The sequence below is a fragment of the Microcebus murinus genome, chromosome 24 (genome assembly GCF_040939455.1).
Source record: "Microcebus murinus isolate Inina chromosome 24, M.murinus_Inina_mat1.0, whole genome shotgun sequence".
Lineage (NCBI taxonomy): Eukaryota > Metazoa > Chordata > Mammalia > Primates > Cheirogaleidae > Microcebus > Microcebus murinus.
This window is the reverse complement of record NC_134127.1, coordinates 4,914,301-5,056,770: the sequence shown is the minus strand read 5'-3', so window position 1 is coordinate 5,056,770 and position 142,470 is coordinate 4,914,301. Positions and strand designations below refer to the sequence as shown.

At 53.7% G+C, this 142,470-nt stretch overlaps 1 protein-coding gene across 3 annotated transcripts; it reads right to left on the bottom strand.

Annotated features, from left to right (window-relative positions):
- Window positions 1–25,529: 25,529 nt before the first annotated feature.
- LOC142864132 (uncharacterized) lies at window positions 25,530–91,200 on the bottom strand. 3 transcript variants are annotated; one of them, XM_075997294.1, is made up of 4 exons: window positions 90,647–91,200; window positions 90,077–90,271; window positions 89,317–89,458; window positions 25,530–26,399 (listed from the first exon to the last, which is right to left on the bottom strand). In XM_075997294.1, exons 1-4 carry the CDS (start codon window positions 90,822–90,824, stop codon window positions 26,135–26,137), a joined length of 780 nt encoding a protein of 259 aa, XP_075853409.1. In that variant the 5' UTR covers window positions 90,825–91,200; the 3' UTR covers window positions 25,530–26,134. The 3 variants fall into 3 exon arrangements, 2 of the variants coding, with proteins under 2 accessions (XP_075853409.1, XP_075853410.1); XM_075997295.1 differs by lacking the exon at window positions 25,530–26,399 and adding an exon at window positions 87,847–88,149; XR_012914709.1 differs by lacking the exon at window positions 90,077–90,271.
- Window positions 91,201–142,470: the final 51,270 nt, after the last annotated feature.

The window sequence follows — 142,470 nt, the reverse complement described above, 5'->3', positions numbered from 1 at the left end:
ATTAATGAGTGATGGACTTTCAATAAATAATGAGATAACTGTAAATCCATTTGTAAAAAAATGAATTGGATCCCTAACTCACACCATACACAAAAACCAATTCAGAGTGAATTAAAGACCTAAGCATGAAAATAAAAACAATAAACATTTTCAAACAAGATATTGGACCATGAATCCCAAGCTATTCACTGAGGTGCCCCGGGACTCTGCAATGAACTCACAGTGATGCCGTGCGAGATTTTAAATTTTTGAGGAAAATAGAAGGACACCTAACACTTGTCAGACACCGCATAAATGACTAGCTCTAGTCTAGACAGTTTCCACATCAAATCAAGCTACAGTCCCCTAAATGGCATCATACCCTTGCAAACCTGGATTTTTAGCAGTTGCTATAATAAAAAGCAAATACCCAACAAAAATCAATATGGAACAGGAAGTGAGAATGGTAATATCCAATCTTATTCCAAGGTTTGAGATGTTGGACAGTGCCCAACAAATGCACACATCGCTTGGTAAGTAATCGTAATTACTTAACGATAAACGTTACATTATTTTTCTTTTAATATATGTGTATTATTTTTTCAAATGTATACTAAGTTGTTAGAATGTAAATGCCTTTGAAGTTGTTTGGAACTAACTACCTTATAAATGGAAGTGTTGGGTTATTTCTTTTGGCCTAGGCATTCCATGACAAAATAACTGATACACAAGGATACCATGAACTGAGAAAGTTAAGAATTTATGATCTAGGAGAATATATATCTGACCTCAGAGTAAGAGGGAATTTCTTAAACAGGAGACATAAATCACAATTTATAAAGAAAGAAAATAAAACATAAATTCAAATTCCTTAAAATTAAGAACTTCTATTCATTAAATTGCACCATAAATATACCAAAAAGGCAAGTCACAGAGTAGGGAAAAATATAAATCATGAATAAAACTGAAAAATCTCTCTCACTAGAATATATAAAAATTCCTACAAATCAGTAACATAAAGACAGCCTTATGAAAAATAGGCAAAAGGCTCAGACACATCACAAAATAGGAAATCCATCTGGCAAATAAGCTTATGGTGCTTATCCTCAGTGCTTATCCTCATCAGAATTCAAAAAAATATATTGTAAAACTACAGTGAGAATATAACACTATAAAATCTCTAGAAGAAAACATAAGAAAAAAAATCTTCATGATTTTGAGTAAATGAAAAATTTTTAGATAGGGCCTAAAAAGCTCAAGCCATTAAAAAAAATTGATAAATTGGACTTCATCAAAATTTTAAAATTCCCTTTAAAAGACAGTCTTAAGAAAATGAAAATACAAGCTGCGGACTGGAAGAAAGTATTTGCAAAACACGCACCTGACAGAGAACTTGGACCCAGAATATACAAAGAATTATTAACAATTGCATTATGATTAAACAATCCAATGTAAAAAATGTGTAAAAGACTTAAACAGACACCTCACCAAGGAAGACGCACAAATGGCCAATAAGTATAGGAAAAGGTGATCGACATCATTAGCCACCATCCTACATTATTTAAAAGTAGAGCAGGGAACTTTAGCGTAGGAAATGTTTAATCGAGATCAACTCGTATGAAAGGAGGGGAGAAGCAGCAGGAAGGGCCAGAGGAGCCGGGACAGGGGCTCTGGAGCCAAGACTGCACACGGGAGTGGTCCCACAGCGGTCCGGAGTGGCCGAGCCTTGCCCCCCACCCCGCACAGCCAAGAGATCCGGCTGTAGCGGGAAGGGCGTGGCCCAGGGCAAAGGTGGCTTTGCAGTGAGGCGCCCCTGGGGAGCTGAGCTGGGCAGCACGTCTTCCTGGAAGGGGACTGCGTGTGGCACACCTTCACGCCCACCGCAGGGCCATCCATGTGCTGGTGACCGCATTGCAACGTAACACAGCCTGCGTGGACACCAGTTTGCAGAGGCAGATGCGCGTGCCCCGTGGTCCAGCCTGCTGCTCCCATGTGTGCACCCCCGAGAGGTGCCTGCCCGTGTCCCCCAAGATAAATGCTCGTCATGCCTCTGTCCATAAGAGCCCACACTGGAAAGAACTCGAGAAAAGTTCACCAGTGATGATAGAAAACATGCCCAAAATACGATGCATTCGTATCGTGGAATAATCAACAAAGTATCGTGGGTCAATAAAATCACACCTACATATAAAGTGTGTAAAACATTCTACAGGAATAAAAATGAACAAACTACAGCAGCAAGCAAAAACACAGAGAATCGCGTCCATGTGATACTGAGCAAAAAAGAAGGCACAATGGCGGACGCACAGGGCGATTTCATCCACATAAAGATGTAAAATGGGCAAAACCAAGCCACGTGGTTTGGGAACGAACGTCTACATTATAAACCTGTAAGGGAAACCAAGGAAGGGACTTGCACAGGAGTCAGGAGAGGGTCGCACTGCCGGGGGGGACGTTCGGATTCCCGCGGCAGCCCCAGGGAAAGCCGCCCCGGTTCTAGCCGCACGTGGGCGTTGGCTTTGTCACTCTACGGTTGTGAATCCGGCTGCACGTAGAGGTTGGGGGTGCTTTTCTTTGTGTGTGTTTTATTTCACAACCCGGAGAAGGGCAAATGGCACACACACAAGGGTTAAAGGAACTGGGCGGGGTTTGCCTGCAAAGTGGAGAAGGCTGGGGGGTCGCATTCACCATGTGCAGAGCACATCTTGGACCTTAGAGAGAGAGAATTTTCTAGTAGCGCAAACACCTGCAATGGGCCACCAGGCCCCCATATAATAAGTAACATTAAATTAGTATCTCCTATTGGGTCAGACCCAGAACTGGAAGCTTCTCAGACTTCTTGCATCCTTGATTCATCTCAACACCGTCTTACTGAAGAGCAAACCTCGCTCCGACTGTGCGGGTGACCTGCGTGTGCAAGGTCACGCTGGTAAAGAGGGGGGAGAATTCAAACCACCTCATTTCCTCGACGCTTTGCTCTGTACCCAATCCCCAACCCCCAACTTCCCACTTTCACACCGAGCCCTTCCTCCATGAAGAAACCGGCGTCCCGTCCCCTGGGGCAAAGGCCCCCTGAGCTTCCAGGTCTAAGACCCGTCTCCCCTGTTCCTTGTCATCATCCTCTCATGAGTCTCTCCATGAAACCAGGAGACTTCCTCCATCCTACCCCATAACAAATTATTTGGTGAAAAATGTCAATTCACACCATCTGTCCCTACTCCCTTTTCTGCACTCGCTCTGGGCGCTGCCCGGCTGGGACCCCCTGATCCCTCTGGAGCTTCCCCCCGCCCGGAACGCCCCACTCCCCGGGCTCCCTGCCAAAACGCAAGTCCACAGTCACCGAGACTGCCACAACGCCGGGCAGGCCCTGAATCACGCGTGTGACTCACTTGTCAGCCGATTTCTCTGCAGAAAGCTCTTAGCAGTTAATTTCTGGCTAATTTATTATCCTTCAGCTTTAGCCCCACAGCGCCATTAGCTAGGAGCCTGCCACGACTGAGTGAAATATTGTCTAATTTATTATCTTATTACTCCTCTGGAACAGGATCAATTAATTACCCATTAAAGTATTTCAACTGCGGAGATTTATTAGGGGCCCTGCGCATTTTAACAGATGATTAGTTATACATGTTTGTTTGCTTGAGGAGCAGGGACTCGCAGGCGAGCAGAGGCGGCGGAGGGCAGGAGTGGAGGAGAGAGGGAGACATCGCCGGGGAGGCAGCTAATGGATCTCCTCTGACTCCGTGAAATGGAGCAGTCAATGACAAGAATTATCGACTCATTCACTTGCGGTTTTGAGATAACCATATGTACAGGGGAAGGGGAGGGAGGGGGAGAGAAACCCTCACTCAACTGCTTTTTCCATTCAATAAATTCGCTTCGGAATATATTGGATTGGGGTTTGATGGCTATTTCGTGTTTTGCAGAGTGCTGACACTGGTATGATTCAGTAATTATTGTTTCTTTTAAGTTATTGCTGTAATTTTGCTCTCTAAGATCCCAATCAATTTCTGCCTCTCAAGGGCACGCTTGAAAAGCGATATTTGAAAACAGCCCTCTGATAGATTGTGCTGCTAGACAGTGGCTGAGACAAATAGCCTAATCTGGCACAAATTAGCTTGGCTTCCACAGATAGTTTTATACAGCGATGTAAATTATATTGTCAGGCCGAGTCACTTTCCTGCTTAGAGTGCAGCTAACAAGGAGCCGTGGAGACATTATTGGTGCTGCCGTGAGCTCCCAGGGCTGCGGCAAAGCCATTTGCACGGGGGGAGAGAGGGACTTGGGGTAAAAAGCGAGGTGGCCCAGCGGAAGTGGGCTAGGGCAAGAAGGCGCGGGCCGGGCTCTCCCACCGTCTTGGTTGGACTGAACTGAGCCGTGGGGAGGGGGCTGCCGAGCCTGCAGCGTGCTGGGCTCTCCACTCCTTGGGAGGTAGGCGGGAGGGCTGGGAGCAGGGGAGGCAGGGCCCTGGCCGGAAGCGGCAGGCCAGACAAATGGCCTGCCCTGGCCCCGGGCGTGGCGGGGAACGAGATGTGCTGAGCACCCTTGGGAGGGCCGGGCGGGGTGTGCTGACCCACATGGGCGGGAGCCGAGGACGCCATCCTCAGCCTCCCGTGGGAGGAGGGAGTGGGCTCAGTGGGGAAAGAAGCCAACCTTCGAGGTGACCTTCCCCACCCGTGTGTAACAGGAACACCACTGCCTGCCTTTCAGGTCCCTAAGATCTGGCCCCATTGTTTGGCCCCATGCCCCTCCGTGCCTGCCCTGTGCCCCAGGCAGCGGCCTCCTCCTCTCTGTCCCATCTAGCACCTTTGTCTTCTGGCCCCAGAGAGATCTCCGCGATCTCCCCACAACCAGCCCTCTCCCCAGGCCTGCCCTTGGCCCCTGCTCCGAGGGGGGCCTTGTTGCCACAGGGCGTGTCCCCGGTCACACTGCAGGTCCTGGAGGCCTGCGCTGAGCACCCACTGAGCTGGCGGCAGCCCCAGCCCCTGGGCAGAAACTGCCGCTAAGCTCCCAGGGACCTCAGAGCTCACTCTAGGGACCCAATCTGGGTGGCTTCGTGCAACAGCGGGGGGCAGAGTCCCCAGCAGGTGGAAACAGGTACCCGAGGTGCCAGGGGCAGGCAGACAGCGGAGAGTGGAGCCACATGGTGTCACAGGGAGGTGCCGTTTCTCGCTGCCCTGCGCCCTGGACCTAAGGGGTTTCTGGCTTTGGTTTTCGGTCGGCGCCAGTGCAGTCCTCCATCCCCCCGTGCTAAGCCTGCCCTGAAGCTACAGCCTGGGGTCGCAAGCCCTTCTTCACTGAATGACCGAGTGGATATACATTTCTCCTCGACAGCAGTGGGGACGCTTAGCAGAAAGCCGTGTGCGGGACACAGCTTCTCCACAAACATCCCGCCTCCTCCTTGTCTGATAACGTCCCAAGAACCTCTGCTGCTTTCAAGGGTGATTTCATTTTGCGTTTAATTTCATCTCCCCCTGGCCCTTGCAGGTGCCATCTGGCACTCCCGAAGCCGACCCAGCCACGGGCTTCCGCGGCGTCCCTGCCCAGGACCCCCTCACTCCCAGCGGCTCCGGGAGGGAGCCGGGTGTGACTGCCCCTGCTCGGCTCACGCGGGGACTGAGAGTCGCCTGCCGCGGTGACAGAGATACAGCATAAGCGAGGACTACGTCAGCTCTTCATCCCATCTGATAAAAATATCATCCTCAGGCAGAAGGGCGCTGTTACTTATTTAACCCTGCCACGTGACAGATGACACTCACCAGATGCATTACGCAACTCGCGCTTTCTAAATTAATGAGGTAATGCTGTGGAAATACACCCGAAAATGAACGACAGCTCAAACACAATAGAGCTTTATCTGTCACTTAAGCTAATTACGAAATGGCATCCCTAATGAGCGGGGTGGCCTTCCGCCCAGGGGCGGAGGAGGGGCCCCGCGCCCGTAAGTGTGGGGCTCCACTGCCTTCCCCTTCCGCACGTGGCCTCCCAGCTTGCTGTGCTCGGCTGCGTCTGGCCTAAAGGGGAAGAGCACGGGGTCTGCTTAGAGGAGGTTTCGTGTGTTTTTTTTTGTTTGTTTTCATGGGCCAGGCCTGCGGGTGGACTGCATCCCTTCTGCTCACAGTGGATTGATGAGAATTGCAGACTGGTCCCAAATACAACTCCGTGGCAGCTCCCAGAAACTACAAAAGAAGAGGCAAGACTCTTAGGCGGATGCCTGGGCATCTCTGCCGTACAAGATAAGCATATCGTCCCCATTTTACAGATGAGAAAACAGAGGTATAATGTCCAAGGTCACATAGCTAATAAATGCAGAGCTAGAATCTAAACCCAGGTCTGTCCTATAACAAAGATTATGCTTATTCCACGCCACCAAATTAAACCATACAGGAAAACAGGCTCGAATCAAGAACATAAACTTCAGAGTAAATAATAGCATCCGTCATTTTCTCCAAGTCTCCAGTTGGAGACCTGATTTTAGAACACCTACTTCTAAGCGATTTTGAAGTCTTATATGGGGACCCCTGAGCCAAACTGACCCTCCAACTCAGGAAGCAGAGATATATTTGTCTCCTTTAAGAGCAACAGCAGAGATTACTATCCAGTATTGCAAACGATAAAACTGAGGTGCTCAGAGAGGTTGAGTGAATTGCTTAAAGTCACACAGCTAAGTGAGCTGCAGGAAGGACCAGAATCTAGTCTTCTTGCTTGAAGTCAAGGGCATAATCCTCAGTCCTCCAAACCTCACTGAGACCTTTCACGCCACAGCTAGGAATTAGAGACCATCATACTGAAATTAGATCATCATACTCCCCAGGCTGAGAATACCCTTAGTACCTGTACCTGCTACCCAAATCTAGAAAGATCAGTGTTCCTGAGGATCCTACTATCTCTTTCCTTAAATGGCCCCAAAGTGACAAGACTGAAGGCTGCACCAGTACAGAGGTCCAGGGGAGCCTGCATTAATTCGTGGGGGAGAAGGACGAAGTCCCTTGAAGGCTAGGCCCATACTCTATTTTATTTATATCCTCAAAGCCTATTGGAGTACCTGAAAATCTAACGGCTGCGCAACGAGTATCTATTGGTTGGATACCCGTGGGAATGAGTGAATGGATACATTCTCCGCCTTTTTTCACCGAGAACTGGTAACCAGGATAACATTCAAGCAGAGAGGGACAAGGAAAAATAAGTCCCTTCTATTTCTCCATTGGCCTTTTCTATAACCCGTTGCATTATTATGTTTGTGTTTTTCTCTGCTGATTGTAACATACATTCTTAACCCTTCACAGTGTGCTTAGAATTAATATTGTAGCTTTTATGCAAAATGTAAAAAACATCGCAGCTGTGTAGACCCATTTACCACGTCTGCCATCCTGTATGCGGTGGCTGTCGTGTGTAAACGATGCGAGACAATGTTATCGTTTACGGTTTAAATGTATCACAGGCATTTTAAAGAAATTGGGAAAGAAAAAAATCATGTTTTATATTTACTTGCCCTAGATATTCACCATTTTTGATGCTCTTCATTCCTTCTTGAAGATCAACTTTTCCATCTCAGACTGTTTCCTTTGAGCCTAAAGAACTTTCTTTAGCATTTGTTGCAGTGTGGGGCTCCAAAGTAGTTTTTTTAATCAAGTAGTTTTTTTTAAACTACTTGAAATCAAGTAGTTTTTTTTAAACTACTTGAAATCAAGTAGTTTTTTTAATCCAAAAATGTTTCTATTTTACCTTCATTCTTGAATAATATTTTTCACTGGATATAAATTTTGGGTGGGCAAGTCTCTTTTTTTTTTTCCTTTTTTATAATAACTTTAAAGGTGAACTTCCATTAATTTCTGGCCTCCATTGAATCATTGTCTTCCTGTCTGTAATGTGTCCTTTCTCTCAAAATTTTCTCTTCACCTTTTGGTTTTTCAGTAGTTTGACTACAATATGCCAAGGCATGATTTTCTTCAAACTTATCCTTCTTAGGGTTTGCTAAGATTCTTGAACATGTAAATTTATGTCTTTCACCAACTTTGGGGAATCAGTGAAGACTAATCCCTACTTGGTCATTATTTTTCATTTTGTATATTTTTATGTTTCATTTTTTATATTTTTCAGTATACTTCTGCTAATTTTTTTCATCACTTTTTCCTGCTTTATTCTCTCTCTTCTTTTGGAATGCTAATTAAACATACGTCAGACATTTTAATTTTGTCTCACAGGTGTCTGAGATTCTATCGATTTGTTTGTTTCTATTCTTAGGGTTGGACACTTTTTGTTGACTTGTCTTCAAGTTCACCAACTCTTTCTCTGTCAACTCCATTCTGCTTTCAGCCCATTCAGTGAATGAATTTTTACTTCAGATATTCTATTTTTCAGTTCTATTTAATTTTCTTTTATAGTTTCTCTACTAAGCTTCTATATTTTTTTCATTTATTTCAATCATATTTGGTCTTATGTTGATGAGTATACATAATTACTACTTTGAAATCCTTAGCTACTACTAATTCCAACAATTGGAGCAAGGAGGGGTCAATCTTCACTGATTATGTTTTCTCTTGAAAATAGTTCACGATTTTTTCATCTTTCTGTGTTGAGTATTTTGAGATTATATTCTGGACATTTTGAATGTTGTGTTGTGGTTGCTCTGGATTCTGCTATATTCCGCTGAAGAGTGTTGTTCTGCTGTTGTTGCTCTTGCTGTTGCTATAGTAAGTAATTAAGTTGGTTGGACTCAAATTGCAAACTTTGTCTCTTGGTGGCAGCTCAAATCTCAGTTCAATTCTTCTATCTTTAGCTGAGCTGCTTGGATTCTACCCCACACATGCTTGATTCAGGGCTCAACCAGAGATTTGGGTAGAGTTTATATTTAGCAGCTGTGGTTGTCCAAAACTCTGTCATCTGGTTCTTCAGGCCAGAAAGAACTGCAGGTTGTCTGTGGGAGTTTTAATTGCACCTGTGGTGCTGACTGCAGCTAAAATCCATAAGTGGAAAACTTACCCCGTACCCTTCCCTTCCTCCTAACGTCAATACCCTCATAGAATCTGCCCACTTTTGTTCACTCTCCAGGGCCTTCAGGTGGTAGCCGGTCTTTTTAAAATTTTGTCTAGAGTTTATACTATTGTCTGTTTAAAGACAGTTGGTGCAATAAGAGCCTTCTTGGCCATACCAGGAATAGAACAATCTCAACACATTTTAACAGTAGGGGAAAGGCAGCTGTTTCAACAAGGCCACGTCTTATAATCCTTTGTCCTAACGCATTTCACAAAACTTTCCAACACTTTCAAAGGTGCAAGACACGTGCTGTGGCAGGGATATGGAAGAACAGAATCCAACTGTAAATTCAGACGTTACTGGGTTTGTGAACAAGCATCATTACAACATTTTTAATATGTCCACAGGCATTTATGGAGTGTTCACTTGTGTGCCCACTAGGAAATTTCCAACCAGGGTTCTTAAAGGATAGCACATGTCAAAGCTCTTCCCACTCTGGTTAATATGAATACATAGACTGTTCTGTACCACCCAACGCATAATTAATAACAATAGCTACGATTTTGAATGCCAGACGTGTGCCATGCACTGACCCTAATCATCTGTGTTTCACGTGAGCAGTGTTATGAAGTCAGACAGGCCTGGGTTTGAATCTTAACTTTGAAACCAGCTAAATGACTACATCCTAAGGCAAATTATTTAATGTCCTTGAGCCTCTCAGTTAACTTACTGAGCATTCGGAGTTGCCATAATGATAACAAATAACAGGAATGACAGAAATAACCTAACAGAGAACCTCATTCATGATAGCTACTATTATTTTTACAGATTAAAAAAAAAAACCCTCAAGATTAGAAAGTTTAAGTAACTTGCTCATGATCAGGAAGTTATTTTGCCAACCAATAAGTGGCAAAACTGGGCTTCAACCCCATGTCTACATACTTTCTTTACAACTGGCTGCGTTATCTTCATAATTACTGCCAACTCTTGAGCACCTATTATGTTCAAGAACTATGTACTAGGTGTTTTACATACCTGGAGATAACCCTGAAACTAACCAAAAAAATTTTAAATGCAAGACCTTCAGAGTAGGCAAATTTTTCACCTCTTGGAATCAATCAGAACTGTAGGTCTCTAAGGTAATTCTTACCATCCCGGAGTTAAGATCTCTCCTTGATGGAGGTGCTATGTACCCCAAAATGCTAGAAAAAGACACACTGGCTGTTTTCCTGGAGAGGCAGAGCTCTGTAACTGGCCACCTGGTACCCAGTTTATTCAAGAACACATTTAGGTGCTAAGATGCAATGGGAGGGAGAACAAGGTTTGGACAGTGGGATATTTAAGGCCCTGTCCAACCAATGACAGAGGCAATAGCTCTCTGATCATTTCTGTGCATAGGAGAAAGTCAAGCTGAGTATTATTCGCATATTTTAAATCCTGCCTTTCAATCAAGTCCAGAGTTATAATAAAACCTCCTTTGTCAAGCCTGCCATTAATGGGTTCAAGACTCTCGAGGAGTCTATACAGAACTTCCACACCCATATGGTTACTTAAAGTGATCATTGAGTTCACTTAAGAGCAATCACCTAGTCCATTGGCCAGATTTCACTTCTCTCCTATATAGTATAACATATTTTATTGTTTCTGTTCATTATCTTGTAATCGCTGATATACATATTGGTGTAAAATCCTAGCAACATAGTCAGACCTACTGGTATATATATTTGTGTGTTCATTTGTTCAACGAATAACTATTCAATGCCTGCTGGTGTCAGACACAGAAGTGAGAGACATGCATAGTTGTGTTTCATGTTCCCATCATAGCCTAACACAGCAGACAGCGGCTCTGTGCTCAAGAAATCTGGACTCAGCTCTGGCTCCCTTGTTTACTAAATGAAAGACTTCGGTTAAGGCGCTTAACTTCACTGAGCCTCGATTTGTACACCTGTAACATGGGAATGATTGTTCTGACATCTCTGACACAGTCTTAAGAGGATCAAATAAAATTAAATAAGTAGAAGCCCATAAAAATTATAAAACAGCATATCAATGTGAGCATATCGATATTGTTAGAATTATTGCATATCATTCGTGTTTATTACTAATTGTTTCTTTCGCTACACACTCTTAATAACTTTTCTGAACAGAAGCAGCTGCTGCTGCTATTATACTATGTCAGCAGTACATCATTATACAAAGACTTGGCAAAAAGGGTAAAGAAATTTATTTGAAGATGGCATGTTTTGCCCAAATATTTTCATGTGTTTTATTCATCAAATAAAGAAGGTGGCCTGGCCCTCTTGGAGCGTATGATATAGCCACAAATACACGCCCTAGCCATTTAATTGCTGGTTTGATCACACTGATGAGCGTTAAGGCAAGATGGGTTGCAAAGCGCCATGGGAGCAGAGAACAAGGAGAGGGCCCCGGCAGACAGGACGAAGCCTTCGGGGGCGGAAAAATCACCCTAAACCGAGCTCTGAAAGAAAAACAGAACTTAGCCAAGCAAGGGAAGCAGGCAATACGAGGCTCCAACAGAATGACCAGTACATTGGACAGACCAGAATTAACAGATAGCAGAGCTGATCTTAGGGCCCCCAATAAATCCGGGCTGTCAGGGTTGGAGAGAATCGTTGTCTGAGAGGCAGCAGCCTGGTGGGACCCAGAGGTCGGATCACACAGCGCAGTCTTCTAGAACACAAGACTCCGGGTTAATGAAAAGCCACTGAAGGATTTTTAAGCAGGGGTAGTAACGATCATATTTCCGTTTTTGGAGTGTGCCTTTGACGACAGAATGGGGAGTGATCTGAAAGGGCAACGGTAAGTGCGGGAAGGCCAGGAGAGGACCTACTGCAGCGGTCCGAGGAAGCAGATAATGGTGCCCTGGACTAACCTGGTGCGAGAAGCGTGCGGATCTGAAGATATTTAAGAGCTATGAACGACGACGAGAGTTAGACAAAGGTGGGACGTGCAGGAACGAGGGAAGGAAAGAACTCAAGAGGGATTCCGGGCTTCTGGTTTGAGCAACTGGGTGTACATCGATGCTATTTCCTGAAAGTGTCATCACAACGTTGAAGGAGCAGGTTTGGGGGGGGGGTGATCAGGAGGCCCATTGTCCCCCCCCACCATGATCACTCTGAAAAACTGGGGGTGTTTGTGCCGGTAACCCTCCAACCCCCCTGAGTCTCTCTCCAACCTCCTGCTGGGCAGCTGCACTAGGACTGCTTTGCCGTAAACGAAGAAGGTACAAGAAGCCAGGGCTCCAATACGACCGAAGTTTCTTTCTCTCCCACACCACCGTCCAGACTTTCTGGGCACTGCAGGGAGGACGGGCGTGAGGGAAGGTGCAAAGAGCCTGGAACTGAGGAGCCAGTTAGGTAAACTTTGTCCCACACAGGGACACAGGTCACCTGCAGCCTAAGGTCACCTATGGCCTTCTAGGTCCCTCAGTGCAGCCTTTTGACTGAATCCAAGTTTCACAGAACAAATCCTTTCGTTAAAAGGGTGCAGCAGAGAAAGATGGAGCTTTTCTTGCCTCCTTTGGGGCTTAAAAAAAAGAACAATCTTGAAATCAGAAGGGCCCACGTTCCCCACCCCATTTTCACAATAGAACAGGCACCTGGCCGCCCGGGTAATATCACGGTGCCTAGCCCAGCTGGCAACTAGGTATGGCCGCGTGGGCCGGGTATGCAAGGGACATGCACAACTATGGGGTCACTTTCTTTGACTTTTTTTTTTTTTTTTTTTTTGAGACAGAGTCTCGCTTTATTGCCCAGGCTAGAGTGAGTGCCATGGCATCAGCCTAGCTCACAGCAACCTCAGACTCCTGGGCTCAAGCGATCCTCCTGCCTCAGCCTCCTGAGTAGCTGGGACTACAGGCATGTGCCACCATGCCCGGCTGATTTTTTCTATATATATTAGTTGGCCAATTAATTTCTATCTATTTATAGTAGAGACGGGGTCTCGCTCTTGCTCAGGCTGGTTTCGAACTCCTGACCTCGAGCAATCCGCCCGCCTCGGCCTCCCAGAGTGCTAGGATTACAGGCGTGAGCCACCGCGCCCGGCCCTTACTGGGTCACTTTCCTGAGAGGAAGCTGGCTGCCCTCGGCCTCCCCTCCCTCCCTCGCGTGTGCTGGAACACGGGGCTTTCGAGACAGCTTTCTCCGTGTGGAAAAGGACAATACCCTAAATGGTGAAGCGACAAGATAGAAAGAACCTGAGTCCCTGGATGACTTTGTGGCCCCCCTTCCCTCCCTGGGACACACACACACACCATGGAATACTTGTCAGCCATAAAAAAAAAAAAAAACAATGAAATCCTGTCTTTTGCAGCAACATTGATAGAACTGGAGGCCATTATCTTAAGTGAAATAACCCAGACACAAAAAGTCAAATACCACAGGTTCTCACTTACAAGCAGGAGCTAAGTAATGTGTACACGTGGACATAGCGGAATGACAGACACGGGAGAGGCAGGGCGCAGTGGCTCACACCTGCAATGCCACCACTCTGGGAGGCTGAGCCAGGAGGATTGCTTGAGGCCAGGCGTTCAAGACCAACCTGAGCAGAAACGAGACCCCATCTATACAAAAAATAAAAAATAGAAAAATCGGCCAGGCATGGTGGCGTGCACCTGTCATCCCAGCTACTCAGGAGGCTGAGGCAGGAGGATTGCTTGAGCCCAGGAGTTTGAGGTTGCTGTGAGCCATGATGACGCCACGGCACTCTAACTGGTGCAACAGAGTGAGACTCTGTCTCAAAAACAAAACAAAACAAACAAACAAACAAAAAAAAAAAACAAGTAGATATGGGAGACATGGAAGGGTGGGAGCAGCATGCGGGATGAGAAATGACTTACGGGGTACAACGTACACTAGTCAGGTGACAGCTACTCCAAACGCCCAAACTCCACCACTTCACATTATATCCACGTAACAAGATCACACTTGTATCCCCTAAATCTATAAACATTTTTTTAAAAATTAAATAAAAGCAAAAAGGACTCAGCATCTTGACGCCCACCAGTGACCTTGGGGAGCGGCTTCGGTGGCACTGGGGGGGACAGAAGCCACACCCGAGCGGGCGGAGAGGCAGCCGCGGCGAGGAGTGTGCCACAGCCATTCAGAAAGCGTGGCGGAAGAGACAGATCACGCACGAACAGCGCGTGCTTAGGCCGGGAGAGATTCGGACATGCGCGAAGAGAAAGAAGAGCAGGAATACCATCCGTGGTTCTAGATCAGAAGGAGGTGAGAAAGGATGGGGCGATCCAGAGCACCGTGGAGGAACCGGCCCCACAGAGAAGGAAAAGCAGAGACGGCTTCCGCCTTCACAGGAGACAGAGAATTTACCCAGCCGTGCTCCACTCACCTGAGTCCAGGTGCACGGCCCTTCCTTGCCGTCGCCTTAGACAAGCCAGTTATCAAGTCGGTCAAGTGGGGCTAATAAGAGTTTCCGAACAAACATTTGTAATAATGATCTACCATCGCTTGCAGAGGTTTTAAAACAACCTAGTGAGTGGGTGCTGGATGTTGAAACAGTCCACATTTTATTATATATCCAGTAGTAATATGTATATGCAAAATACATGCAAATCCCAATTCGAAATTTAGATTAAGAGCCCCCTTGAAGCCAGGAATTTTGTGGGGTTTTTTGTTTGTTCGTATTTTGTTTTTGCTTTTTGAGACAGTCTTGCTCTGTTGCCCTGGCTAGAGTGCCGTGGCGTCAGCCTAGCTCACAGCAACTTCAATCTCCTGGGCTCAAGCAATCCTACTGCCTCAGCCTCCCAAGTAACTGGAACTACAGGCATGTGCCACCATGCCCAGATAATTTTTTTTTCTATATATTTTTAGTCATCCAGATAATTTCTTTGTATTTTTTAGTAGAGACATGGTCTCACTCTTGCTCAGGCTGGTCTCGAACTCCTGACTTGGAGCGATCCTCCCGCCTCGGCCTCCCAGAGTGCTAGGATTACAGGCGTGAGCCGCCGCGCCCGCTCTTGAAGCCAGGAATTTTATGCAATTTTTGTTTGAATCCCCAGTACTTAATAAGTGCTCAGTAAATATTTGGGGATTCAGTTAAGTTGAAACTGGAGACTTTTACAAAGCAATTATTTTTCCTTACGAAAAGATTCATCACTGGGTACCTTCAGATAGTCAGCAACCCTGGTGCATTTATTATATAAACTTATATTTAAATTTTGGGTATCAATACACTGAGCATTTTGAATTATCACCATGGGATCTAGCCACTCCAGTGTTTTAGGGGCATATCGAGTAAGTAAAACCAAGAACTCAGATCCTTTTTAAATCAGTGAGAAGAGGAATAACTGTTGCAGAAGACATCCGTAGCAGGAATATTTCTGAAATTTCCAAAGCTGGGTGGAGGGAAGGTGCAAAGAGCCCTGACGTGACTAGCCAGCTGGACAAACCTCGTCCCTGTGCCTCGGGTCACTTTAACAGATCGACTTAATTTCTTATCATCCCATCGTGGGCTGACAAAGTCCAAGGCCTGCCTATTTGTCTTCATCCCCGGGTGAGTTTCTCTTTGAGGCCAAGAAGTGGCCGTGGGAAGGAAATATTCAGCTCTCCACGCTCTGGTGCCGGTTTTTACTTAAGCTCTAAAAAAACCACCCTACCGTGTCCTCGGTTTCTGAATTATGAGTCTAGTCAACCTCTCTGACCCCCTGTCAGCAGATGGAGCTGAGACAGGCTGACAGTTCCTGGAGAGCCCAGTTCCTCTACGCTGGGGGGCGGCGAGTCACCCCGAAGAACGGGGCTCCGGCGCGGCGGCGGCTGGGGACAGACTACGAGTGGCTGCGAGCAGGGAAGCGCCGAGGCCCGGAGTGTCCCCATCCCGCCCGGCCCCTCGTCTCATAAACAAAGACGCTGTGCCCAAGACCCAGAAGCGGTCTGCCCAAGGTCACGGAGCTGCTTAGCAGCCCACCGAGACCGGGGTCAGATGACCTCACCGCTGGGCCAAGACTCCCCTTATTAGAGACCTTCCGATGAAGACACGAGCCCCTTCCCGAGCACCTGCCCCAGCCCTTTCCGCCCTGTCTGCGCAGCTCCGCGAGGAGAATCCGCACATCGCTCGCTATCAGAGCCTCTGGGTTTTTCCTCGGTAAGAATTCGGTTGGGACAGAATCTGACCCTGCCTGATATCTGCTTTGCATCTTTCCATCCTATTGTTTTATGCAAACCCCCCAGGAGGTCATGGAGACTTGAGAACTCACCTCAGCCTACAGCCTTAACTCGCTGCAATCTTCACGTTAGCCCTGTCCCCCTCCTAAAAAAAAAAAAAAATTATTCCCAAATAGCTAACCTGCCGGGCTCCCTTTTCCATTTCGCAATTTAAACCTTGCAAAGCAAAGCGCCTAGGCTGCACGCTCTGCCCAGTCCAAAGCACGCACGCCTTGGAGCCGGCCAGGAAGCGAAGGTGGTCCCGGGAAGTGGCCTCTGCACCTGGAAGAGCTAGAGCCGCCGCTCCAGGGCCCCTTTGTGTCTTTCAGGCACTTGCAGACATATGTGTGTACATGCATACACACACACACACGCACACGCACACATGCAAACACACACACACATGCACGCGTGACAGCTGAGCAAGCCAGCACGGGAAATAAAAGACCCACGCAGGAGAGGAAAAAATGTCCCTTTTATATCCGCAGGCAGCCTCCAGCAAAAGCATTCCTAAATAGGATAGGTTAAATATATTGCTGCCATTACACTCTACAAGAAACACATTCCATAAAAACGAAGGTGCTGTAAATTATACAAATATGATGCTAACAAGCCAGGAAACGCGCCGCTAATGAGGTCAGCTCCAGAACTCCCGCGGTGCTGCAAATCATGTGCCAATCCTGCACATGAGGTACGAGAACAGCACTGGGTCAGCATTTTCCGAGTGTGTTTGCAACCCGCTGTTTGGTGTATGGTTACACAGGTAGATAAAAAGCCTCCGCTTCTGCCCCCACGGCACCCCCCCCAACTTTGTTTATGTGTCAAATATCCAAGTCACCAGACAAGCACACTCTGCATTAATGTACCTGACTATTATGCCTATTGTTCTCCTGCTCAGAGTGGAGAATTAGTCACTCAGATGTGTAAATATTGGTTACAGTTTTGAAGCATGCAAGCTTTGTGTTCCTATCAGCCCCGTTCCTGGAGGAATTATGCATGCTGTTGGCACCGGATTTTGTACACACTGTATTTGCTAAAGCTCTAAAAATCAAATAAACATGTTCTCGGCTCCTGAATTATTAGTCCATTCACCATCTTTCCCCGTTAGGGGGGGAAGCAATAAACACACCGAAATGTGGCATTTAGGAACTGCAACAAGATTTCTGCTTGGCATTTACAAGTTGGAGAACAATCGAAACACCCTTCCCAGGACTTTGTCATGCAGCCTCCGGGCGCAGAGAGCCAAGACGTCTTCGAAATCGCTCCTGACCTTCTGGTGAACGACACCCTCACTTAGGGTCAACGTGCAGGCTCCACCTGGGGACAGAGGTCAGACGCCGGGGTCGGTTCTGCCAAGGCAGGGAGGTGGTCAAGAATCCGGGCATCAAAGAAACCCATACCACCCGAATTCAGAGGCCAGAGCCTCTGGGATTAGCAAAACCCCAAGGTGGAGTTTAAGGGCATTGTTCGAAATGGTTAGCTTCACCCAATATGCTAAAGATACCCCAGACTGGCAACCATTTGGAAGGCAAGAGAGCTACCAGTTTTATGGGCCAATCCCATAGTTTTTTGGTACACTCTTTTCCATTCCAGGGAACAGGGTAGTTAAAAGGTTTAAAGCCATTGAGAGTGAGTGAATAGAAAAGTGCAAAGTTTATTGTGAGGTGCTCAAAAGAATATCAGCAAACATTTAGCAGACAGATATGATCACAAAAATATCTCCTACCTCCCCCAACGCCAAGCGAGGTATTTATGGAAGAGCTTAAGTTCAGAGCCAACATCAGGGGTGGGGGGTAGTTGTTTTCCGAACCGCCTGGCCTAGCCCTAGTCTCAGACACCTGTTTATGCTCCATCTCAAAGGTTTTATTGAGTCTGTGCTCTCCCCAGTCTGGGGGCCCTGCCGGGGATCTATTTGTATACACATATCACAGGTTTTGGAAATAACTTCAGCCCATAAATGCCATTATTTCAAACAGAGTTGGTATAAACCATATTTACTACCCAAATACTCAGCTAAAAAAAAAAAAAAAATCAAGCCACAAGGAAACGGTAGCAGCAACAGAACAACAACAACAGCAAAGAAATCAGGGAGAGCTACAAACCACGGCCACAAATCAAACGAACTTGCAAAGTGGCCTTGAGGTGGGACTTGCAAAGCAAAGGCATGGCAATGCAGGCGGCCGCCGCACCGCACACTGGAGGGAAAATTGAATCCGTAATTCCCTAGTCTAAATTAAATGCAGACTGTGTGGGGGTGCGTGCAGGGATGTAGGGAGGAATGGGGTAGAGGGAGGGAGGCGCTTGTTTTTCTCACTACCATAAAAATCTCTACGGTCTATGTGATCGCAAACAAGGCAATCTCAGGGTGTGTACGCCGAGTGCTGGGGCTCCCGGCCACCTGGCGTCCAGCATCCCCCAGACAAGAGGGAGCATCTAAAGGGTGCGGTGCCCACAACTCAGGACTCTTCCCTTGCCCCGGAGGTGTGAACTGCCTTGCTCAAGGCTCCCATCAGGAAGGACGAGGCAGACACCACACCTCCAGTGGGAATTATCGTTCATTCTTTTTTTTTTTTGTTTTATTTTTTTGAGACGCATTCACAAAGCATCTATTTGGTAAACAACAAAAACTGTAAGGGATAGAAATATATGTGCGACGCTGTAGTCTAATAGAGGAATAAGAAATGTTAAATAAGAGAAAGGTGGTTAAAGAGAAAAATGACAAGAGCTTTTTTGGGAAAAAAAAAAAAAAAAGAAGTCAACAAAGCAGAGCGTGACTGATGGCCAACAGAGAGCAGGGTTGGGCTGTAAAGTGCCCTGATCAAGTCCCAAGTACACAGAGGGCACTATAGGCGTGGGCAATCCGGGAGGGCTTCAGGGAGGAGGTGGGCCTTGAAAGTAGACAGGATTAAGCTGGGCAGAAGACAGGAAGGAACAGAATCAAAGTAGGAGAGTGGTATGGCGGAAAGGCCAGGAGGGGGTGGGAACAAATGTGGCATGTTTGGCAAGTGACCACGTGGGCTGATGTGCAGATTCGTATGGGGGGGGGGAGAGGCGAATAAAGTCGGTTGCTTGTTTCCCGTCGTGTTATTAACCCGGCTAATGCTGTCGGGGGTTTGATCACAGTTGAAAATTACCTGCGAGGAGCACAGGGCAGCCTGCAAGAGGAGGATAACCCGGATCCGCGCATTTCTACGCTGATCTGCAGAGAGGGGGCGCTGGTCTGCGCGGGGCCAGGCGGGATGGCACGGGGCCGGGCGGGTGGTCTGTCTGCAACCTGCTCGAGGCCGCTGCGCACACGTGGGGGCACCAGGCCTTCCGTGCACCTCCCTCCTGGAAAGCACTAAACCAGCCTGGTGTCTTCCCGACAGCCTCTGCTTCCTCTCCGGCAACATGCGTGTGTGTTGGGGGGGGACCGGGAAGGGGGGGACCGGGAAGGGGGGGACCGGGAAGGGGGAGACAGAGGCAGACGGCGCTTCCAGGCCAGGCAGGAGGTGCTTGAACTCTGCGGGAAGGTCGGCTGTCTGCAACGGGCGGCAGTTGAGAGTCGCCATAACCCGCAGCAGACAAAGTGTGAAATATGCATTTTTTTCTCTCTCTTTCATTTTACACCATTTTTACGAGACCTCTGTGTAGATGCGGCAGGCAGAGCCCTTGGCTCGAGCCCTGAGGGCTTGGCAGATTTATGACCGAACAAAAAAAAAAAAAAAAGAATGAAAACAGTTCAGCTGTCTGGCCAGGCAGAAGGGATTATCTCCACTTGAAAGAAACAGACGAAAAGAGCCTTGCACGGGGCGAGGAGGAGGAGGCCCGCCCTGCCGGAGGCTGCGTGCCCTCTGCCGCAGCCGGCCGGGCCACCGACCCCTAAAACGGCTCTTAGTCCCCCTCCCGCAGGCTCCGGGAACCGAACCCGCTCACGGGCGGCTTCGCTGGCTCTTTGTGGCAGCCCCAATCCTGACGCCCGTCCTGCCGTGGTGGAATAGCCAGCCGGACGCGGACCGTCCACCCTTCTGCCTCTGGGGGTGGGGAGGCCGAGCCTGGAGGCCCCCCCCCCATGCTGGGGCACAGGCAGATACCTGGGTCCAGGTCAGGGAATTGCCGCTGGAGCTTCAGGCTCCCAGGGAAGCCCCAAGTCAAGAACGGCCGGCTGTACTCAGGCCTTTCCCCAGACCCTTCCTCACCCACGGCTCAGCCCAGACTCGGTCCAGCCCTTGGTTCAAATACCCCCATCGCTTTTTTCTCACATAGTAAGACTATAAGCGTGCCCAAAACGGGCTGTTACAATTCACAAAATGCTCTTCCACAGAGTTCCTGCATTCGACCAGTTTTCCATCGAACAGACTTCACTGATCTCTCACCACGTGCCAGGGCCCCGGCCAGGCACGGGGAGGGATGAAGACCCAGCCCTTGCCCTTTGGACTCTCACAGACCCCCGGCTGGTGCCTCGGTCCTCAGCCGGCTGCAACAATATCCTTTAGACGGGGTAACATACAAAACAGCAGAAGCTTATTGCTCACGGTTCTGGGGGCCGCAAAGTCCAAGATCAAGGCGGCAGGTTTCCCTCTCTGCTTCGTGCATGGCACCTTCCCACTGTGTCTTCATGTGGCAGAGGGGACGCCAGGGCTCCCTCAAGCCTCTTCTATAAAGGCGCTAACCCTATTCACGGGGCCCCTGCTCTCCCAAAAGGCCCCAGCTCCTAATACATTGGGGTTCTGTGTCGACACATGAATTTGGAGGGACACAGACATGCAGACCCCAGCAGCTGGCCTCACCCAGCCCTCATCAGGTAGGAAGCATTCTCATGGGATGGTTAAGGAAACCAGGCTCGAGGAAATCAAGGACTAGCCCATGGCCACAGAGCCAGCAAAGGAAAACGCCATGCACGGAGCAGGCTCAGCGGGTGTCAATGCATGTCCTGCGTGCTCTGTTTTCCAGGCCCTCTCAAGAGTTCTCCAGAGCCTCTGCCCCTGGCCCCCCTCTGCTCTCCAGCCATCCTTGGAACACGCCTTCTTCTCCGTTCGCTTCTCCCATGAGCGCTGTTGCCACTTGCCTTCATGGAAGGCCACGCTCTCCCAGAGGAGATCAACCACCCTCCTGCTTCCCAACTGCGGGCCTGTTGCCTTATTCCAGAAAACTGGTTGGCCCTTCCCCCCCTCTCACTGTCCCTCCTGGTCCCCTGACTCTTGCCTATCCCCTGGGAACTGAGATCCGGAAGTCCCCAGCTCAAACTCCTTTCCCAAGACCACCGTGGACAAGAAAGGCTCAAACCCTCCCCCTCCCTCTGGTCCCACAGCCCCACCCGGCACTGCCATCCTGGGGGACTCCCCTCGTGGCCTGCACCTCCTGGCCCCACACCCCTCCCCTCCCCCCAGCCTCCAAGGACGCGAGGGGTGAGTGTTTGCAAAGTGCTACGAGGAGGAAACGAGCCAAGTACTTTCCCATCCACGAGGAGAAAGCAACTTTAATTGAAAAACGGAATGGCAGATTACATGCAAATCTTTGTTGGCAAATTTCAATTACCGCCGAATTAAATGCACAGCTAAGCTAAGCATCTTCGGGACACTCCATTTAATGTTTTCCCGGGATGTGTCCACAGCAATCAGAGGCAGCATGATAGGTGTCCTCGTGCAGAATGAGCCCCCGGGGAAGAACTCCGGGGAGCCCAGGCTCTGGCTGCCGGGGCCCTACAGTCAGACCTTCGAGGAGGTTAGCTGGGCTGGGAAGTGGCCCAAGAGGGGCAGGAAAAGAGAAAAGTTCCAATGGACTTCACCCCTTCAGCTTCCTGTCTTTCAAAAGCAGCAAGTTCCAGCAAGGCAAAAAAGTAAAAAAAAAAAAAAAAAAAAAAAATGTTCTAGTACCAACAATACTGAAAATTATCCCCTCCCAAAATTGTCTTGTCTTTGTCTGTTATTTTACAAATGAGAAACTGAGGCTCAGGGCATCCTTTGGTCAAAGCTGGGGCAGTCGGCTGCAGAGCCCAGAAAAGAGCACAAGTTAAACATGCCCAGAACTGGATTTTTTTTCCCCCTAGATCACCTAGTTAGCTGCACGGAGCAGGGCGCACACACACTGCCGGGCCCTGGAGATGACAACGCTGTTTTTATACGGCTCTTTATTTGTTTCATTCTCACGCTCCCGAGTCGCTTTGGTGGCTGTGTCAGGCAGGCACTTTGCTCACTTGTGCCGGGTGCTTACGCTGCACCAGGCACTGTGACTGCAAGACCAGAAACCCAAGCGGTGGAGCACTCCCTACAGCCAGGGCCCACCTCTTGCAGGCGCTGTGTTTTGCTGTGACAGCGAACACTGCAGCCACCACACCTGAGACTTCGGTTGTAAGACAGTCTCTCCAGCCGGATTGGAGATGCCTTGAGGAAAGAACTGGGACGATTACTCTGTGCCTCCCTACTCTCCCGGCCCTGCACTCTTTAGAACCTCCCTCCATGTGTGCGAACGGGAGGTAACGCACATTGGAAAGAACACTGTAAGATCATGGCAGCTGTCGCTCAGGAAACGTGGGCCTAGACATGAAGTTCTGCCCTGCATGATTAATCAGAGGTGCGCCCAGGTGCCTGTCGTCCGAGCAGGAAGTCTCTTATCACCGTGAGATCATTTCGGTGCTGGCCGATACTCAGGTCTCGGACACACCAAGGAGCATCCGGTTAAGTGACAGTCATGCCCATGGCAGCGTTCGCCTTGGCCTTGCGTGCCCCTGCTCGCGCCTGGCGACAGATCCCAGAACCTTCCGGACGCCGGGAGCGAAGAGGGCAGAGAACGCAACAAAGAGGTGACCTGTAGGCCTGCCCCCAGAGAGGGAAGCCACACGGCTCTGTGAGCTGGAACAGCTGCCACGGCCAGGGTGCCATCCTGGGAGTGACGAGAACAGCCAGGACGAGTGTGACAGGCCCGGCTGGGGGAGAGACGGTTCCCCTCACCAGGGCCGGCCTGCTCGCTCTGACTCCGCCTCTGCGGAGCACGTGGGTCCTCGTGGCCTTATCTGCCAGATGGCTCCCGGAGGGGATGATTTATTAGGTGCAGAAAGCTCGCTGATAAATTTTACTGCAAGTCCCCGGCAGAAGACTGGGGATGGCAACAGCCCGGCACAGGCAGCTCTAATGGAAAGTGCCGTCACCAAAGAGCAAAGCATTATTTATGACTGTCTGTAACGCCGTGCGGGGGAAATTCATCATCCCTCCCTGCTCTGTGCACTCAGGGACAGCCGCGCCGGGGGGCAGGCGGGGACACGGGGCAGGTGGGGAGCAGTGAGAGCTTCTCTGGGAGTCTGCCAGCGGAGAGCAAGGCCATATTTTCCCCGGGGCGACCCGAGTCCCCTTGTCAAGCACTGCCCTACAAGTCCTCTCACCTCCCCGCTTGCCCCCTGCGCTATCCTCAACCCCCCCCCAGCCCCCAGCCCCCAGCCACCCGCCCCCAAACAGACAGGAGGGAGAGAAAGAACGAGGTTTCCCAGTGCTGCGTCCGGACTGCAGGTTCCCACACGCCAGCGGGGCCGAGGTCCAGGGCAAGTGACCACCTGGTCCCCACCGAGCTCGGTACAAGAAAGGGGGTGTCCTCCCACTTTGCAACAGAAAGCAAGGCAGTGCCCCAGCTCTGGTCGCCGGCAGTCAGGGGGGCAGGGAGTTCACAAGGCTGGGGTCCCCGGTGGGGACCGAAGCATTTTCCCTGCTGATGCACAGCCTGGCCCTGGGGTGGAGTGCCACCCCCGGGTGTCCTGGACACCTTCGGTGCATGCCCCGCCCTTGGCCTGCCCTCCTTCACCGCGTCGACAGGTGATGTCCCAATCCCTGCACGTCCTTGTTGCCTACGGAGAGTGTCACGGACCGCCACCGGCCCTGCACTGGGATTATGCATGCCTCAGTCTGTCCCTAGCAGCAAATGAAGTGCTCCTTGAGGGCAGGACCTGTACCCTACTCATTTCTGTGCTCGCCGCAGCGGCCAGCAAAGCTGTTGCGCAGAGCAGCCCTGACAAATGCCCGGCGATAAAACTGCGCCGACAGACAAGGCGCACTGGGACGGTGGCCCCGTGAGTTGCGAGGCACCTGTCACCACGCTGGTGTTCCCAGCAACTTAGAGGCGCCTGTCCCCACCCAGGCATCCGTCCGCGCGGTGTGACGGAAAGTCTGCCGGATTGAGGGTTCAGGGGGGATGAGTTCTAGCGGGCAGCAACCCCGAACATGTCTAGAATACGTGAGGCGGGCTGAGTCAGATCTCCCCACCAGCCCGGGACTAAACTTAGGCAGCTCAGTCTACCCCCGTGCGTGCCGGTGCTCTGGGGGTAAAGGAGTAATAAAACCCGCTCTCTCCGCTTGCAGGACTCTACAGAGAGGTAAGTACGGTGAAAAGCAGATCCGAGCTCCAGGGAGGGCGGAAGCAACTTGTACCTAATGGTCCTTTGTGCCGAGAGCTTCGTGCTCATGTAAGTCCCTTCACTCTAACCCTGCAGGGTAGGTTTTATCATCATCCCCACGATATGCATTTGAAAACAGGGTTATCAATTGCCTCACTAACTGGCTGGGTGTCTTTGAGTTGAGTCATTCTCCCTCTTGGGGCCTCTATCTCATCGGTGAAGTGAAGGAGTTGAACCAGATGCTCGATAAGGTCTCTTCGGCTCCAAGTGCCTGTGAGTCACGCAGTCACAGTGTCACCGGAGAAGCCAGCAGTGCAGGCAGTGCTGGCCCGCGGGAGGGCGGAGGGTATGAAGGGTGACCAGCATTTCCAAGAGCAATAAGCTATGCGTGGGGGGGGGTGGGGGGGCTGTTTACATTTTTGCTAGAAGATCTGGGACGTTAATCCACCCCAACAAGAAATATCAAAGAATATAGGGCAAGAAGCCACCATGACTATCTCCCAAGGAGAAAAGACTGTAACAACTTCAGGCCCAGAAAAGAGGCAGGCAGGTGGGAGGTCAGGGGGATGGCAGGTGCCACAGGACACTGGTCTGAGCTGCCCGCCCTCCGACTTTCCTGACCTGGTGAGGACATTGACAAAGTACCGATGGCAAGGCCCCATCAGTCCCTTCGTCAGCTGCGTGGTGGACGTCTTCTCCAGAGGGATGGCATGTTAGATCAAGAAGAGAACTTTATGGCTCCTAGTCTGACACATTTGCATGGAGACTGAGGGTCAGAGTGGTAGGAGGACTTGCTCAGGGTAACAGAGTCACTCGGTGGCAGAGCGACCTAGAGACCAACCTCCCAACCACTGATGAGTGCTCTTCCACGCGGTGACAATCTCTAGGTCCACTGGGTGCCAGGCAGGTCCTTCTCCCCGGGCACTTCCCAGAAGAGCATCCAGGCTGCTCCATGGCAACCCACATGTGTAAGGACCACACCCATCGTTTTGGTGGGTTTTTTTTTTTTTTAATAACAGTGGTAAAGAAGAGCCCTTTAACATCTTAAAAATATGAACTTGGGGCCCCAGATCAATCCTAATAGAGGTTTGAAAACTTTATTCATACAAAAGTAGACAAATAACAGGCTCAGTGCTTAACTTTACAGTTTCCACCAAGCCAATGAGAACACCAGAAAATAACAGGCTCACCACTCCTGCAGTTATGAAGAGTCCTTCTCAGTTCCGACTTGAAGTTTGCAGCTCTCGTGATGGCACTCGGTTTGGGTTCCAGCAATCTAACAAAACAGAATATTCCTGGGAAACAGAAGCTGGAGTGTTGTAAATAAGAACAAAGACTTTGGAGTCAGACAGCCTGGGTTTCAAGACTCACATCCATATCCTATGTCACTCAAGGAAAGTTCTTTAAGTTTTCTGAGCCCAAGTTTCCTCTTCTGGAAACGATGATCATTTATTCATAAGATTATTTTAAGGACTGTATTAGACAATGTGCGTATAGTCCTAGCGAAATGCCCAATACAGAATAGATGCGTGATATATGGCATTTATTACCATGACTCTAACTTTCAGAAAGTCAAACATTGACCATATAAACAGTGCTATGGTTTGAATGTTTTTGTCCCCAACCAAACTCATGTTAAAATTTAATCCCCAATGCAATAGGTTGGGAGGTGGGGCCTAATGAGAAGTGTTTTGATCATGAAGACTCCACCTTCAGTAATGGATTGACGCCACTGTTGAAAAGGGCTTGCAGAAGTGGACTTGCTCTCTTTCACTCTCTGTCCTGCAAGTGAGTGCGCGTTCGTCCCTGCTTGCCCTCTGCCATCGACCACATGAGGGAACAGCAGGAAGGTCCTCACCAGACACCAGATGCCAGTGGCGTGATCTTGGACGTCCCAGCCTCCAGAGCTGTGAGAAATAAATTTCTATTCTTTATTAATGACCCAGCCTCAGGTTTTCTCTAAGCAGCACAAAATGAACAAGGACAACCAGAAATTTCAGGAAAATTTGTCTTCTTGGTCAACATAAACTGCTCTCCTCTCTCTCTTAGTTCCTCTTAAAACCAAGCCCCGATGATGATATGAATGCCTGATAATTCAGATCCCTCCTGAAGACTGGTCTACACAAGCATGACTCATACTCACCCAATTGCCCAATCCCTTTGGAAACTGCAACTTCATTTCCAATTTCCAAACAACTGCAGTTTACTTAGTACCTGCAATATTATGGTAGCTCGGCCATGGGCAATGAATATGGTATTGTTTGCCAACCATCCAAAGACACAGACAAGGGCCAAACCATTCCTATCTTTTAAGTCTCTGGCTTCCAAACACCGGTTCATGGGCTGGTCTCAGGTACAGGGCCGAAGAAGTACTAGGAGTGTTTGGTAAACATGCTGATTTCTGGGCTCTAAGACCAGAAATTCTGACTTAATCTAAAATGAGGCCCAGAATCTGCATTATAAGCAAGGAAGAGATTCAGATGTACATCCGAGTTGAGAACTATTGAGCTAAGCCAATGGTCATTTTTCTATGTATGTTTTTTTACATTTTTCTCACATATTTTCTGTGTCTTTGAACCTAACATTTACACCATTAAATCACAAGGAGTTTGGGGAAAAAAGAATGGGAATATCTTTACCCTGGTCTCACCATCCCATCAGCAACTTCCCTTTATATGTGGGGACGCTTACAGCTCAGTACATGCTATAAAATTTCTCTCTGCTTTCAATCTTTGGATTTCATAAAAACGCTACTTAGTATTTAAGATAGTAGTAAAGTTTTAAGACTTCAAACAGAAGATGGCAAATAGAATTTATCTGGTGTAATACAACTGGCTGCATGGCAGGGATGGCCCAGCACCCCAGGGGGCACTGTGAGGGGAGCCCCAGCTCAGGGGGAAGGCGTGCAGGGTTCCATCAGTGATGCCTGGCATGCGTGCAGTCAACGACAAAGTCACTTCCTTCCAGCTCCACTTCAAAGCACATTACCTCCTAAGGAGGAAGAGCATCAAACTTGATTTTAAAATGACATTCACATTTAAAGTTTCCACTCATACTCCAGCTGAGCACTTCTTTTTCAATTCTTGTGATTTTTCTAGCTGAATTGAAGGTGCATTCCAGACTCTCTGTGTGCTCCTGGTCTGGATAAAGTAGGAAATAATCCAAATTAAGACCCCAGAAAATTCTAAGAGGCGCTGCACCCTTTGGAAGAGTGAGCACCAAGAGCAATTCCCTCCTGCCCCTCCAGGTGCTTGTGGGAGGCTGGTTTTGCTGTTTCTCCCTGTGCATGTGCGCATGTGCATGTGTGTGTGTGTGTGTACGCGTGTGTATGTGCGTGTTAACAAGGACCGACCGCAATTTGAGTAAAGAGATCTCTCCCAGCTCGCTATCTTCCCTTGAACCATTCCCTCCATCTCAAATGCCCTTCCCCACCCTCTAATGTGTTTTGATCACAACCCTACCAACCATTTAAGGGCTACATCAAGACCTAGGTATCTTCTAAGAAAAGATCTGACAAAAATCTCTCGTTCCCAGTTGGAGTTATTCCCCCATAATATTTAGGGACTCCCTGAAAGCACTCCTGACCACCTGCCTCGTTGTCCCAGGTAACCATGTCTGCCCACCTAGCCAGACCGTGCACCTGGGAGAGGAGTGGCAGCCTCGCAGCAGCCCGCCCGGTGAGTTGCCCTTGTGAGCACTCAACTGAGTTAAAGCAAAAAGCACCTAGGCTTTGTTTGGTTTTGTTTTACAAAACTAGGAAAGAAAGTAAGGTATGGGGTGAATTGTGCAAAGGAAAGTCTTCTTTGTGTTTTGCATTCTCCCTGATGGGTCTACGTGCAGGGTAGCCTGAGTGAGAGAACGTCCCGAACATTCATCTTCTAGGTCTCCTTCTGCTTCTCGCGCTGCTGCAGAAGCAGACCAGCCTTGGACGGCCCCCCGGCTGAGGGCACCTTCAAGGACATTTGGTTTCTGGGAAGACCCTACCACTCTGCGAAGCGTGCGGGCTCCGCTGCAAAGAGCAACCAGCAGGGATTAGCAAAGTAGCCAACGACTCACTTTCCCAAGGCGGTGCTGGTCTGGAGATGCAGCCCGCAGAGCACCCAGCCCCTCAGCACCCTCCCCAAGCCCCGAGGAATCAGAGCAGCTGGGTTTTCGTGCACAGCTACACCTGCTGCCCTCGGGCTGCCCAAGCCATCATTCCACGCCCAGGAGTCCCCCTTCCTCCCCAAGGCCAACAAGCCAGCAGGCAGGGAGGGAGGTGAGGAAGAGGAAGGCAGGGGCCTGTTAGTGGCAGAGAAAGGGACATAGTTCGGGCTGCCTCCTCTCCGGGCTGGCATTATTTCCACCACCAACTTCGCAGTATACTAATTGCTGGTCACTAGCTTTTACTCAATATGGTACAGGTAAGGAAATACATGATGTCTGGCAAGACACTGATACAAATGACAGCCTAACCTTATCCAAATATTCTGTTCGAAAATCATACTGGACACTCTAGTCTTTGCCAGGAGAGAGACATTAAATAAAGAAATGGAACCATGGGGGATGGACACGCTTGAAGCTCTTACTCGAGGGGGGAGGGGGGCATGGGCGATATATGTAACCTTAACACTTGTACCCCCATAATATTCTAAAATTAAAAAAAGAAAGAAATAGAACCAACACCTGTTACACGGCTGTGTCCTGTCCATTGTGCGAGTCCTAGCTATACGGATCACCATATTTAGTCTTCACGAATACCCAGAAAGGAGACATCGATACCCTTTCTTTTATAAAGGAGGAAATGAAGCCTCAGAAATGTTCAGGGACAGGCCCAAGAAGCAAAGCTAGTAAGTTCCAGAACCAGGATTTGAACTCAGATCTCCTGGTTCCTATGCCAGCATCTTTCTCCACTGTCCCATGGTGCCACTCTCGTTTAGGGATTTTGGCCTCTTGGGCCCAAGGTAAGACGGCAGAGCGATTCACAAGGGTCATGCACCTGTTCCACAGCCCCCACCCAGTGGCAGGTGCCCCACTTGTTCCACCCTGAGCCAAGTCCTCTGAGGTTTCTAGCCTCCAGTGCCTGAAAATTATTCCTGGAGCAATGTCCCTCTGCTCTAGGTTGAGGCAGAGGGGCGTGTAGAAGAGTGTGACATTGGGCTTCCTCCCAGCCACACCCCAGAGGGGGTTCCACTTCCAGACGCACAGAGAGGAGAGGTCTCTACCCAGGGTCCCCTCCCTTCCTTACAAGGATGCAACGAGGACAGATGAAGTAATACACCTGAAGCGTTTCGAGAGCTTCCTAAGTGCTGCATAAATATCACTACGGAGCTGCTGATCACAGTAATAACAATGGTGATGATGAGACTCTCTCCGCGGTCATAATTTAAAGGAATATTTAAAACGAGAACACCCTACCCAAATCAATCCGCTGAACTTTATTTAGAAGAGAGGCTGCTAATAAAAATGTTATGGGAATATGAACTCTTGGGAAATAATGATGATTTTCTTCTATTAAAAGGCTCTTCAGATCCATTCCCCAAGTACAGCTCAGTTACTCGTCAGCTCTTCGCTGCTCTGTGCAACGAGTTTTCTTTTTTTTTTTTATTTCAGCATATTATGGAGGCACAAATTTTAAGGTTTCAGATAATGCCCTTGCCCCCACACCCCACACAAGTCTGAGCTTCAAGCGTGACCATCCCCCAGACGGTGCACATCTCACTCCTTATGTGTGCACATACCCGCCCCCTCCCCCCTTCCACCCGCCCAGTACCCAATTAATGTAGGTCCTATGTGTCCACTTAGGTGCTGTTCAGTTAATACCAGCTTGCTGGCAATGAGTTTTCTATTGGAAAAGAATAAGATGAAGAAAAAAAGGAAGAGGAAGAAGCCCCCACTGTGTGCTGATGTGCTGGATTTCGAAGACACAGCTGGCCTGCATTTCCAGAGCCATTGCCACCTATTTCCTCTTACCAGGGGACTGGCAGGGCAAAGAACACCTTGGGTTTTCTTCTCTCTTCTCCTCCCGTCTCCCAGCCTCAACAGCAGCTGCTCAAGTTTAGAGGCATTAATAATGGGACAATAATAACGGAACAATAACGGCTGCCACTGCCTTTCTCAGAGCTGGGCAAGGTCACCCAACATGGAAACCCAGCCTGGAGGGAGCACGGAGCGCCCACGGCAGCGGCCAGCAGAACACGCCACCTGCTGTGGGTGTGCCACCCCTGTTTGCCCACACTACCCTGTCCAGGGACATGAGACTGAAACCTCAGACTCGGGGAAACAACAGAGGTAGGAAGAGACATATTAAATGGAAACAGAACTGGAATTGAGGAACCGGGCAAAGGGGAGGGCAGAATCCCATCCCAAGCCCCAGCAGCAATGGGCTCACATCATCCCATTCTTAAACCTGGCTCCTTAAATCATGGAAGGAGCGAGAAGACAACCCTAACGCCATTTCAGCCCTGGACCGTTGACAACCCCCTTCCCGTGAGGCATCTCCAGGACAGGAAGAGCACAACCACCAACAGCGTGTTGGAACTTGCCCATGCATCCTGATCCTGAGTCCTTGGAAACATCTCCCAAAGAACACCATGAAGAAGTAGACTGCAAGGATCGCCGCGGGCTGAGATTGGCCGCGGCAGGAAACTCGTCACCATTCTTTCCCTTGGAAGACGGGATTTGCCACTGAAAAAGCCTGGGCGGGGCGGCCAAGTGGTGTGCCTGAGTGCTGCAGGTGACACAGGTGTGGGCTGGAGTCACCCAGATGGGTCCCAGGGTGAACACAGGGCAGTTTGCTGGGCACAGGTGAGACCAAACCACCCCGACGGGCAGACCCGAGGATCTACGTCTGGGAGCTGGCGCATGTGAGTGTGGGCCCCCCCTGGAAGTCGCAGCAAGACAGAGAGTTTTCAGGACAGCTGTCACTAGCTACCACTCTGATCTGACTCAGAAATTAGTGAAAAACTGTCACCGTTTTTATCAGTTCTCAAAAAGACCTGGCACTGACGGCGTAGGCCACCTGTGCCCTTCTATCGTCATGTTCCAGAGTCCACTCAGTGCAAAGGTGTTTGTCCCTTAAATTGAGAGAGCTAAGAAACATACACGTCCCTCTGTGTTTTTCATGATGATAAATTAAAGCGTTGTTTTATATTCAAACACAGAGGTGCTATGATAGAGCATATAAAACCTGGGTGGATTTTTTAACATCAAACACTAAACTTCAGACATTTAGCACCTGCTCTGAGATGTCTCAGGCCATGGCCTCCCTGGGGACTGGGGGGTCCACCCCTCTCAGCCCTGACTTGAGTGAACAGGTTTAAGAAGCACCACTCTGAATGGGGTTTCCCGCTGGCTGCCCACTCTATAGCTAAGGGGTTTGATTTCCTTATCTGTAGAATGAAGTTTTAAAAGCCGTGAAGTCTGGACACACTTACAGAGATGTAGTTCTAGAGCTTTTCCTCCAAAAGGCTTCAAGGACAGACAGGGCATGATTCATCGAGGATGGTGGAACCCAGGCCTATTCATTGCAGGCGAATAAAAGCCCTGACTTCCAAAAGGCTCTTAACTCTGCTAATTTACAGTGTTTCCCTTGTCCTGGGCCAGACTTTCTCTACCTCAAATCGCACCATAATCAGTAGGCCCATTCCCTTCCCTTTTTCCTGCTCTCTTCGTCTGAATTATGCTTCTCACTTCCACTCTCACCCCGCCCCAACAAGATATTAGGATTTGCTTCCAGAAATCCAATGAGGCCATTCTCTCTCCAGCGTCATCAACACAGACACCAAGCTCTTTCCAAAGCCGTCCACAGGCAGGCCTCGCCTGGCTGCCTTCCTCCACGTCCCACGTCCCCGTACTGGGAGATCTAGTGTCATGCAGTGAGAGAAAGAGGGACCCGCTGGCCACACCAGCGACAAGCTTCAACCAGAAGCTTCACTTTGGGACCCGATCATCAAAGAGAATCTCCCTACCTCCCCCCAGGCAGGCAGAGTGCACGGTGGCTGCTCACCGTCCTAATTCAGTGTGGCGGTGGGAGACACCTCGTGTCCCCTTAGCACTTGGTAACTTTCCTAAATGCAGTCCCTGGTCTGGAAACAGGTGCCACCAAAGCCAAGGCTACTGCACCTCCCCGGATTCCGGCCTATTACCAGAGTGACAATTTGGCCTTTAGCTAAACAATAGACGCCCCGGGAACTGTGGGTTGGCCAATCAGAATGTGACATAAGTACCATCTTTGGCTGCTGTTCAGTCCATTCAGACCTTCCCTGGGATCCTGACCTCATTCTGGGCTGTCCAGGTCGTTTGTGAGAGAAGTAGGGACTTCTCACTCCTCTTTGACCCAACGTCCTGGAATCAGAACCACTTTTGAATAATAGAAGGGAAAGCTTCGAGAAGAACAACAATCATGTTTGGATTCAGTGCAAATTGCCGTGTAGATGGCTTGGGGAAGATGGCAAGGGGAATCCAATCTCACTTCCAATGCTCTCAGATTAACACTGCTGTGATTTATTCCTGAGCCCTAACGCCGCATGTGTGAGGTGCTAAAGCATTTTGGTTGGGTGTCACATCTTGTCTCCCGGGAGCTTCATTACATTCAATATAACGTTCTTGAGCCACAGATACCACTGCACCGGACCTTGTCCACAAAGTATACACCTGCACGATTCCATTGTCCACAACAAGGAGAGGGAGCACAAGAGGAACTTTTTCAAGAACTTTGATTCACTCATTTCTTCAAAAATTTTCAATGAGCTCGTATTACTTGCAGACACTTTGGCCTAAGACCTTTGCGCCTGGTTTTATTCCAGCAAATTGAGCAGTGAAATGTGCGTGCTTCTCACACGGGACTTCAGCTGAACACATTGCGGGGAACACACGGGTGTGATACCTGTATTCACGCCATCGCTGTCGCTATCTCCATTCCCTCATTCCCATCGATCTAGACCCTGCCCTCGGCTTACTCCCAGGAAAAGGACAACAGAGTAGGAATGCCAAGAAAGAAAGAAAAAACAGAAATTTTTCACTTCTGAGTTTGCAGGAGAGGTCCCTTGCAATGGAAGACCTTCCTGAAATACCTTTGACTTCCCCCAACTCAGCACGGCACTGGCGACAGAACGCATTACCGCACGGAGACGGGACCTTCCTGTGTCTCCAGAATGTGTCACTATCGATAAACCAGCGCAGACTGAACACCTAAGTGCAAAACCCAGACCTCCCCACCATCACCCACAACCCTTCCTCCCAAAACGTAGCAAGCAGATCTCGGGGGAGCCTCTTCACTTGTGTGTCCCGAAATGTAAACAGTAGAAGTCATTCCGAATGTGTGGCACCTAACACATTCCGAGTGTGTCGCACCTACTCCCCGCCCTTAGATGCAGACGGTCCCTCTGCAAGGCAGGTGTACACTCTCTCCATCTGGGCCTTTTCTCCCCAAAAGAAGTTTTCGTCCCTTCTAGCTGTGACTCAGATTCATGCTTTTTGAACCCTCCCTGCCCCCCCACCAAAATGCCATTCCCCACAAGAATAATAAAAAGATCACCCTCAAAGTAGGTCGGAGACACTTAAGGCCCAAGAAGCTCCCATGTCTGGGGGGCAAATCTGTCACTTTTCAGCTGAAGGCCAAGTCGCTCCCGTATTCTGCGTGCACGTTATCGGGCTACCTCCCACCTCAGTCTTCCGCTCTGCCAAATGGGTCACGCAGCATGAAGAGAGCCCACGAGGAGACACATAGAGGCAAATCACAGTACCAAGGAAACGACCGAAGGCCCAGAGTGAAGACATACTTTAGGGGGACGGTTAAATAGAGGAGAGATCAGAGAGGGGCGCGGGCCACAGAGCTATCAGGGCAGGACTAAGAGCCCCCCACCCCGGCTCCCCCACCCAGCGCCCGGATTCTCACACGAGCGGCAGTGCTCTCTCCCCAACACAAAAGCCCTTCAGTACACAAGTGCCCTCTGTCCTGCCCCAACCCGCGGCTGGCCGGGATTCCAGGCAGCGGCAGAGCCTGGGCAGAAGGGGGGACCCTCCAGGCTCCAGCATGCCCCTGGGGGGCGCGTCTGAGTGGAGGCCCCCACTCGGCGTGTGCAGCTCAGAGCCACGTGACGGACGCTGAAATGCTAAGTGAAGAGCAATTAACTTCTGCTTCTGAAAACCCACTTTAGCTCTGCATCACTCTTTGGGGGCCATTTCGGCTCAGCCGAGCCTCCGCACTCTCTCTCCCGCAGCAATAAATTACCGTCCTGCTTTAATTGGCCGCTGGCGTGCACGCCGGCCGGGTGCTGACGTGCCGCTTTCCCGAAGGCCCCATTCTGCCACGCGGGCGCAGGAGGGGACAGGCACCTCCCCTGCCCGCGGCGAGAAGCCCAGGCCTGTTGGGGTTAAATTCTTAATTTCTCGGTGAAATTCGTGGGAAGGCCTTAGACTCCCCTTTCTGCCCCATTGGCGCCTTGGGGATGCACCCTTGGACCCCCAAACACACACACGCACACCCAGAGACCCAGTGCCTTTACCTCCCTCATTCTCACTAAGGGAGAAATCACCCACAGAGCCTAACCTATAAGCCCTCCCCGGGGACTCTGCGTGTAATTGTGAGCGAAGCGCGAGTAGAAATGAGTAAGTCTCTGAGCATAGGATTTTAGTCACACCTGTGGGGCCGAAATGGTGTTGGCTGGGGAAGAAAGAAGTAGAGAAAACACCCTCGGAATCCCAGACGCCGTTCTGAGCCCAAGATTAAGATTTGGGGTGCAGCCAGGCCTACCTACTTCTGCCTGGAAGTGGGACTCTCAGCAGGTCCCCCCATTCTGCAGCCCGGGTGCCCACGGGAAAGCTGTCGGAGGTGAAGCCGAGGGCCCTCGCGCCCTGCCGTCCCGTGATTCCGAGAGACATGCGTGTGCACACGCGTGTTCGTGTGTGTGTGTGTGTGTGTGTGTGTGTAGGAGAGTGAGCAGGAAAGACAAACCCTAAACCAGACCTGAGCGCATCCCCCCTGCCTTCCTCTAGAGTCTCTGCCACGTGAGCAAAGGGGTGGCACCCGCACTCCCAGGGGACCTCCCCCGGCAGGGGTGCCTGGGAGGGGGCGCAGCCTCTCCCCCATCCTGGGAAGACACACGCCAGCGGTGCTCCTCCTGCAGGCCCCCGCCCACACCCCCGCCGACTAGCAGTAACCTCCCACGGCCCGTTTCCCTCCTGCCTCCCAATTAGCAGGCAGCCTGTCGTGGGTGCAGTACCGGGGCTGTCACCGCCACCAGGCAGTCCACCCACCATGTGCTGCTTCCCAGCCTGTCACCCTGGCGGTGAGAAGGGAGCGAGTCCCGCAGCCCGACCAGGGCGCACAGCCCTGGGCTGGCCTGGTGCCCAAGGGGACCGGAGGCCCACCTTCCTCACCCGCCTCCCCAAAGTTAGTGAGCCCCAAAAGGGATCTGTGCAGAGGGACCAGGAGAGCCCCGGGGCCTCGGGGATGGGCAGTGAGACCGCCTGTGTCGGCTGGTGCTTTGGGGCTGTAAGGAACGGGCAGCAGGGGCCAGCTCAGACACTTGACCACTAGCGTGAACCACCCCTGAGCCCAGCCCAGCTAACCACACACCCACTGCCCCCTCCCGGCTTCCGTCAAAAGGGCGCCGGGCTGAGATTTCGGGAGCCCTTCGCTATTTCAGCTTCTCCTCGACAGTCCCATATATACTGGGACGCCAGGGCCCAGGCCGCACGGTAAGGCCCTGGCCTCTTCCTGTGGGCATGGCCTCACTTCAGCCTCAGGGACCAAGCCCACCCGGCCAGGTCTCCGTTAGGGACCAAGCCCACTCGGCCAGGTCTCCGTTAGGGACCAAGCCCACCCGGCCAGGTCTCTGTTAGGGACCAAGCCCACTCGGCCAGGTCTCCGTTAGGGACCAAGCCCACCCGGCCAGGTCTCTGTTAGGGACCAAGCCCACCCGGCCAGGTCTCCGTTAGGGACCAAGCCCACCCGGCCAGGTCTCCGTTAGGGACCAAGCCCACCCGGCCAGGTCTCCGTTAGGGACCAAGCCCACTCGGCCAGGTCTCCGTTAGGGACCAAGCCCACTCGGCCAGGTCTCCGTTAGGGACCAAGCCCACTCGGCCAGGTCTCCGTTAGGGACCAAGCCCACCCGGCCAGGTCTCTGTTAGGGAGCAAGCCCACCCGGCCAGGTCTCCGTTAGGGACCAAGCCCACCCGGCCAGGTCTCTGTTAGGGAGCAAGCCCACCCAGCCAGGTCTCTGTTAGGGACCAAGCCCACTCGGCCAGGCCTCCGCTCAATCCCAAGCCCTCCGTGACTGAGTTGATCTCCACAAACACCTCCTGCTCCGTGCTTGGAGTTAGAAAGGCCTTTCCTTGCCCGTCCTCCTGGGGAGAGCCCGGCCTGTGAGACCGACCCCTGCCTGTCTCGAAAGCGGCCGGTGCTGGCTCTGAGACCCCCCTGAGGGTGGGGGAGACCCACCCATCCACTCTCTATCCAACTGCAGGATGCCTGCCTCTTGCAGAGGAATGTGGCGGCCCCAGCTCTTCCCTGCCACCCAGACTGGAAACCAGTACGCATGTGCAGCCACGGTTATAACTTCAGAAAACACCTGTCCTTACATCTGCGGGGAAGGAAACTGACCCTACCGGGCACAACTTTGTGGCTTTGGCCATATTGAAAGAAGGCTGGGTTTGGGTGACGTGTGTCCATCTTGGAAATGAGTGAATTGTTAGGGACGCCTCAAAGACAATGAAGTGGGAAGGAGAGAAAGTGGACCACGCCGGCCAAGAATGGAGCTGGGGTGATGAGTGGAAGATCAGTGTGGATTTCAACCACTTCTACAGAGAAGGGAGGGACTTCCCCTGCAGGTCGTCCTATCCCTAACGTTGAGGGTAAGGTCCGGCCACAGTGATCACTCTGTGAACATCTGCTGAATGAAGGAGGGATGGGAATCAGATTGTGTGATGGCTCTCCTAGCTTCTTCAGCACCAGAAAGACTTAGTTTAGTCCTCAATACCTTCTTCAGGCTTCAGTGCAACCACCATCTTTCCTCTTCCATTAAGGAAATTAGGAATCAAAGAAGAAAGGTGCTGAGAAAAGCAGGTCAAGAATAAAGGATGGTGAGAGAACACACTTAGACCAAGTCGAGCGATGTGTTCCTCCTTCCACTGTATACTGAAAGACTCTAGCCTATACGCAATGGCCAAGCAGCTCTAGGAAGCCCTCATGTGTTCCAGAACTCGCAAAATTGGTAATAGAAGGAGGGAGCGAGGGAGGGAAGAAGAGGAGGAAAGGGAGAAAGATGATGTGCTCCAAACTGGTGGCCAAGCCACAGAAGAACTTACAAATATACAACCTTTCGTTTGCATAAGGCAGCGTGCCCCACGCCCCTTGTCGAGGAGAACATGCAGTTACGGAGACGCAGACAAACAGACACTAAACGCCAGCTCCTACCCGTGGCCAGGAAGAACATGTAACAAATTCACTAATTATGATCCTATTTGTGCTTGCACTGTGAAAGCATCATTTGCCATCAAAGGGATGTCCTTCCCTTATTAAAGCCATTGAGACTCTCAGGAAGTGCTTAAGGGTTTGAAATTCTGTATTTGAATTTCACACATGCTTTTTTACCGCTGGGACGGAAACTCAATCAACACTTGATAGTGCCGACACCAACATCCAAACCACGGGGGTCTTCACTCCTTCACAACAGACCTACAGATAGGGTCTGGCTAATAAATCTGCTAATTTGTTCCCTGGATTTGTGTGTGTGTGTGTGTGTGTGTGTGTGTGTGTGTGTGACATGCATAAGCCTGGATCTTTTTTCAAATGCAGTTGAGGTAGGAATAAAAGGGCCCAGGCCAAGCCAGACAGGGAACAATTAACCTCATCTCTCTCCAATGTCCAAGGCCCGAGAGGAACCCAGCTGCCAGGAGTGGAACTCTGTTTTCACTTTCATCTCAGAGCCAAACCAACAGGAGCACGTTGCTCAGAGACCGAGCTCTCCGTCAGCTCTGGGCCTGGGCCTTTGGTCCACAGCCAGACAGGGCTGGAGTTAGAAGCCAGAGCTCAGGGGTTATTACTCTTCCCGTGAACCTCTTTGGCAGGGCCTTGACTCTGATTTGCCTTTTCTGTGCCTGTTTCTTGCTCTAGGATTCAGGCTGAGCCAGAGAAAGTCACTGGATTTTCTCATGCGGCCCACAGAGTGCTAAGGAAAGCATATTGAATGGTATTGATGCCATAGAATGGAATTCAGTGGACTGGGACAGAAAGAATATAGCTCAGAAAAACCTACTGCCACCCAAAGAGACCTTTCCTTTCCTCAAAGTTCCTCACTGGCGACAGAGGGATTTCCATAGAGTCTATCAAATTCTATAGCATATAACATGGTCTACAGCATATAGCATAGATAGCACAGCATATACTATAGCATATAACATGGTCAATAGTATATAGCATAGATAGCATAGCATTTGCTATAGCTATAACATGGTCTACAGCATATAGCATAGATAGAACAGCATATACTATAGCATATAACATGGTCTATAGTATATAGCATAGATAGCATAGCATTTGCTATAGCTATAACATGGTCTACAGCATATAGCATAGATAGAACAGCATATACTATAGCATATAACATGGTCTATAGTATATAGCATAGATAGCATAGCATTTGCCATAGCTATAACATGGTCTACAGCATATAGCATAGATAGCATAGCATATACTGTAGCATATAACATGGTCTATAGTATATAGCATAGATAGCATAGCATTTGCCATAGCTATAACATGGTCTACAGCATATAGCATACATAGCATAGCATATACTGTAGCATATAACATGGTCTATAGTATATAGCATAGATAGCATAGCATTTACTATAGCATATAACATGGTCTATAGCATATAGCATAGATAGCATAGCATATACTGTAGCATATAACATGGTCTACAGCATATAGCATAGATAGCATAGCATATACTGTAGCATATAACATGGTCTACAGCATATAGCATAGATAGCATAGCATATACTGTAGCATATAACATGGTCTACAGCATATAGCATAGATAGCATAGCATATACTGTAGCATATAACATGGTCTACAGCATATAGCATAGATAGCATAGCATTTGCCATAGCTATAACATGGTCTATAGTATATAGCATAGATAGCATAGCATTTACTATAGCATATAACATGGTCTATAGCATATAGCATAGATAGCATAGCATATACTGTAGCATATAACATGGTCTACAGCATATAGCATAGATAGCATAGCATATACTGTAGCATATAACATGGTCTATAGTATATAGCATAGCTAGCATAGCATTTACTATAGCTATAACATGGTCTATAGCAGGCATCCTCAAACTACGGCCCATGGGCCACATGTGGGTGTTTTTGCCCGTTTGTTTTTTTACTTCAAAATAAGATATGAGCAGTGTTCATAGGAATTTGTTCATAGTTATTTTTAAACTATAGTCTGGCCCTCCAGTGGTCTGAGGGACAGTGAATTGGCCCCCTGTTTAAAAAGTTTGAGGACCCCTGCTTTAGTATACAGCATATATAGCAGAGCATATACTAGCATATAACATAGTCTATAGCATATAGCATAGATAAGACTGCATTTACTGTACTACATAACATAGTCTGTGGCATACATAGCATAGTATTTAGTATAGCATATAGCATAGCTTATAGCATAGAGCATAGAGAGCATAACATATTATAACATATAGTATGGTCTATAGCATATAGCATAGATAGCATAGCATATACTGTAGCATATAACATGGTCTATAGTATATATCATAGATAAGACTGCATTTACTGTACTACATAACGTAGTCTGTGGCATACATAGCGTAGTATTTAGTATAGCATATAGCATAGCTTATAGCATAGAGAGCATAACATATTATAACATATAGTATGGTCTGTAGCATATAGTATACATGGCATGGCACTTACTGTAGCATATAGCATGATGTATAGCATATAGCACATATAGCAAAGCATTTACTATAGCATATAGCATAGTCTGCAGCATACAGCACAGATAACATAGCATATACTGTAGCATATGACATGGTCTATAGTATACAGCATATATAGCACAGCATATACTGTAACATATAACATAGTCTATTGCATATGGCATATATCACATAGCAATTACTTTAGCATATAACATGGTCTATAGCATGTAGCATATATAGCATAGCATTTAGTGCAGCATATAGCATGGCATGTAGCATACTATAGTCTATAGCCTACTTGACTATATAGGCCAAGTAAGGTCTATCTGCCTTGAAATGGAATTTTCCTGTAGAGCCAAAGGTAATAGTAATATTGGGTCCTCTCACAACCTAAGGAGGTGCTGTTGTTACTCCATTGATAAATGAGGAAACTCTGGCCCAGAGAGGTTAAGTAACTTGCTCTAGATCACACAGCTAAGGAAAAACAGAGAAGGAATTCAGACGGAGCACTCTGTGGACAAACTGGGTGCAGGCGGGCAGGCGCCCCCAACCTCCGTGTGGAATATTACCAGTTCAGCACATCTTCCCAAGCCCGGGGGACCATGAGAGGCGTGAATGCAACAGGACCGTCCTGAATTCCTGGCAGACAACCTCCTTCCTGCAAGTTCTCTTGCTTGGGCGTCAGGCATCGAGCTGCCCAGCTGTCCTTCTGTCCTTCCGCTCCCTCGTGACGGGGCCGGGGCAGGCCTGACTGCGTTGAACAGAGGGAAGGCTCAGGCCCGAAGGGGTGTGATGCGGGGAGAAGTCAGAGAGCAAGCCCGATTGTACTCGGGTAACTTGGCCGTGTCCCCAACTCACTGCCATGCCCAGGAGCATGCCTGCTTCCTCCCCCCCACGGCGCCTGCGCCTGGCCGGCCCTGCCCTGGGCAAAGGACCCAGACTTCCCGATGGAGTCAGGACAGGGAGGGTGACACTTGGGGGAGAAGGAAGGGCCCTCTATTTCCAACACAGAGGCGGAAGAGTAGCGGTGTGCCCCAGAGGCACCAGCTCCAACAGGAGAGGGGCCAAGTCCCCACTCAGGTCCGCACCCCGCCTCCACCCGGCATCTACATTCCCACAGCTTCCCACGCAGCTTCCAGCTGCCCTCCCAGCTTCACCCCGTCCCAAAGGCAACTTCTGCAGGGAGATCTCTGTGCCTAGGCTGTTCTTATCTTCCTCCTTCCCTCAACTCCCATCAAGGCCTCCGTGTGAAACCCTCTCAATAGGAAGAAGTGAGCAGCCTCACTCATGTCTCCCGATGCATGTGGGTTCTAAGGCATGACACTCTGCCCCCACACTGGTTCCCTGAACACAACCCTCACTCCCTCCCACCCCGAGACCAACTAACTGCACCTGCTAACGCCCCAGACACTGGGCTCGGCATGGACAGGAATACGAATAAGAAAACAAAGTCATCGCCATGAAGAGAATTCGAGTCTACAAAGTTAAGAGTTTTTATTCTGCCACTACACACTCAGCCAGACTATCAACGACCTGTGCCTCGGTTGTCCTCTGAGTCCTTTGGGAAACCATGCAGTCCTCTCATGAAGGCCAGGTGGCAGGAGCTGAGCACTCTTGGGCAGGGGAGGGCTCACAACAGCATGCATTGAGCACCTACTGCATGCCAGGCACTGGACAAGAGGTTCAGCAAACATTCCTTAGGGCCCTAACTCTACTCTTCAAAAGAGGTGTTGTCTCTCCACAGAGAAATCATGCATCAGAGACGTCAAACAACCTCCCCGCAATCCCCACAGCCAGGAAGGCCAGAGACGGGATGTGAATCACACACCCCAGAACACGATGGACTCACCCGAGTGGAGTGGAGAGTTGAATCACACTCATAATCGAATAAACTGTCAGGACCAATTTCCACAGCGTTTACTGATCACATACATGCGCAGAACAATGTTTAGATTGATGATGTAAATGAGGACAACCTCTTCGGAGAGCAATGTGGCAATATTGATCAAAATTGTAAATGCACAAAACCCTGCATGCCAGAAATTTCATTTGTAAGAATTTATCCAACTGTACCGGGATGCTCACCGAAGCACTGTTTGTAATAGGAAAAAAAAAAAGGTGGAATCAACCTAAGTGTCCATCAGTAGGTAATCAGTTAAATAAACTAGTCCATCCATAAAATGAAATAGTAATACTATGCATGCATTTAAAAAAGTGAGGGAGAACTGTTGGTACTAACAGGAATGCATGCCCATAAAATGATGTTTGATGAAAAAGCAAGCTGCAGTATTATTAGTGTGTGTATAGTATACTCCTGCTTATGCTCAGAAGTATTTTACATGTAACATGCATTCATACATGGACAGCACATAGACATTTAACATGTCTGGAAGAAACACACAGAACTTTTGACAATAACTACCACTAAAGAGTAGGTAGGAAACAGGAGACTTTTCAAATCATTTGAATCGCTTTTACGGACCCTGTACTGCTTTTAGAGATTTCGACACTACTTTTTTGCATGTCACCAGTCCCACCTGTTGGAAATAACTGAGGAAACAGGAAACCAAAAGCCTCAACACAGACTTGCCCTCCAGGAACCTGCAGCCCCAGACCTGAGGTCCTCTGTAGGGGCCTCGCTGGCCACACAAGACTTCTCGAAAAAGTTGCACTTCATACTTACCTGGTCTTTCTTCCAGAGCTGGGGCCCCTGAAGGAAAGTAGAGACAACCCCGGGGGCTCAGATCCAGACCTGGCTTCGGGACACTGTGCGGGTGGTGGATTCTCCCCATCTCCAAACGGGAGCAGGGCTGGAACCCGCCCCGGGGGACGGCTGGGAGGAGGGTGCGTGGGGACTAAGAATGCCCAAGCGCTTTATAAAGACCAGGTTGGGAACCGAGCAAAGGAGCCGAAGTCGCCTTGGATTGGCACCTCCCACTGGAGAAGCGGAGACGTCAGAGGAAGACAGTCCCACCCTAACCCTAACCCTGACCCGGTCCTCGTCCCTTCTGCACGGGTTAACATGGCAAAGTGATGGAGACCACGAGTGCTCAAAACTCTCCAAAGAACGCCCCCCCACCCCTCCAGGGCTGGAGGTGTGGGATGGCGTGGCCGTGGAAACCGCCCCCAGTGCCAAGCGCCTCCCAACAGTGAGACTTCTTCGTCGGCTTATAAATCCCCAAGTAAGCACCGGTTGGTTGGGCTGTTGATTAAAATCACCGATGGCGCGTCCGATGGCTGCCTGGAGACCCAGGCGCAGAGACGGCGGCGCAGCGACCCAGGGATCCTTCCCCAGGGAGCCGTCCGTGATCTCTCCACTCAGCCTCCACTCATGCCCTCTCCCGGCCTTCCTTTTCCCCGGTGTTTCCGCACGGCCTCCCCCACCCCACCCCTGCGAACCAACCCTCCCTGTGTCGGCGGAGACTCACCCCCCTAAGAACACGCCTGGGCTGGAGAAAACCGCCATGAACTTAACAGGCTGGTATAATTCCACGAAATAATGATGATCGTGATACGGGTACAGACTTTGGGGAAAGCAGCCTGAGTTTGGATTCCAACTCCGCCACTCACGAGCCAAGCAATCTTGGATAACTAAGTCTCCGTTCCCGTTATTCGACGGGGGCTGACTGTAAAACAATTCACACGGTGGTGAGCAGACAAGGAGAGGAAGGGCAAGCTGCGAATGTTACGTGGGGTCATCACGCCGCCCTGCAGGCAGCGGCCGTGTGAGTGCAGGCGGTGCTTGCTGCAAGCCCGCCAGGTGTCCCCTGAGCAGAAAGGGGGCTCCAGCAGACAAGGCCGTGTCCCCAAAGTTGTTCAAGTGGTTCAGGGGACTCTTGGAGTGAGGTGTTCTTTTTTTTTTTCCTTTTATTTTATCATATCATGGGAGTACAAATATTGTTAGGGTTACCTATATTGCCCCTGCCATTCCTCCCCCCGCCCCCCACCTTGCCAAAACATCAAGCGTGTCCTACCCCCAGGTGGTGCGCATCGCACCTATTTTGTAAGTATACACCCTTCCCCTCCGCCCCCCTCCCATCTGCCCACCGCCCAGTAAAAGTTTTTTTTTTTTTTTCCTTTTTTTGACCTTTGGGTTACATTGTATATCTTTGCCTTTCCCTACAAAGGGTTAGAGGTATTCCCTCCCCCACCCACCACAATGCTCGCCACAACCCTAAGATGTGCATCTCCCCCTACCCCAAACCCTGGTGGGCACTACCACCATTTGAGCACCATAGTTTTAATCAGTCGGTACCAATCTGATGGCGAGTAGATGTGGAGCCCGTTTTCTTGATCTTGTGTCGCCTCACTTTGGATAACGGGCTTAAGCTTAATCCAGGATAGCAAAAACGGTGCTAGCTCACCGTCGTTTCTTAGAATTGAGTAGTATGTTCCATTGTGAGCATATACCATATACCAAATTTTAATTATCCACTCATGAATCGACGGACACTTGGGTTGTTTCCACATCCTTGCAATAGTGAACTGTGCTGCCATAAACATTCGGGTGCAGATGTCTTTGTAATAGAATGTCTTGTGCTCTTTTGGGGTAGATGCCCAACAATGCTATTGCTGGGTCGAATGGTATCTCTATTTCTAGCTGTTCAGGGTATCTCCAAATTCTTTTCCACAGAGGTTGCACTAATTTGCAGTCCCACCAGCAGTGTGAGAGTGTTCCTGTCTCTCCGCATCCTCGCCAGCATTTGTTGTTTTGGGATATCTGGATACGGGCCATTAGTGAGGTGTTCTGACTCCGAGTCCAGCTCAGGGGCAGGCACGGCCAGAGCACGGGTCTTGCCGGGCTCAGCGCCATCCCAGTTAGCCTCCTTGGGGGCGAGGCGACAGGGGGTCAGCCCTGGACGTGTTAGGCTGAGCCAGAGAAGAGTGACAAGATAAGGGACAGTGCAGAAGGGGCTTCCAAGAGCTCACTCAGGGTACCGTGGAAGGCCAGCCCCACCAACAGGCCTCGCACGCCAGCAGTGCGGAGGAGACTCGCGTTCAGCCCTCTGAAAACTCTCCCAGCCTCCCGAGATCTCCACCGATTATTCAATCCAATATTCAATTATTCGATCCAAGCAGGTGTTGGGCACCTGCTCGGGGGAAAAAAACATGGGGCTGAACCTCAGAGCAGCCAGAAAAACGAGCTCTCTGTGTTCTTACTGTCATCCCTGTGTTGTTGTTGGGTATCCTCCTAGGAATGTGTTATCTCCGCGAGGAATTAATTCTTAATCCCTCTTGTTGGGGAGAGAAAATGCAAATGCGTGAAAAAGTGATTAAACCCACAGTGGGAGGGGCTGAGATCCCAGGGAGGCGCCAGGAACTTCAGGGGAGAGGGGAGAGGGGAGAGGGGAGAGGGGAGAGGGGAGAGGGCAGAGGGGAGAGGGGAGAGGGGCCCCAGACTGGCAGAGCAGCGGAAGGGGAAGGCGTAGCCCTTCCTCCTGTGGGGTTTTGAGTGCGGAGGGACTTTCCCTGTCTGCTAGCCAGGACACAGCAGGAGTTACGCCATTTTTCACATTGAAGGTTCGACCTCGATTGGGCGTGTCATTATCTGAATTTTTAATTGCATAATAGAACATGATAGAAAATACTAGATCTTATCAGATGTACCAAAGGTAAGTAAATACACACCCGCACACACACACAAAAAACACACACATGCATACACAGGTACAGATACGTGTGTACTGGGCCACAGTGGAATATATGTATATATATATTTTTTTTTTTTTTTTTTTTTGAGACAGGGTCTCACTCTGTTGCCCAGGCTAGAGTGCGGTGGCATCATCACAGCTCACTGCAGACTCAAATTCCCTTGCTCAAGTGACCCTCTTGCCTCAGCCTGCCGAGACTGCAGGCATGTGTCACCAGGCCCGGCTAATTTTTCTATTTTTTTGTAGAAATGGTGGTCTCACTATGTTGCCCAGGCTGGTCTCAAACTCCTGGCCTCAAGCGATCCTCCGATCCTCCCACCTGGCCTCCCAACGTGCTGGGATTACAGGCGTGAGCTGTAATCCCAAAGTGCTGGGATTACCACACGGGGCTGGAAAATACACTTCTTGCCGTGGGTTGTGGTCCAAGTTTGAAACACACCCAACTAGAATAGGGAGGGAAATGACCCGGGGGAACTGGTGCCTTCTTTAGATGGAAAGGAGTGAGCCGAGGTGAGGGCAGGAGAGGAGAGAGGGCATCAGGACAGAAGGACAGACCCCCGTCTCCAGACTCCACCCTGCTGGACTCCGACCCGCCCTGGCTGCCTCGTGCTCCCTCCCTGCCGGCCTCCTCACCCCCACCCCACCCCCACCCGACGCCTTCCTCCCTGCAGGTTGCCAGGATTAGTCCATGGCCTCGGCTGCCCAGACCTCCCACAGCTTCTAGCGCCCCACACCAAGCGTGTCATTCTTTAAGTCTTTCATGCGTGAGAACACAGGACCCCGGGCCTGCAGTAGCTGTGTGACTTTAGGAAAATTATTTAACCTCTCTGAGCCTCTTCATCGGACAGTGATGAATGTTAACTGAATGCCTATAGCTCTTTTTTTTAAATTTTTTTTATTATTTCATATTCTGCGGGTACAAATATTGTTAGGGTTACATATCTTGCCCCTGCCCCCCCTCCCCCACCCCACTATGTTCGAGCTTCAAGCGTGTCCAGCCTCCAAGTAGTGCGCACCGCACCCACCATGTACGTGCATACCCTTCCCCTCCTCCCCCCTTCCACCTGTCCTCCTCCCAATGACAGATTATTTTTTTTAGACATTTTGGTTACAGTGTGCATCTTTGCCTCTCCCTAAAAAGGGATAGAGGTAATGAATACCTATAGCTCTTGTCTGTAATAATGCAAACATCTCTCAAGGGAGAGCCGCACCTCCTAATTTTGCAAACCACCCCCCACTGGTGCTGTGAATAATGCTAGACACATGGTAGGTACTTAACATTATCATTGAGCTGGGAAACCGTGCCGGGTAAAAGGAAGAATAAATTAACACGCACCAACGCCATCACCTTCTACACCAGCAGGCTAGCAGCAGCAGTCAACACGCATGCGCACACGCTTATACACACGTGTGCACACACATGCACGCACACACGAGCGTGTATGTAGAGATCTCTCACCTGGTCGGGGCAAGGCTCCGTGCCAAGCAGCCGATGCCCTTCATTTAGGTGGAAAGGGAGCTGCCAGGCCCTGGCTCCATTCACAGGGCTTTGGTCTAGCAGCGAAGTTCGGTTGTGGGCGATGAGTGCTGAGCCCTTTCCAGTCACTCTCACGGCGCTTTCCCAGACCCAGAGCAAAGCCGACCTTTGAGATAAATACATAACCAAACTTCCCACAGGAAAGAATCTAGGAGAAAAGGTCAAGGTAGTCGAAATCATTCCTCTTTCCTGCTACAAGTAGCGTCTAAGGCCCACTAGACAGACGAGCAAAGCCTAAAGCACAAAGCTTGGGGGGTCATTTCTTTGTTTAAAAAAAGGCTGAATCGTGGTCTAATCCTTTGCCCTCCGGAAAAGCCACGCCCAGATGGCTGAGTGGCATGTCTAATGCTATCAGGGCTCTCAGAGCTCCAGTAAAGGGGAAATCTCGCAGGAAAAGCCTGCAGACATGAGACTGCCTCAGGGAGGGGGGGATAAGCCTGTGTTTCTGGGACAGGAGCAGCAAGGTGGCCCCAAGGTGGCCCCTCTCCAGCTGGAAGGCTCCACAGCCCCACCCCTAATTCCTCTGTGGACTAAGGGTAAAGGTATTTTTTTCATTATGAAAACAAAAATAAAAATATAAAGGTTACAAATCAGACCTAGAAAGAGCTTTGGAACAAATGAGATGAATGAACTCAATCCACTTTTTTTTTTTTTTTTTTTTGAGACAGAGTCTCGCTCTGTTGCCCAGGCTAGAGTGAGTGCCGTGGCGTCAGCCTAGCTCACAGCAACCTCAAACTCCTGGGCTCAAGCAATCCTTCTGCCTCAGCCTCCCGAGTAGCTGGGACTACAGGCATACACCACCATGCCTAGCTAATTTTTTCTATATATATTAGTTGGCCAATTAATTTCTTTCTATTTATAATAGAGACGGGGTCTCGCTCTTGCTCAGGCTGGTTTCGAACTCCTGACCTCAAGCAATCGGCCTGCCTCGGCCTCCCAGAGTGCTAGGATTATGGGTGTGAGCCACCGCAGCCCGGCCAATCCACTTGTTTAGAAATGCAGAATCAGAGTGTGGTGGCTCACGCCTGTAATCCCAGCACTGGGGGAGGCCAAGGTGGGAGGATAGCTTGAGGCCAAGAATTTGACACCAGCCTGAGCAAGAGCAAGACTCCCTCTCTACAAAAAATAGAAGAAAATTAGCTGAGCATGGTGGTGCATGCACCTGTAGTCCCAGCTACTCAGGAGGCTGAGGCAGGAGGATCACTTGAGCCCAGGAGTTTGAGGTTGCTGTGAGCTATGACGTCGCCACCACACTCTAGCCAGAGTGAAAGAGCAAGACTCCGTTTTTTTTAAAAAAAAAAAAAAAGTGCAGAATCTGATGCATGAAGTGGAAAGTGTCTCGAATCAAGTCAGGTGGCCCTGAGTCCAGCCCTCCTTTCTGTCTCTCCATCAGAGGGTGCCTTTTCGTTTTGGTTTGATGTTGTTTGTACTGTTGTCATCTAGATTTTTTTTTATTTTGTTTTTCCCGTGCTTCCTAATATTTCCCTATTTTTTGGTTTTAAAAAGATATCCCAGTGACTTTTTTTAAAAATCTGGAGATCAGAAAGCCAGAAACTTTTAAGAAGGTTGTGGAGGACATTAACAGGGGCGAGAAACACAGGTCTACTTTCTGCTTCTTGTCCTGTTAAGCTGTCGCCCCTGTTGGGGGAGACTGCTCCCGGGTCAGCTGCCCCTTAGGAATCTACTGGATTAAATTCATAGGGACAAAGGCTTTGAGATGTTGTGCGCCGCCTGGGTGGTGAGTGGGGGCTGCAGGGTGTCGGGCAGAGGTCAGAAAACCACTGTCCAGACATCCCTGCAAGGAGTCCTGCCCAAGCAAAGGGGTTCCCTGCCCTGCACTCTCTGGGAAGCTGGGGGGGTCTCTCTGCTAGCCCTGGCTGACCCATCGGGGCTGAACTTTCTCCTCTTGAGCATATTTGCCAGCTCTCCTTGGAGTAGGTCAAATAGCTTGAGCAGTAGAGTCAGAGAGACCTTGGCTCTGCTAGTCTCACTCACTCACACACGCACACACACAAGGATGTGCGTGCACACACACCCATGCTTAAATTCCACAGCACTTTCCCTTTACGCTAAAGCCCAGCCCACTTGGTGGGTGTGGCCCACAGGGCTGTCCCTGGGCCCAGCGTCCTCCTCACTCCTCTCCTCACCCCAGCGACACTAAGCTAGCTGCGGTTCCCCAAACACATCTCCACCATTTGAGGCCTCTGTGCCTTTGCCCATGCTGTCCCCCTCCCAGGAGCCCCTTCCCTCCCCATGACTCCCGCTGAGCGCTGAGTCGGCCTCCAGAGCCCTCCCGGGCAGCTCCTCTGCCGAAAGGATTCTCAGCCCCTCCCTCCTGCTCCACCTGGAAAACGCCCACTTCCCCCGGAACCCCCAGCTCCAGGGCCCGTCCTCGGGGACGGTGGCCTTCATCCTGCGGCGGCACCGCTGCCACGTTCCCCCGTCACAGCTCCAAGCACCGAGCTCTCCAAACCACAGCGCACGACGCACCGTTCCCTGGCCACGGGCGCACCCACGGAAAGACAATGGGACAAAACACTTGAAAATGGCACTCTCCTTACAAAACCCAAGACCTGGTCGGGGTCACGGTCGAGAGACTGTCACTCGCACTCCGCCAGATTCGTTCCTCAGGGCCATCCGTCACCTGTGACCTTTGCCATGGCATTGCCTGTGTCTGCCCAGCACCCCCCACGGGACCCAGCGCGCGCGGCCTGCAGGGAGACGGGCTGGCTCACAGCTGCCACCGCTGCTCACAGGTGCAGACAGTAGCCAGCGTCGTTGAATGGATTTAAAAAGGAGGAAGGAAGGCGGGAGGGAAGAAGCAGGGGGGAGAAGGAAGCAGGGAGGAGGAGGAGAGAAAGGAAGAAGGAGGAAGGAGGAGAGGAAGGAGGGAGGAAGAGCATTCCATCTACTCAGCCTTTCCCCCACCCCCGGGAGAATACGGTCCTTCCGGCTTTCGTGCACGCTGCGAAGGCCACAGCACCAACCCTACATACTTGGTGGGGCTGTGTCGAAGAGGACACAACAACTGCCAGTACAATGAAGCCTTGTGCCAAGCAAAGAGCTCCGTGCAAATGAACCCCCAGGGACACCACCCTTAGCACAAGCCACCCCGCCATCCCTAGGCCACGGGGCACAGGACCTTAACAACAGGAACCCAAGCAGAGCAGTGAGTGTGCAGAGAGCGCAAACCCCAGGGGCCAAGGAGCCCCTCTGCCTTGCAAAGCATGAAGCCCAGAGACCTCCCGGCACCAACACCCCCACCCCCGGCTCACCCCTTTACGGGCTTGAAAAGGAAAGTCCTGAAAAATCTCCTGCTTTCGGTTCCTTTTAATTAAGCACACACAAGAAAGAGAACTACCTCTGGGTTTTGTCTGTTGTACTTTTGTTCCTGGATCTGTTTGTACTTATTCCGAAATTACATAATTAAAAAAAAAATAATATTAAGTAAATGTGTACATCAGCCTGACAAGCTGCCCGGGCTCACCCTCACTCGGGAGCCACGCTGACAGCCCCTTTTATTTCTCTTCCCTGTTTTTAAGCACAAAATATGTCACACCTGGAAGTAATTAGCATAATTTTTACTAATTTATAGCTAATTACACAATTACTTTTCTGTGAAAGGTTCTGGAAAGACACTTGAAGCAAGTTTCACCAACTCTGGTAGGCAAGAAATTGCTCGAAAACATTTTGTTAGCTTCAAACATTTGGACGGGGGAGCACCCAGGAAAATAATTCCTTCCTATTCCAGAGTGTTCAAACACGACAGGGATGTGATTTCTCGGGTAATCTACAAAGCAGAATGTCTCAATGTCTCTGCGGATCCAGCCCAACCGGAGGCTGTGCCCCAGACGGACCCCGAGAGGTGCTGCTTGTCTGGCTGCAGCTGGTTTCCCGGCAGAGCCGAGACTGGAAACTGCCACTCGCGCGGCTGTCCCTCGAGGAGTAAACCAACCTCTCGCCAGAATGTGACCCTGGCAGGTTGTCTCACTCAGCTCCTGAGAGCACGTGAGCTCAGGAGGCCTGTCACGAATTCAGATCCTTGGAGCCAATCGACTCTGCGAGTGAAGCTCCAAGGTGTCAGGGCCGGAGAGAACTGCGTGTTTCAGATGGCTCAAACAGAAACCAAGATGCTCTCTCCAACTCCACGAATATTTTGTAAGCCCCTACTTGGTGCCTTGAACTCAACGGGAAGATTTGCAAAAGAAACAACTCCCGATTTTCTTGGTCATGCTGAGAAGGCAAAAAAAATATCTGCCAGAGGACCTTCAAGGACTGAACTCTGGCTTAGGCAGAGGGGGAAACAGGGAACAGGAACCAGAGGCGCGGCCCCTGCCCTCAGCAGGCTGACCGGCTGGAGACAAGAGCCGCACGCGGAAGCCAGAAGCAGCCTGAAAGCCATCGGGGCCCTGGGGAACATGCCCGGAACCCTGAGTTCCGGCTGTGTCTGTCCCAGGGGCCGGTGTTTGGCCGTGGCCCGTAGAAGACAAGGACACGAAGCCATCGGACCCGTAGGAGGAGTCCTCCGAGGCCTGCAGAGCAGGCCGACAGGGAGAAGGGCGTGTGGTCGCAGCGTCCACTCGAAAAAAGGCAACAGCACCCCACCTGGGCAGAAGCCAGCCGGTTCTCGAGGGATACCAACGGCTCTTAGCTATTGCAGTGATGCCGCCCCCCCCCCAAAGGGCCACAGTACACAAGCGGACACATCTGTGGCTGTGGGATTAAAACTGCATGTTGGAGGTGACCGGCAAAAACTGCGTAAAAAAAAAAGTCATGTGGGGCCGTCAATAATGAGAAACAAACAGAGGGTCTTAGGAAACTTCTCCCCATCTTCCCGGTGGCCCCGTTGTCCCCTCCCCATCTTCTCGGGCTTCACCGCTCCTTCCTCCCAGCAACCTCAGTCGCCGCGCTTGCCTGTCGTGTGCCAGGCGCCCCTGCACTGAAAGCTGTCACTCTGCAAGTCGGCCTCGCCTCCTGGCTTGGGAGTTGCCGGGGCAGCGACCGCAGGGCGGCGTGTTGCACCCCTGACCCCCGGCTCCCGGCGCGCGGCAGACACCCGCTCACTGCGGCCCACGCTGGCCGAACGGTCCTGCCACCCCGGGTCTTGCTGCAAGGACGCTGGTGCAGGTGGGAGCCGGGCACTTGGAAGAGGCCCGGTGGCCGCCAGCCTCCCCTCCAGGCCACCGCGACGTTTTGGCAAAGGCCTGTCCTCTGCCTCCCCCAGCAGAGGCGCATGCATAGCTCACACTTGGCATCTTTCTTTTCACTTTTTCAAATGACTTTCACAGCCGCCGTCATTCGGCCCTTACGGAAGCCCTATGAGGCGAGCAGAGGAAGTCATTAGTGGCCGCTCTTCGCAGTTTCCCGCGTGCAGCCAACATGTGGGCCTGGAGCAGGCACCTGTGGCCCCGGCACTGAGCTGTTCCCGCACGGGGGGTGGCGGGGCGGCCAAGGCCCTGAACTCACCTCGCGTACTCTCCGGAGAGGAGACAAACACCTGGCGAGGTAGTTATGAGCCCGATCACTGTTGGGGACAACGAAAGCAGGGTGATGAGAGAGGGCACCTGAGACTGTGTGCCGCCCACACCTGCCGGCAGAGGTGCCAGGCACGCCGTGACGTGCACAGGGAGCACGGGCCAGGCTGGGAAGGGCGGATGGAAACCGAGGCCTGGGGCGGGGGGCAAAAAGACTGGCCTGGGGTCCCACCCCCAGCCTCCCGTCGTCTAAGTAGAGATCTGGGTCACATGGGCGGGTTTGGCAAATGCACGCACACAAACATGCACACAAAGACTCACGCACATGCACACACACACACACACGCACACAATCACTCACATGCGCGCGCACACACGCGCGCACACGCACACACACGCACGCCACACTCATTAAAACTGCAAAGGAGACACCAGGCCGGCAGCTCGCCCCGCCAACGCGCCGTAAGGACAACCGGGGAGAGGCTGAGCCGCCCGGGCACCTGTTCCCCTGCACCCCGGCGGTTGCCCGGGGACAGGACCAGGAAGCCGCCTCTCTGAGCAGCACCCCGGCCCCTGCCCCGGCGGGCGTGGCGGCCCCTCGGCCCCTGCGAGCGATGTTTATGATTCAGCAGGGCGCGATGAGACGGCGGCGCTGCGATTTCAAAGTCGGCCGGCGGTTTCATTAGAAAGCAATCAAGGGAGCTCCGGACAATTAGTGGGGAGGTTGTGACAGAGGGAATGTGCTCAAGCCTGGTAGCTCTCGCCAGCACCAAGTCAGAACATTTTTCTTTCCTTTTTTTTTTTTTCCCCTGCCGCAGACATCTGAATATTCATTCTTTCTCCTAAACATGAACGTGGTAGCTGGTGACTCAGTGGCCAGCTGCTCCCTCCCTCCCTCCACTCAGCAGATGCTTACTCCGCACTCTCCATCCCTCCACCCTGGGAAGCCTCCTCGACCCTCCGATGGAACACCTCTCCCGACTGCCACCGGCCCTCCGTCGTCACCCTGCACCGCGAGCTTGACGGCGGCTACAAATGAGCCCAAAAGACGTGCCACCCGGCCAGGGCACTGAGTCAGGGGCTGAATTTTTGGCTTATGGCAGACTCACTATGTGCCATGGCACATTCTGGGGGCCTTACACACATTTCCTCTGCTCCCCATTGCAAACCTGAGAGCAAACTGTGAGGGGACTCCCGCCTTCCAGGAAGCGGAGACGGGCAGCGTCTGCAGCTAGAAAGGCCCATGCAGCCTCAAAGGGGCTGAGCGAAGATGCACCTGACTCGAAATCTGGCCTCCTTGCACAGCGGGGTGCAGTCTCTGGCTCTTCTCGGCCTCGAAGCCTCAGGTTAGCAGCTGCGGGCAGGAAGGAATCTTGGCTACCCCGGCAATCGCTCAAGGGCAAGGTGAAGGTCTCCCGGAGCTGCAGCAGGGCTGTGGAACCCCGAGGCGGCAGGGGCATCTCGCCCCACACAGGAAAGGCTATTTCTGGCCAGGGCTTCTGTGCTGGACAGCTGGCGACCCCAGCCGGGGCCAGAAGCCGCGCCCCCCCCCCACTGCCAGGCAGGACTCGCTAAGGAGAGCATTGCCTTCTCCGTCCCAGGGCAGCCCCCCCCCCCCGTGCCTGAGGCATCGCAGCTGGTGGGATGACTCACCCCAGAAAACCACCTGGCTTGAGGGCCCGTCCCGATTACGAGAGTCTGTGTTGCCCACGACCTTCACCCCCCCCCCCAGACGACTCGCCCCATATGTTAAGAGGGTTGGTTTGCTTCTAGGACCGGCTGGTTTTTCTCATACACCGCTGCTCGTGCAAGTAGGAGATACTGTGGATTTGAAATCACGAAACCAGGGCCCCAGTCCTGACTCGCGCCTAAACTGACAGTGAACACGCTGGGTAAGTCACTTCTCCTCTCCTGGCCTCGTTTCTCCGGCGGTGAACAGGGCAGGGGTGGGGAGGTTGGGGTGATGATAGCTTGGGGCTCCCAGCTCTGGAATCCCATCCCTGCAGGCCGCCCTGGGCTGGCGTCTCCCTTCCCTTCCATACAAACACTGGGAAGGGTTATGGGGCGGGGGGAGGAGCCAGAGAGAGAGAGACGCGGGAGGCAGGCAAACGAGGGCACAGCCAGACGGACAGAGACAGATCGGAGCGGGGAAGCCACCCAGCCAGGGACAGGGAGAACAGCCTGGTGGAGTGGGGAGAAAGCCGGAGCCCCTGGTGTAAGCAGCCTCTCGCCAGTATTACTGGAAACACACGGTGACAGATTGCTAACACGTTACAGCGAAAATTACCAACATGATGAGACTTCTGCACCATAACCGGCACCTCTTGTTATCCCATTAACAAAACTGATGAGACCAAATTGCTAGCGGGAGAAAACGTTCATGTTATATTATGTCACTCCCGCCCTGCGTGGAGAACGAGACCAGAGGACACGCCGGAAGGCACGCGGGATCTCCCGAGAGCCGGCTGACCTTGGGCACACTTGGGGAAGGCCCCGGAAAGCCCCTGGCCTCTTCCGTGACATCCAGCAACACCCGCACCTGCCACCACCGGCAGCACCACTCGAGGTGTCTGTCCACACCGCCGAGCTGGGCGCAGATGGCTGTCGGCCGTTACGTAAAACAGGAGCCGGTGACCTTTACAAAGTACACGAGGTACGCTGGCAGGGCCGGTGGGGCGGGCAAGGGCACGTGGGCAGTGCTGTGCCCGAATGTGGAGCACTGGATTCCAGGTCACTCCCATCTGCCGCTAGAACGGACCATCCCATCAGAGTTCACCGTTATTTACAGTGCTACCTCGGCGTCTGGCCGCTGCCGCTATCACCGGGCTAGGGGGAGCCCGGCTCTTAATCCCATCAGCGCCGGAGTTCAAACTGTCATCCATGCCCCGGGAGGTGTCCAGGACAGGGCACATCTGGCTCTTGGGAGTTTTTGCATTTGAAGGCGATCTTTCCTCTCTGGCCCACGGACAGATTTCCTGCTCGGCCAACAACCATCCAGCGAGGGCAGGATCAGAAACGTCGCGAATGTCCACTTGTCTCCCAGAAAAAAAAAAACCCCAGTTGCCCCAACCTCCTAATGTTTTATCCCCAGTTTTTTCCCTGGGATAATCACCGACTCCCCCAGGCTCTCGCCACCACTGCAGAGACCGGGGCTGGCTGCAGGCTGCACACCCTGCTAGTGGCTCAGAAATGCAACCGGCCAAAGGTTATTCTGAGTAATTGAATGGCAAGGGCTTTTGTATACCAAACAGGGACTTGTCTTTGTCAAAAAAAAAAAGTCTCTAAAAAGTACCCAAGTGCTGGGTGTCAGACAGGACAAGTTTTTTAATCATGTTAAAATGATTTATTTAAACGTCAAGCCATGTCACCTCACTTCCTTTCATTTTTCAAACTGTTTGTGTTTTTTATGGATGATAAATTTATCTTCAGACAGCCTCAATATGACTAATTAACTTTGAAATATAAGAACCAGATGTGTGAGTTGGAGCTTTCGGAACTGACGCCAAGCGGGCTGGTGGGGTTTTTTTCTTCCTACTTCTTTTTCTTCTTCTTCTTCTTCCTCCACGGTACAAAGAGATTTCTTTCTGCCCCTCTGCCCCCAACCCCGAATTCTCTCTCCCTGGAGTGACTAAGCAGAGACACTTGGAGTAACCGGAATCGCAGGACTCCCAGAGCGCTGAGCGCCCACCGCCTGCCCCTGCCCTGATTTTAGCCTTTCAGGGCCAAATCCTCTCCCTTCCAAAGTGACCCCAGAGTGCCACGGTGGGGTGGGCAGAGCTGGCTTTGGAGGAGGGACTGGGAAACTTCCCCTCGCCCGCCCCTGCTTTCATGATCCACCTAACGCAGGGAGCTGCCAGCACACGCTTGCCACATGAAAGCCGGTCGCCCGCACCATGGCACAGCGCGGTCTCTTCTAAAGAAAGTCCTCCCTGTGATGTGCTCCTCAGATCTGCCTCCTCCCCTCCTCCTCCTCCTCCTCTCCAAGCTGACGTGCTTTTCTGCAGAGGCCCGTCTCGGGGCTGGAAGCCACAGATGTGCACCCGTGTCCCTGGGTGTGCCTGGGTGTGTGTTTGCGTGTCTTTGTATGTGTCTGTGTGTATTTGCGTGTGCGTCTGTGGGTGTGTGCTTCACTCTCGGGGACAGGACAGCAACTCACAATAATTAGGTGATCACAGAAAAGAAGATTCATTTTCCCAGGACTCATGTAGCTAAGCAAAAGGGACCAGGGCGAAAAGCATGGGTTCGGTGCCTCAGTTTCCCTCAGTAGCGACTGCAGGCTGGCTCACGGATCTCTCTCCGCCAGAAGTAGGTTGAGGTTATTCGAGATCAAACGTATGAAAGTCTTTGAGTGCTTTGAAAGACACGATCTGCATCCCAAGGGATTATTAAGAGTAATTACCACGATTATCATACCATCGTGGTCATCACCATTATCCCGCCTCTCGAAGGCTGGGATTTCTCACCTGGGATAATCCCACGCGCTTGGGAGGTCGGGGGCGTTGCTCAAACAGAAGGAGGGACTGTGGACGGGAGGAAGGCCGGCAGAGCTCGCCCGGCCCGGGAGGAGAGAAGAACCTGCACCTCACGCCTGAGACTCTGCCGCACGCAGACGGCAGCTCAGCCCCCCGCAGCCAGGCACGCGTGCGGGCAGGGGACCGGGAAGGGCTGTCTGCGGAGGCTGCCTTCCCTTCCCTTCCCGGCATGGCCCTCCCACCGAGGACCCGGAGGCCCAAGAAGGAAGGAGACGCACCCTTCAAAGAGGAATCGGCATTTTTGCAGAAGTTTCTGGAAATGTAGGAAGAAAAGGGGCTTCAATAAAGGAGGAAGAGGATGTTGCAGGAAGAGTGTAAGCGCCAGGCTTCTCAAATCAGGTCACACCCGTGCGGATGCTGTCGCTGCTCACCCCACAGGCGGACGGGTGGCCGGAGCAGGCGGGCAGGCGTGTTTATGGGGGACAGAGTCACGGGGGCAGGGCCTCGGCACTCCCACCCGGGGGTGCGCGGCCATCTGCTACGTCCTGGCCCCCCTTCTCGAAGACAAACAGTGTTGCACCAGGACTCCTCGGGGAAGTGGGACGGGGAGGTTGCGGGAATGCCGAGAACTAAAGTGTCCCCTGCTAGCCACCCAGGAGGACGAGCAAACACCGCCGTGACCCAGCGGGAGCTCCCCGGCCACCACCCTCCCTCCAGTTCTGCAGGACAAGCCCACCCCCAGCAGGGCACCTTCTCGGCCCTGAAGGTCTCCGTCCCCCAGGACTGGGAGCAGACTGCATCCCAGACCCTGGATGGATTTTTTTTCTCCTACACTCCCCCCCCACCCCACCCCACCCCAGGGGAGAAATTCAGATAATTTTCTGACTATTAATAACATTTCCTGCTATGCCAAACTCAGATAATTATGGAGCTCACCAAATCGCAGGATCCTTCACTGACTGACAGCTGGGAGCAGGGAAGTCTGGGAAGCCCGCAGACTGGGGGAGCGAGCCCTGGTCCCCGGGGACGGACGGCTTGGGACTGCCACCTCCAGGGCTCTGGGAGGAGAGGGCAGGCCTGTCTCCACTCGCCTGCTCCTGAGGGCGTCCCCTCCCTCCCTCGCCCCTGGCTTCCTTCTCCGCCCCGTGGAGCTAGGAGTTTGCACTTGGGGGCTGGAAGGGACCCACTAGCCCGGCCAAGGGGAGCCCCCCGGGGACACCCGTGCTGCTCGTCAGAGCCACCCCGTGTCTTTTTGAGGCCAAAAGACCTGGACTCTTGTCCCTTCCCGCACAGCCAGGCGAGCAGCCCTGGCCTTCCGCCTCTAAGCGAATGTAACTTGACACTGCAGCTGTCAGACCTGATGTCTCGGAGACCCCGGATGCAGGGGCCCGTCCCCCCCACCCCCAGCGCAGATTGAGATATTTAATAAAGCAAAGCCCCGAGGATCAAGGGGCTGCGGGCTGCGCCGTCCTCCCGCCCGCGCCTGCTCGCGCCGGAGTTCTCCAAAGCCTGCTCGCGCCTGTCTCCCTCCACAAAGCCTTTCAAGCCGCCTCGCCAGACTGACATTTTGACAAGTTGCCACGAGTGACATCTGATTTGTACAAATTTCAAGACTAATAAATCTACCTGTCAAAGCGGAAACTTTAAAAGGAGCTAAGCCCAGCGGGTATAGTTTAACAGAACTCAAGTTGATGAAACTGTAGGATGGAGAAATTATATCTGTCACAATCCACCCACATTAGTTCTGCAGAAATGTTGGCAACTGAAACAAACGTCTTTCACGGGTGTTACCGAAAAAAAAAAAAAATTAAAAATTATTTTAAAAAAAAAAAAATTTTTTAAAGCAAAAAAAAAAAAAAGGAGATTGTTAATACCCCAAGTAACAAGGAACAGTTCTATTTGTAAACTAACAAATTTTATTTATTTAATTTTTTTAATTTTGCTGCAGATGTTAAGACGTGTCTCCCCTCCTACCTCCCGGGTTGTCTCCCTGGAAATCCGGACTTTCCATTGGAGCTGGGGCTATCAGCCACTGGGGGCCCCCTGCCCGACCTGGGCAGAGGCTCACCGGGTGAGGCAGGACTCACAGCCCTGGGGACCCGGGAGGGGGAGGGGCCTTTGCTCCCCCACCCCACAAGCTGAGTCACTTCCCCGATGCCCTCTGGCCTTGACCTGGAGCCCAGAACCTTCCCGCCAATCTGCACATTGCTGTGGGATTTTTTTTTTTTTTAAGGTCGTAGATGTTTATGGGGAAGGTTAAGCTGGACAACTGAGCTCAGAGGAATGTAGAAGCCTAGCTAACTTTTTATTTTATTTTTATCTTCCCTTCCTGCCTCCAACAAGTCCACTTCTGCCCTGAATGGTCATGCCAGAAATGCTGGAGGAGCCAGAATTCACAGGTCAGAGGGAAGGGGTTTCTCGGGATGCCCCTGTACCCAGGGAAGCAAAGAGCAACAGAGTCTGAGACAAAACCCCTGGAGCGCGATGCATGCTCCCCCCACCCCGCACCCACGATCTGCGCTTCTCAGCTCCCAGCCCAGGCCCTCAGTGCCCTTAGGGGTGAGCTGTTTTCTGTTTGATGGCAGCTTCAACAAGCCATAACCTCCAGATAATCACTGTTATCACCACTGCCTTTCCTCCGGGGAGTTGGAGATGAGATCTGGTTTGCCCTCTCACTCACTCAGTTAAGAAGCAAGTAGGCAGGGGCAGGCAGGATCTTTTTCCCACGTTCAGCTGAAAGCAGTGAACTCAGGGTCGCCCAGTGAGTTAGCAAAGGAACCCAGACCTTCAGGCAGGCCGGGTGCTCCTTTCTGTCTCTCCCCACACCGGCAGCTCCCCCCCCCCTCCGCCAATTCTGAGCTTCTGCTTAATTTTCATTTGCCGGGGACGGTATCTAGACACTAACACCTTCTTTTCTGTGCCTTGCCCTGCTCCAGGAGCTTGGTATGTGCACATGGTGACAATAAGGACAATGTTTTTGCTGCTGCTCATGATGAGGCTGGAGCAGAACTAAATAAGGTCTCGAGTGACAACTGGGACAGACCCAGAGACCTGGAGCAGCTGTCGTTTCGGTCAGGGACGCAGTGCCAATCTTTCCACAGCGAACTGGGGTTACCGCCACCTCTGCCCAATTCAACATTTACCCCTGTCAATTAGATATTTACTGAGCAGATTCCGTGTCAGTGACGGGGGAAGTGCAAACCGCGAGTGATCCTTGTCCTGAAAGAGTTCACCTTCCACACGGGGTGTCGAAATGGTGGTGTAAACAAGACGGCACAGAGCAACACAGACCCGGATCAAGAACAGTGAGTTCAAGCACAAAAAGGAAGCACGGGGTGGAGAGGGCTTTGGACCCAGCCCCAGCACCAACGCTGGGACCTCAGTAAGAGCATTCTCTCTGCGGCCGGGCGCGGTGGCTCACGCCTGTAATCCCAGCACTCTGGGAGGCCGAGGCAGGTGGAGTGTTCCAGGTCTGGAGTTCGAAACTAGTCTGAGCAAGAGCGAGACCCCGTCTCTACTATAAATAGAAAGAAATTAATTGGCCAACTAATATATATAAAATTAGCCGGGCATGGTGGCGCATGCCTGCAGTCCCAGCTACTCGGGAGGCTGAGGCAGCAGAATTGCTGGAGCCCAGGAGTTTGAGGTTGTTGTGAGCTAGGCTGATGCCACGGCACTCACTCTAGCCTGGGCAAAAAAAAAAAAAAAAAAAAAAAAAAGAATACTCTCTCTGCAAAATGAGACGGCTGACCCGAGGATTGGAAGCCCCCTGAATTTTCTGTGGATTTTTGAGAAGAGGAGAAGCTGGCAGATTGTATACGCAAAAAAGCTCTTTGCGAACGGCAGTTATGCAATTGCCAGTGGTTGCTATTGTCGCCGTGGCCTGAGCTGAGCAGGCCTGTCTTCACGGGGGAGATCGGGTTATGATCCAGCACCAAGCAGAGCAGATGAGGGAGCGAAAGAACAAACACATGAAGAAACAAGCCAGGCCTCCGAAGGTGGATGGAATCCCGTCACGCTCTGCCTCACTCTGCCGTTGGCACCCACAGCCGGGGCTGCAGCTCCCAGCCCCTCGCCAGCGTGCAGCAAGCCCCGGGGCCTCCGTGCCAGGGAGAAGCCGACGAGGCCAGCAGGCAGCAGGCTGGGGAGCTGAGAGCAGCAAGAGACGACTCAGAGGAAAACACCAATATTGCTGTTTCCAGACCCGACTGAGGCCGAACCGCAAACGAGGACAGCACACCTTAGAAGTGGGAGACCCTGCCCAAGGTCACCAAGCCACACCCTCCCAGTCATGGTCCAGGGAACAGGCAGGCTTGCCAAGCTGAGAACCCCCAGGATTTTTGGAGTGGGGTGCAGCTGCTTGGGCCCTTGCAGATAGGTGCCTGGGGAGAGGGTGGGGCGTGGGTAACTGCGCTGACATTTGTTAAGTGGAACATGCACGAGACACACCGAGGACGCTCAATGTTCCTATAGATGAGGGCGCTTTATCCAACATGAATTATCGCCAGCACAGCCCCCAGCTTATTGATTCTCATGTTTGCATTGAACCAGAGAAATTGTTCAGAGGTGGTTATTAGGAAACCAAAGCCGGGAGAGGTTTGGAGCCTTGTGCACAATCACACAGCAAGCCAGTGATTTAGAAACTGCTGGGTTGAGTTTTCCTCTGGGACAGTTGCTTTTCTTTCTTTTGTTTGTTTTTGGTTTTTTTTTTTCTTTTTTTCTTCATTTTCCCTCAACAAGATAGTCCCTCCAGGAAAAGACTCAGTTGTGCCAAATGTGACTAATAATAATAATAAAAAAAAATGTTTAAAGGCTTTTCTCTAAAATAAACATTTCACTTTATATTTTATTGGATTAGTGTTTGCTAACCTCCAAAGTTTCTTGGCTAGCAAATTGGAGACCAATTCCCTTACATAATGCGCTTCCCCCATTGGAAAGGCAGGAGGCCCCGCCGGGCAGCCCAAGGCAGGCCCAGGGGGCTGAGGCCCCGTCTGGGAGCTGCAGGCCCAAGGCACAGCCCTTCCCTGCAGACGGGCAGACGCAGAATCCCCCGGGCAGCTCCACAGCCCATTGCCTCCTGTCCGGGGTCCATTACCCACGCGGCAGGGGGAACTTCAGTTCCAAAGGAGAATGGAGGCCCATCTCTTCCCACTGCCTCCCGGCAGCATTTTGGGTTTTGCAACCAAAGAGAAAAGAGAAAGAAAAAGAAAAAAAAAAAAAAAAAAAATCTTGAACTGTTTTTCAAATGTTCTGGGTCTTGGCAAACCCCAAAATGCCTTTTGCCAAATGCTTTTTTCCCTTAATTTTTAAACCTCGGGTGTATTTCCAGAACAATCCAATCCATCTGCTTCTGATTCATTTACACTTAACTCATTAGGAGGCTGTTGCGTAAGGAGCAGTTTGACGTCCCCACGATCCTCGGGTGAGGGAGGCTTCTTCCCCCTTTGAATCAGAGAGCGGCGTCTTGCCAGCTGGGCATGGAGCACAAACCCAAAAAAAAAAAAAAAAAGTGGAAAGCCTGGCTTGAAACCCCAAGTCCCAGGATGGGAACAGGCTTCTCTGTGTCCCCACCCATCATCCTTCCTGCTCTGCCCTTCCCACCAGATCGTTATCGCTCTATTTACTGTTACTGTCATTAAGGACTTAGTAAATGGTCACCTGTGACTGTGTGAGCAATTTCCAAGGGTCGCAGGCAAGGAGAGAGGATGTGAGGACGTCCCAGACGGAAGCAGGAAAGCCTGCCGATTTCCGGGGACAGGAACAACCAGCAAATCCCGGCCATAGGTGTCGGTTGCATCCGCAGGGAGCAAGGAAACTGGTTCTTTTTTTTTTGTCTGCCTGTCTTTCCTGGAAAAGCGGTTCTTCTATCTTCCATTTCTTCATTAGCATCATTCTCAAAACCACCTTTATTCAAAAAATAAATAAATAAATGCAAACTGTATTGAGGAACTCCTCTATGTTCAGCCGTGCCCTGTGCTGGGACCACACGGGCTGGACACAAAGGGCGGATGATGTGGTCTCCCCCGTGAGGACTCTGCGGCCCGTCTCTTTTTGGAAAGAGACGGGCTGCAGAGCCCGTCTTTCCGTCTCTTTTTGGACTCTGCAGCCCGTCTCTTTTTTTGGAAACGTCTCTTTTTTCCACGAGCCCACGTCTTAGGCAAGCCAGCCCCGTCCCAAATGAGCAAGGCACGGGGGAGGGGGGGGAAGAGTCACCCACCGGGGAGAGCCCCTGGGGGCTGCACCTGGTCAGAAGAGGAAGCGAGGATGAAGGCCCAGCGGCGGGAAGGAGTGCAGCATGTTCGCGGGGCGCTAGCAGCAACCACGTGGAGGCAGGGAGGCCCGTCCGCGAAAAGCGGGCCGCAGCTCAGCGAGGACGTCCGGGTTTAACCGCAAAGGCAGGGGTGAGTCATCCGAGGGCTGTGAGCAGGGAGGAAGGTGGAGAGAGCGTTGTTTGGGAGAAGCAATCTACGCTGAGGGAGGGACGGGGCGGGCAGACGTGAGGACAGACGGAAGGCAGGAAAGCCGCCACGGGTCTGCTGCAACCACCTGGGCGCAGTGACGGGGTCCCTGACGGGCGGGTGGCAGCAAGGAGGAGAGACAACGAACCAGTCGAGCCAACCCGACTTTGGTGACTCGGCCGCTGAGGACCCCGAAGAAGGAGGAAGGGCTGAGATGACCTCTCGTGTGAATCTCCCCGCAGTCCTCAGCACGTAGGGTAGATCGGGTGCCCTTATCATCCTTGTTCGACTGTCGAGGACTAGAGCTTAGACGGGTTGATTAATTTGCTAGTCACTCGGACACCGCTGCCCGCTCCTTCACCTGCCTCAGTCCAGCTTGCTCCCAACTCCTTCCAGAATCTTCTGTCATACAGACCTTCTCCCTCCACTGCCTCCTCTGAGACTGTCAGCATCTGAGCGTGGGGTTCCCAGCTCGGAGCCTGGGCACTGCAGGAATCAGCCTCCCCCCAAGTAGCCGCGTGCGAGGCCCCGGGGAAGCCGTTCAGCCTCTCCCAGTTTATTTCCTTGGCTGTCAGCTGCAGATAAAAGGGGCCATTGTCACGAGGACGAGATGAGAGAATGCCTGGCGCGTAAAGAACGCTCGATGAACAATGGCGTCTCTCAATATGATTGCCCTTGTTTCTACTAGTCATCCTGGGACAGACGGGGTCACGTCCAAAGTCTTGGAGGTAGGAAGTGCTCAAGGAACGTTCTTCCGCTTGCTTGGTCATTTCCATGGCTATCTACGACTTTTTTTGGTATCGGTATTTAACAGTCTTAAAATTGTCACATTTATGTCACTGCCTTTAGAGCAAATGTAGGGGACGAGGGCGTGCTGGCGTGGCGTGCTTCAGACAGGGACCCCCAAGGGCAGGACAGAGAGGCACAGCTCGGAGCACGCCACGCTCAGCCTCCCCGTGGGAGGGGCCGCCTGCTCGCCCAGGCCCTAGTGCAGGGACGTGGCCCATGCCGCCGTGCCACCAGCCGGGCCAGGCCTGGCAGCACCGTGCCCCACCCCCGCCAGCCCCGCCCGAGGGGTGGGGGGAGAGCGCAGGAGAGCTGGAGTTTGTGGTGGGGAGCCCGGTCACACCTGCCGTCAGCGCCATCCTTCCCTCTGGGGGCCGCTGGGCCGCCCCTCCCGGCCTCCCTCTGGCCACCTGGGCGGCCAGTGCCCTGGGCGCCTTCGAAAGCTCAGAGCAGGCCCCCAGCAAGCGGCCCCATCAAACCCAGCTCGCCCGGCTGCCCCTGGACGAGGACAGCGCGCTGCGCGGTGTGAACGCCGGCGGCACGTGAAGCTCGCAGAGCAGAAGAGGACACAGCCTTCCGCGCCTCCCTCCCCAAACAGCGTCACCAGGGAGGGCAAGAAGCCAGGCGGGAAACTTCCGCAGGGAAGAGGGGCCGGTACTTCAGGGGCAGGGATCTAAAACAAACACCCGACTTTTGATTTCTTTTCAATTTTTTTTTTTTTTTGAGACAGAGTCTCGCTTTGTTGCCCAGGCTAGAGTGAGTGCCATGGCGTCAGCCTAGCTCACAGCAACCTCAAACTCCTGGGCTCAAGCGATCCTCCTGCCTCAGCCTCCTGAGTAGCTGGGACTACTCTGGAGTAGTGTGTGTGTGTGTGTGTATATATATATATATATACACACACACACATATAGTAATATATATGTATCTTTATTTTATATATATATATATATATTTTTTTTTTTTTTACTTGTCCAGCTAGTTTCTTTCTATTTTTTTTAGTGGACACGGGGTCTCGCTCTTGCTCAGGCTGGTGTTGAGCTCCTGAGTTCAAACGATCTGCCAGCCTCGGCCTCCCAGGGTGCTAAGATTATAGGCGTGAGCCACCGCGTCCAGCCCTTTTCAATTTTTTTAACATACATTTCAACAAAATACAGCAACAGGCCGGGCGTGGTGGCTCACGCCTGTAATCCTAGCACTCTGGGAGGCCGAGGCAGGAGGATCGCTCAAGGTCAGGAGTTAGAAACCAGCCTGAGCAAGAGCAAGACCTCGTCTCTACCATAAATAGAAAGAAATTAATTGGGCAACTAAAAATATATAGAGAAAAACTTAGGTGGCCATGGTGGTGCATGCCTGTAGTCCCAGCTACTCGGGAGGCTGAGGCAGGAGGATGGCTTGAGCCCAGGAGTTTGAGGTTGCTGTGAGCTGGGCTGACGCCACGGCACTCTAGCTGGGGCAAGAGACTGAGACTCTGTCTCCAAAAAAAAAAAAAAAAAAAAAAACAAATGCAACAAGAGATTTCTGCAAGGGACAGATATCGAGATGAAAACAGAAAGAGCAGGGGGGCAGGGAGGAGGCCTCCAGCAGGGGAGAGCCAGGCAGGCGGTGGAAGAGCTGCAGGGAGGGTGTTCAGGGACACGAGTCGAGGGTGGGGGAAGGCACCTAGCTCCGTGTGGCCTGGAGACCCTTCTGCAGTTGACGCAGTGCCTCTGCCCCTGGGGACCTAGAGCCAGGGTCAGCTGGGCCCGGGCGGCTGTCACTGTCATTTCCCGCACAGCCAGAGCCCTGGCAGGGCCGGGTGCCACAGGAGGAAAGAGGAGGACCCAAGGACAGGAAAGGCACTTGGGACACACATCCCAGGGCCCCGCAGGGTGACGCTCCCGGTGGGCAGAGAGGCCCTTGGGGGTGGCGGGCCCTGTCTCCCCACGCCCGGCATCGAGAGGGGGCCTTTCTCTCCGCTGCGGCATCCTTGCCGGAGAGCTGGGGTTGGTCTTGTCGGCTCCGTGAACCGCTCACCGATCCTTGGCCCTGGCAGTTGACTTTCTCCTTCCTTTTAATAGGGATCCAAGGCCAAAAATCGGCTCTCGGGTGCACACACAGCCTCGCGGGGAGGGCGGCGGGGAGAGTCAAGCCCCAGAGCGCGGAGCAGGCTCTGAAACCCGCAGGCTGTGCTCGGGAAATGTCACCGCTTGGCTGCGGCACGGGCAGCCTGGCAGGCAGGGAGAGGCAGGGAGCAGGAACCGAATTTAGGAGTGACTGGAAGGTCGACAAGAAAGAGGAGCCAGCGCGCGGCGTGGCGGAGTATATACATAGAAACAGGGAGCGCCGCGAGCCGGCCGGGCCCTTCCCAGCCCCGGCAGCTGCCTCTGGGCCTGAAGAGCTGGCTGGAGGGTCTCCCTCCCCGACGCCACCCACACCCAGCCTCTCCCGCCCCCGAGCCTTTGTTCCTGTTGATTTCCACGCGTGGAGTGTTTGTCTGCTACCACACACATGCACACACATGCACACATGCACACATGCACACACATGCACACATGCACACACATGCACACGTGCACACATGCACACACATGCACACACATGCACACGCATACATTCACACGCATGCACATATGTGCACACACCCAGGTGATCTCCCCAATCTCGTAGGCTGGCTCCAGCCTCCGCCTGTGCTCAGACGCCTCCTGTCAACCCCCCACTGCTCTCCCATCTTCTAACCACCTGTGGTTCTTCTTCCCCACGCCCCAGAACTTTTGATCACTTTTGAGCCGAGGGTGACTTAGCCCTTGGTCCTAACTGCCCTCGTATTGTTTTCTGGAAGTTCAAGTGCGTCCTGTTTCCCCCACTAGAAACGGCGTGCCCCTGAGTTCGGAAACCGTGCCACCTGCTCGTCCTGGGTTGGTCACTGTGCCTGGCACGGGGGCAGGGGCAGCACGGAAAGGCATGCGTGGGGGACAGACTGGATTTGGGACGTCACGGTACGGACTGGCCACCAGGGACGCGCAGGACCGGGGGGAGTCCCCCAGGCCTGAGAAACGCCCACAGGTCCCTCCTCCTTTCCTTTCGTGAGCAAAGGGTCCTTCCGGGTATTTTTTTCTCTCCAGATTCCTCTCCAGGCTGGTCACATTGATGCTGATCACAGCCAGTGTTCCACAGCTCCATTTTATATCAAAAGATGCCAAAAGCTTTATACTCAGAAAGCCGCAGCATCTAGGAGACGAGACCAGGAGAATTGAACTCGCTTAAACTGCCGCAACGTCTGGTTAGGGAGATCACAGCTGTTTACCCGAAAAGTAAACAGCTCTGAACTCCGCCTAGGCCGGGAGGAAGGGAGGGCCTGCCTGGCGATTTTATGCTCTTGCACGAAGCAAAAAAGGAGAGGAGAAAGGGGAGAATAAAAGATGAGAGGCGATAATCTCTGAAGTCGGATCACTCTCGTGTTGCGGCACATGCCAGAAATAAAAGACAACCCTCTTGTGCTCCAGCAGAGAGCCGGCCCACGTGGACAGGAGGCCGCTGCTCCTGCTCAGGGGACCTGAGGGTGGAGGGGCCTCGAGGGGACAAGAGAGATGAATGTTCCCGGCAAAGGAAAGTGGCGGGCGGAGGGAGGCCCAGGAAGAGGGCTGGGCAACTGAGAAGGGCTGTCTCGGCCCCACTCTTCCAGAACATGTATATTCTTAGCTCCAATAATCTTAGAACCAGAGCAAAAGTCCCAAACACCGAGAACAGGGATTCTCAGTGGTGAGCAAGACGGCAAGTTGGAGGGAAAATCATAGCCCAGAAGGAGAGGGAGGGAGAGGGAGAGAGGAATGTGCCCTTTGAAAAAGTGTATTTTATGATTTACTTCGAAAACCTCAAAAAATTGCTTCCGTAACATAAATTGCAGCAAGTCACGCTCCACGAAATCTTAGCTGATGAGGAATAATTTTTTGTAAAAAAGATACAGTTAGAAAATACTGGATTCTAGTCTCTCCCATTTCACAGGCGGGGAAACTGAGGCCCAGAGAAAGCGAGCGACTTACGCAGGATCACACAACTGGCTCCCAGCTAAGCCAGAGAAAAAGGAAACAAAATCACAGGTATTTGTGTTACAAAAGAATTATTCTCTCAGCAAGATTGCTGCCCCGGGTGTCAGCACTGGGCTCCTAGGGTGCCAAGGAGCTTTTACTCACAAGCATCACTCGGGACTCGGCCTGGGGCTTTGTCCACCCCGATTATGCCCTCAACACAGTCCAGGGCCGAGTCCTTCTTAGGACGTGTCCTGACCTCCTGGGGAAGCACGGCGGTGTGACAGCAAGCTGCGGCGCGTGGCCCTCACCCTACTAGCGGCATGCTTAGAAAACTCCTTAACCTCCCAGCCTCGGCGTCCTCTTCTGTAAGATGGGCACCCCCGGGGCAGGGATTGCCACGCACCCGCCGCCCAGCTCCGAACCGCCCGCCTGCAGCGCCCTCCTGGCCTAACCCTCCAAGTTCAGAGGAAAATCGCAAAGCCTGCGTCACTCCCTGGGAGATTCCCTGCCGGTGTTGCTTCCACAGCCTGCCTTAAGGGAAAGCCCTCCGGGGTCTGGGCAACCCCAGCGATTCTGCGCCGGCGTCCTGAGGAAAGGGCCTTGAGCCACGGAATGAGAACTTCAGGTTAAACAGAAGGAACGTTCGCCCATGAGCCGTGCATCGCCCGAATTCAGCTCCTGTGGCTGCTATGACAAAGTGCCACAAATCTAGTGGCACACGGATGTGTTCCCTTACGTTTGCGGAGGTCACAGGTCTGAAATGGTGCCCACAGGGTGTGGGCAGGACCAGGCTCCATCCTGGAGGAATCTGCCTGCCTTTCCTGGCATCCAGAGGCCGCCCGTGTGCCTCGGTCTGAGCCCCTTCCCTGAGTCTTCGACGCCAGCAGTATCGGGTCGAGTCTTTCCTACGTGACGCCGCTCACTCTGAGTCTCTGGTCTCTTTTGCTTAAAACGATCCCTGTGGTTGCACTGCACCCACAAATAATCGGGGCGGCCCCCCATCCCCAGGGCAGCTGGCGAGCAGGTGCAATTCCCCCTCAATTCAACCCCACCCCCCCACCATGTAACAAAACACACCCACAGGGTCCGGAGATCCAGACACGGACATCTTGGGAGAGCCCCGGTTCTGCCCGCCCGGCCCTCACACCTCCTCCCCGCCCTCTTCCCTTCCGTTGACAGAGACGGGGCTGGTTGATCAGAACCTACAAGGCCGGGCGCGGTGGCTCACGCCTGTAATCCTAGCACTCTGGGAGGCCAAGACGGGCGGATTACTCCAGGTCAGGAGTTTGAAACCAGCCTGAGCAAGAGCGAGACCTTGTCTCTACTATAAATAGAAAGAAATTAATTGGCCGACTAATATGTATAGAAAAAATCAGCCGGGCATGGTGGCGCATGCCTGTAGTCCCAGCTACTCGGGAGGCTGAGGCAGGAGGATCGCTTGAGCCCAGGAGTTTGAGGTTGCTGTGAGCTAGGCTGATGCCACAGCACTCACTCTAGACTGGGCAACAGAGTGAGACTCTGTCTCAAAAAAAAAAAAAAAAGAACCTGCAATTTCATCGGACCCCTTTGAAACATGATGCTTCTGCCGTCACCATGAATGGATAGGAGTTGGCCAATCAAAGTGGCACAATCTGCCGCCAGCCCTGCCTATCCGAGTAAACCCTGGGACTAGGTCGTCTGCGAAATGCTCACCCTGCAGGCACCGCAGGGTTTTGGTGTCGTCCCAGCCAAGGACAGACGTTTGTGGATGCCATGCTTCCCTCGCATTCTGGGCACCTAAGTGACTCCACTGGCTACATGGGCCCCTCCCAACCCTCCATCTGGGACCACAGTTGACAGTAAGACATCTCTCTGGTCAGTTCTGGGGGGACTTTTTGTCTAGGCACCCAGCTGTCCCATGTGGACGTTTGTCCCCACTTGATTTGGAGTCACTGGGCCATCCCTCCTTCAGTTACTTTCTGAGTCTGCACAGGGCACCCTTATTCCTTGCAAGGAAGGGGACGCTTGCTCCACCGGGGTGCCCCTCGCTGCTGCCCCAGCTCAGAAAGAAACTCACGGCCAGGAAATAAAGGGGAGATCGATACAGGTGGGGACAGAGGGGAGGGCGGGGCTGTGTGACCAGGGCGAAGTCCCTGCTCTCCCACCAACTGGAGACAGAGCGGGGACAAGCCACGCCAAGCCCTGCGAGGCTTCATTTCGTCTAATCTAAACGAAGGTGTGAGGCCAGATTGACTCTAGGGTTTCTGAAAACCCTCCCGAGCAAACGGTTTCGGTTCCCAGCCTGGAGCAGCTCCAAGAGTCCCAAGAGCACTGGGGGCTCGGACGTGGGTTCAGGAAAGTGACGGGGGACGAGGAGGAGGTTCAGCCAGGAACAGAGAGGACGGTCGGGCCCCGAGACGGTCCTGGGGGCCTCGGCCCATCTACTTCGGGTCCCGTTAGTGACAGTGACTTACCTTTCATTGGCTCACCCCGGGCGGAAGCCCGCCTCCCTGAGTCCCTGCCAGAGCTTTGCAGAGGCGCTGGGGCACCCGCATGTGTGCCCAAGACACAGAGGGGTGGTTTTCTGGTCCCCACTGTTTTGGTCCCATTGGGCTGGTCCAGGACGCCTGCCGGGACACAGGGCACTGTCACCACTTGCAGGGTGCTGCTGTCCCTGCCGCCGCAGACGAGATAGAGGCCTCCCAAGGCCACAGGGCTGCTGGTTTTCGGCAGGGCAGTGGAGGGGCGAGCCTGTCTCCCCACTGCGTGTGTGCGTGTTACTCCCAAGACGCAGCCCAGGCCTTGCTCCCCGTGATGACTATGTGTTAGTTGTAAGGCTGGTGGCGGGCCCCTCCTTTCCCTAGATCAAAAAGAAAAGGCTCATGAGATCAGACCCACCAAGGACAAAACTGCCAGGCCCCGCTGAGAGGATCCACATCCAGATGTCCCCCTGGATAAGAACGTCTGGGCTCTTGGATTCCACAAATACCTCCAGCCCCTCCTAAAATCCCCAGCTCTTCCCGCCAAAAGTCCCTAGCCAGGCTCAAAGGGTATAAAAGGCTCAGCCCCTTCAAACAGCGGCGACTTCTGGGGTCCCCCTCTCTCGGGGCCCCAGAACCTCGTCCAGGAGTGTACAATAAAGCCACGTGGTTTGGCCCCCACTCTCTGTCTGTCTGTCTTTTCACCACCGCCAAAAAAACCTTACATTAGTATAAACCATTCTTCCCATTTTTATGCAAAACTTTGTTGCTCTCCATGGCTCCCCTGACGAAGTCCAGCAGGGCCGAGCCGTGAGACAAACCCAGCAGCGGGCTGCGCCCAGGCCGCACTCGCAACTGCTCCTTCCCTGCTTCGATCAAAGCTCGGGTCCCGTCGGGTGTTTGCGCCTGCTTCCCTCTTTCCCCGAGACGAGCCCCTTCCCCGGAGGCTCACGGTCTCTGGCGAACACGGACTTGTGATCGGCCCACGCCGGCAGCCAACGGGCCCACTCGGACACATCCGAGCCAGGGCTGGGGGTCAGCTGGGAGTCCCTGCTCAGCCCGTGTGTGACAGCCTGCCGTGCTATGCTGCCCGGCCGTGATGAGGCCAGTAAGCAGAAGCTACAGAGAGACGCAGATTGTTTTCCTTATATGTTGAGCCAAAATCCATTAATAATAGATCTATTAGAAGTTTCTCAGGTGGCAGTGAGTGTCCTGTAATGTGAGCCCTGGGATGTCTCAAAGAAGATGCCCCAAGTGTCGCAGGTCCAGCCCCGGAAGTCTGTACATCCTGCCATCTTTCCCTGTAAGATGCTCGTTGGAAAAGCACCTCCTGAATTGTCCTTAAAAAAAAAGGGGGGTCCCAGGCTTAGCTGTCCACCCTGCTTCTCATTGCCCGTGGAGAATAACCACTGCATATTTTCCTCTTTGGAATCTGGATTTCAGGACCGAGACCCTCCTGGTCTGCAGATGAGAGACTGTTTGCGGTAGCAAGGGCCTTCTGCAACTTGCAAGGGTGTTTGCACGTGGTGGGGCCAAAGACCCTCTGGGGCGACAGCAAAGTGTGCGTTGGAGGAGCACTTTGGAGGGCCAAGTTCATCCAGGAGAAGAGATGATTCGGGCAGCACCGTTGCGACCCTCGGATGCGCTGGGGGCCGCGGGAAGCAGAAGCGCATCATGTGTTCAGTGCCGGGGGTAAAAGGCACATACATGCATGGGAGTCAGACACTTGAGCTGGAGCTGTGTGTTCCTCTCATGCAAATCATGGGGTTCTAGGCAAGGCGTGTAAACTGCCCCAGCCTCTACTTCCTCACCTGGGAAATGGGCCTCACAACTCACAGGTCACAAGGCGATTGCGACAGATTGAGGCAATGATGTGAGAGCACACTGTGAATGGCACGGTGGGGGCTTCGCCGGCCAAGCCGGGCTCTCCGCGTGCACCCTACTCAGCGCTGCACCCCAGAGCCCGGCACCCGCCTGCTGGACACGGCGCCGCGTTCAGCGAGTGGCCGCTGAGTGCACTTGAAGTCCCTCCGGGGGGCAGAAGGCGATCCGTAGTTTCAGGGGCTAAGGAAGCCAGACGGCTCTTCAACCTGGAGAAGTGCTAGCAGCCGGAGTGGGCCGCCAGGCTGACTCAGAGGCCCAGAGGCGTTCAATCCCAGAACCTCGCCCGGCCGCGGGGGCGCTCTAGAACGAACTCCAGAGCAGGGTGTGAGAAGTAGACAGCGGCAAAGCCACACCGCGGTGAGGACACGTCCCTGGAAATCTCCCTCACTCACCAGGCGGGAACCTGCCTCGCACACCTGCATCTCAGCACGCACGGTCCAAGCCCAGGCCTGGCCAGGATCACGAATTATATATGCCGTGCGCTTTGGGGGTGTGCGTGAATGACCGCGAATGTGGAAACCATGCCGTCTGCCTAGACCTCCAAATCCAACGTGCTGCGAGGTTGTGACTCTTCACTCCTGCGTTTGCAGCACAGCCGGCGAGCACCAGAGTCACTCATTCGCTCGACAAGCATGGCTCGAGCCCCTAATCCAGGACAGGCGCCACTCGGGGGTGGGGGCCATGTGGGGTAGTGGCTGAGACTGGGGGGGCGACAGCGGGAATAGGGAACAGCATCGGATGGAACAGACTGGCACGGCCTTAGGGACACGCATATCTATCAAGGACACGGCGTTATGTGGCAACCAAACAAATCCACTTATAACTACAAACTGGGGAAAGTGTCATGGAGGAAGAGTAAGGGGGACATTGAGGGACTGGACGGAGGACCACAGTCAAGAAAAGGCTTCTCCGGGGAGGTGACGTTAGACCCGAGACCTGGAGGCTGAGCTGGGGGGCCCAGAGGAAGAGGAGAGAGAAGTTGCCCCAGCGTTTAGGCAGAGCAGGAAAAGCGGCTGAAGTTAGTCCAAAGGCGTGTGCGGCTGGGAATCCCAACATTTAAACATGTTAAAGATCTTCTCTGTCTTATCCTGAGCGCAGGGGATAACCAGCCAAGGCTCTTCAGCAGAGAGCGAGGAAAACAGATTTGTGGCTTTAAAAGATCGCCGAGAAGAAGGGAGTGGACGGGACGAGAGCAGAAGCGTTTTGAAGCCCTGGTGGCTGTCTGGGCAGGAGGACAGTGGCGGCTTGCACAGGAGCAGGGTGGCAGCCCAGAGCTACTAACCAATATCGATTCCCTCTGAGCCACCGCTTGCAGGAAAAGGTGAGGGAGCCGGGGGGAGAAAACAATTCTGTGTGCTCAGGGAAAATTATGGGAATAAATTGAAAGCAATCCCAAAGTCTTACAGAGTCTGAAGACATATAATTAAAGTGAAACGATAGATCCTGAGCACAGATCGCTCGCACAGCCTCGGGCCACTACTTAAAGAAACAAGAATAGAGGGAGAAACACACCAATATGTTACAGCAGTTATGTCGGATTAAGGGTGCTCCTGCACTTCCATCTTTGTGCGTTCCCAAGTTTTCTGCCATGGTTCGTGTGTTTCTTCCATAATTAGGAAAGAAATGTCCGTATTATTAACTTTAAAAATAATGATACCGTGTTCTCACTGTCTGGGTGTGTCTTTCAGGGCAGGCGTGTGACCTTTCCATTGGGATCGTTGTCCTCCCTGGGCAGTGGGGGAGGGGCGGTCCCAAACAGCGGTGGCAGGCTGTCGCGCTCAGCTCGTCTCTGATCCTTAGGGTAAAACACATACCCGTCGTTGCTCTCTGCAGTGTCCCTGAAAACACGCGCGGCTCCTCTCTGCTCACCCCCTCCCAGAGACGCTGACCCACTGCCAGTCCCTGGCAAAAGGGCTCCCCGCCTGCTCCCCAAGACCTCGCCCAGGGCCCCCGAGTGCCCGTCCGTCGGACCAGGGAGAGATCCCCGACTCCACGAAGGCAACTGGATCTGGTCTCAGGCATCTGGACTGGATCCTAGACGAGGTCCCCGATCCTAGACGAGGACGTGCCTGTGCGGCACTGGGGCGCAGGTGATGTGTGGCAAGCCAAAGCCGCGAAGAAGCAAAACCTGAGGCTCGGCCCCGAGGAGGCCCGGAAGCAGGAGAGGCGGGGAGGAGGCGCTCGGCTGGGGGAAGGCAGAGCGAGCAGCCTGGGCGCTGCCTGCCCACTTCCCGCGCCCAGATGGTCTCTGTCTTTTCTTAGATGTCTGCGAGATGGACTGCTGTGTCCTTTCAAAAAAAAAAAAAATCCTGTTTACTTGAATTTGAGGAGTTTCTCTTCCTTATAACCAAAGAGCTTCGACGAAGACATTCTCCTTATGTTCTGCTAGCAGCCCACCTTTCGAATCATCGGCCAGCGGGTCACCCGGCATGCTGACCACCAAACCCGCGCCCGAGCCTGGAGAAGACGGTGGCCTGGGGTGTCTTCCCCGCCCGTGGATTTCCTTCCACCCAAAGGCACCCTCCGACCCGGCCAGGTGAAGCCGCGCTCCGGCTCAGACCTGGGGCCGCGTCCACGCGGCCTGCAAAGCTGACCGAAGCAGGAGCAAGCTGCCGCCCTGCTCGAAGGCCACGCTGCTTCTCCACCCAGAAACAGGCAACGCCCTGTGGCCTCATGAACTCCCCAGACGCAGAGGTTTGCCCCTGGAGAAGAGCCCCCCGCCCCTCCCTGGAGGGCCAGGGGCCTGGCAGCCACTGCCTCAAGCCCGAGGAGGAAGGGAGTTTGACAGCTCCAAGGTAAAGCCTCTTTTTATTAAGACAACACAGCAAACTTTTTTTCTAACCGCAGCTGACATCGCTCTGATAAATCACCATCGTGTCTTGTGGGATAAGAAAGCCAAAACACTGTCACATTTGATTTTGCTGGCTACGCGTGTCTCGAGAACAAATCATGTGTTTTTAATCAACAACACTTTGTTTTGCATTTCTCATACCCCAATACTCTTTAAATAGTCGCTTTTACCAGAGGGCTATTTTAAACCCAGGCCCTGCTTCTTTGCAGAGGACGTTAGGAAACAGAACACCATGTTACCGGCGGCTCTCGGGGCTTATCCCGGGCACTTTCTGCGCCGTGATCGTATGGGTTATGTCGCTCGTATCTGTCTGTCTCAGAGGGGGCTTTCCTCTTTCCTCTTTGGGAATTTAATTAGATGTCTTCCCAGAAAGTTGGCGTGTTTTTTTTTTTTTTTTTTTGGTTTCTCTAACAGGCAACCCGACGGGTTATGGGAAAACGGCAAATTCCCAGCCAAGGGAAACAGAGAGAGTCACATCTGGGACCAGGATTCCGAAGGAGGGAGAGAGGAGGTGGCAGAGGAGGGGGTCTGTCGGAGAGGAAAGGAGCAATAAAACAAGATTTCCGGAACGGCACATGTCGATGTCGGCGTGCAAACGGGCCCCCCGACGTTTTGGGGGCAGATGTGACGTGCTCCGGCCGAAAGCTCGCGTGGGGCTTATCCTGGGGTTTTCCGGGAATGGGCGGCACCTCCGGGCAAGAAGAAGCCGTGTGCCTGCAGGAAGCTGCACACAGGGGAAAGGGGGCCGCTGGCCTGACTGCCGGATGCCCAGGACCTCAACGGTGACGGGCAGGTGGGCTCGTCCCGCCCACACATCCGTGTCTACCGACACCCGGCTTTAGGAAGACGATAAAAAGGCACCGAGACTAGAAGATCCCAGTCTAGAGAAAAACTCTGTGCTGTCTCGCTGAACAGCCCACTTAAGCCCAGTTGCACGGTCCGACCAAACACGGGCACGGCCACCAGGCGGCTCCGGCTGTCAGCCCCCAGCCCTCAGCCCCACGGCAGAATTCTCTTCCCGGAGTGACCAGTGACACCCTGCAGCACAGATCACACCAGCGCTTTCTTCTTACACGGTGGTCCCGATTGTTCCTCTGCTGACCAGGTCATGCCACACGGCGCACGGGGTGGCCCCGGGCTGCCCCAGCCAGCCCTGCCGTGTGTCACTCTCCCTTCCGGGGTCTGAGCCGTAGCCTGACTGCAGGGGACCTTGAGTGTTCAGAGTTCATTCTCTAACTCCTTCATCAGCTGTGTGCGCTGGGTGTTCCTTTCTCGGTGTGCCGCACCACACGTTCATGAACTACGGTATCAGCATGCCACTGCTCCCCAGAAAACCCGTTCCCACCGTGTCCCCCGCATGAGCGCCTGCTCCCAAGCACCTTCTGAAACTGTGTTGGGAGCGGGCGGTAGCGTGTACACGTATATCTCCCCTCATTAAGGGGAGAGGGCCCTTCCAGGTGGGGAGCCGTCCGGAAGGCCCCTTCCCGTTTCTCGGAAGCCCCTGGCTCCGTGGTCGGCCCCGTCTCCCTCCAACAAACGCAACCTCGGTTCCCTGAGCCGGTGTTATCACCTGCTGGCTCGCAGCCGCACTGCTTTTGCTGCCGTTACCCTGCCCACCTGTGGGGTTCGTTGGGCCAGGTAAGCATACGGGGCTATGGATGAATCCAGGTGAGGGGTTCCTTTGCCAGTTGGGTGTCACAAACAGGCGTTGAACTCAAGGCCTGGGGCCCTAACGCTCTGTAGACGAGGCCTTCATTCGCTCCATCATCCTCGAGAATAAACGAGAGAGCCTGGAAGGCCAGTGAGATATTGGGGAACACCTGGCCGCTGCCTGTATGGGGATCCAAGACTCGATTCCGGAGGAGCCGCGCGTGTGTGTGTGTGTGTGTGTGTGTGTGTGTGTGTGCTGTGGGTGTACATGTGTTGTGTGTGTGTTGTGGGTGTGTGTTGTGGATGTGTGTGTTTGTGTGTGTTGTGGGTGTGTGTTGTGGGTGTGTGGTGTGTGTGTTGTGGGGGGATGTGTTGTGGGTGTTGTGTGTGTTGTGGGGGTGTGTTGTGGGGTGTGTGTAGTGTGTGCGTTGTGTGTTGTGGGGGTATGTGTGTTGTGGGGGTGTGTTGTGGGTGTATGTGTGTTGTGGGTGTGCGTTGTGGGTGTGTGTGTTGTAGGGGGGTGTTGTGTTTGTGTGTGTTGTGCGGGTGTGTGTGTATGGTGGGTGTATGTGTGTTGTGGGGGGGTGTTGTGTGTGTGTTGTGGGTGGGTGTGTGCTGTGGGCATGTGTGTTGTGGGGGTGTGTTGTGTGTGTGGTGTGTGTGCATTGTGGGTGTGTGTTGTAGGTGTGTGTGTTTTGTGTGTGTTGTGCAGGTGTGTGCTGTGGGTGTGTGTTGTGTGTGTGTTCTGTGTGTGTGTTGTGGGGGTGTGTTGTGGTGTGTGTGTTGTGGGGGTGTGTGTGTGTGCATTGTGGGTGTGTGTTGTAGGTGTGTGTGTGTTGTGTGGGTGTTGTGTGGGTGTGTGTGCATTGTGGGTGTGTGTTGTGTGTGTTGTTGTGTGTGTGTTGTGTGTGTGTTGTGTGTGTTGTGCGGGTGTGTGTGTGCATTGTGGGTGTGTGTTGTGTGTGTGTGTTGTGGGTGTGTGTTGTGTATGTGTTGTGTGTGTGTGTTGTGGGGGTGTGTTGTGTGTGTGTGTTGTGGGTGTGTGTGTTGTGTGTGTGTTGTGCGGGTGTGTGTGTGCATTGTGGGTGTGTGTTGTTGTGTGTGTGTGTTGTAGGTGTGTGTGTTGTGTGTGTGTTGTGCGGGTGTGTGTGTGCATTGTGGGTGTGTGTTGTGTGTGTGTTGTAGGTGTGTGTGTTGTGTGTGTTGTGAGGGTGTGTGTGTGCATTGTGGGTATGTGTTGTTGTGTGTGTGCTGTGTGTGTGTTGTGCGGGTGTGTGTGTGCATTGTGGGTGTGTGTTGTTGTGTGTGTGTGTTGTAGGTGTGTGTGTTGTGTGTGTGTTGTGCGGGTGTGTGTGTGCATTGTGGGTGTGTGTTGTGTGTGTGTTGTAGGTGTGTGTGTTGTGTGTGTTGTGAGGGTGTGTGTGTGCATTGTGGGTGTGTGTTGTGTGTGTGTGTTGTAGGTATGTGTGTTGTGCGTGTGTTGTGAGGGTGTGTGTGCATTGTGGATGTGTGTTGTTGTGTGTGTGTGTTGTAGGTGTGTGTGTTGTGTGTGTTGTGCGGGTGTGTGTGTGCATTGTGGGTGTGTGCTGTTGTGTGTGTGTGTTGTAGGTGTGTGTGTTGTGTGTGTGTTGTGAGGGTGTGTGTGTGCATTGTGGGTGTGTGTTGTTGTGTGTGTGTGTTGTAGGTGTGTGTGTTGTGTGTGTGTTGTGCCGGTGTGTGTGTGCATTGTGGGTGTGTGTTGTAGGTGTGTGTGTGTGTTGTGTGTGTGTTGTGCGGGTGTGTGTGTGCATTGTGGGTGTGTGTTGTGTGTGTGTGTGTTGTAGGTGTGTGTGTTGTGTGTGTGTTGTGCGGGTGTGTGTGTGCATTGTGGGTGTGTGTGTGTGCATTGTGGGTGTGTGTTGTTGTGTGTGTATGTGGTGTGTGTGTGTTGTGCGGGTGTGTGTGTGCATTGTGGGTGTGTGTTGTTGTGTGTGTGTGTGTTGTAGGTGTGTGTGTTGTGTGTGTGTTGTGTGGGTGTGTGTGTGTGCATTGTGGGTGTGTGTTGTTGTGTGTGTATGTGGTGTGTGTGTTGTGCGGGTGTGTGTGTGCATTGTGGGTGTGTGTGTGTGCATTGTGGGTGTGTGTTGTGTGTGTGTGTGTTGTAGGTGTGTGTGTTGTGTGTGTGTTGTGCGGGTGTGTGTGTGCATTGTGGGTGTGCAGTGGACTGCAGATTCCAGGCTTGCCACCTGGCAGGAGCGTCCTGAGCCAGCCTCAGCCGCCGCCACTTGCATTTCCTCCCTCGCCCGCGGCGCCGGTCTCCCACCCACGGCCACGGCCACGGCCAGGTGCAGGAGGGCCTGAGGCCGGGACAGTTAGGGACTTGCTCCGGAGTGTGGCCGCGGCCAGGTGCAGGAGGGCCTGAGGCCGGGACAGTTAGGGACTTGCTCCAGAGTGTGGCCGCGGCACAGCACTGCCACGCTTGTTGGACCAGAAGGCCTGCTCTGCCCACAGCTACTGACTCAGACTCTGCCTTCGTGAGATGCCCAGCTGATGCGTGTGGACATGGGTCTGACAGGCACAGTGTTCCGTAGTCACGGCTACACGTTAGGATCACCTAAGAACTCGCAGAACACCGTGGATGCCAAGATTTAACTTCACACCGATAGAATCAGAATTTCTAGGTGCGGGGCCCAGGCCTTGGAATTTTACCTATCCCTAATCATTTCAATGTACAGCCAGGGTTGAGACCATTGGCCTTAGAAGCATAAATCTTTTTTTAAACATCTATGCTTTTTGTTTTTGTTTTTTTTTCGAGACAGGCTCTCGCTCTGTTGCCCAGCCTGAAGTGCACTGATGTGATTGATCATAGCTCACCGCAACTCCTGGGCTCAAGAGATCCTCCTGCCTCAACCTCCTGAGTAGCTGGGACTGCAGGCAGGTCCCACCATGCCCGGCTAATATTTTTCTTTTTCTTTTTTGTAGAGACAAGATCTCACTGTGTTGCCCAGGCTGGTCTTGAACTCCTGGCCTCAAGCGATCCTCCCACCGCAGCCTCCCAAAGTGCTGGGATTACAGGCGTGAGCCACCACGCCTGGCCAGAAGAACAATCATTTATTGAGCACCTACTATGTGCCAGGCACGGATTAGGAGTTTTACAGAGGGCTTCTTTAGCCTCACCACAACCCTGGGAGGGTGAGCCCTGCTCTCTGTGCGTCAGGGATGGCAGGTCCCACGCCCCATGGGTCCTGGGCCAGCAGGCATTGGAACCCAGAGCCCAGGCTCCCGGCCCCAACCCTTGGGCTGTCACCAGTCGCAAATCCCCCACGTCTGGGGACTACTGACAAGCAGGGAAAACAGCCACGAAACTCCAGGAAGGCCCCGGCTGGAGGAATGAATGTTCCTCTTATAAACAAGCAAAACAGGCTGAAGTAGGAAGGAGAGTGCAAAAAAAAAAAAAAGTGCAAATTTGCGGAGAACACTGCCCGGTGGCCTCCCCGGAGAGGCCAGCCGCAGCAGCCCCCCGACCAAGAGACCCCCGCCACCTGGAGGGGGCATCTAGCGGCTCCCCCTGAGCCACAGCCGGAAGAGCCGGGCCGGCCAGGTGGAAGACTCCGGCTGGGTTTAACGGGACGTTTAGGAACAAAACGCGCTCATCAGTAAGCAGTAATGGCCAGGAGCTCCAAGCGGAGCAGGTTGCACGGGGGCCCCCCCTTTATCTGGCGCCCTCCGCGAGCAAACCCTGCTTGAAACGAAAACACCCCTGCTGCCAACACGGGCGTGCAAAGAGACCCGGGCTTGTGTGACATAAGCAGCCGTCCAAACGCCCGCTGCGGATGGAAGGCTACACGAGGATGCCCGGGGTGCTTTCCCAGGTCCCAGTGCATGTCACCCCCTCCCGAGAAGCCCGTGGGGCCCGTATTTTTCCTCATCTCGTTTCCGAAATCGATGCAGTGGCCGTACCCAGGTCACGCAGCCGGTCCCCGAGTTGAAGAGCCGGAATTTGAGCTCAGGCCGCTGGGTGCGAGACTGGCCCCCGTAGCTGTCTCCCAAAACCCACGCCGACCTCATTCCGCCAAAACCCCGATGCTGGCCGGGCGCGGTGGCTCACGCCTGTCATCCTAGCTCTCTGGGAGGCCGAGGCGGGCGGATTGCTCCAGGTCAGGAGTTCAAAACCAGCCTGAGCAAGAGCGAGACCCCGTCTCTACTATAATAGAAAGAAATTAATTGGCCAACTAATATATATAGAAAAAATTAGCCGGGCATGGTGGCGCATGCCTGTAGTCCCAGCTACTCGGGAGGCTGAGGCAGGAGGATCGCCTGAGCCCAGGAGTTTGAGGTTGCTGTGAGCTAGGCTGATGCCACGGCACTCACTCTAGCCTGGGCAACAAAGCGAGACTCTGTCTCAAAAAAAAAAAAAAAACCCGATGCTGCCAGAAGATGCACCCCTCGATTCTAGAACTCTCTGTGCCTCACCAGTCCTCGGAGCCCGTGTCCCGGATGGTTCCCACTCGCTTCTTTTCTGAGCCTCGAGGTGGCTGTGAGTAACGGTTTGGCAGCCCAAAAGGAGACCGTGCTTGGTGAAACTAGAAAAGTCTGCACGTAAGCACACACCCCAAACACACACGCGCACACACACACACACACACACACACACACGGAGGGCATTTCAATAGCGGCACGTTTTCAGGGTGATGTTTCAAGCCGCCCCGGAAAATTCTGGGTGGGGGTCACGGCAAAAGAGATCACAGACATTTCCAACATGGCTGCGGAGTCACAGAGTCACCACCGACTCGCAGAGGATTAAGGAATCCGAGAACAAATTAGCCTGGTGTAGACAGTGACTTAAGGAGAAGTCTGGGGAGGAGTCAGAGAAGCCAACAACTTTAAATCCTGTAAAGTTTTTTTAATCAAGTTACACTATTATTTGAAATTGGCGGAACACCAATGGATTTAGTCCAAAGACATAATTTATGAAATTTTTTTTTATTTTTTTATTTTTTTTTGGTTTTCTTTTTTAAGGGCATTAGGGTTTTAGTTCCTTTTTTCCTTCTTCTAGAGGTTTTTTTTTTTTTTTGGCAATATGTTGCTTTCTTTTCTCAAATCTGTTTCCATCCAACATGTATAAAATGGAGCCAGTTCCAGGGAGCCCTGCACCTCCCTTCTCCCCGCACCCCTAGAAAGAGCTCGCTCCCTGGCGGAACCAGCGGCCCCGCGGCCCCGCAGCACAGCCCGATTCTGTGCAAGCCGCTGTTTGCGTCCTCACCGTTCAGCTATTTCCTTGCAGAGAAAGAGAGCACAGCGTGGGGGACCCTCACTGTCGAGTCACCCCGAGATCATGAGCTTCCCCTCCACCCCACGCTCCCTCTCAAACCTCTCTCTCTGTCTGTCTCTCTCTGTCTCTGTCTCTCTCTGTCTCTCTGTCTCTCTCTCTCTCTCTCTCTGTCTCTCTCTCTCTCTCTGTCTCTCTCTGTCTCTCTCTGTCTCTCTCTCTCTCTCTCGGGCTCTGTCCCCACAAGCCTCAGGACTCCAGGAGCCTGTGGCCCCCTCCTGGCCTGCCCCACGCCCCCAGCGGCTCTGGGGGGGCGGCTCCCCTGGCCTCCCCCGCTTCCTTCCCAGGGAGCCCCAGCGAGGCCTGGGTGCCCCCAGAGCCCCACAGCCAGGCACCCCCTCCCACGGCCCTGAGAAGCCCTGCAGATCAAAGAGCTCCGCAGCAGCGGGGCCAGGTGTCCACCCTCCTCCACCAGCCGCGGTTAATCAGACCACCCGACTCCAAGGAGATCAAACCCGGCACCCCGCCAGCTGTGGGCGAGCAAGGCCTTCAAGTTGCCCTCATTAAATTCCCTCTCCCCCCTCTCCCCGCTGACTCCTGTCCCGTGACCACCAATCTCTCGGATCTTCCTGGCAGCATTCTCTGCCCTCTCTCCACCCGCCTTCCCACGCCTGCTTTCCTCCATTTCCTCTTCTCTGTCTGCCCTTTCTCCCGCGTGGCCCCAGGGCATGACCATCCCGCGCTCCCTGCAGCTCACTCACAGCTCGACCCGCCGCAGCCTCCCTCCTGGGCCTTCTGACTCGGCCTCCGGAAGTTCGGAGAAGGGCGACGTCTGGGGCGCCCCTGCCAGGCCGCGGGGGTGCCCGGCCACGCTGGTGTTCGGGGGCGGGCTTCCCCAGCCCTCAAGGCCAAGGACGAGTTCGCCAACACTGAGCTGGATTCGCACCCAGGCCTCCTGGCAGCAGTCTTAGGCCTCTCCGGCACCGGCAGCCCCTGCACACGCACACACACACATGCAAACACACACACATATGCACACACATGTACACACATGCACACATGCACACACATGCACACACGTGCACATGCACGTGCACATGCGCAGGCACATGCACACATGTACACACATGCACACACGCACACGCGTGCACATGCACACGCACACACATACACACATGCACACGTGCACATGCACACGCACACATGCACACGCGCACACATACACACAAGCACACGCACACACACCATTCCTGGGCTACTGTTCATCCCTTTCCTGTTATCCCGAGGCCCTGAGAAGGGGCGTCTCAATGCCCCGCTCATGGCCGGGCCGGCCAGCGCGTCCGCGCTGAGGCCCGGCCCGGCAGAAGAGCCAGCGTCCTCGAGAACGAACGCCAGGCAGTGCCCTGGAAGCCGGGAAACCGGGCAAAGCTCCTTCCTTCCCCGCGGTGGCTGCCCAGAGACTGGAAGGATGGCAGCGTTGGCTCCTGCCTGCAGTCGGCTGATGTGTTGAGAGTATTTACTCCAGTTGTCTGGGGCTTATTTTTATACACTTTTCCTTACAACAAACACTGGCAAAAAAAAAATAAAAAAATAAAAATGCAAATACAGGCTGCACAGGCTGCAGGGTACTGTCCTCTCCTTCTCAGCCTCACTATATATACATCCATGTATTTTTTAACTTGTTTTTCATTTCGGCGGTGCTCTGAGCGCACAGGCGTGAGAAAACACAGATGGATTGGAGCAGGCGGCGTCGAAACTGCGCACGGCAGACACTGCGCCCTGCTCGAGATTTTTCAGAAGTCTTGGAAGACCTCAGGATGCAGAGAAGGTTTTTGGTTTCGATTTGGGCTTTTTTTTTCTTTTTCCTCCTCCCCCCTTTCCTCCCTATATAGCTGGAATTCGCTCCTTGTTTCCTCTCTCGCTTCTATTTCTATACCCCCGAAGCACCTGCTGCTGCTGGGAACGCAGGGTGGCTTGGCCTCGGTGGCTGGGTCACCAAGGCTGCCCTGGGTTTGACCCCAGCTCTACCTGCGCGTGTGTCCCCAGCTCGGGGAGGAGAGCCATCCATCATCTCCCAGGCAGCGTGGCCCAAGGGGGCGGGAGGGTCAGGGCTGGTGAGCCGGTGGAGAGGAGGGGCAGGGGGAGGGGTCGCAAACTGTTGAGGTATCAGTGCGGGCTTGATGGATGGAGAGGTGTGAGGGGCGGGACGCCCTCCCGAGCCTCCACCAGGACAGAGCCTGCTCTCCGGTCTCCACCGGCTTCCTCCTGGGCCGCCCCCGCGGGCCCCTTCTCCCCGGCTTTCTTTTTCCTGCTGCTCCCAGCCATCCGTCAAGCCGTGGCCTGCAGCTGACCCTTGCAGAGCACAGCCAGCCCGGGAGAAGCATCTCTGGCTGAAAACCTCGCCGAGGGGTCTTGGGAACGGTGGCAGCCCCAGCCGTGGGTGACAGTGACCAGGTTTCTTCAGCGGTGTGCTCCTGTTTCTCTCCCCCGGCCCCAAACCCACTTCCGCCCCGGGTAGGCCCCGCAGGATCCAGCAGCCTACACAGCGCCGCTTCTTCTCGGCGCGGTCTGGCCTCGGGAAGGCAGGGACAGGGGTCAGGGAAGACACTGTGGCCTCCTCGCTAGAATCGACTGAGAAGTCCGGCAGATGCCCGTCGGCGGGATGAGCCGGAATGGGGAGGAGAAGCGCGAGCTTGGGAGGGGACGGACGCAGGGCTGGGCGGTGTCGAGCCGCCGGGGGGACCTGTCCGTCTCTTGCTGGGGCTCCTACTTCGGGACCACACAGGTTGCCCGTCACGCCACCGCCGCCGGGCACAATGGAGCAGATACGGGGACATGTCGGGGCAAACAGGGATGGAAGCCGTTTAATAGAATCACTATTAGGCCGCGAGTTAATGAATCACAACTGCAAGAAGTCATGATAATCCAGCAGGCATTATGACAGATTAGCTTCAAAGCTGCCATAAAAGTGCCATAATGCTTACCTAACGGCGTGATTAATTCTCCGGGTACATAATGGCTTCATGGGGAAGCGGGCACCAGCAGAGGCTGGATGGGAAGCCGAGCCGAGATCCCGGCACGCCCTGCCTGGCCCGTGTGGCTTCCGCTCTGCCCGCAGGCGACGGCCCCGCTGGCCTTCGGCAGGCAAGGCAGCAGCTCCAGCTGTCCCCAGGGCCGTCCCCCGCGGACCCCGGGAACCTCTCCCGCACCGAGCCCTTCACCGAGTGACCGCCGTCCCAAGGGACGAGGAAGTCACATCAGCCCAGCCCCCCAAGGCGGGAACCTCCGGTGACTAGCACTGGAGCCCGGTGACTAGCCCTGGAGCCCGTCCCCTGATCAAAGGACCCGGCGTGGCGGGGGCTGTCACTCTCTGGGAACTCTCTGGGCTCAGGCAGCCGGCGCCTGCCTCCTCGACCGCCAGACCTCCCTCAACGACACCTCACCTCGTTTGTGAATCACCCACTTTTGTTCCAGGCATGACGCAAACCTCTTTGCATGCATTGTTGCTTCAGCCGCTGCCCTCAGCAGTCCTCCCAGACAGTTGCCGCTGCGATCTTCACTTTACAGATAGGGAAACTGAGGCTTGGGGAGGCTGGGCAACTAGCCCACAGTCTAACTAGCGCATCCTCGCGGAACGTGGCAGTATCCCCCGGCTCCTCGCCTCCCCCTCAGCCCCCTTTCACCCTAATTCTACCAGTGCAGCCTCAGGGACACCAGCGTGCGGGGCACGGAGCATGACCCCCACCGGGAAGCCAGGTGTGCTGGGGGGCTCGCCCTGCCCCTGGCCGTGGGGAAACTGTGCCCCGGGAGGCGGGAGAGCCGGACTCCGTGGCTCCGGTCCTGGCGGTGTCACCTGGGCACAGAGCCACTCCAGGTGTCTGTTTCAGCTCCTCTTTTGGACAAAGGGAATAGTAATAATAATAATAACAATAACAATAATGAGCATCTTGCTTGCCCGGCGACAGGGAGCTGAGCTCAGACCCACCGTTCACGACTCTGGCCACAGACAGGCCTCTCTCCTGAAGCTGCCAGGCTCCGCTAAACAGGCTCCCACTGCACCCCCCCCCTTTTCCCATAAATATGGAGGCAATTAGCACGGAGCCAGGTCCAAAGGGAATTCTCAGAGCTGTGTTCATCTTCATAACGCCGAAGGAAGCCCCCCAGGAGGCCTGCGTCACTGCAGCGGCAGGCGGGCTGCTTCCGGTCTGATTCACTGGGGCCCCGAGAGGGACACGCAGCCCTCCCCCGCCCGGCCCGAGCACTCAGGCCCCACCGCACGGGGTGGAGGGAGGGGGTCCCTCCAGGGTGCCCCTGAAAAGCCAGGGAAACAGGAGACTCGGTGTCCTCTCCTGCACCAAACATGGAGAGACTCCAAACTCTCCCGGGCTCTGTGCTCCTTCTAAACCCCAGAATCGAGTGGCGGCGGACCCCGGCTCAATCAGCAAGCAGTGACTTCTGCGGGGCCCGAGCGAAAGGCCTAGAAGATCCACTCGCCCCCCCTCGGCAGCCCGGGACCCCAAAACGGGCACGTGCGTGCAGAACTGAGGGCCGCGTTGCCGGCTCTGGGTGGGATTTCAGCGGGCGCTGCTTTGTGGGGGCCCCACGTCCCTCGAAGCCCCCTTGTCCCGTCTGAGCTGACCGCCTGACCTTGCCCAGCAGACCCCATCACTCCAGTTAGAGTCACGAAGCCTCAGAGCTGCAAGAGATCCCAAAGGGATTTCCCCCACCGCTCCCCAAATCTACCCCCATCTGCTCCTGACGCCTCTGGAGTCAGATATATAGTTCCTATTTCAACACGCCGGGCCCCGTGAAGGCTCGATAAATGCTTATTGATGGTGGTGCCCGTGATGAATTAACAGCCGAAGCTATAAAATTAAAGTTTCACACAAGGAGAGACCCTGGTGAGAAAGAAACTGCCACATAAAGTTTAAAATTTGTCAGAGTGACACGTGTTCACACACACACACACGAGCCCGTGGCAGAGACAGGACGACCGTTCTCCATCTCACGTGTTGCAGGGAATCACATGGGATTCAAGACACGCCCTTCTAGAATATTCCTGCCTCTGTGCACGGCGTGCTCAGCCCCGCCGGCCACGGTGTGCCTGGGCCTGGACCCAGCGTCTCGCCCACCTTCCTCCCTGCTGGGACCGCGGCCGGCCGACACAATTCCTGCCCCGAGAAGCACAGTGGCCCCACCAGTGGCGGATGAGGGTCCCCGATGGGCTCCAGTACCTGCAGAAACACACGCAGTTCTGAGGACGCTAAGACTTCACAAAGGACCTGCAGCATGAAGGAGCATTTTCAGCAAGACCGTGAAAGCTGGCAGGAAAAGCTAGCACGTGCGGCAGCCATGGGGAAACTGAGGACTCGGAGGCCGAGTGGGTGCCGGCCCGTCACTCGGGCCGCCCGGCCCCGCCCCAGCGCGGCGTGTTTCTGTGCACGAACGCTTAGAGTGCAGGTCTTTTCTAGAACCAGCGGGCAGCTGACCTTTTCCCTCCTCTGGACTACCCGCTTCTCCTCTAACTGCAGCATGGCCACGAAGCTCGCTCGGTCCCCGTCAACCCCCGTCCCCCCTGACGCTTAGAGCGAGCCCGGGGGGGCTGCGAGGTCAGGCCTGACCCCCGACACACACCCACCGCAGCCACAGAGCTGGCGGGAGAGCACTCGGAAGGGGCCCGGCAATCCCCGGAGCCAAACCAGAGAAGACCCTCTACAGGCTGGTCGGGGTCGTGCTGCACTTAAGAAAATCTCAGGCAGCTCGGAAAGGAAGAAAGCAGAGGAGGCCTTCCATAAAACAGGTCGGACTGTGTGCTGAGCTTGTAAAGGGGAGCGAGCCTGTGTGAGTAGCTCCCTTCCCGTCGGAGCTGGTCCCCGGAGCCCGGCTTCGCGCAGGGCTGCAAGCGTTCTGGTGTGGTGTGTGCAGGGGCCGAGGAGGGCCGGGTGGGCACAGAGCCGAGGTAGAAAGGGCAAAGGCCAGGAGCACCAGAGAAAGAGCCTTGGGAGGACACGTCCACCCCACGAGTCCCGCTGCAGCACTTTGGACAACGTAGCGGGCGGTCCCCCGGGAGAGCCCTGCCTCCTCCCCGCCTCCCTGTGTTCCAGGCTCTTCTCCCTTTTCCAGCCCTCGTTCCCTGTCCAGGCTCCAGGAAGCCCCTGTTTGTCCACCGTGCTGGTGGGTGGCCAGGCCCCTTGGAATCAGAAGGCAGGGAGGGGAGAGAGAACCTACGGGCAACAGACGCCTAGTGGCATCGCCCCGTGCCAGGCACTCTGCCAGTTCGAGCCCTTCCCGAGGGAAGGTCACAGCCGTCCGTCCGTGGCAGGAGAACACCCACCGCCCACTTGGCAACGCCCGCCGGCCCCTGCCCCGCCCGGGCCCGCCTTCCTGGCAGCCGAACGCACCTCGTGATGCTGCTCTGATCGTCCGTGTGGGTTCCCGCCCAGACGGGGTGTCTGGTCTTGTCGTGGCCGGGGTCTTCTGCACAAGGGGGACCTGGTACACTTTTATAGGAACCCGGTGGTTCCCCGGGGCCAGACTGTAATGCTGTCCAGATGCAGAAAAACAGAAGGGCCATTCAGAAACAACCGAAATATCAACAGGCTTTGAAAGCGGTCTGTTAGCACTTGCCGTAAGCACAATAAACAAAACAATGAAGCCATCAGAAAGCACCGAGAGACAGCCAGGCTTTAGGAACTTGGCTTTGATGACTTAGAAAAGCAAAGGAAGGGGGCAGAGCCAGTTCCCACTTGGGCCGAGGCTTGTTTGTGCTGCTTATCTGAAGTCGGAGCTCTCAGTCCTCACCACGATGAAAGAACCTAGAGGTCTCTCCTTCGCAGCTGGCCCCTGGGCAGCCTTCTTCTGCACGTGGTCAGTTTCTGCACGCGGCCCACAAAACTCACTCTATAAAGCCACTTGTGTCCCTTGAAAGGCCCTTGTTCCCTCTGTTCCCAGCATGGGAAACCATGTGCCCGAGCCCTAACCCGGGTGGGCGGGAGGGGGGCTGGCGGGAGGGGGCCACCCTGGCGCACAGTCTCGATGGGAGCGAGACGCCCCGTCCCTGTGGGGCAGAGCCGCCGGTACACAGGTTGGCTCTGCCCGAGGCCCCGCTGCTGAGACGTTTGTCCCTCTTTGGAGGGAGCGGTGGGGGGGGGGAAGTGTCACCTGAGCACCTGGCAGGCGCCACCCAGTCTTCCAGTGTGAGTTGCGGAGCTGGGGCTGTGCTGTCCTCCCCCCCCCCGGGGGGGAAACGAGGCCGCCTGCGCACCCCAGCCACTCGAGGTTGTTTCCCACCGCCTCCACGGCTCCGGCTGGGCAAACCCCCGCGGCGGGTGCCGGCCAACACGTCTATCGAATTACCTGCGGCGATTTAAGTGAGCTTAGCTGGTGTGGGTGCAGCCCTCCTGCATCTTGACTCTCAGTCAAGCAAAATAGGGGATTAACCCAAGGCGGGTGGGGGTCAGGCATGCCTGTCTGCAGGGTACATGGGGTGCCAGAGCCCATGTTCCTCACAGCAGAGAAAGAACCTGGGGGGCCCCGAGACACAGGCTCTAGCACTGCCCTGCGGTGGACCCCTGGTCAGTGTCCTGCGTCCCCCTCCGCAAGCACACGCCACCCAGCTGGCCAGTCTGCCCCATGGGCAGGTGACTCAGGAGCTACTCCTTCCTCCCTTCCCAATTGAGAAAGGGGGAGGAAAAACCACAGGTGTCATTAGAACAAAGGCACTAAACATACCTAGACCAGGAACTCTCCGGTCTCCGCTCCAGGCCTGAAGCTCGCGGTCTACTCGGTCGGCCGTAATCCTCTTCCCTCGCAGCAAAAACGCGAGCAGAATCCGCCGGTTCTGTCCGGACCCGGCAGTCGCCTTGGCACAGATTGTTGCCGATTCAGCAACCATGGGTAAAAATTCCATGTGGCGATCGCTGTCCTTTAATTAACCTCAAACATCTGAACAGGTGGGAATACGCTTGGGACCAGAGCCTCAGTTTCCCCAAATGCCTTCCCATCCCTGGATACAGCCCCTGGCACTGAAGCCCACCCCTCCGCTCCCGCCTCTCGGGGGCCGGGGCCGCAAACCCAGGAGGCTCAGCCGTGGGTGCCTTCCAGAGCGGCCCCCTTTCCACTGATGGGCCTCCCGCGGTGTAGACAGGACGTGGGTTTTTGGAGTCAGGGAAACCTGTGACTCAGACCCCATCTGCAGCCCGTGCGAGCTGCTCGCCTAGTGGCAGCCGATGCGCTGACTGCCGTAAGGACCGAAGGCGGCCGTGTCTGGCGAGGACCCGTGCTCAGAGTGTGTGCAATAACCACGAGCCACCTCACCGTCACCTCCACCCACAGCAGCTGTCAATCAATCCATCAGCACCGAGGGTTTGTTGGATGCCGGCTCCGCGCCCAGCGCCGTGGGAGTTCAAAGGATACCGATGCCTATGCCAGGTCGCTGCCTTGAGGGAGCTCCCAGGACAGTGGAGAAAGTGGGCAGGTCATTTGAGCAGAGAGAGGAGATGCTTCAGCCGGAAACACAGAGGGATGTCACTGCAGGGTGCGGCGTGGGTCTTCACCGTCACCCACTGGGTACCCCGACTTCCTGGCTGGATGACCTTGATCAAGGACTTAGCCCCTTTCGGTCTTGGTTTCCCTGCCTGTAAAATGAGGAAGATAACATTTGCCTCATAGGACTTTTGCAAGGATTATATTAAAGTAAATCACTAAATTACATTAATAATTATTAAATTAAATGACTATGGCCCTTATCGGCTGTATAACCTCACATGTGAACTGTGGATAATAATTGACCTACCTCACAGGGATGTTGTGCAGATTAAATCTGTTGATACGCAAAAAGCTTTTCAAATAGGGTTATGTACATGTTAGCTATTAGTATCCTCTAGAATGTAAGCTCCCCGGGGGAAGGATTCGGGTGTGTTTTATGCACAGATACATTCCCAGTAGAACAGGGCCCGGTACATAGTACATAAATATTACTCGAGCGAATGAATGAATTGTTGAATGCTACAGAAGGACAGAGCCATTCCAGGAAGGCTTCCCGGAGGAGGTGAGGCAGAAAGGGGCGGATGGGGAAGGGCACAGGCAGGAGAGAGCACAATGTCACGGGAAACCTCGAGCAATCTAGGACTTGTAGAATAAAAGTCCAAGTCGGGCAGAGGCGGGAGATGGAGGCTCTCTCTCCCAGATGGTCCGGTGATTGAGCACAACCTAGAAAACGTATGCAAAAGAAATGCAAACATTTGAAACAAACGGCTTCCACCAGCCCCTCCGGAGGCCTCCAGGTCTCTGGGCCTGATCCAAGAGAGCTCCATAAATAGAGTTTCCCATGAGCCCGTCACCTCCGGGGAGCGCCCCGGCACATGGGACCCTAACAGCACGTGTCTGCAACATTTCCAGCCCACTCGGAGAGCCAGGCAGCCATGCCTGTGACCTCTGACCCCATCAATCCCTGCAGGGGCTGGGGAAGCATTTACATCTTCAAAGGCCCTGGTAAATGTTAGCCAGCAGCCCCCTCCCCGCCCCGGCCCCCACCACCTCCCCTCCGGGCCACCGGGGGTCAGGGGCTAGGGTCACACCTGGCCGGGCCCTGTGTCTCACCCACAGAGTCAGCCCTCCCTGCCGCACCCCTTCCCCTCCCCACACACACTGGGGCCTGGAGCCGGCAGAGGAGGGGGCCCGTGGGCAAGGCCCAGGACACCGTCCAAGGGGTCTTCAGACACACGGGCCCCAACGGCGGCCACCCCAGGTGAGTCCTGCGCTCTGCATCGGGACGGGGACAGGACAGGCCCCGAGACCGGGGCCAGCTCGAGTGGCTGCCCCATCAGGCAGATTTCAGCGACCTCTCCCTGACCCCAGCAAGCCCCAGTCCTCCCTGGGGTCTGCTGCAGGCGGGGAGACCTGCTGACTTTCACCGGGCTCCTGTGACATGGAGGCTAACGAGAGCCCGGGGAGGAGGTTCGCTGTCCGAGCGCAGGGCAGCTCTCCTGCCTCGACTGCTCCGGCCAGCCCCGGAGCCCCGGGCCAGAACGCGTGGGGACGGGGCGCCCGGCCCAGAGAGGAGAAGGGACGCCCAGGCCCCCGGGACCACCAACCACACTGGCCACTGCCAGGGGCCCCACCTCTCAGACGGCTCTCGGGACATTGCGGCCTCCGCCCACAGCCGTGAGCAGGGCTGCGCTGCCGTGGGACAGGTGGGCAGGTAAGAGTACCCCCCCAGAGGCAGGGCCTTGCCATGGCAGAGCTGGGACGAGAACCCCAAAGGTGGTGGCTCTGAGCTGCCACCCCAGTCCTGTGCCCCTCTGGCGACTGTCACCAGCCAGCACTGGCAGAAGGGGCTGGGAAAGAAGCCCGGTGGCCCCCCAGGCCAGGCCTTCCTGCCCTCGCCCCGTCCCTGCCCTGTGGCAGAGCCCCCGCACCCCTCCCCGCGGGGGGCAGGCACAGGCGGGCTCAGCAGAAGCAGGGCTGTCGCCTCGGCTGTGCACCAGTCGTGAGCTGTGTGGCCTGGGAAAACCACGCTCCCTCTCCGTGCCTCGGTTTCCCCACCTGCGGAACAGAGTGGGGAGAAGGTCTCTGCGATCCATTCCAGCTGCACCCTCTCTGACTCCAAGGTTTCACTGCCTCCAGCCGCTTCCACCCACGACCAACCCCCCCCCCCCCCCCCGAAACCCTGCCAGATTCTTCTGCTCTTACCACAGGACTTTATAGCCAGGGGGATCATCCTGCCTAATCCCTTTATTTAAAAAATGGGACAGCGATTCCAGCTCCAGCGACAACCTAGAGTGGGATGCCTGAGGGCAGCGCCAGGTCTGGGACCCAGGTCTCCCAGCACTTAGCTCTCTCTGCTGCGCCAGCGCTGGCTCCCAGCCCCGGGAAGCCGCCACCTCCAAGCTGCAGACCGCATTCTTTGCCTGTGCCCGGGACCTGCCCGCCCACCGCCTGTGCTCTAACTGCCCCCAGGGCCACCTCCCTGTTGAGCAGATGCGCTGGCCGTCCCCAGTGAGGCCGGGCTTAGTCGGGAGGGCTCTGCACAGCTCTCCCGACTCTCCCCTCCCCCCAGAGCACCCCCAGCCGCCTCCCCTGTCCTGCTTGTCACTTCAGCTCTCCCCCCACCACGGTGAGCGTGCCGCCTCCCTGCCTCCTGTGCACACAGGCCGCCTGTGCACTGGTTCAGGGCCGGGCGCGGCGCCTGGCACCTGACACCCTCACCAGCCACGTGGTCTGCCCCATGCCTCACTTTCCCCTTCTATAAAGGGAGTTGCTACCCCAGCCAGGCAGCGCCAGGACTACCTCTGTAAATGCATGCAATTCCTTAAAACGCCGCCTGGCATGTAAAATACGTGTGTGTGTGTGTGTGTGTGTGTGTTATGCTCCGTGTATGTAAGTTCCTCTGAGTGCAAATATAATGATGTGTTTCCTGGTAACTTCTAGAACTGTGGTGATGTGGGTCACAACAGAGGCATTCAGAACTAGATAAACAGGGGTGGTGCAACGCTGGGGTGAACTGGCTTGTGACCCGAATGTCACCCTTCAGAGTGGTCGGGGGACCTGGGAAAGGCACAGCCTCTCCATCCAGGGCCTTCCCCAAACCACGATGTTCCCCTTAAAAACCCTAACTGCACTTCCAGTCTCCTGCCACCAGCGGAGGCCCCAGATCCCGTGGGTTCTCCTGCCCCCTCCCTCCCCCCACAGACAAAAGGCTTGCAGGTGATTGATGGTGACAGTGACCTACCACTGACCCCTTGACCCGTCCACTGCCGCCCATGGGGCTCAGCCCGCAGCCAGCACCGCCGTTTGAAATGCAGACGCCCCCGCCTGGCGGGTTTTCTTCTGCGTGGGAAGTGGGGCCTTTGATGAGAGCCCCTGAGTTCTCCCGGGAGTCTGGGTCCTGGAATCGCTGCAGGCAGCAGCCCACCCACTCGGCTGCCTTGGGCTGGCTCGGGGCAGGAGGGGAGACGGATCTGGGTTCAAATCCTGCCTTTTGAGCCCGTTTGCAAATGCTGTATTCCTCCCAGAACCTCAGACTCTTTATTGTGAAGACAGGTCATGAGGCGTATCCCAGACAACCGCGGGAATGATTGAATTTGATAATATTAATACAAATATGCATTTGGCACCATAGTGGCACATCGTAATCACCCAGTGAATGCTAGCTAGCCACGGTGAGGAGGAAGAGGAGGAGGAAGAGGTTATATTAATAACAACGGGAAGGCAAAGGGGTGTCCGTGAGGACCAGCTTTGGCTCTATTCCATCCCCCTTCTTCCTCTTATAATGACCTCTTTGATCTTCCTTCCCCTAAAATGGGGACATCCCAAGCATCGTCCTTTTTCCTTTTATATACACATACACACACATGCACACACATGCTGACACACACATGCGCACACATGCACACATATGCACATGCACACATGCATGTTTATATACATATGTACATGCACATGTGCACGTGCACGTACGCATGCATGTTTATATACATATGTGCACGCACATGTGCACACATATGTGCTCGCACGCACACATACACACACACCATCCTATCCACAGCTTTTTATTTAGCTTTCCCTCCGCCCAGAGCTGCTCTCGCTGACTCTCCGGGATAAGCCAGCCCATGGGCCCGTCTCCTTCTTGCTTCTCAGCACCGTTGGTCATTCAGGGTGTTTGCTGACTGGGCTCCCGTCCCCTACAGCTGAGCTGCCAGGGACTTGCTCTCCTTACAAAAAAAAATAAATAAAAAAAATAAATCTGTTTCCACTAAACCACTGAGCATGTCACATGTCATCATTTTAAAGCCACTTATTTACTCATTTTCTTCAGTTTATTTGCCTAGTCCTCAAAAGACATTTGGTTGATGTGACTTCCCGCAACTGCACATTGGGGCCGGGCTCGGAAGCATCAAGCCCCATGTGCTGGGAGACCCACCGCGGCCGGGCCACCGCCGGCTCGACACGGGCAGCACACGGAAAGCACGCGCAGCCCGCCGGGCCCCGCAACTCTAAGCAGACCTCGGTGAAGCGTGGCCGCCAAGGGCGGCTACCTGGAGAGGGGCCTGCATGGAGGTCTGAGGCTGGCTGCAGCCAACACAGCCGAGGAAGGCTCCGGCACCACGCGGGGACCCGAGGAGGACAGTCAGAGACACCAGCGTCATCATTCGTCATTTGCCCGAGGCCACTTACAGTGGGTGACGCTGTGCTTCCGAAGAGGGGCGGGTGACTGGGGCGAGCAGGACAGTAGAAGGGGTGCTTGCTTTGACAGAAAAGGTCTGGCCTCCCTCGAGGTTCCAGCCCTGCAGGCCATGCCTCTCTTCCCTCCCTGCCTCCCTCCCTCTCTCCCTCTCTCTCTCTCTTCCCTCCCTGCCTCCCTCCCTCTCTCTCTCTCTCTTCCTTCCCTGCCTCCCTCCCTCTCTTCCTCTCTCTTCCCTCCCTCTCTCCTGTCTCTCCTCTCCTCTCTTCCTCTCTCTTGGTATCTCTTTTTCCTCTCTCCTTTTCCCTCTTTCTCCTTCTCCCCCCCCTCAACCTCACTGCTGGGGACTTCAGTGACGGCAGAAAGCAGACTTCCTGTCCTCCGAATTGCAGGGGAATGCGGTCTGTTGGTGGGGCAGATGAGAGCCCCGAGGGGTGGGGAAAGAAAATGGCAACGCTGGGACAAGACGCCCTGTTCAGAGAGAGTCAACAAACACCTCCGAGACCAGGCCAGCCCTGGAGAGGCGAAGGCAGCAGCGAAGAAGAGATTTTTTTCCAGGCCTGGATTCCAGGAAGCTCGTGGGACAAAGAGAGTTTCCCTGCAAGAGCCCCCTGGGTGTGACCTTCTCCGCCTCCTGTTCCTACATGCCAGGGTGCTGGGGCCGGGCGACAGGGGCTTGGCCGGGAGGGGCTGTGGCGAGCTGGGAGAACAGATGGGCGTCAGACGCATCTAGCCCCCTTGGGCAGAGGGACGGGAAGAGGGGCAGAGGGAGCTTTCCTGTTGCAGGAGCCGCTGAGTTAAATTACAGGGGCTGGGAGGGGTGATTAACGGCCCGCATGGTTTTCTGCTTCCCAGCCATTACTCACTCCAAACCCGGGGCTTCTCGGTTACACAGGCCCGCGCAGGCCGACCATTTTTTCCATTGACTGAAAACACATTCTGACTGAAAACAAACTTTGGATCCCCGAGGCTTGGCAGGCCCTGGGTCCTTCTCCATATTTAATCAACGGGAAGCTAAACACTTTCAATCTGTGATGGCTCATTTGGACGGGGTCTCGGGGCTTTTGCTCCGTGCCAGATATAATAACTCTCCTCTCTCTTTTCTAAGGCCTATTTTATAATTTTGCTGTTTTTCAATGTCAAGCCCGTCTTTTGAAGAATTTTTATTGGATTTCCTGCTAGACTTCAACGAGGATTTTTCTTGCTTTGGCAGAAATATCAAGCAGAACAGGGGAAAAAAACTCAATCGTCATCTTGGAAAGTCGGGGGGCGGGAGGGGGGCGCCTTTGTCTGTTTGCACACGAGCAGGGCTCTGCAAGGCCGGAGCCCTCGTTGCCGGCTTCGGGGTGGGGGGGCCTCTAACTTCGGAGTCGTGGGTGGAGATTGACGTGGCGAGGCAGATGGATGTGGGAAGGGAGAGGAAGTGGGAGAGGATGGGAGAGGAGAGGCGTGGGGGGGGTGCTGGGGAAGGGAGGATTCTACTTGAGCCCGAGGGCAGGAGCCACGGCCCCTTCAGGGACAAGCCGCAGTGCCACCAGGCATGCCTGTTCACGGGCACTGCTGGGGCACCGAGAGACGGGGAGACAGCGCCCACTCGGGGGGCAGCGGGCAGACTGTCACCCAATAGCACAGGCCCCTGGGAGCTGGCGAAACCCCGAGAAGAGGCAGAAGGGCCACGTCTCGGGGGCTCCCACCCCACCAGCCACAGCCGTGTCCCTGCGCCTGCTCAAGGCAGTGTTAAAATCTTTCCTGTTTCTTCACAGAGATTATTCCCCAGAGGAAGCAGCTTGCCAGTGAGTGACAGCTTTTGTTTGCCCATGTTTTCCTCTCTTCCAAGACTCGACTTTCAAAATATACCAGGACGTTCCTCGTTCGACTTTCTTTTCTTTCTCGGGAGGGGCGGGAGTCTCTGCACGGTGGCATCCGCGGAACGGAAGTGGTTCCTCGGACCACTGGGGACAGAGGGGCCGAGAAACACCCCTCCCCCCCACGACTCCCCTTTTCTGTTTTATTTTCCTGTTTTGCCTTTCTGTTTTCATGCTGCGATGTTGCATAACCACACTTCGCACCTCCTTGGCCACTTCCCGCCTACCACCCTCGGCTTCACAGCGAGCACAACTTCTCGGCATGCCATCTCAGCTTTCTGTTCCCACAACCAGCCTTCGGGATAGACCTCGGGGCAGGTGCTGGAATTGCCATCTTAGAGGTGAGTGACCAAGACTCACGGGACAGGTGACCGGCCCACGCCTGGTGGGCAGGGAGTGGCCAAACCACGGTGTGAACCAAGCTGAGCTGCTTTTTCTACGAGATGCCCGATGTCTGCTGCAGGGAGCTCCCTGGCCCCTTCAGCAAGGCCCCTCCCCGTGGGGGGCGGAGGTCCCCAACGTGGATCCCCTGGAGCAGAAGACACTGAGACTGAGACATGGTGGCAACTCTCACCGCATCCACCAGTTGCAGAATGAGTTCTCTTCAGGCCAGACCACCGCCGGGCCAGGCTCCCGAGACACCTAAGCCACTGCTCATCCCTTCCGCCTCCGGTCGTGAAAAGCACTGAGACAGACCAGACCCACAGAAGAACTCCGGGAACCCCCCACGCAGGGCCCAGTCCTGGGCTGGGGTATTGAAGGATTCGGTGCAAGGAAAAGATGCCGTCCCCGCTCTGGAGGGGTTTGCAGTCTAGACGAGGAGGTGAGACCACTAGGTAGGGAATCCCGGAGTGTCGTAAGTGCAGCCTAAGAGATCGGCCGTCTACACCCCTGCCCTTCCAGTGAGGACACGGGACGGATCAGGAAGCCCGGCAGGGATGGGGCGATGCAGAACAGCATCCAACTTCGTGCTGACGGGTGAGGCCAGTGGCTGCAAGCCGGTCAGAGAAGCACACCTGCCCGGGGACAGGTTCAAGGAGAAATTAAAACTCGCAGCCTGTTGGGCGGCCCTTCCAACAGTCTGGAAAGCAGAGCCGCGGCCCGAAGCCAGGCGCACGGGCCTCTCAAGAAACAAGGCCTGATGCCGAGGAAAGTGGTCAAATGTGTATATTCCACAACGACAGGGTACGTCATGAATATTCATGAAACGGGGAAATCGCCGGCATTTGTGATGGGCTTTCATCCCTCCCCTTCCATTCCGTCATGGCGGGGAACTCAGTTTTAGGTATTTATGGCCTCCCCTTGGCCAAGAGGGGTCCAATCAGTTAGCAGGGGGTATAGGATTTTTTTTTTTAATTTCTTTTCTTTTTTTTTTTTTTTTTTTGAGACAGAGTCTCACTTTGTTGCCCAGGCTAGAGTGAGTGCCGTGGCGTCAGCCTAGCTCACAGCAACCTCAAACTCCTGGGCTCAAGCAATCCTCCTGCCTCAGCCTCCCAAGTAGCTGGGACTACAGGCATGCACCACCGTGCCTGGATATTTTTTTTTCTATACATGTATTAGTTGGCCAATTAATTTATTTCTATTTACAGTAGAGACGGGGTCTCGCTCTTGCTCAGGCTGGTTTCGATCTCCTGACCTCGAGCAATCCGCCCGCCTCGGCTACCAGAGTGAGGATTTTATTTTCAGTTCACACACCCATCCAGGTTGACCCTACTGAAGGGGGGAGACAGCGGTCCGGACACGTGCCAGGCTCTGAGGCCAGGCCGTGTGGCAACCGCTGCGGGTTCAGCCGGCCCAGCACCCTGGGGTCACCCTGCCCCCCAAACACTCCTCTCGCTGCTGCAGCCACCACTCCGTGGTCCGCAAAAGCTCCTGACTCCCGGACGCTCAGCCTGAATGGGCACCTGGGGCAGAATGTTCTCCGACCCTCGGGGATCCCAAGGGCAGGAACGCTGGGAAGGGGACCCCCCCACCCCCCTGTCCCTGGCCCCCTGCAGCACCCCTGTGGCTTGAGCACCTCTGTCAACCTTTGCCCTTGTTTCACTTTGTGCCTCAACTTACCCATTTTAGCCCTGCCCTCTTCCTTCTTAACCGAGACTGGGGCAAGGACAAACCAGAACCTCCACGTCTCAGAGAACGGGGCGTGTCACAGCTAATACTCAGTGGTGACCACAATTATGTCATTGTTGCTCTGCCCCCGAAAACAAAGCCGTCTGCCCTCGTGAACAGCCCTTTGTTCTCCTAAGAGCTCCCAACCGGAAGGGGAAACACATCCTCCCAAGGCTACCTACGAGCCTATGTCAGCAGCCCAGCCCTTCATCTTCCTCCCCTAAAGCAACACTCCCACTGCCCTGAACCTCAAGGCCCCAGGTTCCGAGAAAGGCCAAAAACACTCTTCTGGACTTGCTTTCCTCAAGGAAGGCAGCCCAGCCCATCCGCCTGGGAACCAGCAAGGGAACCAGGAAGGCAGCTTGCCCCCCCAGCCAGGTGGCCCCAGCCACCCCGCCCCGCCCTGGCATCCCTTCGGTTTGCAGCGTCTTCTTCCCGCCTTTCTTTGTTCCTCACCTCCTTCCTCTGCCATTTGAGGTTAAGAAGCATGCCACGGCTTTCCATAAATTACTTGGCAAGAGCGCATGACAAAAACAAAATGTAATTCAGATTAAAGTCACCCTCCAGCTGAAATGATAGTTTATGAAATAAATGGCAATGCTGCCCATCAACCTTGCTGGCAACCGGGTCCTCTCATATTAATCTTTCTCGGGGTGATTTAGGATCCACCTGGGTCCTCTGAGAAGATTCTCCCATCATTTCCTCCCCATCTCTCTGGATCAGGCCGCTGGGCTTGGCGCAGTTGACAAATTCCCCAAGTAATCCCTCAAAAGATTGGAGAAATGCTCTGAACGCTCCATTAAATTTATTTTCCATGCTTTAAGAGACCCAAAACTATGTCCAATAAATAAGCGTTCCCTGTGATTTACTGAAATGCTCCTCTGATTTAAAGTTATAGGGGGAAAAATATGGAGCCCTTGGGAGCCCAGGACCAGCCTTGCAAGTGAGACCAGATGTGAGATTTCTGCCCGGGGAGGGGAGCGGAGGGGAAAAACACAGCCCAACTGGTGGAGTTGCGAAAGTGACAATGTCTGAACCCCGGTCCTCGGCTTTAACATAAAAGGTCCCCAGGTGAGCATTCTTTCTCGCAGAATTTATTGTGGTTGTAGTTGGAGGGGGAACCATCAAAAGACTAATTCTGGCCCTTGTTTTGCAGAGCTCTTTTGATAAATATGATACTTAGAAATATGCCTCCCACTAGACAGAAAAGCCATATAGTTAAAATGAAGTAATCTGTCAGTAAACTCACTCGAATCAAAGCCAAATGAAACCTGTAAAAGGAGAAGGGGAAAAACTCCACTTAGAAACGCCGGGAGTCGAGCAGGGGAGAAGGTGGAGCTTAAGAATTGTCCTTTATTCAGATATTTTTATCTGCAGAGTTAAAAGCGGAGATTTATTTTTAAAGGGGGCTATTTATGTTCCAATCTCCAACAGATGGGTCTGTGTTCCTGCCTCTCGCATGCAGCTCGGGCTCGGCGAAAACAGCTTCTCTGCTGAGCTGAAACTTACCCAAAAGAAGGAGGAATAAAAAGTTTTGGAAGCAAATGTAACCTTTGGAGCTGCTTGGTAAATACAGGATCTGTTTACTACAGAGGCCCAGATGTGCAAAACCAGGAAACAAACAGGAAGAGGCAGACAAGAGCAGTTGTGATGACTAAGCTGGAAATGTACATGCATTATACATATATGGCATGTGTGTGTGCATGCGTGCATGTGCATGCGTGTGCGTGCATGTGTGTGCGTGCACATGCATGTGTGTGCGCCGTGTACTGATTCTCACAGGGCTGGAGAGCTTAGGCCAAGAAAGCTCCCAATGGGGAAGTGACATCGTCAATGGGTTGTCCCAAATAGTCCTATGTTTGGAGGCCACTTCTCTAATGGTCTATTTCTACCTGATAAATCACCTGTTTGGAAAGATGCCTTTCTAGGCTGGGTGTGGTGGCTCAAGCCTGTCATCTTAGCACCATCAGAGGCAGGAGGATCACTTGAGGCCAGGAATTCGAGACCAGCCTGAGCAAGAGTGAGACCGCATCTCTACAAAAAATACAAAAACTAGCTGGGCATGGTGGTGCATAACTGTAGTCCCAGCTACTCGGGAGGCTGAGGCAGGAGGATCACTTGAGCCCAGGAGTTTGAGGTTGCTGTGAGCTAGGCTGACGCCACGACACTCTAGCCTGGGTGACAGACTGAGCTGCTATCTCCAAAACAAACAAAAAAGATGCCTTTGTCATGTTAGCAATAGAAAATATCTAGAGTGGATCCTCGGTTGAAATTACCCCGAAGGTGTTCCTTGCTCGTCTCTACTCTGTACCTGCACCAAGAGAAGCCAAACTACAAGGCGTGGCCAGCGACCGGGCAAGCCACTCTGGAACCACGGGGCTCCCGAGCCCTCCAGAGTAGCCCAGCCATCCCGGGGACAAAGCCGCCCTCCTCGCTGGGGAGCAGGCGCCGGGCTGCGCGGCTCCCACGGGCCTCTTCCCAGGAAGAGCCTGTCTCGGTTGCGCCTGCCTCCAGGATCCCCACTCCTGCGTCCACAACAGTCAGCCTGGACAGTGGGGCGTCCCCACCACATCCTGGGGGGGGGGGCGGCAGAGGCACGAAGGCCTCCCTGCCCTTCATCCTGCGTCCGTCCATCCGTCCGCATCTGCCCCACCTGTGGTGTTGCAGCAACGTGTACAGCTAGTGCTACAGCTCTTGACCGGGGAAAAAACCGAGCGGCACACACAGTCGGAGAATATCGGAGAACAGCCTTTATTCTTCCACAGCAGGCTCAGCCCAGCAAGCGATACAGCTCCTTTCCCGTCTTCTGATCTTCCTTGTGCTCCTCCTGCTTTTATACCCTTAGTAGGACTTGAAAAGCGTCCAATCAACTACAAGCTTTAACATCCAATCAGCAACGAGCTTTAACATCCACCTGATGACAGGAGGCGGCTGAGCAGCGGGCACAGGCCGGACAGCGGACGCCAGTGTGCGGGGCCAGAGGCAGTGGCAGGTGGGCCCCTGGGGGTCCCCGGTGGCACACGGTAGGGCCCCGGCCCCAGGCGGCACACGGCCGCGTCCCGGGGCCTGACATTTTCCACATCAGTGGGACAGAAAGAGGAAGACCCCTGGGTGCGTCCATGCAGCCTCAGGCAAACGACAGCTGCTGGCGCCCCCTCCCTCCCCGGCGTTTGTGCCCGAGTGAGTCGAACCTAAATGAACACGGGGGAGAGGGAAGGCTGAGGAGGGGCCTCGGGAAGGGCGCTAAACAGCAGACGACCCCGGATCTACTCTGGCTCCGCGGTCAGGCTCCCGTGAGACCCAGGCTAGCGGCTTCACCAATGGGAGCCCCCATGTCTTCATCTCTGTGATGAAGGGTTGAACTGAACAGCCTCCTCCTCCTCCTCCTCCTCCTCCTCCTCCTCTTCCTCCAACTCCCAGAGACACCCCCTCCCCAGGCCCGAAGCCTCCCTCCCTCCCTCCGCGCCCCCGGGCTGCTCTGGACGGAGCTGCAGGGTGTGGAGTTTGAGCAGCACCTGTGTTTACACTGTACAATCTGCAGTTTACTGTAATAAAATCATTTAATACAGTCATAATTTTTTTGGCAAGGGGTTGTGTTTATGGTGAGCAAGACAGAGAGGGGATGATTGACTACGTCTGATTGAAACGGTAAATCAAAAACAAAGGCGGGAGGACATGAAGGGCACAAAGCCACAGGCAAATCCAATTTAAGTCTCAAGTTGGGTGTCTTTGTGGGCGCAACGGGGTCTGCTGGGTGAGCAGGGGCGGGGTGGGGGTGGGGGGGAGTCCCCGCTGGGGGAGGCACCGGATCCAACAGCTCACCCAGCAGGGCTGTCCTCCCGGGGCGGAGAAGTAAGGAAATACATGGTTTTGCCAGAACTAGTTTCCTTGGGCCTCCATCTTCAAAAGGATCCAGAAGAAGGGCTTAGGAATAAAGACGTGTGTGTGTGTGTGTGTGTGTGTGTGTGTGTGTGTGTGTGCACGCAAACAAATACACCTAGGTAGAATTTTGAGCAAGATCTAGAGGGACTTCCCAGAATCAAAACTATACCCCAACTACAGTGCCTGCAACTCCACCCCTAGCAAAGTTCACTTAAGGTCGCAAACACGTCTGACCTTGCACGGGACGTCCCTCCACCACTGAGCACCTGCTGCATGCTCGCCCGGCGCCAGGGCGGAAAGGTTATAAAGGAGTGTTCGCGCCACAAACGCTGAGTGAGCGCCTGCTCTGGGCCAGGTGCAGTCCTGGGCTCCAGGGACAGGACGGCGAAGAAAGAATCCCAGAACTGGGGGGCCGTGGGGATGGGTTGGGTGGACTCAAGACCAAACTCGCTTATTTCACGACCTGGCTTAGGGTGTGGTGTGGTAGAGACGACTACTGACCACGGAAGATTCCCGCCCACCCCGTAACACAGAGGGGTGTCATTTCTGGGGGATGGCTGCCCGGCCTGCAGTTTTCAGCCCCCACAGCCCAGCCCACCCCACCCCACGTGTCCACGCCAGCTCACCTGACTGGTTCTCCCCAGCGGAGCCTGAGCGAGAGGGTCGCGTGTCACGCCCAGACCAACGCGGTGTTGGGCACCCAGTGCGCTGCCTGCCCCTCCGCAGAGAGGGAGCTCGGAAGCCACGTGGTAAAGACGGTGGCGTCCCAAAGTGAAAGGAGCTAATCAAGGAGCCGCCCAACCAGAGACAACCTCAGCAGATTTTTCATGAGTGGAAAAAAACCACACTGGTTTTTTTGCATTGAGGCCGCAAGATTGCGGCACTGTTGGTTACACTGCTGTGGCGGGTAGTCTGTCTTACTACAGCTGGTTACTACTGCAGGCGGAGGACTCAGTTTCTAGACATTCCTATCGTAGACCAGGCTTCCCGGAGCACAGAGTCTGGGGCAGAGAGTCCCGGCGGGAGCTGTACGGAGGGGTGGCCTTGAGACCCACACCCGGGATGGAGGGAGGGCTGGGGAGGGGCAGGGCTGCAGTCACACTGGGGGCCAGCGCCGCGGGGCGCTCCGAAGCCAGGGGGCCTTCAGCAACAGCTTGCACTAAGACAAGGGCCCAGGCGTCCACGCCCCCGACCGACCAGTCATCGGATGCAAGCTGCCCCCGAGGAGGGGGCGGAACCCGTGGGGAAGCAGCTCCCGGAGCAGGAACCAGCCACGAGCCGTCTACGGCGGAGGGCGAGGAGCTCCCAGCCAGTCCGGAAGGGGCCCGTGGAGGGCAGAACACGGCGGCCGCCGTCCACCCACGGCGCCTCCAGGGTTTGCTTACACGTATAAATCATGCCATCTCGGAGCTGCTCCTGCAGGATTCCGGTTGGTCTCCCCTCCTAGGGAAATCAAAGTCCAGCCCCCACGGCTCCCAATGACGTGCACCATGTCCCTCCTCCACTGCTCACTCTACACTCACCCCCGCCCCACCCCACCCCCTCCGCTGCTGCTGGCCTGGGTGGCTTACTTGGTGGGGTGACCCAGGCCCCCGCCTTTGAGGGCCCTGGGTCCCTGGTCGCCATGCCCTTCTCGGGATATGGCTGCCGCACTTGTCCATTTCCCGTCAAAATTGGACAGGGGGGATGCAAGAGACACCCCAGTGACGATCTGCCGCGGGGAGATCTTACAGGCGAAAATGGCAAACTCGTGCCCAGAATATATACCAGTGCCGGACGAAAAGATGGCCACGCCTCTCGGGGTAGAAGAGGTAAGAAGGAATCGACCTGTCGCCTGTGGCTGGTGGCCTCCCGGAGGGACGGGCACGTCGTGTCGGGCTCCTCCCAGCGGTCAGTGTGGACTTTGCACAGCAGCAGTCGCAAGACCAGCCTCAGCGGGCCACACTCAGCCTCTGTCTCTGCCACCGCGGCAGCTCAGTTTATGTCCCCTCGTGCTGGCGCAGGGCGAAGGCAGGGAGCCACCCTGCCCTCTCGGCTGAGTGCTTCTCCCGTGCTGCACACTGTCTTTGACGTGAGGCCCAGGGTGACAGGTGACACTGGTTGTCCACTCCCACGGGTCTAGACACACATCTCTTCCACCAGGACCACCTGTCCCTCATCTTCCGGCATTTCTCCTTCTAGGCCTGCGACCAGCCTGCCCCGCCCTTCACCCAGCAGCGGTCAACATTCCCGCCATCGACCCCCTTCCCTTGCCACACGGAAGTCTCGCCCAGAGCTCCGCCCACTGCGGGGCGCTGGAGGTCAGCTGCCACGAACTCTGGGCTTGCACCCCACCCCCGTCAAGTTAACCCAACTGTGAGCCAAGCTCGGCTTTCTCCCCTGTCAGCAGGCCACGGAACGGCCCTCCCCATGTCCCACCGTGTGGCCACAGGGGAGAGCAGAGGGAGGGTCACCTGTGCAACACCAGCAGCTGGCCCGGTGCCCGAGCACCTGCCCGAGCAGCTTAGCCCCGTGCACCGGCACTGTGGCTCACACGCGTGTCCCACCCTTCCAACCCCGCCTTGCTGCTGGGCTCCTCCAGCCTTTGCCGTGGCTTGTCCCACAGAACCTCGCTTCTCGCTTCTCGTTTCTCCCGACTCTTTCCAGCCTTTTGATCCATTCTTTCATTGCCTATCACGGAAGTTCTGGAATTTCTACGTCTCTCAGTGCGGGCCTTCATTTCTCCAAGTTTCCAAGAATCACGCAAGCGGCATGCTAGCGCTGTCTTCCAGGGCCCTTGTCATGTGGTTCAATTATGAATAAGAGAGGAATGCTCCCATAGCAAAAAAGAAAAAAACAAAAGACGAAGAAGAAGAAAAGAAAAGAAAGACAACACACTCTCGTTCCTCATGTTCTATAGCCCTTGGTCCAGAATACGCCCCGGTCCCTAGAGGCGCGAGTCAGAGAGGTCTCGTGGCTCCCGTGGGGTACAACGCCTGTCCTCCCCTCTCCCGCAGCCCGGGGGCCGGCCATGGTGCCCTAGCCTCGCTCCAGAACCCTAGTGCTCCACGCTGGGAATCTCCTGCTGGGGAAAGGCAACTTTCCCCTTCCCGGGTCCCTCTAACAGCATGCAGGGCACGTGCCCAGGAAGCTGGGACTCTTGCACCCTGGACCTTCTGCGGAGCCATTTCCCGCTCAGGCTCTGCTCAAAGCGGGATGCCCTTCCGGGTCGCCAGGTAAGCGGATCAGAGCTGCGTTCTCAAGTACGAAACGCACTGACTCCGGAACCCTGCAGGGCCCGCTAAGCGTTGTCCTTATGTCACGGGGCAGAGATGGGGAGATGCACTAGTTCGTCCTGCACATGGAGGGCATGCCCCAGCGTGTGCCCCAGACCACTGGGCCCCTAGAAACCTCACTGACATGGAGGGCTCTTGAGTATCTGTAGGGTTTATCTGTCACCGTCTATCGCGCATGCGTCTCACCAACTTCTCCGCACACCTGCCGCTGCTTGTTCACCCCGGTGTCATTATCAGAATGCCGTCAACGCAGTGCGTGATAAAGTCATCGATACAGTGACATTCTGTGGAATGGCCAGATGGCCCGGGTCCCCTCGGACTATATTATGACAGAGGCAGAAAAGTTAACCCAGCCCTAGGCCAAGACATAAATGCACACCGTGACCCCTCCCACGTGGATGCAGCTGTCCGGCCCCCCTTCGCAGGTAGGCTGAGTGAGACGCACGCAGCAGCTGGTGGCCGTGCACCAGGCCACGCTGGCCGGTCTGGCAAAGCGACTGCAGTCGGGGCTCCCACCTGGTTTGGAGCTCCAGGTCCCATCTGGGTTTCGTGGGGAATGGTGACTTAAATGAGGCTAGGATGAAGACAATGACCCCTGAATCCTTTAAAAATGGCGCTTACATCTGCCACTTCCCTCCCTGCAGGGTGCAATGCCGTTTTTAGTTGCTATTTTGGCCAGGAGGTAGGGGGAGGATTCAGAGGGGCCGTTCCCATCCATTCGCCCTCACCCTACGTGCTAAGGAGCCACAGGTGTGGTCCCGCCAACTACGAAACCTACTCCAATTATCCACCCAGAGACCCTGGAAATGACCGTGGTGGCTCTGAGGGCCCACAGGACCCAGCATGAGCCAGACTTAGCCAGAGAGACCAGAGTGGTTCTTCAGTGCCTATGTCACTACTATCGTCTCCGACCTTGCGTCCCGAAATCCTTGCCAGGTCCGAGCATTCCCTTTTCCCCTTACTTAAGTAAGGGCACTCAAGTAAGTGGCCATATGTCCCCTTCTGGGGAAGGACTGAAGAAATCTTTGCCATTATATATTTGCTGTGACATTATAGGATCCTTTCTGCAGGAGGCTTGACCTCTTCTTCCTTCAACAGGTCCCGCATCTAAATACCGGCTCGGGTCTAGAAACTGGGCGAGGAATCACAACTCTTTATTAGGGCACCTGTGTGCTCAGTCTCCTGGGCATTCATCCTTAATTTATTTTGGTTGTTTGCATTGAGCAATGCCTGTGTTTGCTGTCCCTCTATCCTGCCCTTGGGGACCGTGCTCTCTAAGCATGTTCATAGCTCTCTGCAGGTCAGGGCCCTCTGGCCACCACCCTGACCTTGCACCTCTTGACAACTGTGCCTACCTTGCTTCTTACAATTAAGTGACATCACCTGGCCTCTCTTATTTGGGGATTCTACCATCCGTGTTGCGGTGATGAACTGAAATTCTGCAACAGCATCTCCTGTCGTCTGCCCTGGCCACAGGATACAGCCAGCGTGAGCTTCTCCACTAGGGGAAGGATTTAGTCCTCATCCCCTTGGTAAGTGGGGTGGGGCGGGGGTGGGGAAAGAGTCCTTAGACTCCTCAGGAACAGTCAGTGGTGGGTTTTCCAGCTGTCCACAGTAGATCCACTCTAGCACGCCGACTCTTTCGAGCCTTTGATCCATTCTTTCGTTGCCTGTCGTGGAAGCTCTGGAACTTCTACTTCTCTTAGTGTGGGCCTTCATTTCTCCAAGTTTCCAAGAATGACGCAAGCAGCGTGCTAGCGCTGCCTTCCAGGGCGCTTGTCATGTGGTTCAATTATGAAAAAGAGAGCAATGCTCCCATAGCAAAAAAGAAAAAAAAAAAAAAGAAGAAGAAGAAGAAGAAGAAAAGAAAGACATGTTCTACACCCCTTGGTCCAGAATACTCCCCACCCCAGGAGGTACGTGTCAGTGAGGTCTCCTGGCTCCTGTCGGGTACAAAAGCCTGTCCTCCTTCGAAGACCCAGCACTTTTCCGACCAGATTACGCTGTGACCGATCCCATGTCGTTGGGCTGGCGGCCAGGAGAGGAAGCGCAGTTAAACACAGAGGGGGATACGCCCTGTCTTGCAAAGCAGAGGCCCCTGTTGTCTTCAAGGCACGGGGCTGTGGCCGTTGACGGGGAGCGCTGGGCTGCACCTGCAGGCCCGGAGGACGCAGGGCAATCTGGAGGTCCAGTATTTTTAGTGTGTCAACCCAGATGTCCCCACTCCAAGCCTCACAGCCCAGGTGTCCCCAGTTGGGGCTGTACCTGGGCTTGGCTGGGGTTCTCTGGAGTCCCGCTACCCTCATGATGAGTCCCGGGCCGGATCCACGCCTTTCTCTGCCCTCCGGCTTCACGCCATAAGAGCCTCTTTTCCTGCTTCCAAGCAGGCCCTCGGTGTGGAGCTGGCTACAGTTAATATGAATAATTATCCTCGGGCTTCACTGTCTTTCTCCACGGCGTCAGCAGCTACGTGTCCTCAATCTGTGTGAGTCCTACCACCCCAAACCCCTCAAACACCTGAGACACTACATAGCACCTGCCAGGACGTTCCCTCCCACCGATACCCGTCCCACCCCCCACCAGGGAAAGCTTCGCGCGTGGGCTGCGGCGGCCCGCCGGGTTCACCAGCACTTCCCCTGCCCCAGGGACGGGGCCTCGGTGCTCGCAGGCTGGCGGCTGATCCAGCCCTCGGATCCCCCTCTCTTCCCAAATTTAGGTCCATTCCCCAGAAAGAGGAACTTGGACACCGTCTGTCTGCAGGTGTCTTACTGAGAAGTGTTCTTGAGAAGGGGTGAAGGGAGCAGGACTGGTTAGAAGTCGGAGTTCGGTGGCAGGGCAGCGGCAACGGCGGCCTTGGCCAATCCCACAGAGAGTTCCGGGGCTGGGGTGACCTTCAGGGACATCCCACATTGAGACAGGGGACCAGAGCCTCATATGCCACCTGGCCCCGCCAGCCCCTGGATGCCAGCTACCCTGGGGGGGAGGGATGACAACCTCGGGTGAGGCACCTCCCTCCGGTGCCAGCAACGCCTGGGGGGACCGAGCCATGTGCCATCAGCAGCCGGGGAAATGGGAGCCTTTGTGCCCAGGGGCATCCGGGCCCTTCACAGTGACATTTAACTACGGCCCTCAAACTTGCAAAATTGTAAAAGTTTGTGAAACTTCCATAGAAAACTTTTGGCCCGTGTCCCCAAGCAACGGTGTGTGACACCTGAACAAGGAGAGGTCGGTTCACAGACCACGTTGACTCACGTGGGCCATCGCCTCCTGGACATGATTGCCATGTGGAAGGGGTCAGGGGTGCATGCTTCACGCCACTTTCCACGTTGCTATAGACTGAATGTTTGTGCCCCCCCCAAAAAAAAAAAACTCATGCATTGAAACCTAATCCCCAGCCTGATGGCAAAGCTGCACCGGACAGTGAATCTGTGGGCACCTTGATCTTGGACTCCCCCGCCTCCAGGACTGCGAGAAACCAATGTCTATAGTTTAAGCCACCCAGTCCATGGCATTTTTGTTATAGCAGCACTGACAGACCGAGCCACGTGCACAGCACATTTGTCCGTGGAAACGATGCTTTCTCACTGGCTCTCAACCTCAAATCAGCACCTAAGCTGGTGTGGTCAGATATTTACCAAACATTTGCAGAGCATTTTTAAAATATGTCCATCTGCCCAGCTGCCCATCCACCATGGAGCAAGGCAGGGAATCAGAAGAGCCGCTAGGAGAAATGTCGTCGTTGGGTGAACAAGTCACTCTTGCAATACGCATGCACCCCTACACTCCACATCAGAAGCGAGAGGAGGGTGTGCCCTGGATAGGAAGAGAGAGGATTGTACTTGTTGAGTGTCTTTTATGTGACAAGCGCTATACTATATTAGGCCCTTTAAATACACTATTTCAGACCAGGCCTGGTGGTTCATGCCTGTAACCCCAGCACTTTGGGAGACTGAGACAGGAGGATCACTTGAGGCCAGGAGTTCAAGTCCAACCTCAGCAACATAGTGAGCTCCCATCTCTGCAAGAATACAAAAATTAGCTAGGAGTGATGGCGTATACCTGCAGTCCCAGCTACTCGGGAGGCTGAGGCAGGAGGATCGCTTGAACCCAGGAGTTTGAGGTTGCTGTGAGCTAGGCTGGCGCCACGGCACTCTAGCCCAGATGACAGAGCAAGACCCTGTCTCAAAAATAAAATAAATATACTATTTCAGTCAAACTGCACAACTTCATTAAGAAGGCATGACCTTTCTGAGGCAGAGAAAACTAAGGCTCAGAGTAGCTAATGACTTTGTCCAAGGTCGCAGGCTAGTAAGCAGAAGGGCTGACGTTGAATGCAGGTCTGTCTTACTCTGAAGCCCATTCTCTGTCCTCATGCAAAATTCCCCAGACAGCTGCACTCTTTAGCAGTAACTGCTATTGCCTCCATTCTCCCCACGCCTGGGCTCCAGGAAGCCACCCTGAGCCACCTGGGATGGGTGCAGAGCTGTCCATAGCAGCTGAGGTGCACTTCTAGTTTCTTTCTGCTTTAAAGGGGAAATTCTTCATTAGTTATCCAATTATATTTGCAGTAAAAAAAAAAAAAAAAAGGCTGAGAGCTCCACAAAATCCCAAAATAGCCCCTACAGTAACTGAAGTGTAAGACCCAGAGTTTTCTAACGCTATAGACCAGAGGACTCAAGCACGCTGAACTTGAAGAGTCCCAAAGCAGAATGGCCTTCCAGATAACAGGAAAGTCTCTTTCATTAAGAAATGTAACTTTTTATTAAGTTGCCTGCAATTTCCACACATACTCTTATATATCCTTAAATAGGGGCGAAAAATTATAGAACATTAATTAATGTTTGTTTTACAGTAACGACTCCCAGGGCTGCTGAGCCAACTGCTCCCAGGCTGCTGTGTGTTGGAGCTCCCGTGTCAACTCTTTATAGTTTTTCTGCCACCAACCCCCCCCCCCACTTAATGTTGGTCACTTCTCCCTGCTGTCCGTGGCTCTGTCTGTACCAGCCTCTAATTTGCTATTTCTAAATACAATGGGCTTGAAAACAAAACAAGCAGCTGTACTTTGTGTTAGAGAATCACTACCAGATTCCAGCAAGGGTCTGAGGGTCCCTTCTTTAACAAATCACAAAGCTTAAGTGCATTTATTCACTCAACGCTAGTTTATCAAGCGCGTGCTATGTGCCACTATGTGATGGGACACAGCAGGAAACAAAATACACATAAAATCCCTTCCTTCACAGACTGTACATTCTGCTGGGACCAAGGAGAATTGGAGGCATGTATTACAATACATATATAAAGGCTATTTTTGCTAATTTACTAGCTTAGCTCCCTGCTGTGTTCCGCGTGGGTGGGGCTGGGAGTTGGGTTCCTCACCGGCGGTAGTTACTGCCCCTCCAGCAGAAAGGACATCTTTTCTGCGGTACTATTAATGACACTAAGCTGATAGAGAATTGTTCGTTCTGTAATTCTGACACACCGTGGATTAAATAGGCTTTAGTGGGCTGGCCTGAGAACCCCAGCCACCATCTGTACCTCTGTTTCTACAGGAAAATATATTCCAAGTTCCAGACAACTGACTTCCAACTGAACTTTTGGAACAGAGCTCATTTGTAAGCTTAGGACTGCCTGTGTTTCTCTGTAATGCTCCAGGTGACCAGGGAGTATTTTACCTGAGGGTTAGAAACAAGATGACTGGGTGGTAGCCAGCCCCCGCTTACTCCACTCGGTGCCTTGGGTGAGTAGCTGGTTCTCTCTGAGCTTCAGTTCAGAGATTGTGTTAGGTGTTCTGCCGTTCAAACAAATTTTTTTTTTGAAGAACACTATTTAAAAGAGTCAATATATACTTCTCAGGCCGGGCGCGGTGGCTCACCCCTGTGATCCTAGCACTCTGAGAGGCCGAGGCGGGTGGATTGCTGGAGGTCAGGAGTTCAAACCCAGCCTGAACAAGAGCGAGACCCCGTCTCTACTATAAATAGAAAGAAATTAATTGGCCAACTAATATATATAGAAAAAATTAGCCAGGCATGGTGGCGCATGCCTGTAGTCCCAGCTACTGGGGAGGCTAAGGCAGAAGGATCGCTTGAGCCCAGGAGTTTGAGGTTGCTGTGAGCGAGGCTGACGCCACAGCACTCACTCTAGCCTGGGCAACAAAGCGAGACTCGGTCTCAAAAAAAATACACACTTCTCAGATGAATGAATAAATAAGTAAATAAAATGAGTGAACGAGGAAACTTCCCTGAGGGTCCCAATGCACCTTGGGTGGTGTTGGGAAATGGACATTTGATCCAGGTCTGTTTTCTCTTTCTCACCTCAGCTTCTGACCCAAAGTTCAAACATGAGTGAAAAAAACCACGAGATCGTCCTCACTCCTGGGGATCCCAGCTGAGGATCTGGGCTTCGGCAGGACCGGAAAGAAGGGGTTGCTGGCACGAGTCGGCCTGACGGATGATCGGGGCTGGGAGAGGGTGGCCGGACCGGGCGGCGCTTGGTTGAAGAGGAAGAGAAAGTGGCACTTGAGCAGATCAACCCAGAAACTAGCTTCACAAACAATCGCTCCGCCTCCCCTCAGGGCCAAGCCCGTTCCATCCTGTCCTGTAAGGAAGGCTGCATTCTTCCCCCCACTTCCGGGGAGGGGGCTCCAGGCATGGGGCACTTCAACACCCAGCTGCCACCACAGCCCCCAACCTGCATCTCAAGGTCACATCCTGCTAGGGTGGTCTTTTTGTTGTTGTTGTTGTTGAGACAGAGTCTCACTGTTTCCCAGGCTAGAGTGAGTGCCATAGCGTCAGCCTAGCTCACAGCAACCTCAAACTCCTGGGCTCAAGCAATCCTCCTGCCTCAGCCTCCCGAGTAGCTGGGACTACAGGCATGCGCCAAGCATGCCCGGCTCATTTTTTCTATATATTTTTAGTTGGCCAATTAATTTCTTTCTATTTATAGTAGAGACGGGGTCTCGCTCTTGCTCAGGCTGGTTTCGAACTCCTGACCTGGAGCAATCCGCCCGCCTCGGCCTCCCAGAGTGCTGGGATCACTGGCGTGAGCCACCACACCTGACCCATAGGGTGGTCTTCCTCCCAGGTCCCTCCTCTCCAGAAACCCCCACCTCCACCACTGCCCACCTTCGCTCCTGCCCGCCCTTCCCCAAGGAAGGGTGCTGGGGGGAAAGGCCGAGCCCCAAAGTCTCCCCTCGTGCAGACAGCATTAATGGGAAACTCGGAGAGGAAACTCCAGGAGACCCGCGGGCTGTCACCACCAGCGCGGGGAGGGAAGATTTATGTGGAAGACCAGGATGTGAACAGAGCCATGAATCATCCTTTGCGGCCAAGGTAAATTGGATGCAGAAACGCGGGCGCCAGGGAGGCAGGAACCGGGCTTGGCTGCGACCCTCACAGCACCTGGGGCCAGAGACGCTCCCTTCAATTCCTCAAACTACAAAACCGTGCTGGCCCTGCGACTCTCCTAGGCTTTCTCGAATAAGAAAAACTGATGTGTGGGCTGAGTACTTCTTGTGCCCGGCGTCTTGTCACATTAACTCATTTAGCCTTCCAGAACCATGTAAGGTCAGTACTATAACTCTCCCCATGTCAGGGAGGAGTAAACTGAGGCACGAAGAGGGTGAGTGACTTGTCCAAGGTCACGCGGCTAAGAAGTAGCCGAGCGGAGAGGAGCGTGTTTTCCTCCACACGACACGCTGCACACACTGCAGCACACGGGTACACAGGACGCCTGGGAGTGAGGGACGGTGGCACGTCCGTCCCCGCTCCCTAGAAAAGGACACTTCCAAGCTCCCCCAAGTGACACCTGCCAGCGTCAAGAGTAAGACCACAGGGACTTTCATAAACAGGAAACTGGCCCCTCAAGGTCACACCAAAGGGACTCAATCCTTTCCTGGGTTCCCGGCAGCCCAGACAAGGTTCCAAGTGTTCCAAGGTCCCAAGCCCAACAGTGTTCTGACTGGTTTTTTTTTGTCTTTAAAGTTTTCAGGGGTAACCACTGTAAAAACTGTGGTGCGTTTCCTTCCTCCTTTTTCTATGCACCCGTAAATAGAGCCATGGATCTGTAGAGATGCATTTTTATAGCCCGCCTTATTCACTTGACGTTACCTCGTGACCATTTTCCTTCTCTCTGGCAGGGGCGAGATGCGGCAGTTCAGAGCAGAGGCCGAACCGCCAGGAGCCTGGGTTCAAGGCTTTGCTCCACCACCCTGCGACCTGCCTGTCCATTCGCTGGGCCTTGGCAGTTCTGTTCAATGTTGGTTTGTTTTCAATTCTTTTGCAACTCTTTGGAGGTGTGAGTGACAGATTGGACTGGTATAATGGTATAAAATATGCTTTTGAAAATTGACAAGTAAGGGGGAAGAAGCAGACATCCACACTGCCTTTCCTGTGTGGACTGTATGTCAAGCTATTGACACGCTTCTTTTTTTTTTTTTTAATAATTGAGACGGGGTCTTGCTGTGTTGCCCAGGCCAGAGTGCAGCGGCTCTTAAACAGGCGAGAGCCCACCACCGAGCGACTCGGGAGTTTTGACCTGCTCCGTTTCCTACCTGGGCTGGGTCACACCTCCTAAGACAACCTGGTGGTGCCCCACTCCGGGGAGGTCACCATATTGATGTCGCGAGCTTAGCCCAGACACCTGATCGGCATTAGCGCACGGCAGCCCAGAGCTCCTGGGCTCAAGCGATCCCCCTGCCTCAGCCTCCCGAGTAGCTGGGACCACAGGTGCCACCATGTCCTGCAAAAGATCTTCTTTATAGAAGAATTTCAACTGTAAGTACAGAACGGATGATAAAATTGGAAAGTCACCATTTGGCAACTCCTATTCCAGTGCATTTAATAACATGTTCCCCACGTGCGCCCTGACTCTGAGCGGAAGTACATCTCTACCAACAGTCTGTCCCCATGACTGGGGCGACTTAGAATTTCTCTCTAACGTCCCTCACTTCCTTCCGAACCTTCGCCAGCAGCTCTTGAAGTCCGTGTTGCTGCCGGCCTGTCCCAGACGATCTAGGCTCTTTCTCTCATGCTCTCAAAATCCTTTCACTGCCTGGTCCCAAAGCCACCCCCTACAGTTTAGGTTTTGCTACAGCCGCACCCCACTTTCCGGGTGACAAAATCCGCATTCGTTTTCTCTGTTCGAGAAACCACTACAAAGTTAGCAGCTTCAGACAACACCCACTGATCATCTCACAGGCCCGTGGGTCAGAAGTCCGGCATGGTGTGGCCGGGCTTCCTGCTCGGGCTGCCCCACGTCTGAAACCAAGGCGCTGGCCGGCTGGCTGGGTGGCTGCCTTCTCATCTGGAGCTCGAGTCCTCTTCCAAGCTCATGCCTGTATTGGCAGGATCGAGCTCCTTGCGGTTGTAGGACTCGAGTCCCTGTTTCCTTCCTGGCTGCTGGCCAGGGACAGCTCTCGGGTCCTGGCCCCAGGGCCACCTCCACCTCAACAACAGAGAACCTTCTCACACTCCAAGCCTCTCCGATGTCCCTTTCTTTCCCAGCAGCTGGAGGGAATACTCAGCTTTTCAGGGGCCCTCAGGATTAGGTTAGGCCCAGCTAAATAAGTTCCCAATTTTAAGGTCTTCTTACTGATAACCTTAGTTACACTGCAAACTCTTCTGCCACATGCCACGACACGCTCACAGGGGTAACGTCGGGGTGGGTGGGGGTCATGGGAGCCTTGCCGATGACACCCCCCCGACAGAAGGGCCACCCACCCTTCCGAGACGGCCCCTCCTCCGTGTAATGTTCCAGCTTCTTCCCACCATCCTGTCCCCCATTTCCTGGACAAGGAGGTTTCCATCTTGGGTTTGGGAGGGTTGTTTTCCTTCCTTGTTCGTTTGGAGGAAAAAAAGGAATTTACCAACAAGGGGGAAATATTTTCCTCTAAATTTTTCATATTCCCTTTGGCCTCCTTCTATGATGGGGCTCGGAGAAGCGGCAGGAGGCAGCCCCCCCTGGTCTGAGCCACCAGGCGCGGTGGCTGAGAGCTGCTCTGAAGCCAGATCGATCGGGTGTGAACCCCAGCTCTGCTGGTGGCCAGCGTGGCTTCGGACAAGTTGTTTATCTTTCTTGTGCCTCGGTCTCCTAGTTTATAACATGGGGATAATAGCAGTCCCCGAGACACAGGGCTTTTGTGAGGCATGGGTTAGTGGATATCCACGAGGTCTTTAGAACCGTGCCTGGCACATGGTCAGCGCTAAGTAAGTGTCACCTGTTAACATCCGTAAACGTGAGCAATAATGGCGGGCACGTTATCGGGTTGTTATGGACATTAAACGAGCTCCTCTACTGAAATACTCACTTCAGCCCCGAGCCGGGCACAGGGTAAATGTTCACTGACGAGAGCTGCTGGGAAGCTGACCTGAGGGCTTCAGGGCCGGTGGACCAGCGCAGACAGCCCTTAGCATCTGGAAGCCAGAGAACCAGCAGGAAACCCGGCAAAGTCTCCCTGTTAGCCCCAAGGTCAAGTCCAGACACCTTAGGGCCGGGGTCCTCAAGCTACGGCCCGTGGGCCACATGCGCCCCGCCGAGGACATTTATCCGGCCCGCAGGGTGTTTCTGCCGCCGCTGCCTGTCCTGCTTAGCTGCCGACTGGTCCCGGGCCCACAGCGCGCACGTGTGGGATGTGCCCCGCGCTCTCCAACGGTCTGGGGGACAGTGAGCCAGCCCCCCTGTTTGAAAAGTTTGAGGACCCCTGCGGGAGTTGTGGAAGGCAGCGTGGAATCTACACCAGGTCTCTTCCAACCCTTCACGTTCTCTGCTCGCTCCCATTGGAGTCTTCCTGTGGCCACTTGACTGTCATCTGGAGGCTGCTCAGGTTCCAGCCTGCCTGTCCCGTGCACCCTCTGCCGGGGAGGGGCGCTCTCCCTCCCTCCCCAGCCCTGACCTTGGCCCCATTCCTTGTCACCAGTCAGAGGCAGATGGAAAGGAACTTCCTCCAGGAGGTCACCCTTGGCCACACACACACACACACACACACACACACACACACACACACGACACGCACACGCCCTTCCAGGCACGCTGTCCCTGCTTAGGTCTGCCTGGAGCCCCATCTCCTCCCCCATCAACACCCTCAAACCTCAAACTTCTCCCTCCCCGGCCGTCAGCCTGCACTGCAACAGTCCGCTCTATGAGGACGAGCTGGAGGCCTCGGACCCCAGCACGTACCTTAGTCCTTCTTTGCCGAAGGACAGGAAGGACGTTAGCATGAGCCTCAGAAGACGGGGTTCCGGTCCCGGGCTGGACTCTCCCTGGCTGTGTTCTGTGGGCCGGCCATTCCCCTTTCCAGGCCTCGGCGGCTGCATCTGAGAAAGAAAGATTTGGACTTTGTGGTCACTAACGCCATGGCCTGGGGCGCCAGGGTCTACCTGGAGTGCGACCAATAGCCCCCGAGCCGCTGCTCTGCCTTGGCCCCGACGTGACACGGGATCACTTATTTTCGTGATCCCCTGTGTTATGTGTGTGCACATGTGCATTTGTGTGTGTGTGCGTTGTGTGTTATGTGTGTACGTATGTATGTATGCATGTGTGGCCTAAGAAAGGTGGGCGGCACTTCTGCCCAGCGCCCCCAGACCCGGCGTGCTCTGTGCTCACCCGGGGTTCATTTAAGAACTTCCGTGTCCAGACCTGACCAGGGAAGTCATGGGGTCGTAAAAAGCGGCAGGCTTGTCCCAAGCGGTCTAAAAGGAACCGGGGGCGGGGACAGGGACCACAGGGAGAGCTGGCAGAGGGAGGACAGGAAAAGGTGCCCGGGCGCTGAAGGTAGGGTGTGCCGTGTGTTGACCGGGACAGGGCAGGCTCCACGGGGACGCGCCCCCTCCCCAGAAGCCTGGCTCCAGCAATGCAGACATTTCGCATGCTAAATATCAAAAAGGTTCTCGGTAACGAATGTACTTCCTGGCAGCGCTCAGATCTGCCTCCTTTGCCTGCGAGAGGGCTTCAGAGCCCACGGGGTGCTGGGGTGAAGTGGGCGCTTGTGTGAAGGTTACTTGCGGGGCGACAGGGCCCCTGGCTGCCGCGTGCAGCACCCCATGGAGAAGGCTCCAGTCCCCGCACCCCCTCCTGCGCCCCAGGAGCCCCGGCCACACGCTGGTGGGACTGGTTCTGCAGGAATCTGTGAAACCTTAGTCCCCGGCAGGGTGGGATGCCCCACCCCCCTGTTCTTTTCCCACTCCTTTGCAGAAGCAAGGCCTCCTCCGTTACACATATTGATTCTGACAGCTCAAATTAATATGTCAGATGCTGTGATCCTCGCTGGCGACAGGCCTTTTGACCCTATCAGTGCAATCTGCTTCCCTGATTGAAAATCTCTGTGCCTCAAATTGATTCAGAGTTTTATAAACATCCTGCAGCCACGATCCAAGGAAGCCACCGGTGAACAACCTGGGAGAACTTAATTTGCCTGCCTCTGCCCGGGCCCCCGCAACCGTGGGGGCAGCAAGGCACGGCACGCCAAGGGATTAAAAGGAAAGCCTAACCTGGCCGGCTGAGAGTTCAGGGGATGCCCAACTGAGCTGTGCACACACACACACACACACACACACACACACCCCGCCTGCACCCTACAATGCTATTGGAGTGGCATGATGGGAAGGGGCCTATTAGGCACCAGAAAGCTTGGGTTGTCTGGCTCTGCCACCCACTTGCTGTGTAACCTTGGAAAAGTGTCTTAACCTCTCTGAGACTTGGTTTTCTCTTTATAAAATGACAATAATAATAGCCACTCTGCTTAATTCAACAGGACTGCGGTAAGGATGAAGTGAGATGCGTTCTCAAAGCTCTGATGAAATGCAGGGAATTGTGACTGGTCATTATAATGCACGGAGGAGACGGATGAACAAAATGTTGGTCATCATAGATGCTGAGAGTTGAGTACATGGAGATTCACTTTGCTCTTCTCTCTCATTTCCTGTATGTTTGCAATCTTCCAAAGTTAATTTTTTAAACAATATACATCAAGCCATAAAGTCCATCAGCCTTACAAGTGTGTATGTATGTGTATGTGTGTATGTGAGTATGTACATGTGTATGTACACGTGTATGTGTATTGTGTTGTGTGTATATGTGTGCATGCATGTGTATGTTGTGCATGTGTGTATGTGTGTGGGTGTGCTGTGTGTGTGTGCAGATGTGTTCTGTGTGTGCACATGTGCATTTGTGTGTATGTGTGTTATATGTGCATGTATGTATGCATGTGTGTGCTGTGTGTAGGTGTGTTATATGTGTGTGCTTGTGTGTGCACATGCGCACGTGTGTATGTGTGTGTATGTGTGTTGTGTGTATGTACATGTGTATGTAGGTGTGTGCGCATAGGTGTGTGTGTATATGTGTGTGTGTGTGCGTGTGTATGTAGGTGTGTGTTGTGTGTATGTGTGTGTTGTGTGTATGTTCATGTGTATATACGTATGTGTTGTGTGCATAGGTGTGTGTGTATGTGTGTTGTGTGTATGTGCGTGTGTATGTAGGTGTGTGTTGTGTGCGTGTGTGTATGTGTATGTATTATGTGTGTATTTGCGTATGTGTGTAGGTGTGTGTTGTGTGTATGCGTGTGTGTAGGTGTGTGTTGTGTGTATGTGTTGTGTGTATGTGCGTGTGTATGTAGGTGTGTGTTGTGTGTGTGTGTTGTGTGTATTTGCGTATGTGTGTAGGTGTGTGTTGTGTGTGTGTAGGTGTGTGTGTGTAGGTGTGTGTTGTGTGTGTGTGTTGTGTGTATGTGCGTGTGTATGTATGTGTGTGCTGTGTGCGTAGGTGCGTCTGTGTACCCCCCACACGAGAAGGGACAGTTCCCTGCGCAGGGCCACAGCGAGAAGAGGCAGGCTCTGCTCGGCGCAGGGACGGCCTGGCGGGGGCAGTGACGGGGTGCGGGGGCGTGGGGAGGGTCAGAGGGCACTTTCTCGGTGGGGGTGATGAGGAAGGGGCGAGGAGGGGGAGGAAGAGGCGAGGAGGGGAGGGAGGCCGGGACTCTGCGTGCAGCGAGAGGCAGCGAGACCCCAGCCCCGGGCACGCCTGCAGCAGCCCACTCTGGGCCCGGACCCGTCTCCACCCACAAGGGGCAGCGTGCCGATCTCAGCTCCTCACGGTGGGGCCGACGGCCAAGAACGGCCTGAGTCGGCCCCTGCCCCCTGAGGCAGGCACCCCCTGGCCGGCCACCTCCCTGAGCTCCGGCAGCCGGACGCAGCCTCCCCCGCCCGCTGCTTCCCAGCTGGGGCCTCCCTGAGCGCGGGCGCGGGCACTGCCTGCTCACCACAGGCTGTCTCCGAAGCCGCACGCGGTCGCGCCCCCACTGCCACCTGTCTGGCGGCCCTCGTGCCCCAGCCCTCCCTACCTGGCCCAGGTGTGCTCGGCCTGGGGCCTGAGATCCCGGCCCCCACTCAGCCAGTCGAGTGACCCAGTGACCAGGGCCAGCTCCTTAATCTTACTGCGGGCTCGGAGTCCTCATCTAAAAAACAGAGATAATACCCGCATTTACCCCCCAGGCTGTGCTGAGGGTCAGCCGAGCTGAGGTGGGTGTCTGACACACCGCATTCGTAATAAACAAACGCCCTGCGTGTCTGTCAGCTGCCGTCATCGCCTTCGTCCCTGTCACCACCGGCTAGGAACCTTTGCTTCTGCTTCCGAAAAAGAAAACCGATCTTCTCCTTCCCTCCGTCCGAGCTGAGCTGACTCACCTGTTCGTTTCCCAGGCGGTCTGCTCTGAGCATCCAAATCATTTCTCCAGACCGAACTAGGATTGTTCTTTCTCGAACTCTCTCCCTCCCTCCGGGGGCAGACCAACATCCGCTCGTGATGCCCCCTGCCCCTCAGGATGTCGGACTCCCCCCTGCAAGACCAACCCACAAAGCATGCTTCCTTCACCCGAGAGCCTGCCCTGGAGCGGCCGTGAGTCACAAAGTGCTTTGCTCACGGGGCCGCGAATCCTTGACGGGGCCGGGGTGGGAAGGGGCTCGCCCACCACCCTCGCTTCCCCTCTCGCAGCGGGACTCCTGGCCTCCCGCTTCAAATGCTACAGAGTTGCAAAACAACAGCAGAACCAGCAAACGTGGAGCCCCGAGTTCTTGACAGTGCCTGGGTCTTGGTCATCTCCAGCCTGGCGCCGTTCGTGGACCCCGATTCTCACTTTCATCACCGTGTTGATGGCGCTGTCTGCTGAGCGCCGACCCGGCCAGTGCGAGGAACCCCTCCACCAGATCATCCAACCTTCACGGCGGCGACCTTGGCAGCTAGGAAGATTGTTGTCCCCATTTTAGAGGTGGGAAAACTGAGGAGCCCAAAACATAAGAAACTACCCTGACATCCTACCAGGCGTGTCTGCCTCCTGCAGCTACACTCCGGACCGTGAATCATCGCCTGTCCCCACCCATCCCACTCCCACCCGGCGCGTCCGTGCATGTCCTGGCCCCTCAAAATAGACCGTGATTCTAGAGAAAAGAGCCTGTGTCATCTTTATTAATATTCTCCATGCCTCCCCTCTCTCCCCTCAAAAAATAATCATAGTAGCTTTCCTAGCCCTGAGCAAGAATGGGCACTTGTTAAATATCTGCTGGATTGAATTAAACTCATCAAAAACACAGCCCTTTTCCAGCCCACGGTCTTTCTCATCACCATAGGCAAACACTTCACGAGGCGTCTACACTGTGCTAGGTTTGGGGAAGAAATCCACAGATATATAAGTTCTGGCAGATCTGGAAAGGGCTTCCAGCTATTGCTTCCGGGAAGGGAGGAGAGGGAGGAATTTGCTGGGCACCCCTGGGAAGTTTTGCAAAACTGCCTTTTCTCCCCTCCCATCTCGCACACACCCATGTGCACTCCTGAAATATCCTGCATTCAGATAAGGTGTTCCAGCCATAAATCTGCCATGGTGGGGCAGGAGGTTTTATTTAGCAATTGCAGAGCGGCTGTTGCTCAGCAGTTATCAATTCAAGGAGGGAGGGTGCAGCTTACCTATCTCCCTTCTTCACCTGTCAGGACCGGAGGCAGCTGACCTACCTTTCAGGTTCCACGTGGCTGAGGCCTTGCTGAGACGGGGCTGGCCCCGGGGCTAGGCAAGGTGTTTCCAGACAGAAGTGGGGCTGGGCGCCCTGCTCGGATGCAAGGAAGGGTGGTGTGGCTTCCAGAAGAACCCACCCCAGGAGCAGGGAATTCTCCTTTCCCCCTCGGATCCCTGAGAGAAAGGGGCTCACCTTGCCCCAGAAACCAGAAACCTGGTCCTTCCCGGCGGCTCAGGATCAGAAGCATTTTCGCCCTGTGAATTCCTGAGAGAGGGAGAGCAGTTTTCCAGCGTTCCAAACAACAGAATCAGAGAGTCATTGTCATGGGGACTAACCTGTGCATATCAGCACAAAGTTCGCAAAATACCCGCTGTCCATTATCTCCTTAGCTATTATTTCACAATGCAACTGGGTCAGCAGGGCAAAGCGACTTGCACGAGACCACACAATTCGTTATTGACGTATATTGGTTGGGTCATCCGAGATTGCCGATAAAGATGGGCCACCTCTGGTCTTCTCCCTGTGGCTTGAGAGGGCAAAGGGAGGCTTTGACAGGTGCCTTGACCTAGCAAAGCCCTCCAGGACCACAAACAGTGGCAGATCCATAGGTCCCTTACTGGCCTTGGGGAGGGGAGAGTAATAGCCCCACCTCGCACTGTCTTTATCCTGCATTGCTCTCTGTCCCCCAGGACCGACGGGGAGTGACCAGGAAGGAAGAGTGAAGCTGCGATGCCACTTGCCACCCCAGCCCAGTGACAGCCGTCCCCTGGGAGGCAGTGTTGGAATCCTTCTCCCTGCAGAGACTGCACCCCATCTCCTACCTCCTCCAGGCTGAGGTCCTACATGGCCATCTCTGCCCTGACCTTGCCCCCAGGCTCCAGATCCCTTCTCTAGAGTCAGGAGGAAATTTACACGTGGCTCCTTGTGGTCTGCAGGCTTAAAACCAAAGCTGTTCCGTTCCCCTTATGGTCCTACTGTGTCATTTCTAAATCCTTTCTGCCTCTTTGCATTTCCAATCAGCAAAAGTCCCATCTACACGTTTTATCACGGCTCAGTCTCATCGTGTTCCACCAAAGGCTCAAAGTGACCTCCAGGAAGAGCACTGTTGTTCCCCCCCATGGGCAGAAGCAGGGGGACCCAGCACAAGGCTGGAACAGTGTCACTGTCACTTCCCTGCACACAGCCTAACACAGCAGGGCCCAGAAACTCTCCCTGCACCGGGCACTTGGGACTTAAGACTAGTTATTCATGCTGGTCTGCCTTCTAGTGTCCTCCAGCTACGGGGAAAGAAACCAGAGAACAACAGAAGGGACAGGTGTTTTGTTTAGGAGCCACCTTCACTCTGTCTGGCCGCTTTCCATTTTTAAACCTATCTGCTGGTTTTCCATTTTTAAACCAGTCTGACTCCATCCATCCTCCCAGCCTTAATTCCTGACAGCTCCTGACAAACACACGCTGAACTGTGGATACAGAGATCTTGGCCCGGAGTGGTTGAATTCGGGAAGCAGCGCCTGCCCTTATTGCCCACACAATTCCAGGGGGTGAGAATCGAGCCCCCCCCCCCCCCGCCACGCCACGTTGCCTCTTCTCACAGGTGCTAGAAATTCCAGGGACAGGGAAAAAATGCCCAGCTCTGTATAACTGGGGATGAGGCATCAAAAGCAAATACACCTGGGAGAACTAAATGTTGACTTAAATTCACACTAAGGTGTAAATGACTGCTAGCAGGTGCTTTCCTGAGAGCTGATTGATGCCAGGAAGCTCCTTCCCCAGGAAGAGAAGGGGCGCCCAGGGTCAGGCAGTCAAAGTGCTTTGGTGGAGAAAGCCCTGGGCTGGGAGATCTAGTCCCAGCTCTGTCTGCAATTTATCTGATGAATTTTTATAAAATATGCTCTGCCTCTTTGAGCCTCAAATTTACACATCTATAAAATGGGACGATTCAACTAAATGAGCTCTAAGGGCCTTTTAGGATCTGGCCAAATCGTGAACCAGTTGTGACACGGTTCTGCCTTCAGCCTGTTCGCTTTTGCATTCTCAACAAGGCACTGCGCTTATAACAAGGATTTGTCATGAATGTGCCTAAAAAGTTCCATTGTTCAGACCAAGAGTCGAACGATGCCTCCTAAAGAGACTTGAGAAGCCAAGGGCGTTACAAACCACAAGGAATAGAGAGAAACAGAGGCTGACCCTCAACGTGCTTAACACTCCTCCGGAACAACAGGGGCCGAGGCTGTCATTAAAGATGACGCAAGACCCTGCAATGGCACATATGAAACTACGGCAATCCCTCAGATTTGTGGAGGGACCTCCTGCCAGCCATCCTCCTTCCTGTCCCTTATCTACCTCTGATCCTCTCTGAAAGTGTGTGAAGGAGACAGGGCAAGAATTATCATCCCCATTTTACAGATTGAGAAACCAAGTCTTAGACGGAGAAACGGCAGCCAGGACTCACACTCAGATTAAGTGAGTCCCTGCGTCCTGTGTCCCCACCCCGAGGCCACCTCCCTTTTGTGTTTTCTACCTCTGGTACCAGTTCCAAAGGTGAGCGAGTGAAAGGCTGAGGGAGACACTGCACAGGGGAACCTGGGCGAGTGGCAGGGTGGGAGGCGGCTCAGCTAACCCCCATCAGCTCTGTCCCGGGAGCCACCAACCCCCCGACCACCGTCTGCTTCCTACCGCAGCCACCTGGCCGGGAAGGCGCAGGGTGGCCGTCCCCGGGGAGGTCCCTCGGCCCACTGCAGCAAGCCTCGAGGGGCTCGGCCTCCACCGCTCATTGCCCTGAGCCCCTGGCAGCCAAGGCTGGCCTTGCTCTGCGATAATTACAAAGCCCAGCGACTTCTGCTCCTGACTAATCAAGCAAGTGGGACAAAGATAAGGAACAATCCCAACCAGGAAAGGGGGCTGGAGGTAGAGAGAGAGAAAGAAAAATAAAAGAGAGAGAGAGAGAGAAAGAGAGAAAGAAGGGAAGCCGCCTTAATGGTAGGGTAATTGCCCTGTTTGGGATTACAATCTGCCAGCATTTCACTAAACTTTATGACACATGATGACAAGTTAATAAGCCACATCCCTCACCGTGTTCGTTAAACAGATGCCCCAGCCTCCTTGAGCAGGGAGGACACCCCAGAGCCGAAAAAGAGGGGGCAGGCCAAGAAAAACCCAGCAAGGTGTGGGAGAAGCCAGCCAAGAAGGTGGGGAAACTGGTTATTTCTGTTGTCAAAATGGCCCCAGCAATAAATCACCATCAATAATACTGTCATCTATCAAAGAGGAGCTCTGGTTGCCAAGGCCTTTGAAGTGGCAGCACCTATAATTTCCCACCTATAAAAGGTACCTTTGTGCGTATGTCAGCCGCAGACTGACTGACAGGAGCAGGAGTTCATACCGTCTCCACGCCCATCCCAACCGGGAGCCTGGGGCACGGCGCTCTCCCCGCCCCCCTCCCCCTCCCCTTCCCCTAGGAAGGCCCCAGCTTCACTCACCTGTCCCGCCAGGAAAGGCAGCAGGGACCGGCCTGGGGGGCAGGAACCTTCGGTGCCAGGAGAGGGTTCGAGTCCAGGCAAATCTGGGAACTTCCAGCCCTACCCGCCAGCTAGCCACCACCGGGCTGGGGACAGACAGCTTCCAGCTTCCCTTTGCTCGAGTCCCCAAGAACTGAGGACCGGGGCAGCTGGAGGGCTGTCCAGCCCTAAACATTTAGGGGCATTTATGGGAATGTCCCTAAAAGGGGGGAACCTCCCCAGACACAGATAGATGGTCATGGAACCTGCACCTTCGTCGAGCTCCCCAGGAAGTGAGTTTCCACGGAAGTCCAAGAAGCCCTGGCCCCTGGTCCCTTTCTGTCCCCCAGACCAGGGGTCTAGGAGCCGGGTCAAGGCCTCTCCAGGTGGCAGGAGGGAGACTGAATGGGGCCTGTCCACGCTGCCCGGGCTGCCGCAACACGGCACCGTAGACAGTGCGGCTTCAGCAACAGAAATGGGTCATCTGATCGTTCTGGAGGCTCAAAGTCCAAGATGGAGGTGCCAGCAGGGTTGGTTTCTTCTGGGGCTGGTCTGCTTGGCTCTTTTTTTTTTTTTTTTTTTTTGAGACAGAGTCTCGCTTTGTTGCCCCAGCTAGAGTGAGTGCCGTGGCGTCAGCCTAGCTCACAGCAACCTCAAACTCCTGGGCTTAAGCGATCCTCCTGCCTCAGCCTCCCGAGTAGCTGGGACTACAGGCATGCACCACCACGCCCGGCTAGTTTTTTCTATGTATATTAGTTGGCCAATTAATTTCTTTCTATTTATAGTAGAGACAGGGTCTTGCTCTTGCTCAGGCTGGTTTTGAACTCCTGACCTGGAGCAGTCGCCCGCCTCGGCCTCCCAGAGTGCCAGGATTACAGGCGTGAGCCACTGCACCCAGCCTATATATTTTTAATTGGCCAATTAATTTCTTTCTATTTTTAGTAGAGACAGGGTCTCACTCTTGTTCAGGCTGGTTTCGAACCCCTGAGCTCGAGTATATTTTTCTGTATATTTTCAGTTGGCCAATTAATTTTATTTCTATTTATAGTAGAGACGGGGTCTCGCTCTTGCTCAGGCTGGTTCCGAACTCCTGACCTCGAGCAATCCGCCCGCCTGGGCCTCCCAGAGTGCTGGGATGACAGGCGTGAGCCACCTCGCCCGGCCTGCTTGGCTCTTGGGTGGCTGTCCTCTCCCTGCGTCTTCCCACAGCCCCTGAGCACGTCTGTGTCTGTCCTCCCTCTGCGTGAGGACTCCCGTCCTGTCGATGGGAGCCCACGCTGATGACTCCGTCTTAGCTCAGCCACCTCTGTAGAGGCCAAATGCAGTCACAGCCTGAGGTCCTGGGGGTTGGGACTTCAGCACACGAATTTCGAGGGGACACAACCCAGCCCCCAACGGAGCCCCAGAGCGCAGCCCGGGACGCGCCCCGGCCACATGGAACAAGGGCCCTAGAAGCCACCAATGTGCTGGCGGCATCTGAAACTCCCCCGTCCCAGTTCCTGGGGTCAATCTCTTCCGAACTGACGAAACCCAGGCCTCCCACCCCCGAGTCCCCTGAAGACGAGAAGCAGGCCGAGCGCCCACGCCCCCGCCAAGCCGGGAGGGTCCTGCCTGGTCCCGCCTCCCAGCAAGGTCCCTGCGAGTGTCACTCAGGCCGAGAATCTGGAAGGACCTCTAGAAGTGAACATCTCTCACGCGTGTCCCGAGTGACGGCCCCAGCACCGGCGGGTACCGCTTCACGGGCGCAACCCCGTGTGGGGTGGGGGCGCTTTCGGAAACCATCGGGTGATTGGCTGCAGGTCAGCAGCCAGCAAGGGCCCAGGCCGGCCTGAAACCCAGGCCTCTGTGACTCCACATCCTGTGTCCTCGCCCGGCTGCTCTCCTGTCCCCGCGCGGCACACGGGACCCAAGCTCTCGAAGTCTGAGCGGCCGCCGCTGCCCTTGAACACCTGCGGCCGCTGGGAGCTGGGGGCTAGACTGGACCATTCCGGGGAGGATTTAAAGCTATCTTATCTGCGGGGCATTGTTCCGAGACCACGCTCATGTATCTTTATGTGTTTTATACAAGCGCTTGCGTGTAGTTCACGGAGGGCGAGGCTTGCGTGCATTTGGGGTGTGGATCCGCTCGGGCTGGCGTTCCCGAGGGTCTGAGGTCCCAGGGTCTCTGCTGATGCCACCCCCTCACCCCCCAGCCCGGGCTTCCGTCTCCTTGTGAGCAAGTGGAGGGGGTACGCGAGGTCATCTCTACAACCCCTTCCTTCACCAGCCGCGTTGATTCCGGGGGAGCCCTGAACAGGAGGGAGTGCGGTGACAGTCCCTGCATGGTCCCTGCACCCTTGAAAATGCCACGCTCAGCCCCAAGCCTGTATATTTTCAGTTGGCCAATTAATTTTATTTCTATTTATAGTAGAGACGGGGTCTCGCTCAGGCTGGTTCCGAACTCCTGACCTCGAGCAATCCGCCCGCCTGGGCCTCCCAGAGTGCTGGGATGACAGGCGTGAGCCACCTCGCCCGGCCTGCTTGGCTCTTGGGTGGCTGTCCTCTCCCTGCGTCTTCCCACAGCCCCTGAGCACGTCTGTGTCTGTCCTCCCTCTGCGTGAGGACTCCCGTGTCCCGGCAAACAGAGGGGCTCCAGGACCTCCCGTCCCTCCCTCCCCTTCTCCTTGCGCACACTGCAGAAGGGTGAGGAGGGCCTTCTGGATGTTTCCGTGAGGTCCCAGTGCTTCCTGAGGCCCCCCCCCAGCCCCCCGTGCCGGATGGGAGCTGGGAGAACGGTTTCCTGGTCTGGCCGTCCCATAACCGCCAGCCGTGTGGCTGCGGGGTGCACCCTTCCACCCGCCAGGCCTGGTGAGTTTCTTCTGGAAAATGAGGGGTCTGGGCTCAAGGGCTGCTGAGGGCCGGGCGGGGCTTGCGACTCTGAGAGTCTGCACCCTGCCCCCGTCCACCCACCTGCGGGGCGCCATAAAGCACCTGGCACGCCGGTGAAGGCACACAACCTCTGCACGCACACGCATGCACACGTGCACACACGCGCGCACACGCCCGTGCACGCACACGCTCATGCACGCACATGCGCCCAGAGAGGCCACGGTCGCAGCCCCGCCCTCGCCTCCCCCACACACACAATGCTGCTCGCCTCCCAGGCGGCTCCCAGGAATGGAATGGCCTGGCAGTGGCTCCTGAGAGGACAGCTTCTTGGCAGAGGTGGGAGTGGGTGGAGTGGAGCAAAGTTTTCCCTTTGAGGCCCAAAGGGCTGTCAACCCTCCTCAGCTGCCCCGGGGCCTGACAGCCGGGAGATTTACGACCCCCAGGCGGCTTTGATCCAGGCCTCCGATAACCATCAGGAACGGCTGGCCCCTGAGCCTGGAGGGGGAGGTTCCCGGTGGGTCGGAAGGAATGCTGCGCCTTCTGCAGGAGGACAGGCAGGAGGGTGCCTAGCGGCAGGCAGGTAGCAGAGTCCCGGCCATCGGCCCGTCTTCTGGGCAGAGGGACACAGAGGCAGGCGGCCGAGGCCCCTGAAACCAGCGGCAACGCTGTTCAGAGAGACACAGCTCCTGCCAAAGGTCAAATCAGGGAAGGGGCGGGCGGGCTGGGCCAGGCCTCAGAAGGTCCCCGGACACTGTTGCCCGTGTTTCTCTAAAGCCTGGACCAGCCAGAGCAGAGAGAGCTGGGAGAGGAAGGTCGCGCCCATGGTGCTGTTGTCTCAGTGGCCACGGGCGTGGCTGGCTGCACGGCTGCATTTCATCCCTGACTGCAGGGAGCAGGGGCAGCAGGCCGGGAGGGTCCCCACGTGGTCACGGACCCCTCTGGGCTCTCCCCCACCCCCACCCCTCGGCCCTCCGCTGGGCCCCTGGGGATGTCAGGGAGGCCGCACACCCTCGCAGAATGTCCCCAGTCCGTGCGATCGAAGAGAGATCCCAGAAACAGCTACGTCCAAGGCGAAGGAGAGTCCCCTCTGGACCCCACCCCAGGGTCTTCTCGAGGCAGGTCCAACAGGCAGGGTGCCCGCCCTCCGGGGTCCGAGCGTCCTGGCGACAGCGGGAGGCGGCGCACGGACGTCTAAAAGGGACGGCCGAGCAGACCCTCGGCTATTCATCGCGCCCGGCCGGCCAGTCTGCGGCCACGCACGCAGGAATAAACACACATTTGCTGAGCACCGAATTGGGCCTGATGACCCCGGCCTGTCTCACGGGGTCATCTTGAGAAATAGCTGATGTCAGGCGATGAGCGTGAGCAGCTGTTCTCCATTTGCACTCAACATGAGAAAGGGCCTTAAATTACAGCGGGAGGGATTAAGGTTAAACATTAGGAACAGCTTCCTGGCCGGGAGGGCTGCAAAACCAGCACTGTGTTACCGAGGGATTACCGCAGACATTCCTTCCTTAGTGGGGCTTTAAGGAGGAAGGAGGCCGGGGACCTGAGGGGAGGCTGTATCAGGGACTTTGTTGGGGCGTCTGGTCCACCCTCCTGCAGGCAAGGGCTGGGAGGAAACGCCACCAGGCAAGGCCCCTCCAGGCCCACGGGCGCCTCTTGCAGTTCTCAGTAACTGCGAATGCTGCAAAGCTCCCCAGACCCCTGCCCGGTAAACAGAGAGAGGCCAGAGCCATCGGCAAGACCCCCTTTGGGCCTGCTTTCCAGCTTTCGCAAGCAGTGGTCCACCGCAGAGATAAGACGGGGAGGTGTGATTCCCACGCCCACTGGAGACCACTTCCCAGCGAGCACCAGGAGGAGCCTCCCCCCACTCCCCTGCTGCAGGACAGAGCCATTTCCTCAAAGTCAAGCACCTGCCGTTCCTCGGGCCACTGGGTCTTTCAGGACAGCGGGAGTGAACCGGGAAATAGTAAGATCGTGCATCTTACCGCCAGGGAACAATCCGCCCATTTCACAGATGGAGAGATGGGGGCCTCCCCGCGGTTCCTGTGTATGGGGGGGCCTGGAAAACTCCGGTGTCCCCAGACGAGTGACCTCAAGCAAGTCATTGCACAACCTCCGGCCCATCTATGAGCCTGACACGCGGGCACTGTCCTCAGCTGCAGAGCCACCGCTCTGGATGCCGTCACTCTCACTGTCTAGACCCTTCTGTTGGTCCAGCTGCCTTAAACAGTCCTCTAACTCGGAAGAGATTCCTCTAAATCCTCAGATTAACAGAAAAGCAAATAAATAAATAAATAATAATTAAAAAAAACAGAAAAGCAAAACCTCTGATCTCTGAGGATCGTGGAAGGTGTATCATTCGTCTCAGTCATCGTCGCATCCAAGTCCACTCACTTTGCAGATGAGAAGACTGAGGGTGTCCACGGGCACCAGAGAGACACAGCGGAGGCCACGCAGAGGTGGGGGGAGAGGGGGCAATGCTGAGCAGAGGTGGGGGGACAGGGCAATGCTGAGCAGAGGTGGGGGGCGGGAGCAATGCCAATCAGAGGGGGGACGGGGCAATGCCAACCAGAGGTGGGGGGGCAATGGTGTGCAGGGGGGGATGGGACAATGCCAACCAGAGGTGGGGGGGCGAGGCAATGCCAAGCAGGAGTAGGGGGGAGAGGGGAATGCCTGCGGGGGGTGGGGGGCGGGGCAATGCCGAGCAGAGGCTCTGCTGAGCCCTCAGTGCTGGGGGAGGCTGGCCTGCTCCGGCCCAGGGCCTGACTCTCAGTGCATTACCTTGACATTCTAGGTACCACTATCCCTCTTTGGCCTCCAGTTTCCGTGGTCTTCAGTGACCTGGTCCGGGGTCAGCACCCAGAGGGCCTCAGAGAGCCATTCTTGGCCACCGTGGTAGATTAATAGATAGATAGAGCGCTGTGGAGACTTTCAGGCATCAAGGTGGGCAGAGGTTGTTCTAGGGTGAGGACTTCCCAGCCCTCCTTCTGTGTCCCTCCTGTCTCTCACCACCTCCAGCCCCTCCCCACACCGCCCCTGTCTCTAAGGTCGATTCCCACCCAAGGCTAGAGCAACTGGAAGAACCGCAAGGACACTTGGTGAGCACCTCTTGTTTGCGAGGCTCTATGTGAGCAAATATTATCTGATTTGACCCCCAAAACCATCATGCCAGATAGTTATCATTCCCCACCTTTTGCAGATAAGGAAACGGAACCAAAGAGGTTAACCATGAGTAGCAAAAGGGGCAGGTCTGGGAGTTAAATCCGGGCCTCTGAGGCTCCAAAGCCCGTCCTGTCCTCCTATCCTGGGGCAGCCGCCCCCGACCCAGACCTGGGACTCCATCGTTCTTCCGAATATTTGTGACATTGTTGTCTGGTCCTCATGCCATCGCCCTCGCCTCGTCCCCAGGCCTGGGTCCTCTCCTTGGTGACATCCTATGCCCCCTGGGACCGGCAGAGTCCCCCTCCCTGCTCCCCAGGTCCCGGGGCTCCGTGGCGACAGCAGACAGCCCTGCAGTCACTTGCCGCCCTGGACTTCCGAGCTTCCAGACTCTCCATCACAGTGAGCCCATCCAGAGCGCGTGACCACTCACCACGTTACCTGTCACTACATCCTCGGGGCTGTGTGACACGCCCACAGAAAGAAAGGGACTCCTTACGGGACCTAGGCATGTCACCTGACTGTTGCTGCACTGTGCCAGAGACCCCCTAGTCGTGGCCCAGATGAAGACGCAGCACCAGGTCTCCCGGAAACACCTCCGGACAGGGCCGGGGAGGCAGAGCTGCTGAGAGACCGGACTCTAGGGACAGACTGACCAGCTAGGAGCCCCCATCCCCCGGGCACGCTCCTTATCTACACCTTAGTTTCCCCATCTGTAAAATGAGACCGTGAGTACCTACCTCTTATGAGAATTAAATGAGCTACTATTTTGTCAGCAAATAGAACAAAGCCTACAACACCCATGTTATTAAACAAAAGTGGATGCCTCAAGTTTGAAATCACAGGCCAGGAAACCCGTCCCAGGCTCAGGGAATCTTAAGGTTGGCAGGAGCCACCCTCCTCCCAGTGCAATAGCTTTTACTACCTCAGCACCCAAGGGCGAGTGTGCAGTCTCTGGAATACCAGTAAGGACAGGGAGTTCACAACCTTACAGGTAGACTATCTCAGTGTGAAACAATTTAAACAACTTTTTTTAACCTTGAGCAAAAAAGCAGCCTGCCTGGAGCTTCTGCCTGCTGTTCCGAGTCCTGGTCTCCGAAGCTGCTCTCTTCTGGGGGATAGCCCAGCCCTGCCCTCCCTTCTCACCCTGCTTTGGGCACTCCTCCACCATGCTCCGTGATTGGGCGAGGTTTCCGTGCTGGTAGGTAATGCAAACCAGCCCCGGCATTCCTCCCTGCTCCCCACACCTTCCATCTCCGGAGCCCCCAGGCCAGCATACCAGCACGCACCCGGTGCTCCCAGCTCGGCTCAGCCAGGCAGGGGCGGGCCAGGGCCAAGTGCTGGTGCCCGGGGACAAAGCGGGGGGTGTGGGCTCTAGGAAAAGCCTCCAAGCTCTGTCCAAAGACAGAGAAGGGAGAGGCTCTTCCAGAATCTGCCTTAACACAGGGGACTAGATAGGTGAGGGGGAGCTGGGAGGCACCAGGGAGTCTCTCGGCCCTTTTAAGGGCTTGAGCGTTTGCGTTACTCAAAAAAAGATTTTGGCATCACAGGACTCTTAAATAAACTCCCCCTACCTTGCAGCTTGCCTAGAAGAACTGAAAAGGAGAAGATAAGTAATATTAATTTTAGGGCTCACCACGGGCTAGGTACTGTCCTTAACTGTTGACCTAAAGGAATTTTATTTAATCCTCACGGACAATGCTGTGAGATAGATACCTTCATCTCCATTTGCAGATAAGGAAGTCGGGATTCAGAGAGGTGAAGCAGCATGCCCAGAGGCACACAGCCCGGAAGTGGCAGGGTCAGAAATCAAACTCAGGTCTGGCTTAGAGCTAAATCCTTGCGCTGTGTGACTAGACCACACTGCCTCCCAGATATTACTCCAGTGCAGAGAGCCTCTGCCTCAGGCTAGAAAAAGCTTCTCTTTCTCTCGGGTGTTCACACACTCACGCGCACACTCGTGCACACACATGTTCACACATGCGCACACAGTCATGCATACACATGCACACACATGCTTGCACACACTCATGCACACACTTGTGCACACACATGCATGTGCACAGTCATGCACACACTCGTGCACACACATGCATGTGCACAGTCATGCACACACATGCTTGCACACACTCATGCACACACATGCTTGTTCACAGTCGTCATGCACACACATGCATGTACACAGTCATGCACACACATGCATGCACATACACTCATGCACACACATGCACACACATGTTTGTACACAGTTATGCACACTCATGCACACACATGCATGTATACAATCATGCACACACCTGCTTGCACACACTCATGCACACACAGTCATGCACACACACTCATGCACACACACATGCACACCCATAGGCTCACAGAGCCTAACCAGGACCCAGAAGACCCAGCGGACTCTGGGATCCTGGATCCTGAAATCAGATCACCTGTTTCAAACACTGGCTCAGCTTCTCATTCGCTTGTCCACCCCTGACCCTCAGTTTCCTCATCTGTAAAATGAGCAGCACCTACCTGAGTGTGGGGAATGGTGAAATGAGTTACTGTTTGTAACGCGCTTAGAACAGCGAGCACGTGTCATGCAGCAGGACAGCGGCCCAGAGAGGACACCCTCAGTGAAGGCAGGAAGGGGAGCCCTCTGTCCTGCCTGCTCCTGCCACTCACTATGAGGCAGGACAAGGAAGGGCAAAGGAAAGATACCTTCACAGCGACAAAGTGAGAAGTAAGCAAAGTCCTGAGGGCAACCCCCTCACCATAGGCTGGGGCTCCCCATGCCCAGAGCCACTGCTCTATCATACACCGCCATTCCCCCACTCAGAGTAGGAAATGCAGCTTTTACACTGGGCTCCCCCTCACTCACCCATCAGCCCGGGAAGAGACAGAGAGAGACAGAGACAGACAGAGAGAGACCCCACCAGCATGCAGCAAGTGCTGGATTTTCCCTCTTGTTAGACATTTGGGGACCCACTGATTTATTAGCAAACACCTGGATTCCTGATTTCCTCCCTGCTGTAGAAAGGACTGACAACTCACATGATCAATCCGTGAGCACCTGCCGTGGCCTAGGTCCCTAGGGAGATACAAAGATGAATCAGATATAGCCCCTTCCCTTTAAATCAGATATAGCCCCTACTGTCAAGGTGAGGAGACAGAGAGTAAACAAATAACTCTAATATACAGCAGATGTGGTCATTGCTAGATGAAAAGATTCAAGGAAAATGCCACAGAAGCCCAGGAAACAGAAATGTGGTGAGAAGGCTGAGAAGTGTACGTTTGCCTTCTTGAAAGTGATTGGGCATATGCATCAAAAACCTCAAAACATGTTCCACTTCTAAGGGTCTATTCTGAGGACGTAATCAGAGGCATGCATGAAGATTTCTGTGCAAAGACATATTTATGTTGTTTATAATAGAAAGACCTGGGAACAGAGCGCGTGTATATTAAGCACATTATATGTGAAAAGGTGTAGAGGAGTGGAAAGTCTTTCAAGGAGAAAGAAGAGGATATGTATGCAGAGATGTTGTGGCAATAGCAGCAACTTAAAGGACTAAAAGAAGGTTAGTGGGGCTGGATGAGAGAGGGAGAGAGAGAGGTGTGAGCAGAGACCATAGAACAAGATGGAGACCAAGCCATGCAGATCTTGCGGGCTGCAGTTAGGGTTCTGTTGTCCACTCTAAGGGCCATGGGAAGGAAGCCTTCGCCATATCTTTTGCAAGGGGGGAGGCGTCATCAGATCTGTGTTTCCAAAAGAACCTCTGGTGGCCCCGTGGAAAATGCACACTAGGTGACAAGCACCCATCGAAGTGTTTTACATGTATTTGTTTATTTAATACTCTACCCCTGATGAGATAGGGAAGCTGAGACTCAGAGAAGTGAGGTTACTTCCCTGAGGTTGCACAGCCAGCAGGAAGTGAAGCCGGGCAGTCTGCCCCAAAGAACTTTACCACTTTGCTATGATCGAAGAGAGAGAAGAGTGTAGATGTGGACAGACCGGTTAGGAGCCGCTGAAGTGACTCGGTGGGAGAGGATGGAAGCTTAGGGAGAAGTGGACTGTCATGAGGAGGAAGGCAAAGTCAGTAGGACTGGTCACAGTTAAGGGTGGTCAAAGGTGAGGAAAGGGGAAGGAAGGGCCAAGAGTAGTCCCCAGGCCTCTGGCTTGCAATTCTCTGATTTGGAGAAATCAGAAGAATGTTAAACACATAGACACACACGCCATGTACACACAGGAGACATAGGGTCGTGTGAGCATATACAGGGCAGAGAGTGAGGGAGAGAGAGAGAGAAAGAGAGAGAGAGAGAGAGAGAGAGCAAGAAGGAAAAGAAGCCAGGCGCGGTGGCTCACGCCTGTCATCCTAGCACTCTGGGAGGCCGAGGCTGGAGGATCGCTCGAGGTCAGGAGTTGAAATAAGCCTGAGCAAGAGCGAGACCCCGTCTCTACTATAAATAGAAAGAAATTAATTGGCCAACTAATATATAGAGAAAAAATGAGCCGGGCATGGTGGCGCATGCCTGTAATCCCAGCTACTTAGGAGGCTGAGGCAGGAGGATCGCTTGAGCCCAGGAGTTTGAGGTTGCTGTGAGCTAGGCTGATGCCATGGCACTCACTCTAGCCTTGGCAACAAAGCAAGACTCTGTCTCAAAAAAAAAAAAAAAAAAAAGGAAAAGAAAGATAACAATCTCAATAGATGCAGAAAAAGCTTCCAACAAAATCCAGTACCCTTTCATGATAAAAACAATAAACCAGGCATAGAAGGAATACATCTCAAAATTATAAAAGCCATATATGACAAACCCATAGCCAACATGATACTGAATGGGAAAAAGTTGAAAACATTTCCCCTGAGAACTGGAACAAGACAAGGGTGCCCGCCATCATCACTTCTATTCAACATGGTACTGAAAGTCCTAGCCAGAGCAATCAGGCAAGAAAAAGAAATAAAGAGCATCCAAATAGGGAAAGAGAAGGTCAAACTATCCCTATCTGCTGATGATATGATCTTGTATCTAGAAAACCCTAAATATACCACCAAAATACTCCTAGAATTGATAAATAAATTCAGCAAAGTCCCACAAAATCAATGTATACACAAATCAGTAACATGTCTATATACTAATGACAGTCAAGCTGAGAGTCAAATCAAAAACTCGGAGCTACAAAGAAAATAAAATACTGAGGAACATACTTAACCAAGGAAGTGAAAAATCTCTACAAGGAGAACTACAAAACACTGATGAAAGAACTCATAGATGACAAAAATAAATGGAAAAACATCCCATGTTTATGGATTGGTAGAATCAACATCATTAAAATGTCCATAAAGTGATTTACAGATTCAATATAATCCCCATTAAAATACCAACATCATATTTCACATATTTAGAAAAAAATAACTCTAAGCTTCATTTGGCACAAAAAAGAGCCCAAATAGCCAAAGCAATCTTAAGCAAAAAGAACAAATCTACAAGTATCACAATACAACAAGGCTATAGTAACCAGCAATATGGTACTGGTATAAAAGTAGAGACATAGACCAATGGAACAGCCAGAAATAAAACCATCTAACTACAACCAACAGATCTTCAACAAAGCGGACAATAACATACACTGGGGAAAGGAAGCCCTATTCAATAAATGGTGCTGGGAAAATCGGATAGCCACATGCAGAAGACTGAAACAGGACCTCTATTTTTCGCTATATACAAAAATTAATTCAAGGTATGAAAGACTTAAATGTAAAGCATGAAACCACAGAAATTCTAGGAGAAAACATAGAAAAAAACTCTTCTAGACATTGGCCTAGGGCTAGGCAAAAAAATTATGACTAAGACCCCAAAGGCAAATACAACAAAAACAAAAATAAATAAATAGGACTTACTTAAATTAAAAAGCTTCTTCACAGCAAAGGAAATAATTAACAGAGTAAATAGACAACCTGCAGAATGGGAGAAAATATTTGCAAACTATATATCCGACAAAGGGCTAATATCCAGAATCTACAAAGAACTCAAACAAATCAGCAAGAAACAACCCAATCGAAAAGCGGGCAAAAGACATGAACAGAAGTTTTTCAAAAGAAAATAGTCAAATGGTCAAAAAACATATGAAAAATTTTTCAACATCACTAATCATCAGGGAAATGCAAATTAAAACCACAAGGAAATACCACCTTACGCCTATCGGAATGGTAATTATTAAAAAGTCACGGCCGGGCGCGGTGGCTCACGCCTGTAATCCTAGCACTTTGGGAGGCCGAGGCGGGCGGATCGCTCAAGGTCAGGAGTTCAAAACCAGCCTGAGCGAGACCCCGTCTCTACCATAAAAATAGAAAGAAATTAATTGGCCAACTAATATATATATATATACATAAAAATCAGCTGGGCATGGTGGCTCGTGCCTGTAGTCCCAGCTACTCGGGAGGCTGAGGCAGGAGGATCGCTTGAGCCCAGGAGTTTGAGGTTGCTGTGAGCTAGGCTGACGCCACGGCACTCACTCTGGCCTGGGCAAAAAAAAAAAAGCGAGACTCTGTCTCAAAAATAAATAAATAAATAAATAAATAAATAAATAAATAAATAAATAAATAAAAATTAAAAAAATTAATAAAAAGTCAAAAAACAACAGATTCTAGTGTGGATGCGGAGAAAAAGGAACACTTATACACTGTTGGTGGGACTACAAATTAGTATAACCTCTGTGAAACAGTATGGAGACTCTTCAGAGAAATGAAAATAGATTTACCATTCAATCCAGCAATTCCCACTACTGGAAAAGATGTCATTTTATCAAAAAGACACCAGCACCCAAATGTTTATCAGAGCACAATTCACAGTTGCAGAGATGTGGAATCAACCCAAGTGCCCATAAACTCATGAGTGGGTAAAGAAAATGTGAGGTGGTGGGGTGTACACACACACACACACACACACACACACGGCCCACACACCATGGAGTACTACTCAGCTATAAAAAAGGAATGAAATAACATCTTTTACAGCAACTTAGATGGCACCAGAGACCATTATCCTAAGCGAAGTATATCTCAGGAATAGAAAAACAAGCATCAAATGTTCTCACTAATAAGTGGGAGCTAAACAAAGGGACAAGGAGATGTCTAGGACATTGGAAACCCAGACAGAGGGAGGGTGGGGGGAGGGATAAAAACTTGCCTATCAGGCACAAATGAACACCAGACCGTGACCAGCACACTGAAACCCTCAACTCCAACATTATTCAATGCATCCATGTAACAAAAACATTTGTACCCCCTTAATACTTTGAAATTTTAACAAAGATGAAAAAACAATATTATATATTTTTATGGCTCTAAACCCATGTCATAAATATACATAAACTTGCTTGGGAATGATTAAAATCAAATTCAAAAGAGTAATGAACCGGGGCAGTGAGGCGAATGATATCAAGAACCCAATTCACAGTGCAATATACTATTTCTTAAGTGGCTGGTGTGTGCATAGATGTTCATTATGTCATTAGCTATGTGCTTCTGTACGACTGGAATATTTTATATAAAAATAGGGATAATAAAAGCACCTGCATAATTACAAAAAAAGGAGAAAGGGAAGACAACAAAAGAAAAATGGCGGGTATCTTTGAGTAGTAGGATGGTGGGCTAGTTTTATTTCTTCTTTACACGTGTATAAATCTTCTAAATTCCTTACAGCAGGCCTACATTATTTCTGCAATCGGAGCAAAATTAGTTATTATACCTCCAGATTATGCGTCACTGGCCTTGGTGTGCTGCCCACGTGCACCCCTCCACCCACCTCCACCCGTGGGGCATTGTCCGTGGGCACGTTCATGCCATCAAGCGTGTGACCAAAGGGTGTCAATCTTGGGCAAGAAATGACAGCTTCCCTGAGGCCTCCCTGGCTGGCCACCCACCCTGCTCTCCGGAGGGGCCTGAAGCCCGAGGCTAGCTGTGTCTGAGACAGAAGTCTCAGCGGGGAATCCCAGACCTGTCTGGGAGATCTTGGCTTCCCGCAGAGGAGGGAGTAGCACAAGTCCAGCAGGATCTAGAACAGGGGTCCTCAAACTTTTTAAACAGGGGGCCAGTTCACTGTCCCTCAGACCATTGGAGGACAGGACTATAGTTTAAAAAAAAAAAAAAACCATGAACAAATTCCTATGCACACTGCACATATCTTATTTTGAAGTTAAAAAAAAAAAACGGGCATAAAACACCCGCATGTGGCCCGCGGGCCGTGGTTTGAGGACGCCTGGTCTAGACGCATCCACCCATTGGCAGTCAGGAGCCTGGGTGGGCTCAGCCGGGTGTGAGCTGGGAGGGGAAGTGGAGCGACCCCCCTGTGAAACTGGTGGGCGGGACGGTGCTGAGGAGTTGGGGGCTCCAGGTGACCCCGAGGAAGACGTCTCTCTGCCTGGCAGGGGCTATGCGCCGTACCAGCTGCCTTCCCTGCCTTCGGGGGGACTCCTTGTGGTCTCTAGAAAGAACCACGGCGGCTGCAGAGTCAGCACACTTTAGTTCAAGCTCCGTTACATGTTAAGAAATGGTGACCGTGACAGCCGTCTCCCAGGGTAACTGGGAGATCCAAGCCCTGAGTGGGCACCATGGTGGCTGGCACACAGATCACACAGCAGAGGGTTGTCCCTGCGGGACTTGCTGCGGGCAATGCCTTCCCATCGCGTGTTTCCAAATCCGAAGGACAAACACACGCACCACATGCATAGGCGTCAATATTCACTTGGCACATTTTTTTAATATTTTTTTTTATTTTACTTATTTATTTTAAAGACAGAGGTCTCGCTATGCTGCCCAAGCTAGACTCGAACTCCTGGGCTCCGGGGATCCTCCCACCTCAGCATCCTGCGTAGCGGGGACCACAGGTGGGCACCACCGCGCCCGGCAACGTTCACGTCTATCCATCACAACCACTCATGTGCACACTTGCATGCGTGACCTGTTTACTCGCAAACATCCTCGCAGACACATTTGGCTGATGATCGAAACTTAGCACAATCTGCAGCTTAAGAAGGGCCTTTCACCTGGACCTCATCTGTCGTGATTATCAAGAGCGACCTGGACAGGTAGATAAGCCAGTTGTCGCTGTCCAGCTCTCACGGGCGATAAAACCGAGCTGGGTGTGTCCAGAGTCTCCCCCAACACACACGGCGAGTCGTGGGCGGTGGCCGGCTCACACCCGGTTCTACGGCACACGCGTGTGGGTCTCCGCTCGGCCGCGCGTGCGCCCACGACGCGTGAAGGTACGCTCGTGTCTCCTAAGCAGCAAACCCACGTTTCTCGGCTCCACAAAAGGATGGCTGGACTGAGCTCATCAGCGGGAGCAGCTGCGAATGGCGCTGAGCGTCAAATAGAGAAGTGCCCCTCCGCCACCAAGCGGGGGGGCTCAGTCCACTCTTCCGGACCCCCAGCCTTTACTTGGGACGTTCTTTCCACCGAGGCACCGTCCCAGAGTCCCCTCCTCTCATTACTCCAGCCCACGCCCTGTCTCCCTCCTCCCGTGTCCCATGACAGAGTCAGTTCCTCACAGTGTGGCCCCTGGTGGTTCTCCAGTTCTTTGCCTGTGTGGGCCAGGGCTGCGCAGTCGGCCAAACATGGGCTGGAGTCCGGTCTCCACCTCTTCCTAGCTGTGTGGCCCCGGATACGTTACTTAACCTCTCTGGGCCTTCCTCTCTTTGCCCGGAGAAGGAGGATAATGATAGTACACACCTC

Excerpts from the sequence above, each read along its gene's own strand:
- LOC142864132 (XM_075997294.1), bottom strand. The coding sequence starts at position 90,824 with ATGGAATTTTTACCCATGGTTGCTGAATCGGCAACAATCTGTGCCAAG. Across the intron at positions 90,272-90,646 it reads CCGGAGAGTTCCTGGTCTAG|GTAATTCGATAGACGTGTTG; the intron begins GTATGTTTAGTG and ends AAATCGCCGCAG. Across the intron at positions 26,400-89,316 it reads GATCAGAGCAGCATCACGAG|CTCTGGAGGCTGGGACGTCC; the intron begins GTGCGTTCGGCT and ends TATTTCTCACAG.